The sequence below is a fragment of the Mesoplodon densirostris genome, chromosome 5 (genome assembly GCF_025265405.1).
Source record: "Mesoplodon densirostris isolate mMesDen1 chromosome 5, mMesDen1 primary haplotype, whole genome shotgun sequence".
NCBI classification, from domain to species: domain Eukaryota; kingdom Metazoa; phylum Chordata; class Mammalia; order Artiodactyla; family Ziphiidae; genus Mesoplodon; species Mesoplodon densirostris.
The window spans coordinates 3,174,066-3,317,314 of NC_082665.1; the positions used below are offsets into that span (position 1 = coordinate 3,174,066).

At 51.6% G+C, this 143,249-nt stretch overlaps 1 protein-coding gene and 1 non-coding gene across 2 annotated transcripts; one reads left to right on the forward strand and one right to left on the reverse strand.

Moving 5' to 3' along the window:
* Positions 1–2,058: 2,058 nt before the first annotated feature.
* LOC132491509 (U6 spliceosomal RNA) lies at positions 2,059–2,165 on the forward strand. The gene has a single exon (XR_009532719.1). It is a non-coding gene; the product is annotated as a U6 spliceosomal RNA (small nuclear RNA).
* Positions 2,166–24,839: 22,674 nt separating this feature from the next.
* On the reverse strand, positions 24,840–117,924 carry PDE9A (phosphodiesterase 9A). Its single transcript, XM_060099934.1, has 20 exons — positions 117,856–117,924; positions 92,443–92,513; positions 91,074–91,151; positions 84,517–84,560; positions 57,948–58,002; positions 56,980–57,050; positions 49,443–49,527; positions 43,026–43,107; positions 41,364–41,438; positions 38,710–38,796; positions 37,444–37,548; positions 37,170–37,252; positions 35,831–35,987; positions 32,639–32,752; positions 31,605–31,709; positions 31,023–31,151; positions 29,544–29,639; positions 27,763–27,858; positions 26,249–26,375; positions 24,840–25,081 (listed from the first exon to the last, which is right to left on the reverse strand). Exons 1-20 carry the CDS (start codon positions 117,922–117,924, stop codon positions 24,840–24,842), a joined length of 1,971 nt encoding a protein of 656 aa, XP_059955917.1.
* Between the last annotated feature and the right edge of the window lie 25,325 nt (positions 117,925–143,249).

The following is a 143,249-nucleotide window of genomic DNA, read 5'->3' on the forward strand; positions in this document are numbered from 1 at the left end:
TCTGGTCTACCTCTGTTGTAAAGCGTGTCATGCCCATACGATTTGTGTCTGGATCAGCCACCTGAGCCCTCGGGACTTCCCACGTCCGTGCGCCAGCTGCCTGTCCCCTCTAATTGCAGAGCCAGCGGGCATCCACGGATGTCCCTCCCAGACCCCACTGGGGCAGCAAGGTTTGCCCTCAATGCCGCGGCGGGTGTCCCCCAGGAGTGCTTTGCTGGGATCTGACACTGCACACTGGGCCAAATGCTCCGCTCTTTGCTTCTGGTCCAGAACAAACAGCCTGTTCCCGTTGAATCCTGCTCCCCAGCCCTTTCTATTTTTATTTTTTAACCTGGAAATGTAAGTTGGCCCGTCTGTTGCAGCACCCGCCAAGCTTGATTGCTCGTTGTCCAGACCATGTGTAGTCCACTCCCACATCAGGAGACAGGGCGCCAGCAGCAGGAGAAGCCCCTCGCCCCTCGAGTCTTCTTGGGCTCATTCCCCTCCACTCCCCTGTAACCACAACCCTGATTTCTGACATCATATATTGTTTTGTCTTTTTTGAAATTGATCTGCATGGAATCCTTTATTATGTTTTCCATGGTGTCTGGCTTTTTCATTTTGCATCATGGCGTTCGATTCATCACGTTGTTGGGAGGATGCCCTGCCTTACAGCTGTGCTGGCTGGAGCCTTGGGCCACGGCATCTGAGCCGCTGTGACGGTCCTTGTGTGTGCCCCGCCTGATGCATGCCTGTGCATGTCCCTCCTGGTGTGTGAGTGTGGTCACAGCACAACTGGAGGACTGATTGGATGGATTGATCACATGGATGGATTGGATGGATGGAGACCCGGGATTACATTTTCAGGTTTAAATGTTTTGGAACTCCTATTTAGTTCTGAAGTTTTACCTATTGTTGGGCAGGTCTGGCTTGTCCCCTGGCAGGCACAGGGCACACCTATCTATGGGACCACAGCAGGCTGGGGCAATCAGCTGTGAGTGGTCACTCTTGATTTTGAAAATGGTTTCCCCTCTGAGATCTTCAGATTTGGCAGGAGAGCAAGCCTGAGGACTTTGAGGGCTGTTTCCGTGGAGATGGGAAGAAAATGATTTCCTGAGTGCTGACCTGCTGACTTGCTGACCACCACGGGAGGTGCTCTCATGGGCCATTTTGCTGAATTTTCACAGCAGTTACTGTCATCCCCCTTTCTGGGTCAGGAGCCTGAGACTTGGGACGTGGCCAGGGTTACACAGCTGCCAGCGCCAGAGCCAGGGGTTGCAGTGGTTTTTCTGGCTCCAAAGTCCAACCTCTCCCATGTGCAGCTGTCGTCCCCTGGAGACGAGACAGTTTTCTTCGTCTTTATGTCCCTGAGCCTCATCTCTCCCCCACGCAGGAGGCACCCAGAGTTGTGTGGGAGGATTCTGGGAAGACGGCAGAGTAGGAAGCGGCAGAATCTGTCTCCCCACCTGGACCATTGCACTGGCAGCATCTGAATGGTGGAACTGTTCTCGAAATCTGGAGTCTGTTGAAGCCTTGCAACTTCAAGGGGGAAGGGCTGGGTTGTAAATTGCGGTTAATTTTGGTAAAATCCAGCTCTTGCACAGCAGTGGCTACTCAACCCCCATCACCAGCCCAGGGCAGGCAGCTGCGCCCTCGCAGCCACCTGCATAGACTGTGGGAGTTAGGGTGGGAAAGAGGACTCTGCCCCCAAATACAGGGGACTGTGATCCGACGGCAGGTTGCTGCTTCCGATCCCAGAGGGGGGGCAGCCATAGTTGTACCTCCCCCATCGCTGCCAGCCCCTCCCCCTCAGGCCGACGTGACTGCCAGAGCACTTAAAGGGCTGGCGTTTTTTTTTTTTTTTAATCGTCCTTCGTTTTTTGCTTTTTCCTCTTTTGGAGCCAGACATTAAAGATTAGAACATCCAAAAACAACTGCATATATGGGGAAAACTAGAAAGTAACTGTATGTACCCAGGGAAAGGCTCAGAAAAGACCTGAGAAGACTAAGTTTACACCTCAGGCACAGCATAGAGACAGCCTACAGCAATTAAACACACACACACACACACACACAACAGTGCTTGCTTCGGCAGCACATATACTAAAATTGGAATGGTACAGAGAAGATTAGCATTGCCCCTGAGCAAGGATGACATGCAAATTCGTGAAGCGTTCCATATTTTTAGAGGGGATGTATGTATACGTGTGGCTGATTCACTTTGCTGTACAGCAGAAAATAACACAACATTGTAAAGAAACTATACTCCAAAACAACGACAACGACAACAACAATAAACAAATCAACAACAAACCCCAGCAAACACTGGGAAAGAGGGCAGAATCTGGTTTTCAGAGCTACCACATTATTAGATCCAAATGTCCAGTTTTCAACTTACAAGGCATTCAAAGAAACAGGGACACAGGGTCCATTCAAAGGAAAAAAAAAAAAAAAACCAACAACAACAGGAACTGTCTCTGAGAGACCTGAGGGCAGATCTACTAAACAAAGACTTTAAAGCAACTGCCTTAAAGATGGCTCAAAGGACTAGAGGAGGATGTGGAGAGAGTCAAGAAAATGACACACAAACAACATGGAAATATCAATAAATAGACCTAAATAGAGACCAATAAAGAAAACCTAAAAAGAAGCCAAAAATAAATTCTGGAGCTTACAACTGAAATGAAAAGTTCATTAGATGAATTCAAAAGCAGATTTGAGCAGAAGAATCAGTGCTATTGTAGATAAGACAGTTGAAATTATCAAGTCTGATGAACAGGAAAAAAAAAGCTTGAAGAAAAGTGAACAGGGCCTGAGGGCCCTGTGAGACACAATGTATAAAGATGTAATTTTTTGTGAAATTGACAAGGAAAAGGAGTGGGGATGGAGCTGTAAGGGAGCAGAATTTTTGTATGTTACTGAAGTTAAGCTGCTACAAATTCAAATTAGAGTGTTATAACTTTAGGATGCTAAGTGTAATCCTCATGGTAATCCCAAAGTAAATAGCTATAGGATATACACCAAAGGAGATGAGAAAGGAAGTTAAACATTTCATGACAAGAAATCAACTAAACACAAAAGAGGACAGTAATGCAGGAAATCAGGGACAAAAAAGCTATAGGGCATATAGAAAACAAATAGCAAAATGACAGAAGTAAGTCCCTCCTTATCAATAATTGCTTTTTTTTTTTTTTTTTTTTTTTTTGCTGTATGTGGGCCTCTCACTGCTGTGGCCTCTCCCGTTGCGGAGCACAGGCTCTGGACGCGCAGGCTCAGCAGCCATGGCTCACGAGCCTAGCCACTCCGCGGCATGTGGGGGCCAGAGGACTCACACTCTCTTATTACAAAGCTACAGGAATCAAAATATTATGGTACAGGCATAAAGACAGACATATGGACTAATGGAATGGAATAACCCAGAAATAAACACTTGCATATATGGTCAAATGATTTTGATAAGGGTGCCAAGACCATTTAATGGGGAAAGAACAGTTTTTTTGAGCAAGTGGATTCAGGAAAACTAGATATCCACACACAAAAGAACGAAGTTGGACCCTTACCTAAACCATATATAAAAATTAACCCAAGATGAATCAAAGATCTAGATGTAAGACCTAAAATAATTAAACTCAGAAGGAATAGGGGTAAAGTTTCATGACTTTAGATTTGGCAGTGATCTCTTGACTATGACACCAGCATTAAGAAAAAAGGCACAGGCAACAAAAGAAAATAGACAAACTTGACTTCATGAAAATTTTAAAAATTTGTGCATCGAAAGACACAGAATAAAAAGAGTAAAAAGGCAACAGAGTAAAAAGGCAATTACAGAATGGGAGAAAATATTTACAAAATCATATATCTGATCAGGGATTACTATAAAGCAAACAACATGATTCAAAAATATGTGGACTTGAATAGACAGTTCTCTAAAGATACGTAATGGTTAACAAGCACTTGAAAACATGCTCAACATCGCTAATCATTAAGGAAATGCACATCAAAATTGCAGTAAGATACCACCACACACCCATCAGTATGGCTATCATAAACAAAACAAAATGAACAAACAAAACAAGTGTTCCGTGAAGATGTGGAGAAATTTAAATTGTCCCTGATGTGGCCAAAGAGAGAGGCTTCGACCTGGCTCCTGTGTCTTTTTTTTTGGTCACATCCCATTATTCTTTGAGTACTCTCTCACTTTCTGGTACAAAAAGATTTCAGGCTTATCTTGTGCCTTCCCTCCCAAGCCCTAGCATGAGCCATTTCTCCAAGGACCCCTGGTTTCATTTATTGGAGAATGGCACTTAGAAACCAAGATCTGGGCACTGGGTGTGCTCACTGCTCTAGCGGCCTAGGCCCTCTCAGGAGACAGAGAGAGGAAGTAGGTGCATGAATACACACACTTCTACATGGATGTATTTCTACATCAGTCTGTACCTATTGCAGACCACGAGCTCACACGGATTCCTCCAGTCCGGTGCCACAGAGTTCATTCTCCTTTCTTCCCTTTCCACGTTTGCGACTCCCTTTTCCAACAGGAAGAAATCTGGCTCCCATTATGCTACGTATATTAGCTATTGGATCAGTCCCCTGTCCCTACCGCATCTCCCATGGATGGCACCGCCTCCGGCGTGGACACCCTGCTCATCCCACTCCAGCCCTGACACCCCGTGGGCCACCATCATTGCTGTCTCCACCACCGTAAGGAAACCCTCTTCACGCCTGTCGGGGTCTGGAACTCTGCACCAGGCTCCTGCAGGGGCTGGACCCCGTGGCTGCCTCCTTATCTGGCTTGGGCTCCCAAACCCTGTGCCATGTTACTGACACCATGGGCTCACCAGCACAGACCCCTCCTCTCCCTGGCTGGTTCCTGGGCACCCTCCTGCCATCCTGTGCCCCTCCTACAGACTCCTTTACACACTGGGCTGCACCACTGCCTTGCCCCGTCAAATGGCTTTCAGACTTAATTATTAAGGGAAGGAGGGAAGTAGCTGAGGATTTTTTTTTTTTTTTTTTGGATGTGGACCATTTTTAAAGTCCTTACTGAATTTGTTACAATATTGCTTCTGTTTTACATTTTGGGGTTTTGGCAGCAAGACACGTGGGATCTTAGCTCCCTGACCAGGGATCGAACCTGCACCCCTTGCATTGGAAGGTGAAGTCTTAGCCACTGCACCGCCAGGGAAGTCCCTGAGGATTTATTAATTTTGTCCTATATTTTGGCTTTTTACACTTTGAAAACATTTACTTAGTGGCTCGCAAGTTCAAGGTTTGTCTGTCTTTCCTAAGGAATTGTTCTTTTTACTACCAACCAAGGACCTTCATTATCTCCCTAGTAATGCTCTCTGCCACAAAGGCATTTTTACTTGGTATCAACATTACAGCATCAGCTTTCTTTTGGTGAATCCTTTCTTGGTATATTTCCCTCAACCCTTTCCTTAATCCTTTTGCTTCATTATATTTTAGGTAAATCTCGTAAATAGCAGATGGCTGTATGTTTTTCCTACCCTAAGAAGTCTGTCCTGTAACTGACAAGCCTAATATATTCGTAAGAAATGTAATTACTGGTTCCTCTGCACTGAGGTTATCCATCTTGCTTGGTGTTTTCCACTTACTGCATCCTTTTTCATTGCTGCCTCCTCTCACTCTCTTTCCTTTAGCTTGATTGGCTTTTTTCCCCATCTCCCCCAACCCTGCACACACACACTTTTGCCCACTCCACTCTTTTGCAAGTCATACATTCTATTTCTCTTCTTTCAGTGCAACAATGTGATAAAACAAAGGATATTCATTACAGAAGGAAAACTGTGGTGGAATAACTACCTCTTCCTGGCAATGAGTCATCACTCACTCAAAGATGAGGTAGACAGGTGTGGCAGGGCTCAGCCTCGACCAGCCTCTCCCTCCAGGTGTGCCCCCTCCACATGGGCGGGGGCTGGGGAAGTGTTTCTTCTGCTTCCCCTAAAGTCAGCCCTGGAAACTGAGCTGCTGCAGGTGAGATGGGCTTGTCCGGGGAGCCTGAGACAGTGTGTGGGATGTGTATGAACATACAGTACTTGATGATTGTTTCTCTGGCATAACCTCCCTGGGGGAGAAGGAACAAATGGCTCAGGTGGCAAGATCCTGATAAAATGAAGATGGGAATTTGTCATTAAAGAAAAATGGCATTATTTAGTGAGATGAATGCCCAGCAGCATGTAGTAAAATGAATGTTTCTCCTCGGTGATGGAATCCTGATTTAGCTGGACATGTTGCTGCCTAGTCAGAGGACTGCATTTCCAAAAAGTGAGAGGAAGTGTTGTGTCCTATCCTCCCTCCTGGCATGCAGTCATGATGGCTGGTGCTTCAGCAGCTATTCTGGTCCATGAGGCACTGCACCAAGAATGGCAGAGCAGGAAGATGCTTATTTAATAAACATATATAAAAATTACATGTTAGGGGGGCTTCCCTGGTGGCACAGTGGTTGAGAATCTGCCTGCTAATGCAGGGGACACAGGTTTGAGCCCTGGTCTGGGAGGATCCCACATGCCGTGGAGCAACTAGGCCCGTGCGCCACAACTACTGAGCCTGCATGTCTGGAGCCTGTGCTCCGCAACAAGAGAGGCCGCAATAGTGAGAGGCCCGCGCACCTCGATGAAGAGTGGCCCCTGCTTGCCACAACTAGAGAAAGCCCTCGCACAGAAACGAACACCCAACACAGCCCAAAATAAATTAATAAATTAATAAAAAAAATTGTATGTTAGGGACTTCCCTAGTGGTCCAGTGGTTAAGACTCTGCACTCCCAATGCAGGGAGCCCCAGTTCGATCCCCAGTCAGGGAGCTAGATCCCACATGCCACAATTAAAAAAGAGCCTGCATGCTGCAACTAAAAAAGATCCTGCATGCCAAATGAAGATCCGGCAAAGCCAAATAAATAAATAAATAATTTTAAAAATTTGGTTCTTATAAAAAAATTGTATGTCAAGCCTTGCTCTAATGTTTTACAAATATTAGCTTGTTTTGTCCTCCTAGCAACCACACAAGGTCTGCTGTACTCAGGTCCACTTGCCCCAGCTCCAAAGTAGCTCAGCAAGCCACCGATAAGAGGAATGTGACAGGCAGCAGCAATGAAAAATTCACCCCACACCAGCTCTCCGCTCATCATGCTGTCTCTTCCCGTACCACCTTCTGCCTTTTTTTTTCTGCTCCAGCCCATCTTCAGATGTGAAGTTTAAGTTCATTTACACTTGTGTTCATCTTAAACGTCTCTTGCCTGATCTCTGCCTCACTCCTCTGTGGCTTTCCCACTTCGCCCATGTACCAATCTTAAAGCACGCCGAGAGAAAAGCTAAATAACCTGGGTGGTGATGGACTAACAGCGGACATCTCAACAGCAACGTATATGGCGAGAACGTAGCAGAACAAAGTGCTGAGAAAAGGAAATAACTGCCAACCTAGGACTGTACACTTGGCTAAATTATCCTTCACAAACTTGCGGGAAATAAAGACATTTTCAAACAAGAGAAAACAAAGGGAGTTTACTATGAAAGGAGCTAGACAGCCAGATACAGAAGTGACCAGAGGATTTGGTAAATATACACAAGTATTGACTTTGAAAAATAACGATAATGGTCAAAGTCTACTCTGGGCTGTTAAAACACCCAGGTAGACCCCAAAACACTGGGCAAAAATGACACACAAACGAAAGGGGCAATCGGAGTGAAAGATCCTGAGATGTTTGCCTTTTGCCGGAGGGTAGAGTTAGTCACTTTAGATTTCGTTAAGCTGAGTATACGGTTAAAAACATAATGGCGCCACTGAAAGACTAGACATAGAGTAAGTACGTAACTCTCAAAGAGTAGAGAGAAAAAAATGGAATAAAAAAATCTTAATCCAGAAAATGAGGAACAACACATATCTGCAAGCAGGTGTCGGGAATGGGGTGAGTCAGGGTGAGGGGGTTATTGCCTGGGAAGCTCTGTGGGCACCTCAGAATGTTCTGTTCTAGGCTAATCTTAGGACCAAGTGATGGGGGAGGTCGGGTCAAGAGGAGGGATGGAGGTTGCAGCTGAGAATGGGCTGGAATTGGTGTTCTTCACCCTTGCTTCCTGCAGTGACAAACTGTGATGAATCTATGCTTTTTCTTCTCAACTAGATTGAGTCTTGAGAGCAGAGACCACGACTCATTAAAAATATATATATTCATTAACCATTTGAAAGAGTACAATTCAGTGACATTTAGTGCATTCACAGTGCTGAGCAATCACCACCTCCTCTAGTTCCAAATATTTCATCACCCAAAAGAGACCCTCACACCCCCTAAGCAGTCACTCCCCGTCCCCAAACCCCCAGCCCCTGGCAACCACCAGGCTGCTTGCAGTCTCTACGTAAAAGGAAACTTCTGTTTTCAGCTCACTACTCTTTACTCTGACACCGAATGTGTGGGTTTATTCCCCACTCCAACCAGTTCCCCAGCTCTGACACCAGCTGTCCTGTAATTCAACTCAGTCCTGATGCTAAGTATCCAGAGTTAGTGCAGACCTCACAGGCTGAGGGCTCAGCCCCACGAGACGGCCCCCACTGTGGATGCGGACCCCAAGGAGTGGGTCCCCAGGTTCCCACACTTTGTCTGGCTTGGCTACAAACCAGGGGGTCCCGCAACCCCCTTCTTGGTTTGATAATTTGCAAGGACAGTTCACAGAACTCAGGGAAACACTTTACCTACATTTGCCCATTTATCAGAAGGGATGCAGATGAACAGCCAGATGAAGAGGTATCCAGGGCAAGGTCCAGAGGGGCCCTGAGCACAGGAGCTTCTGTCCCCATGGAGCTGAGGCACATCACCTTCTGGTGTGTGGATGGGTTCAACCTGGAACTCTTTGAACTCCTTCAGTGGGGTTTCATGAACTCTTATTTAATCCTCACGACCAGATGAATGTCATGCTGACCCCTCCTTTAAAGCAGGGCAGCTGAGGCCCCAGAGGTTAGCAATAATCCATCCTGAATTTGGACCTGGCTGCCTGGCTTCCGAGGCAAAGCCCATGGTCCCTGCTGGTCTAGCAGAAATTGCTGCCCCATGGCCACCTGGGCATTGGAAAGCCTGTGGCTGGTGCCATGGGAGCCCATCTTCGCCACCTTCCATGCAAGCACCCTCCTTATCACCACCCCCGAGGCCCCTCCTCACAGCGAGCCAGCGGTTTCCCAGTGAAATCCCCACGGGGCACTCGAAGAAACGTGCTTTCTGGCCCTTTCCAGGTTGCACAATGATGGGATCTCTTCCTTCCAAATCCCCCTCTTGTTGAGTGCAGTCAGGTGTGATCAGAGGACTAATCCCCACTGAACTGTCAATGATGCATCAACTCATCAACTTTTTTTTTCTTTTTTTACCCTTAAAAAGCTTCCAATCCATTAATTTCCTATTTTGCCTTCTAAATATTCTTGCTTCCAACCCTTCAATCAAAGCAGGACCAGACAAGACTTTCCTTTTCCCCCTGAGGTTTTCCATTTTCCCTATTTTCCCAGGATTATAAAGCACTTTAGATTTTTTTCTTTGTAGATTGGAAGTTACCACTCGAAACGTCCTCCTGCTTCCCATTTTGCATTTTAATGATGGACATTTCCTTAATGGAAAAAACTACATTTCTGATGGAGGAATTGAAAAAAAATTTTTCTGTGGGAGACTTGGTGGCAGGAGGGCACTGTGTGTCCCCCGAGTCAGGTGGGAAACTGCACCTCACCTGGGAGGGACAGGCTGTGCCGATGGCACTGCAGCTGAGGAAAGTGCAGGACAAATCACACCGAGCAGAAATGGAAAGCCCCTCCTAATCCATTCCTAGCAGCCGAGAAAATTGGAAACCCCAGGGAAGGACAGGCACACGCGGCGTACGTGTGTGTGTGCGCGGGCACGTGTACACCTGTGGGTGGGTGCATGCACGTGTGTGTGTGTGTGTATGTGCACGTGGGTATTTGCAGCATCTGGACCCTTTGCAGGGGAGGGAAAGGCACGTAAGGGTCGCTCTTGTGTCCTGAGAACTTTGGTTGCATTGGCTGGAAAGCTGCCTTCCCCGGGGAGCCGCAGGGGAGGCTGTGATGCCCCCTGTTTTGGCCCATTTCCTCCTGTGACAGTGTTCTCCCCAGCGAGGCTTGTCCTGCTTCCCTGGCTGCCAAGGGGCCCTGTCTTAAAAGCACACTCGGTCTCAAATGTGCAAAGGACTCATTTCCTTGCATTTCTTCAGAATTTGATCCCTCTCCCGAACTCAGATTTTTCAGCTTGAATTTCATTTCCTTGCTTCCAGAGGACATAAATTACCCACGTCAGAGGCAGTGATTACCGTGCAGTGGAGTCAACGTTCTAGCCCTTGGGACCTCCCCTGAGCATGGGAGGACCCTCCAAGCTGCAGGAAAGCCCCTGGGAGCCTTTGACAGACAACTCCCCCCCCCACCCCCATCACGATGTGCTCTTCTGCTTGAACTCGCGCTTCGCTCTCCGGCAATTGCTAAAAGCCAATTCTCTTAAGAGCCAATTTCCCGAATAACCAATTCCCTGAATTTATGGTTTCTTTGAACTAATCCATTGTAGTAGAGCAGTTTTCAATGTGTGTTCATATCAGCATATTCAGACTGTTCTTCTTTCTCTGCCTCAGTGCCCTGGGGATGGAGGGATGTAGAAAGGGGCCTTTTGAGAAGGCAACGGGGAGTATGTTTTAAGGCTGTGACCTTGACTAGGAAGAGTTCTGATCAACCAGCTCTTTATTAACATGAAATAATTGTCATAAAACAAATATTTCATATTGAAAAGTACGTTCAAGACTATGCTCAGTGATGTATTTTTCATAAATATGTTTTTTAGATGGATTTATTTTTCCATTTTTTCAATCTGAAGGCATAAAAGAAGTTGCCGGTTGCCTGTTCTGTATCCGTTCTCCATTTTTTTCCTTTAGCACAAGGTCTCCTTTTGGGGGAGCACCCTTATGCCTAGTAAACAATCACATTTCCCTGCCTCCCTGAATGTAGGGAGGACTGGAAAAATCTAAGCAAATGTATTTGGGAGGAACCTCATAACAAAAAGTCCTGCAAGGGGACTCACCTGGGAGGCATACTCTTTGCCCTTCTGCTTACCTTCTTTCTGCCTGGAATGTAGTCACAATGGCTGGATCTACTGTGGCCATATTGGGACTGTGAGGTGACCTTGATGATGAATGCTGAGAGACTAAATGTATAAGTGGACAATGGCCAGATCATATATAAAAAAAGAATGCTGACCCACAAACTGTAGGGACCTGTAGAGGAAACCAACCCTTTATCTGACAGCCAGATTGCTGTAAGTCAGACATGTATGAATTCAGACTGCTATCTCTAGTAAATGGTTCAGGAAGCCAAATAATAACACTTGCAACAATTGGCCCACAACGTCCAGGACTTGATTAATAACTGACAGCTTCCCTAAATTTTGTTCCTGCTTGCAACCTGGGACCAACCAGAGAAAGCCAAATATGCACCCCTAAGGAATCACATAGGACCCCCAATTCTAGTGAGCCTGCCTACAGCTTCCCACACCAAGAGCCTCCATCAGGGCACACCTGGAGCCTTCCTTTTTCTCCACTGTGAAGCTTTCCCCCACCTCTATCTGCCTGGGAGTTCTGACCCCCTTGCTACAGCCAGCTCTGAATAAATAGCCTTTGCTTTCTCATTTGAGCGGGTTTCATTTATTTCCATGGTACCACATATTAAGGATGGTGAAGAAGAAGCACAAAAGGACCTGGAGCTCTGATCAGAGGAGCAGCTGCTCTAGTAGCTCAGAACTATGCTGGGGAAGTAGAAAGAAAGACAAAATCTCCTCCCAATCCAGAAACCATCTCCATGCAGGTAGGAGAAAAAGAAAGCGGTTTTATTATTGAACAAGCATTTAGCTACAATGTGATGTGCATCCCAGATAATCTGTTACAGAGACTGCAAAGGCAAGAATCTTTCTCTTGTATGTAGCTAAGTAACTATAACCCATTATATTCACATTTCTAAGATGAAACTGCTCAATTTCTTCTACCTTTATGACTGGAGGTAGGGTTTGTATCATGGAGTCGGGTGCCAGCTGAAGTTTTCTCTCCTCCTAGGAAACTGGGAGATGGGGTATTAACCTCCTCGGTGATTGCATTTCAAAGAGACACTCCTGGGTCCTTGAGGAGTTGTGAGCCTGGCAAGAGGCTTATTTCACATTTGACCCACAACTGCTGATCTCCAGACTTCTTAACATGACAGAAAACCAGCCTCTATCGTCTTTAAACCACTCTTATTTATAACTAGCTTGAAACGCAATATCCCACAAAAGCACAGTTTTGTACATTTTTTTCAAGTCTGGAAAATTCTCTTATCTTTGACTATTGCCTCTTCCATGCCTTCTATTCTGTCCTTCTTAGAAAATATCTATTACAGCGTCTCATTCTATCTTCCTTGTCTAAAGTTTTCTTTAATATTTTTCAGGCTTTATTTGCTTGTGTTACAGGTCAAGCTTCCAGTTCATTAATTCTCTCTTCAGCTGTATCTGGTCTACTGTATAATCATTGTGTTAATTTTTTATTTCAATGAATCATAACAAATAGATCTAAAATTTTTGTTTGCTTTTTAAAAAATTCTGCTTTAAAAATATTCTGTTTTATGTGTTATTAGTGCTATTCTCTATATGCTGTCTAGAAGAAGCCATTTTAAGTATAAAGACAGATTAAAAGGATGGAAAAAGATATACTGTGCAGACACAGGTGAAAAAAAATGCTGGTGTGTCGATATAAATATCAGACAAAGTCGATTTCAGTACAGGAATTGTTACTAGAGATAAAGACATTACATAAAGATGAAGGGGTCAGACTATCAGGAAAACATCACAGTCCTAACTGTGTATGTCGTAATAACAGAACTTCAAAATACATGAAGAAAAACCTGAAAGAACTGAAATAAACTAACTGCAATTACACCTGGAGATTTCTATGCTGCTTTCTCAGTAATCAATAGAACAAGTAGACCGAACTTCCTGGGCCAGGAAATCAGTGTAGCACTGAGATAATCATGGCAACAACAAACCCAAACCAGCCAGGCTCCTGACCAGATGGTCCAGTGCCCCACACCAAGGCCTGCAGGAGGTGAGCTACAAAGTAAAGATGTCAGTTCTCCCCACATTGAAAAACATGTTTAATGCAATTCCTATCAAAATCTGAGCAATATTTTATAGATACAGAAAAGATTATTCTGAAATTTATATGGTAAGGTAAAAAAACTCCTAAATATTTTTGAAGAAATATAAAATGAGAGGAATCAGTCTATCTGATTTTAAGACTTATTATATTGAGACTATGGTATTGGTGGAGGGATAGACACAGAGATCAGTGGATCAGAGCAGAGAACCCAGAAATAGACCCACACAAATATGCCGAACTGATTTTTGACAGTAGTGCAGAAGCAATTCCATGGAGGAGGACAGCCTTGTCAACCAAGGGTGCTGGGCATCCACAGGGGAGAAAAGTGAACCTCAACCTAAGCCTCACACTTCATATAAAGGTTAACTCAAAATGGACCATGGATTAAAATGTAAAACTATAAGACTCTTAGAGAAAAAACAGAAGAAAACCTTCAGGATTTAGGGCTAGGCAGAGAGTTCCTAGAATTGATGTCAAAAACGAGATTGGCAAAAGGAAATGTTGATAAATTGGACTTCATCAAAATTAAAAATGTTGGGGGCTTCCCTGGTGGCGCGGTGGTTGAGAGTCCGCCTGCCGATGCAGGGGACACGGGTTCATGCCCCGGTCTGGGAAGATCCCACATGCCGCGGAGCGGCTGGGCCCGTGAGCCATGGCCGCTGAGCCTGTGCGTCCGGAGCCTGTGCTCCGCCACGGGAGAGGCCACAACAGTGAGAGGCCGGCGTACAGCAAAAAAAAAAAAAAAAAAAAAAAAAAAAAATTAAAAATATTTGCTCTGTGAAAGATGCTGTTAGGATGAAAAGACAAGCAGAAGACTGGGCGAGAATGTTTGTAAACCGCATATCTGACAGGAGACTAGTGTCTAGAATATACAAAGGACTTCCAAAACAACACTAAAAACAGTCAGACAAGCACAGGGAATGCCGCTCAATACTCTGTAATGGCCTATATAGGAAAAGAATCTAAAAAAAAAAAGGGTGGATATATGTATCAATATTTGTATAACTGATTCACTTTGCTGTACACCTGAAACTAACACAACATTGTAAATCAACTAGACTGCAATAAAAAATAAAACAATGAAACAACAACAATCCCCAAACAGATTTGAAAGTGAGCCAAAGACACGAGCACACATTTTACCAGTGAGCATCTATAGAGCACATCTTTTCAGATGTTCAACACCTTAGCCATCATGGACATGCAAATTAGAGCTACAGTGGGCTCTCACTAAAGTAAAATAAAACGGTGACAATACCAAATACTAAAGAAAGTGTGGAGAAACTGGATCACTTGGACACTGCTAGTGGGAAAATATAGGTATAGCCATTCTGGAAAACGGTTTGACTGTTTCTTATAAAAGCAAGCAAACCCTGGCATATGACCTAATAAATACACTCCCGGGCATTCATCCCAGAGAGGTGAAACATCAGACTCATGCAAAACCTGTTGGTGAATGTATGTAGCAGTTTTATTCGTGATAGCCAAAAACTGGAATCAGCCCAGATGCCCTACAAGAGGTGAACAGGTAAACAAACTGTGATCCATGCAACCGTGGAGCACTACTCAGCCATAAAAAGGAACAAATTCCTGAGGCACACAAGGACCTGGATGACCCTCCAGAGAATATGGTGCTGGATTAAATAAGCCAACTCCAAAGGTCACATGCTGTGTGATTCCATTTATAGAACATCCATGAAGTGGCACACTTTTAGAGATGGGGGACAGACTGGTGATTGTCAGGGGTTAAGGAGGGGGTGGGGTGCAAGGAAAGAGGAGGAGGCTATAAAAGGGCAACAGAGGGCTCCTTGTGCGGATGGAATAGTCCGTGTCCGGACTGCATTAGTCAACAGCTCGGTGGTGATTCAGTACAGAGTTCTGTGAGGTGTTACCATGGCGGGGGGAACCTGGGTAAGTCCACATGGGATCCCTCTGTATTCTTTCTTACAACAGCAGGGGAACCTACAATTATCTCAAAATAAAAAGTTTAATTTAAAAAATGATCATTTTGGGAATTCCCTGGTGGTCCAGAGATTAGGACTCGGTGCTTTCACTGCCGAGGGCCCGGGTTCAGTCTCTGGTTGGGGAACTAAGGTTCCACAAGCTGTGTGGCATGGCCAAAAAAAAAGAGATCATTTTTCTTGGTTATAACATCAAAGAGAAGCTAATTTCACAGAGCCCACGTGGTTCCTGAGCATCCCGGTGCTGGGAGGACTCTCTTTGTGAGGAAGACCTCTTCTGGATCCCTGTGGCCTCTTCAGACACCTGCTGGTCCAGTTGGGCCCTCAGCAATTCAGGCCGGATCAGCCTGAAGCCAGACAAGTCTCCCTGCAGAGAAAACAGTTCACTTGTTGGCTCTGAATGATGCCTCCCGAGATGTGGGAATGGGGTGGGGCAGGCTGTGGGCTTGGAGGGTGTCCCAGGGTGGGTGCAGGCCCTGAGCTGGAAAGTGTCCTGGGGGTTTGGATGCAGCCTGTGGACTGGTGGGGCATTGAGTGACCCACACCCTGCCCCGCCCCGGCTGTGATGACGAGGGTCTCCTTGTGGGGAATTTAAAGGAACCACAGAAGATCCTGCTGGAGGGGCTGGGAGGGGCCCACGCCGTGGAGGCCCCGAGAGCTACGGTGCTGTGTGCACAGCCTCACCTGGACCCAGGAAGGGTCAGACCCAGGTGCCTCGCCTTGAGATGGGGGCTCCCTTCAGCTCCCCAGGAAGCAGTGCTTGTTGGAAGGGACCAACTGCACAGGCAGCACGGATATTGCCCACCCGCCTTGAGGGCACAGCAGGTGATAAACGGTGACTCACAGGCCAGGCTAAGGTCAGCGAGGACGGCACGGCTAATAAATGAAGAATTGCAGGCCTCGTGGGTTAGTGTTCTCGCCCCTCTCCCCGGGGGCTGCCTGACCTCGCGGCCCCTCATTCATAGCAGGCGGGTAACAGCTGTACAAGGGTGGCGGCCTGACTGCCTATAGTGGCGAAGCTGCTTTTGCAGCTTTATAACAGGAGAAGAATACCCTTTATAACAGGAGAAAAAAATACCCTTCATAACAGGAGAACAATCTCCCTTTATAAACAGGAGACAAATACCCTTTTTGGTCTTTCTGCAATCACGTGCCTTCCTCATGCCCCTTCAGTTCTGCACAAAAGAAGACGTATTTTTCCTAAAGACAAACGCTTGGAGAATCTACTTAACTGAAGTGGTGGACAGCGGCTCGTTACAGAGAATGGAGAAAATACCACAAGCTTTTTCCCAGGGGCTTTTGTGAAATCCTATCAGAAATGAGTGGTCTGATCTGTGGGGAGACCCGTGCATTTCCCTTCTCGTTCACTCTTCCAAGCTTCCTTGAAGTCAATTTGAATGCAATGTTAGTAACCCTTTCCGCTGAAAACTTGAGCAGCAGACCCAATGATTCCACTAGGTTAGTGGCATAAACCACATTCCAAGTACCTGCCTTTTAACTGTTCTTCCTTCCTTCACTCACTCATGTGTTCATCAAGCATCCTTGAGCACCTTGCTCGCTAGGCTGGGTACCATCAAGAAGGCAGAGAATGTGCCTCCCTTGCATTTCTGGGCGCCCATCCTCACCCACCCCAGTGCGCTCAGGTGTTTTCTTCAGGTGCCAGTGAGGGCAGCTCACTTGTCGGAGATTAACTTAGCTTATTTATGTGGTGAATGAGAGAGAATGAGAACAAGATTTTAAAAAAAGATTCCTTTATCCATTCATCTGATGATGGACACTTAGGTTGTTTCCACCTCCAGGCTATTGTGAATAGAGCTGCAATGAACATTGTGGTGCATGACTGTTTTTGAATTATGGTTTTCTCAGGGTCTATGCCCAGTAGTGGGATTGCTGGGTCATATGGTAGTTCTATTTGTAGTTTTTTAAGCGAGAGAGAGGCATGGACATATATACAGTACCAAACGTAAGGTAGATAGCTAGTAGGAAGCAGCCGCATAGCACAGCTCGGTGCTTTGTGACCACCTAGAGGGGTGGGATAGGAAGGGTGGGAGGGAGGGAGACACAAGAGGGAGGAGATATGGGGATATATGTATATGTATAACTGATTCACTTTGTTATAAAGCAGAAACTAACACTCCATTGTAAAGCAATTATACTCCAATAAAGATGTAAAAAAATTTTTTTTCCTAATGCTTATGGGATTTTTTCGCAATTCTAATGAATGTGCTGACGTGACCTGACCTGGAGGTCCCTGGTGGAACGCGGGGTCTGACACATTTGCTCGTATCAGGCAGGTGCCCTGGAGGCTCGCAAGGTTATGGGTAAGGTTAGATTTCCATGTGCCCAAGAGAATGAAAACATAAGGCAGTTCGTTAATAAACAAACTCAACCACCATGCTTATTTCCACAAACTCCACACTTCCCTCACTCCGTTCAAGTTGCAAGATTGATTCTGGGTAATTAAACACCTAATTATGCTCCAGCAATTCCCAATCGCATTTAGCCCTGAACACCCACTCCCTAATCACCGTCTCATTCAGGGAGCCCTGAGGGAGCCCCCATGTCTGCAGTCCCAGTGGGGAGCATTAGGACTCCAGAGCCCCCGGGGTCTCCATGGCGGGGCTACCGATGACTCAAGAGGATGGCTGCTTTTATCTTTATGGGGGTAGGGTTTCTCTGACAATAAATATAAAGAAAACCATTATCACCTACTTGGAGGCTTAGAGATGTGTTTGTCAGACCAGCTAGGGCGCTGTGTACAGGGGCTGTGGTCCAATATTCTCAACTTCTCATCTGCCACCCGTCCAGCCTCTGAGCCTCGGTTATTGGTGCCGCTTTTATGGCCAAGCTACCTCGTCAGAATATAATATTGTTCATGGCTATCTGCTGATGAAAAAATGATACCCGTTCACTATAGGAATTGCGGAAAATGTGCTGGAAAAACATCACTTGTAATTTCACCCAGGAATAACCTGTGAAATACCTGTTAACATTTTTCTTCAACAAAATCAGGATCGTAAAGAACAAACCATTTGTATCCGCCTTGCCCAATCTAACATTATTTAAGGAACACTTTCCAATAAAATTAAAATGCCCTGGAAACACACGGTTGTTGTGGCTGCAGCGTGTCAAATCCTATGGATGTTTCCTGGTTTACGTGAAGTTTCTCCCACTCGTAAGACACTGTTATCTGCCTGCCTTACAGTTGCCTGAAAACACCAAATATTTGAATTTCTCAGAAAATGGAATGACCCTGCCCTCCAACCATTTGAAAGGCCAAATATGACAGTTTCTGTGAGCCCTTAGGGGCTCAGAATAAAACCTTGCACTCATTTTTAAGAATCCCTTAATTACATGCTTCTGCTGCAAGGATAATGTCTAAAAATTCTTTACACTTTAATTAGATGCCTCTGATGACTAGGTACAGTAAATAACCATGTATAAAATCTGGTGAGGCGAAATAATACCAGATGCAGGAAAGTCTTCTTTTGCCTGTTCACAAGGCTTGGCCAGCTGGGTGTGATTCTTACCTGATTCCTGTGGTTGAGACAAGCAGACCCATCAGTACTGGGGGGGCGGGTGCTGATAACAGAGCCCACAGTGGGCCTGCGGCAGTCGCTCCAAGGACCTCGGGGAAGCTTTCAAGAGCTTTATAGGTTGAAGCCCTTCAATAGGCTTTCTAGGATCACAGCACCGGGACGTGAAGATAACTTCTCAGCTGCTCTTCATAGGGTTGGCCTTGTGCCTTCACATCTGAAATCAAGTAACTCTTGGGTGGGTTAGAAAAACTAACGAAGTGGGGGGCTTGGAGGTCAGGGAGGAAACGGGCATTGAGAGGGGACTGGAGAACGATGCCAGCTGTGGTTTACACCACGGTCATACCCACTCTCGTAGACAGCAAATGGCCGTACGTTCTTTGCAGCTCTGTCTGTCGTGAAGTGGGGCCTATTTTCCACCCCTTAAATCTAGGCTTGGCCAAGGGACTTGCTGTGGCGGATGGGACACAGTGACGGTGGTACTTGATCAGACTTGAAAAGTGCCTGGGCCCCGGGGGCTTATGCTTTCTTGCTGCTGGGACCATTTTGCCCCCACATGAATAAACCACATTTTATTAACCTGCCACACGGTGACAGACACACGTGTGGCTGCAACTCCATCTGACACCAGACACTGCCAGATGTGTGGGCGAGGCCATGTAGACCAACCAGCTCCAGCTGAACTGGGCCAGACCAACCATCCTGCCCAGTCAGCCCACGAAGCCCTGAGAAATAATACACATTGTTGTTTCAAGTCACTGAGTTTTAGGGTGTTTGTTACACAGCAAGAGCTGACTGACACACTCCCCATTCGTACCCAGCTGCTTGAAGGCACCATTTCAGGTTTGACTTGGCCCAGCAGAGGGTCCTCATTTGTTCTCCTGGATTCTTACCTCCAGACCATCCTTCTCCTTCTGTACCATGCCTACCAGTTCTCTCTGTTGAGTCACTCTGTGCTCAGTGCCCAGTCCTCTCAAAGAGAGCCCGCTGGCCATTCCTGCCTCTGCATCCGACCTGAGCCTGCTACTCTCTTTTCCTCCAGGTACCTGCCTTTTGCTTTCCTCAGAACCTGGCTCCTTTGAGGAAGCCTGACCAAGAGAAGACGACCCCAAACAACAGAGCTACCTCCCTGCCTAGGGGATGTACATCGCTGATGGCCTCCTGCAGTGATGCCTTAGCCCACAGAGAGATGCAGGCAGGCTCCTGAGGGTACCTGATGTTGATGGAGAACTGGGTGCCAGACACTGTGCTGAGCACTCGGCACACGCTAGTGAGTTAATCCTCACAACAAGCCAGAGAGGTGGAAATTGACAGATGGGGAAGCTAAGACGGCGAGCGTGTAGGGGGTGGCATTGTGTCCCACCCCCCAAAGATTGTAACCACTTGTGCCTGAAATGGGCTCTTTGCAGATGTCATAAGTCAAGGTGAGGTCACTGGATTGGGCTGGGCTGTCGTCCAGTGGCTGGTGTGCTCATAAGAAGAAGGAAATTTGGGCCCAGAGACGAGGGGAGAAGGCCATGTGATGTCCCCAAGAGCCAGGGACCACCAGGGATGGCTAGCAGCCGCCAGAGCTGGGAAGAGGTGAGGAAGGATTCTCCCCTAGAGTCTACAGAGGGAACTCGGCCCTGACAACACCTCGATTTTGGACTTCTGGCCTCCTGAACCGTGAGAGAATACATTTCTCTTGTTTTAAGCCACCAAGCTTGGGATACTTTGTCACAGCAGCCCGAGGACATGAGTATAGGAGGTGGGCAGTCCACACCATCAGTGAGAAGAGGATTCCAGAAGGGCTGAAAGCCAGTCCTGCCAGATTCTTTGCAGAACAGGCAGCCTCTAGACAACGCCCCGTCCTGATGGCAGAAGCTGGACCAGCGCAGGAAAAGGAGGGAAGGAGCAGCCGGGCCTGGACGTCAGTGGAGGGGCTGCCGCTGGAGGAGCCGGCCTGGGCTTCTGGAAGTCTCCCAGAGTTTCCATTCAGGATGGATGGGCTTGTCCGAGGGGAGAGGGTGATACTTAAACAGATGAACATTTCTGCCAAGTTCCCTCCCAACCAGTACACTGTGGTCGGCACGGTGCATATACCAGACTGGCAGGCATCCTCGGCCCATGCAGTCGGCAGGCATTTCCATGGAGGTGGGAGCTGCGTGCCACGCTGCCCGCTGCAGCCCTGGGGTCGATTAGCATCTGTGGGACACACACGGGCTATGTAAGGGCAGGTGCCTCTGGACATCACAGCAGCGGTGAGAACAGGCAGATCGGTCAGCGGCTGCAGTCACCGAACATCTCCTGTTACATTCTAATCGGCACGTCCAACACATTCTGAATTCCTTGCAGAGTTAATTTTAAGGAAAACGGCAGAAATGAGTCCAGAGTTCTCATGGCCACGAGTCATCGTGGGATGCTGCAGGTTCAACACGCGTCTCGCTGCCCCGTGAGGGACCGTGTCTGCCTTTGCCGCCTCTCTTCACACCTGTCCCTTTGTTCCTTAACGAAGCCCAAATGTTCTTATTTTTACCCTGTTCACTGCCAAGTCTGAAAACCGTGCCAAGGATGGATGCTTGCTATCTTTTGAGCATCCTTCCTCTCAGCTGGGAGTGTGGTGCACATACGCTCACAGATGTGCACACACACTCACACACACACACACATTGTGCAGGATGACTTTTCCTCTTAGTGATTCTCTAGGTTAGTGACCACAAACTCAAATTCATTCCTTCGATGGGTAAATGTCTGAGCCCCTAATGGGTGGTGGTCACCAGCGTCACCCCCAGGGTGTATGGGGTCCAGGGAAATCGTTTCTCGCAGGACGCCTATCCTTTATAAGCAATGCGAGTCACCCCAAATCACCAGGAGCAGCGGGGCCGTGGGGCAGGCTTCCAGCCAGGAGGGTTGATGCTCAGCAGGGCCCAGACAGCCTCAAGTCCACTCGGTGGTGTTCGCAGCTGGACACCGCCCCCTTCTTACAGCTGACCACCAGTCCAGCTGGACGTAGGCCCAAATGGTCCCTCAGACCCCAGCTGCATCTCTCCCTGGACGATGCGGCCCCAGCTTGCACCCCTGGCAGAGCCCGGTCCTTCCCCACAAGCCCCAGGGCACCGGTGGCCCAGGCCCCTGCCTCACCCGGACACCTGTTGGTCCTCTCGCCGCACACCCTGGGCTTCCAAGCCCATGGGCTCCTCCCTGCCTTGGGGCCTCTGTCGTGCTGCCCCCTCGTGTGGAAGCTGCTTCCTTGGATCTTTGCCTGGTTCACCGCGTTTATCACCCAGCAGGACATAGGGCTCTTTGCTCCAGAAAGCACACAGTGAGGGCTGCAGCTCCCCACCCACTGGGCCGTCCGCTTGGAGGGCCCTCCCTTCTCCCTCTCCTGCCCACTGGCCTTTCAGGAGGTGACACTTGCTTCCTTCTGAAGGTTCTGGGCACCCTGCGTGCACCACAAGCAGTGCACAGGAGCCGTGGCTTCCCAACGATCCTCTTTGGTTTTCCCACTGGCCCGGAGCTCTGATGGGGTGGACACCCAGAGTGGCACCAACGCACATGCTTTGGGAAAGGGACTAGTTTGGGCAGGAGGGCATGATGTTGTTTCAAAAGAAGGCCGGCATGTGATCCGGGAAGGGATATTTTCCTCCTTCTGAATGTGAAAGTTTAGGAACTGCGGTTTGGCTCTGCAGACCCTGGGCACGTCTGTGACCGCGATGATGGGCCCCTGTTTGGAATCGGGCTTGTTGAGAGTCATGGGGTCGCGAGGCCCTGGGCATGTGTGCGGGGATTTGGGGCTGGTAAAGCCCGTCTGCCCCTGACACCTTCCACCACGGGCGCCAACATTCCCGCCCCGCGCAGAGAGTCATGCCTTTTCCGTGTCCCATTTTAAGAATAAAATAACATTTATTTATTTATTCTACTTAGAAAAGTAAAACCAGTCACTGCAGAAAATTTGGAAACTACAGGGAAAATCAGAAGATTCCCCCACCCCACTGCCCGCCTGTTTCAGCCAGAATGCTAACTCCGCTATTGCAGCCGAGGAACTGAGGCTGGGCTTTGGTTTGGGTCCTTTGGCTGCGGCCGAGTCAGCGGTCCTTGGGTGAGAAGGCCCGGCTGGGTGGACGTGGCCTTGACGTCTGGGCACCTCCGAAGGGCCTCCTCCTCTCAGCATGCCCGCTCGCGTCTCAGGCGATGGTCCCGACGTTCCTCAGGCCTCTCCCAGCTCACAGAGCCCCTGAGGACTGGGGGAACCCGGTGGGGTGTTCCCGTGGGATGTATGCCCAGGGGGATGCCCGTGAGGAGGGCCTGGGTGCTGGAAAGGCCTCTCCGCCGGGACAAGCAGCGTCCCCGAGAGAGGAGCGGCAGCTGCCGGGCTGCAGGTCGTGGTGTCGTCTGGGGGACCCGGCTTCGCTCCTGAGCACCCTGCGGTGCTGGCCCCATGCTGGCCGTCCCTGGACACAGTGATGAGGCTGTGTGAGGTCCTGGGGCGGCCGTAACAAAGCACCGCCGACATTTATTCTCGTGCAGTCTGGAGGCCAGAAGTCCGAGATCAAGGGGTTGCGGGCCTGTCCCTCCCGAGGGCTCTCTCCTGGGCGTGAGGACGGCTGTCCCCTCCTGTGTCCTCACGTGCGTCCCTCTGTGTGCGTCTGTGTCCTCATCTCTCTTCTTATACGGACACAGCCCTCCGGATTAGGACCCGCCCCAACGACCTTATTTTAACGTAATCACCTCTTTAAAGATCTGACCTCCAAACGCAGTCACATTCTGAGGTGCTGGGGGTGAGGACTTCCGAGTATACATTTTTGGGGACATAATTCAGTCCATGACAAGGGAACTCACCCCCCAGGACCTGGCTCCTACCTGAGGCACCCACCCCCAAGCTCCCGAGACTGTGGTACCCACTGCCCCTCCATCTCCCCTGGTACAGGTTGGAAGCCCAGCCTGAAGCTGGGAAAAGCTGCCTGAAGACACTTCGAACCCCCAACACCCTCACCGGGCCCTCTCGGCTACCAGCGGAGAACGGCCTCCTCCAAATCCGCAGCGACGATTTTATCTGCCCCTCAGACAGATTACAGTTAAATTCTTTTTTTTTTAATTTTTCGGGACGCGGGTCTCTCACTGTTGTGGCCTCTCCCGTTGAGGAGCACAGGCTCCGGACGCGCAGGCTCAGCGGCCATGGCTCACGGGCCCAGCCGCTCCGCGGCATGTGAGATCTTCCCGGACCGGGGCACGAACCCGTGTCCCCTGCGTCGGCAGGCGGACTCTCAACCACTGCGCCACCAGGGAAGCCCTACCGTTAAATGCTTTTGACTTAAGTTTTAAAAACTCCCCTCACGGTAACACTGGAGGAGCCGTAAGAGCGAAAGGAGCCTCTTGTCTGGGGCGCGTTCCTGGGTTGGGGAGGGAGCCAGCGTCACTGCTGCCCTTGGGGTCAGGATGGAGGCGGCATTTCTTGCTGCCACCCCGACCCGGTGGGGCAGCTCTGTGGCGCCTGGCTCTTCTCTGCCGGAAGCGACCTGCAAGCGGACCGTTCCCACCGATGCCTGCTTATCCAGGGTGAGGTACTTAGTGTGTGGGGTGTTTGTTCAACCCGCACACTGAATTGATTTTCCCATGTGATTTGGTTAAAGCTGTCACGCTGGCCTCAGGAATCATGGATGGAGGGGTCCACGGGAGGTGCCCGTGGTCTGAGACACGGCGGGCAGCACGACACAGTGGGGTAGGGGCATTTGGCCGTGGGGACACCATCTAGACAGACGAAGCTCTCCTTTCTTCCTTCTTAGCTGCGAGGTCAGAGCTGAAATCACAAGCGGCTGCACGGCCTTTCTGACGGCGGTGGAGAAGCGGGCGGCCGTAGCTGTGTTCCCGGGGCAGCGCGCCCTCAGAGCTGAGCTCCCAGGATGACGTTTAGGAAGGGGATTTGTCGGGGTTTATGAGATCCAGTCTTTGTCTGACACGTGCGTCATTCCTTGACGGCTCAGAGAAGTTCTTGGGGGAGAAGAACCACAGAAGAGGGCGCTGTCTTGTCCCCTTGTGTGAACACCAGGTGATGGAGGCGCGGCCGGGCTGCAGGGTGGGGCCGAGTCCCGCTGTAGCGCGCTGTGCGCAGGTCTCCCACCACGAGGCTCGGCCCTGAGCCTTTTATCCTTCACTGTGGCTTTACACTGAGGTTGATGGGGGCCGCCGCCGCCTCCCCACCCTCCGTTTCCTACGTGGTCACTCAGCCAGCATGTGTGGTGCCCCAGGGCAGGAGGCCTTCCAGGTGCTGGTGTGCAGGCTGACCCGGCTGGATGGGGCCCCTGTCCATGGGCTCTGGGGCTGGTCTGTGCAGCAGGGGGGGTGGCTGGCAGTTTTTCTGCCGCTCACAGGGAGGAATGTCCCGTGTGAGAGGCGACTCGGGATGGGGCCTCATGATCCCCGGGCCCAGCTGATGGGGGAGGAACTGCCTGCAGTGTGGAAACCCTTTTGAAGCAGAAGGGTCAGGACAGCTTTCATGGGATCCTGATGCTCTAAGGGATCCTGTTAAAGGGACCAGGCTGGCTTCACAAGGACCCGGACTGTCACAGATGCTGCCAGGACGGTCTCTCCTTGTTTGTTGATCTCATTGTCCCAGGACTTGGTATAACCTCACCCAGTCAAGCAGATGAAGTGTGTTAGCGTGTGTATGTGTACATGCGATTGCCTATATAAGTGTATATAAGCTTGTGCATGTGTATACATGCATGTACACGTGATTGTGTATGTGTATGTGGACACACGTGTGTATATGCAATATAACTATGTGTGTACACATGTGCCTACGTATCATTGCATGCTCATGTATGTGTATGCATGTGTATTACGATCATGTGTACAGTGCACAGAAGCATTGTGTGCGGACACCTGTGCATATGTGTGATTGCACATGTGTAAGTATGTGTGCGTGTGTCGACATGTGTATTGCCTACGGGTGGTTGCGTGTATATGTAAGCGTGTGTGTATGCATGTGTGGATACATGTGTATGCGTATGCCTGTGTGGACACGTGTGTGGACCTATGACTGTGTATATGTGCATGTGTGTTTGTGCATGTGTGTGCATGAGTGTTAAATTCAGTAATCATTGTATGAAGTTTGATCAGGGGCAGAGTTTGGTGAGGTAGGCATTCAGCGTAACCCAGCAGCCAGAAGGCACCATTAAGTGCACTCCCTCACCGACTGGGAGGGCGGGTGATGAAGTATCTGTATAGGATGACGTGTAGGTTGAAGGCATCAATATCTGAACACCTACTAAGTTTGGGTTGTATTTTAGCCAAAGCTGCGGTATGTACTGGCTTTAGCAGGATGAAAATGAAAAACAAAAATAAGAAGAGAGGCGGAACCCAAGCCCCCTCTCCATATTGAAGTGAATTCAAGAAGAGATGGAACATTTCACAGCTCAAAAATGAATTATTCAAAGATGGGAGGTAATATTCTGGAATTCACCAAGAGGGAATAGATGCTCCGAGGAAACTGAACCAACATGCAAATGAAATGTCCACAGAGCTCAGATTATGCTGACGGCCTTTAAAGTCAGTTTTTAGAGCAGATGCTTTTGGGGGGACAGAGATGGAGCTCACAGCCCCAGGAAGCACTGAGGAGTCTAAACGCACAGGGGGAGTGGGTTCTGGGCGAGAGCTCGGGCGTGTGCAACCTGGCGAAGCCCGACTGTGAACTAGCCTGGGGCTGGGTCTCCCCTTGTGGGCGCAGGGCCACCCAGGACGTCCCCAGCGCTTGCCCCTAAAACAAAGGCAGGAAGAGAAGGACAGCTTCATCCCCTGAAACGGGGGCCCTGAAATGTGCTGAGTAAACGCGGCTCCTTTGCCTGTCTGCCCACTTAAACGTGGAACTCCCGTGCTGGAAAGGGGCTCCAGCGTGTGGTAGGTGGTACCCCACGTGGATTTCTTGGGCTCATGCTGCCTGCAGTCTGACCGAGCTGCCTCCAGCCTCACGTCCCTGGACACAGCCCCCAACATCCCCCTCGCAGCTCACAAACAGGACACGCACAGCCCTGCGCTCCGGGCACCGGTCTGACATTTAATGCTGAATTACACGGAGGCACACAGCACGTCACCCAGGCCATCACTCTGAGACGCACGGGCGAGGAAAGCACAGTGTCCTTTGTCTCCCCGTGGGAAGCGGGGGAGATTCCTGTGGTTTATCAAAAGCAGCCCGGGATACACAACAGTACCAAAGAAAAAGGACAGTACCCATTTCTGTATAAGAATATATTATTTAAAAGACAGTTTAAAAATAAAAATTCTGTACAGCATCGTGAAGTCCTTTTTTTTGTATCAGTGAACAAAATGGTTCTAGAAAACATGATCTCATGGTGGCAGACGCTCAGGACCACTTCTCCCTGCAGGGACGATCCCGCAAAGCCCAGCCGGCCGGGTCCAGAACAGCAGCCCACGGCACTCTGCTTTCTTCAGGCATGATCTGCTTGGAAAAGGAAAAAGACGGCTGGTTTGTGACTGGGGGATCGGAAATGTGCGGGCAAATGTCACAGGCTCACACACGAACAATGAGCACTTGTTCTGTGCCAGCACTCTGCTCGTTTAATCACTAAAGTACGAAGAATGGGATTATTGCCTCTAGTTTAGAGACTGGGGCTTTGCGGCTCAGAGAGGTTGAGACGCTTGTAATTAGCAAAGCCCGGACTCAGAACAAGGATTGTTGGATGCCAGGGCCTGGCACCTCTCCTCTATAAAACCAACCCAGTTCTCATGCCCTGTACCCTGACCGCTGTAAGCGAGGACCTCCCAAGTGACCCTCATACACGTGTGTGGCATGACCTTACCCCGCGGAGGCCGAATGGGCTGGCTTGCCTTCTACCCGGACTAAATGCAAGCGCGCAGGAAGTGCTCGCGGCGACATAAGCAAAGACTTGATTTTTGAAAAGCTTTTAAAAAGTGATTTTCCTTGTAAGTAGTACCTACGATAATCATTGATCTTTTTCTAAGGCATGGCTCCTTCTTTCTGAGCCTAATTGTAAAGATACGCAAGGAAGAAACGTTTCATTTAAAAACCTTCATACATTCAGATTCTCTCCCTTCCTTCCCTCCGTCCCTCCTTCCTTCCCAGATTTCCACGCCGTCCCCACTTCAGTCTGAACTACCGTACGCACTGAGACATCATTCAGAACAGCATTACCTTCATTTTCCCCCCCGTCTCGGCCTTTCTCTCTTGACGTGGTGCTCTCAGGCGTCAGACTCTCAGGCCTCTGCTGTAACCAGGACAGAGTGTACGGAAGGCAGAAATCAGGCTCCGGGAGCCAGTGAGCGAGTGACTGCTTGTTTGCTCAAGACCTTCCCGGGGCTGCAGATGCTAAGACGTGAGACTGGGGTCTACAGCCTGGGGGAGCTTCCCGGACAACAGCTCTGCACGGGCCACCTTCCCTGCGGTCAGAGGCCTCACTGCACGCGGCCACTGTCCTCTCACTCATGCTGGCCGCAGATGCGGCACCAGCGCACTGGTGGATGCGGGTGCGAAGTCCGAGGCCCTTTCACCTCTTTTGTGGGTCCGTTCTTTCTGGGAACAGGAAGGGGCCCTGGAGGGTCCTAGCGGCCCTTCTAGGCGGCTGGCCTGGGACCTGGAGACTGAGGCCTTCGCAGCGATGGCTCTCAGTTGACCCTGGGGAGTCAGGCCCCTTTAGCCCTCCCGTCAGGGGGCTCGGCAGGGGGACACCGCCTCTTCCATCTGTTCTCTGCATCATTTGCTCTTAGGTTCTTGGAGCTTCAGGACCCGTCTGTGACTTTTTTTTTTTTTTTTTTTTTTGCGGTACGCGGGCCTCTCACTGTTGTGGCCTCTCCCGTTGTGGAGCACAGGCTCCGGACGCGCAGGCTCAGCGGCCATGGCTCACGGGCCCAGCCGCTCCGCGGCATGTGGGATCTTCCCAGACCGGGGCACGAACCCGTGTCCCCTGCATCGGCAGGCGGACTCTCAACCACTGCGCCACCATGGAAGCCCTATCTGTGACTTCTTGGGAGAAGAATCCAAGTAGAGGAATCGGCTGCCAGCCTGGATTGCCCATCGACCCATAAGCATTTACCGAGCAACACAATGCGTGCGGCATTGTACACGAAGTTGGTCAAGAGCTGCACTGAGGCTCAGCGGGGCGCAGTGGGAGTTCCTGGCTGCAAAGACGGGGTGGGGCCCTGCCCGCAGTGGGGACAAATGGCACAGAAGGGGGCCCTTGGGGGGGTGTGGGGGGGACACCGGCCAAGGCCAGAGGGGGGACCAAGCCCGAGGTGGCAGGGACGGGCCCCGGAGAGAGGGGGTGGGAGGGTGGACGGAAGGGAGGCCACACCCAAGTGGCTGGACGTCACGGGGGGAGGTCCCAGGGGTCCCAAGCAGCAGGGGGACCTGAAGCAGATCTGCACACACTGGGGTCCTGCCTTGGCCAGACCAGCTTCTGGGGCTTTTCTGAAAACCTCTACCCCGGCTCTGAGCCTATGAACTGGGCCTCCCTGAAACACAGGACCAATCCCAACCGCAGCCTAGAGCCAGACCCAGACCCTCCTCAAGGTGCCACGCTGCCACATGGCAGCCCTGTGGCCAGGTCGTGGTGGTGGCTTTTCCCGGGCCAGGGGGAGCGTCTCTTCCGCCGCCCTCCCTCTGCATAAAGTCAGCCCCAGGAGGAGGTGAGGGACCTGCACGGGGCCAGGGCACTGCTCTGAGGGGATGCAGGCAGCCGAGGCGCTGTGATGCTCTGGATTTCCCATGGGCAATCACGACCACGGGGCACCGACTCTGCCCGAGGTTCTGTGCGTTCCATGCCGTGAGTTCCCCGAGGACTGACCCCTCTCCTCCGTGGGACGCACGAGCTCCCGTCTGGAGGGCCCCCTGGGTCGCGTGGCCAGGCCGTGCGGGCCCCGCAGCCCCTGCGCCTGCAGCAGCCCGGCTCACCTCCTTTCTGGCGTCGTCCATTTGCTTCAGCTCCTCGTAGCGGTCTCTGGATTCCCACAGGGGCTGCAGCATGAGCTCCTCCACTGCAGGGAAGAGCTGCGAGGGAACAAACGGGCTCTCTCAACAGCTGGTCACCCTTGCAGAGAACGCAGGAGCAAAACCGTGCCAGGTCCCGCGCGTCCCGGGAGAAAAGCCGCACAGGAAACGTGCTTCTGTCCAAGGGGCACTTTTGGACCCTCTTGGGTCTCGGCTGCGGCGGAATCCAAGGTGCCCGAGGTTTGAAGTCGTCTGGTCAATGAGTCCGGGGAGCCCTCGGGGAGGGAGAGCCCCTGCTCGCTGCCCACCCACCCCTTCCAGGTCCCTGCTTCCCGCTCTCACACTGTCCTTGCGGACCTGGCAGAAGCCACCCCCTGCCCTCTGCTTGAAGGAACCCCCGACTGTCCACCCTGCAGACTCTCATCTTCCGAACGCCAACCTCGCCCACTAGAGCCCTGGCAGCCCCGGGGTGGGAGGGGTGAGGCTGTTTCCCCCCGTCCCACCGCCGCGTGGCCCAGGACCCCTCCGCCCACTCCGTGCTCAGGCCTGGCCCTGCGGCTCCCGCCGCCCCGGGTCCACCTGCTGAGCATCTTTACCTTTGAGACTCAGCTCTGAGGGGCTCGCCTCCCACTCCGAGACCGCCGGCAAGCCCCAGGGAGCCCCGTGCACACAGCCCTCCGCCCCTAATGCTTCCTGTGCTTCCCCAGCCCTGCTCCTGCCACCTGTGGGAGCCACCATCACCCTGCTGTGCACTGGCACCTGGTGCCCGTGGGGAAGACCCCGCAGCCTGAGGAAGGAAGCTGCAGGCAGGGAGACAAATTCTAGGAGGAACGGAGCCACGGGGGGTGTGCTGAGGGAGTTCTGGAAGGGAGCTGAGCAGGGCATGGGGCGCCCAGGCCAAGGAGGGTGGGCTCAGAGGTGGAGGCTTGAAGAAAGGCAGGACCAGGAGGGCCTGGGAGGGCGGCGGGTGGGGGGTGCTGTGTGCCCTGTGCTGGGGGCAGTGCGGAGCCATGAAAGGTTTGGGAGAGAGGCAGAGGCCGTCTCCTTGCTGAGGATTAACCTGGTGTCAGCCATGTGCTGGGTGGGGTGAGTGGCAGGTTAGAGGGGCTTCTGTAGGCGGAGTTGAAAGGCTGACAGGGCCTTGGCGGGTGCCCTGGGAAGCGGAGCCCTGGGGGGGCCCCAGAGACACCATGGAGGAGGGTGGCCAGGGATGGAGCAGCTTTGCTGCTGGGTCGCTGCCCGGGGGGCGGGGCAGGAGGCCAGGAGGCGGGAGTCTGTTTCAAACACGCAGGTGTTAAGATGGGTGGGGGGCTTCAGGTGGGCGTCGGGCAGGCGGCCAGTGCACACGTGTGTCCGTGTGAGCGTGTGAGTGTGCGTGCACATGTGTGTGCACACATGTATTTATCACGGCTGGGTCACCAGCTCGTGGTGATGGTCACTCACCTTGGTCACCGTTTCGAACATCGGGATCAGGACGAAGTTGATGAACCCAGTTTGGGCCGTGGCCTTGGTCACTTTGTCCCGGTCCATGAAAGGGGCCACGGGAAGGCCCTCTGACTTCTCGCGGTCGCTCTGCGGGGAAGGCAGAGGACACAACGTTAAAGAAAGAAACACCCGTGGAATCTGGGAGCTTCCAGGATCATCGTCTGAGAGGAAGAGAGAAACACCAACGGAACCACCCGCATCATACACATTAGTGACCACGTGGGAAGATGGGGACGCCGTAAGTGCAAACTAGGTGCCCGCTGGGCCTGCAGGGTCGTGCAGGGCAGAGGGGGAGCCCAGGGAGGGGGTTTAACTAGTGGTAACAGGGGCACTAATGTGGTAACAGTTTGACATTAGCTTTTCCTGTTGGTCCCTGTCTTTTGTGTCTCAAATTACACGTGCGCCTGCTGGGAAGGCTTCCGGAGGCGGTGATGCTGGAGGCCACCTTGGCCCATCCGTCACGCTTCCAAAAGGAACCCAGTTAAGGGGCTATCGAGCCCAGGAGGCGTGATGCTGCGTGACGCTGTGTGATGCTCCTACCTGCATGAAATACTCCTCTAATAAACAGTCCACCCAGGGTTCCGCCACCTCCATCGGACGGACCTCGTTAGAGATGTCACAGCATTTTATCAGGATCATCTTCAGCTGAAAGAAGAGATCTGGAATCAGCTGTGCAACACGGGACACATCCCACAGCGCTGTGCGTCTGGACTCACCATCACCGGCCGGCGGGGAAGGAGGGTGGGTGATGCTGGTGGAGGGGAAGCCAGCATTGTTGCCCCCTGCCCCCCGCAAGGGCATACTTCCCACTGCAGGGTGAAAACGGGGCATCCCCGCACCCCCGAGGGTCAGAACCTTTCCTGGAGGGGCCTGAGTAGTAGAAAAGCCCCTTTAACACACGGACGTTTTGTCATACAAACTATACACTGCAAAGCTCAGAAGTATCTTCTTGATGTTGAGAATATGCAAAAAATGTAGACAGACGGTATTGTCTGGAGGCAGAGGTTTAACAGATAACGAAAAAAAAAAAAAAAAACAGCGAGTGGAGAGTGCTGGGACCCCGGAGCACTGAGGAGGTGTGTTAGAGACACTGCGTGAAGGAGATCCTCACGTAACAGCAGGGAGGGTGCCCACCGGCCTCGGCGCCCACCGCCTGAACACCGGGGAGGGATGCAGCGGTGGGAACCACAGTCCTGCCGGCTGGTCCAAGGGGCATCCAGGGCAGGACTCCACCTCTACCACCCCCAGCACGGGGGGAGCAGTCACACAACTGTCAAGGCGGCCCTGGCTTCTGCCCTCTGCTCCCAAGCCTGGCACTCCCCTGCGTTGGCCGGGCCTCTGTATGCTGGCTTACCTTCACCTACTTATAACCTTCAAACCGGAATGAGATGGGGGAATGGAAAAGGGGTGACTTTAACTAGGAGAGGGGGTCCTGCTGGGGGGATGGGGGCGCTTTCCCTGTTAAGTGCTGTGACTTGGAAAACCGGCTTTCCTTTGGTGTTTTGGTTTCCAGTCTGAGCTGGAGGGTGGCGCTCACTCACCGGCCCCCCAGAGAGGGAAGACAAGCCGCTCACCAGGGTCATGTGCTCGTCGTTGCTGTAGTCAAAATTCTCCATTTTTTCCTTGAAAGAATCCATAATTTCCGCGTGCCTCGCCATGTCAGTGGCCAAGATCAGTGTGATCATCCCCTGAGAAGTGAAGGCGAAGTGTGAACGCGGGGCACGATCCCAACAATTCCTCAGTGAGCGCCTGCTGTATGCGGAGCCCACTGCTCATACCACTTCATCTAGGCCTCATGCCAACGCCACGGGCGTGTCTAAGAACCACTGTCCTCATTTTTATAAAGAAACTGAGAGCCGGAGAGGCTCGGGAGCCTGCCCAGGCCTCAGCTGGCGAGTGGAAGGCTGAGGGGTGAGCCCAGGGCTGCCGGACACAGGCTGTGTCCCCGGAGAAGGCAGCGCATCGGGCCCGCCAAGACCATTCACCTGCAGAGGGCAGGCTCAGCATGTGTCTCCTTGCGAAGTCCAGATGCTTTCAGCCAAGGACAAATGCTTCCCGCTGATTTAGTAATTTAGATATATGGTTTGTTCCTCCCAGAGCTTGTTGTTGGAGGTCAGTGACCTATTTTCCAAGAGTATTTTTTTTCCTGTTATCTAATCTGTATGGGATTATATGTGCTCATCTTGCTTGGGAGTGATCAAAGTCTGATCATATAATAGAATTCTTCTATTAACGAATTTGTAGGTAAGGATGAAATAAAGGTTGTTTTGTTTTGCTTTTTTTGGCCGTGCCATGTGGCATGTGGGATCTTAGTTCCCCGACCAGGGATCGAACCCGCACCCCCTGCACTGGAAGTGCAGAGTCTTAACCACTGGACCGCTAGGGAAGTCCCCACATAAGTTTTTTAATACAAATATTTTGACCTTGTTAACCCAGTATTGGTTTAGTAGAAATAACATAATTTGAAACCATGATCATCCATCAACCCACTCATCCACCCATCAATTTATCTGTCTACCCATCCATCCACTTGTCCACTCACCCATCCATCCATCCATCCATCCACCCGTCCATCCGTCCGTCCGTCCGTCCATCCATCCATCCACCCACCCACCCGTCCGTCCATCCATCCATCCACCCACCCACCCGTCCGTCCATCCATCCATCCACCCACCCGTCCGTCCGTCCATCCATCCATCCACCCACCCGTCCGTCCATCCATCCATCCATCCATCCAACCATTCACTTGTCCACTCATCCATCCATCCATCCAACCACCGGCTTGTCCATCCATCCATCCATCTATTCAGTCATCCATCCATCCATCCATCCTACAAACATTTACAGAACACACCTCTGTGCTGAGTATGGTGTTCTACTTTTCCAAGAAAAAACCACCACAAACATCAAATACAGAACTCAAATCAGACAAGACAGATAAAAAATGGGGGGGCATCACTGGCCTTTTGAATTGTGCCATTTCTCAGTAAAGATTTAATTGTATTATTAGTGAAGTATCTATTCCTATGATGAGTTATCCCTCAAAATATTCAAGGACGAGATATTATTAAAAATTGGGACAATGGATTTTACCCTTAGAAAGTGTTAATGTCAGTAAGGTGTTTGGGGCAAGATCACCCTGTGTCCCCGTGGCGGGCGGCATGAGGAGGGCCCCGTCCACTGGGGTGCGGCTCCTCCAGCAGGAGCGGGGTGCTGCTCTGACTACTCCACGCACAAAGGGGCTCAGCTGCTTGAATTCTCTGGGCCGAGAACCTGGCAGCGTTCCTCACCCGGCAGCCATCAGGGGCAGCACAAAGGCAGGGCCCTTTCTTCAGGATTTGCCCCTTTACCTGCTTCACAGAAAGACTCACTACAGCTAGTGGAACAACGTGTAGCATGTGCCTGCTGGGTGGCTCCATAAACGTGGAAGGGAGGCCAGAAAGCCAGCAGATAAAGGGGAGATAACCGTACCAGGAATCGGTGATTCAACAAGGGCGGTAATTAAGCCCTGATTGAGCTCTGACTTCCTGGAAGCTGGAAGGATGGGGAATGAGGCTGATGTTGTCTGATAAGGTGAAGCTATCAGTTCTCCTGGAGGGAGGGGAGTGTGTCCCAGCCCTGGGCTCTAGTGCATCTTGGAGCAAGGCCACCGAGACACCGAACAGACACAGCGTGTGGCTCCTCCTACACTGTGGACACGGCTCCCATTCGAGTCCCAGGGCTGCCGTGCTAAGTGCCACATGCTGGGGGACAGAACAGCAGGAAGGCATCCTCTCATAGTTCTGGAGGCCGCAAGTCTTGAAACCAAGGTGTCCCCTCTGAAGGCTCCGGGGATGGTCCATTCCCTACCTCTTCCTGTTTCTGGTGGCCCCAACGCTCCTTGGCTTGTGTCCACATCACTCCTGTCTCTGCCCCTGTTGTCACACGGCCTCTCTGTATCTCTCCTCTGTGTGTCTCTTACGAGGACACTTGTCATTTGATTTCACATCCACATGGATAATCCGGGGTAACCTTATCTAAAGCTCCTAATTTAATTATGTCTATAAAGACTCGTTCACAGGTCCTGGGGAGTCAGGAAGAGGACATACCTTTTTTTTGTTTTTTTTTTGGTTGGGGGGTGGCTATCATTCAACCCACCTCACTCCTCCAAGATCTCTCTGACATCGCCCCTCCCCCGAACATGCCAGAGGATGGGGCACAGGGCTGCGTGCAGTGGGAACTCCTGTGTGTGTAGGGGCATCACTTTTGGTGAGTTGGAAGCATCTGACCCCAGACAGCTGGTCTCCCTCATCCTCTTCCCAAAGTGCCCCAAGCAGCAGAAATGTCTCTTCTGAAGTGGGTGGTGGGGCTGCAGGGGACAAGAGCAGGGCCTAGGGGACAGTGGTCAGGGTTCTGCTGGGCTGGATGCCACAGATGTGTCTGTCCAGGGCCTGCTCCCTTGAGCGAGTGACTGCCTGTGTCAGCCTCACTTTCCTGGGCTGTGAGATGAGAAAGGACCAATCTCAAAGGGTTCAATTAAATGGTGGCCGTGATCTGCAGGTCCACGGAACACCGTGCATGCGTGCCAAACACATACCTCTTCCCGGAGCGCCACTTGGCCTTGGAGGAGGTTGGGGAGGAGGGTCGGTCCCCCAGGATCCCCGGTGGGGGACTGGGAGATCTTGGGAGCCTCAGGCACGGGGAGAGAGGGCTCCTACTCTCTGGTCGGGCTCACTGTCCCCCCGGTACCTCCCACTCTGCGGTGGGCATGCCCTCACCCCGCACACCTGTCTGATCTGCTTGAAGCCCTCCGCCGGCACGCTGGAGAAGATGTTGCACTCGGGCTGGCTGAGGATCTGGAAGGCCACGGCGCAGTGGTGGTTCTCCAGGGGCGAGATGTCATTGTAGCGGATGGCCAGCTCCGTGCGGGCGTTGATCTGGTACCTGGGGTTGGAGGAGAGAGCAGAAGGGCCCTCGGGCACTCGCACTCAGAGGCACCTTCGAGTCAGGGCAGCAGCGCTGGCGGGGGGTGGGGAGGTGTATGGAGGTTGGAAGGGATGGAGGGGAGGGTACTCTGCTCGTGCCAGGAGCCCCCTTCTCCTGGCTCTCCCGGGTCTCTGCTGCCCCTCCAACTGGATACCCCCAAGTTGCTGTAGTCCTACCAGTGGAGGTCACCAAGAAGCCTCAGCGCCTCCCCGTCACGTGCCCTCAAAATGGTGAGACACCCTGCAGACATTTTCAGTATGTGGAGGAGGACCAGGGTGCATTTTCACGTCGGCTGCTGTGGGCACGACCCTTGGTTGGCCTGCGCTTGGGCACATCATCCGAGTGTGAATTGAGGGGATGGATGCCCACAGGGACGCCTCCTCTGAGGGGCACAAACGTCCACACCTTGGAATCCGCTCTGGTCCTGACAAATGACGGCACGCTTCTCGGGCAGACCTGGCATCATCACCCACCCAGTGATACTCGATACGCAAATACACGAATTTGATAGAACCACCAATGTGTCACTAGGAACACAAACCAGCGCCACCCGGCCTGGACTCTGGCAGGTGCGTGGGGTGGCACTCGGGAGCCTTCGCCCCAGAGGCGGGAGTGGACCGACGTTCCAGCAAAGCCTGGCCCGTCCTCCTGGCTGCACGCCTTCCCTGGACCCTCCCCCCTCCCGCTCGTCCACAACCCTGCTCTTGCTGTCACAGTCCCTGCCTCTGCCTTGCTCCTGTTGGAAACAGGCTGGGGAGGCTGCCCACGGGGGAGTGAGATCCAGAGACCGGGGCGGGGGCTGCCCCTCCCTGCCCACGTGTGTGCGGGCGTCCCTGCCTGCTTCGGGGGAGGGAGGTCCTGCTGCCGTCAGGGCTCTGCCGGTGCAGACGCAGAGGGCTATGGCAGCCCCTCTGGGTTTGGTAACCACCAAGGGTCCTGCCCCGGGAGGCCCAGGCCCCGGACAAAGTCCCAAGCGGCGAGCCATGTCCTAAGAGGTGGGGTGGAGCTGGGGGCTTAGGAGGCCTTGGCCGACAGCTCCAGCTTGGAACTGGCAGAGGGTTGAGCTGAAAATTTCACCTCTGATACCCAGAGGCCCCTTTACAAGGGAAAAAGAGACAGAGAAAAAGACCGCGTACGTACGTGTTGTTGTAGCCTGGATGATCCAGATCATGGCAGATGGCCGCTGTCATTAAGATCAAGATATCCATTTGGGAAAACTTCTCCTGGATTAGAGAGAGAGTGGGATGGGGTGAGGAGGGGGCTGGAGTGGGGTGGGAAGCGGGTGATACAGGTGGATGAAGCCCCTCCAGCTGCTGGCCTGGTGGGGGAGGACCTGCCTCTCCCTGGGGCGGGGAGGGGGTGGGCGTCCATTTGCTCCCTGACAAAGCTGGGCAGGGGGCTCCCCCAGACCCACCTGCAGCCTGCAGAGCCAGGTCATGCTGTACATCATCTGGGTGACGCAGAAGCAGTGACGGAAGTTGTGGAAAGGGTTGTTACGGTAGTTGTCGTGCACGCAGAGCTGTGGAGACGAGAGGGTCCGCCCTGTGGCCAGGTGCCCACCCCTCCCCCCAGCTCCTGGCACCTTCGTCCCAGTGCCAACTGCCTGCTCCCCGCCTGGTCCTCATCCAACTGCCCTCCCGTTTCCTGAGGGTGAACACCAGGGGGCCCAGGGGCCTGAGGATGTCCAGGGGCCACGGCATAGCCCCCACGATCCCACTCCGGAGAAGGTGTCCCCAGGGGAGCCACGCGGGGTGGTGAAGCCTGAGGGGAGAGCTGGGGGGCTACATGCGGGGCGCTGGGTCCCCAGCCACCATCAAACCTTCCACAGGCTTTTAACATCTGGTTGTGAGCAGTATTTTATTAAAAAGAAAGATCTGGCGCTTCCCTGGTGGTACAGTGGTTAAGAATCCACCTGCCAATGCAGGGGACACGGGTTCAAGCCCTGGTCCGGGAAGATCCCACATGCCACAGAGCAACTAAACCCATGCGCCACAACTACTGAGCCTGCGCTCTAGAGCCCGTGAGCCACAACTACTGAGCCCACGAGCCACAACTACTGAGCCCATGTGCCTAGAGCCCGTGCTCTGCAACAACAGAAGCCACCGCAATGAGAGGCCCACGCACCGCAACGAAGAGTAGCCCCTGCTTGCCACAACTAGAGAAAGTCCGCGCGCAGCAACGAAGACCCAATGCAGCCAAAAAATAATAATAATAAATAAAATAAATTAATTAAAAAAAAAGAAAGATCTGCTGCTAAATACACACTCTCTCACACACACACCCTGGCAATCACACAAACGCAGTCACATGCATATGCTTACACATGTTCACATGCACATGTACGTGCACACGCCCCACAAGCATGCAGGCACCGGCACTCACACACAATCACACGCACACACACACAAATACAAACGTACACTCACATGCACGTGCTGCTTAGAACACCCTGCTTCACCTGACCCTCCCCGGTTCTTACTATTTTCTCGCTCACCAGAGCAGGGACCTAAGGGCAGAGAGTGTTTTGGGGGAGGGGGACAGGCAGAGACTGGCTGACCGTCCCTGCAGGGCTCTCATAGAAGCGTGGCTTCCGTCTGCAGGAAGCCCAGGGCCATCAGGAAGGCGCCCACAGTCCATTCCCATGAAACTGTGTTGGGGGGACGGGGGGCCTGACACTCACCAGCCACCTCTTGAGGGTGATGGGGTTGATGCCAAACTCCCTGACCAGGCCGAGGTCATGGTACATGTGCTCTAAGCAGCTCAGCATCTGCGGGCACAGGAGCAGAAGGACGGTCAGCAGCCAGAGCGGCCAGGAGACATGCTCAGGGCAGGCCGGGTGGCTTCTCCAGCCGCACGGAGAGTCTGCCGGGGAAACTGGAAGCCACCCCCAGCCCATCCCAGAACTGGGATGATGTCCCAGGTGGAAAGTCCTTGATGGCCACCACACATGGCCTTTCTCGAGGGCACGGCACACACGCAGACCGGGTGCCAGAGTTTGGAAACGGGGGCCTTGAAGGAGCCCCTGGTAGAGCGCTGGGACTGCAGGGTCCCGGGTGAGAGCGGGAGGGCTGGAGTCCAGGCTGCTGGCCGGCTGCTGCCCGGATCACCCCAGCTTTGCCAGCAGCACGAGCGCCCAGCCAGGGTTTTGCCGTCCAGAGGGGCTGTGGATCCGACAGCCCCTCTCCCCGTCCCACCAGCCTATTCGCAGCTGTGGGCAACCCCCAGGAGCTGAAATATTTGCTGCGAAATCAGAGTCAAGAGGCGGAGGTGATCGGCAGACAAAACCATCTGGTGCCACTTATGTGGCAGCTTCGGAGCAGGAGTGACGCGTCTGTGCATCTGCTCGCGCGCTGACACTGCGGCGGGCCCTGGGCTGGGCAGCTGGATGATGCTGAGTGTGGAGAACACACGAGGTGACTGAGAGGCCCCGCAGCCTTCGAGCCCGCGCTCGGCAGACGCAGCGTCGGGGGGAGCACTCAGAGGTCAGCCCGCGAGAGGGGAGCAGCGGGAAGTCTGCCTGGTTTGCGATCGGAGAATGCTGGGCCCCTGGGTGAGGCTGGGTGCATCACCCCCCCTTGAAGGGAGAGAGGTGAACCACCACCACCCAGGAGCCCTGATGTCCTTGGGGTGCGAGCTGCTGCTTGGGTGGCCAGATGCAGTTTTTGGGGCCAGGCGGACTGTTGAAGCTTTCAGGTGTGTCCCTGTAGCTGTTCACATTTGCCGTCCACACTCCAAAGTTCATGGCATCCCCAGTGGCCAGGGCTCCCGTCTTTGAGCACCTCTGGTTTGCCACTGTGGGCAGCTAGGTGCTTTTCGGAAGCACCGGGACCCCTCCCAGGCTGCCCGGGGTCACAGAGGTGTGCTGGCGAGGGCCTGGGCCGGCAGATGGCCACACGGGCCGAGCCCACGGGCAGGGGGCTGGTCCCTCCTTTCATCCCCGCCCTGAGGGCGGCTGCACATACATCCCGAGTGTGGAGGACCGCCTTCGCATCCCGGATGCGTGGACCCTTCCACCTCTGAAAGGGAGGGTGGCGTTCCCTCTCTGGCCATGAGCAGCCGGTGCTCCAAGGAGACAGGAATGGTGGGGGTTCCGCCATCAGGGCCCCAGCTTTGCTTTTCCTCCCTGTGGGCTGCTGAGGTCAAAACGACTTTGGGGAGAGTGAGATGTGCTCGGTAGCGGCGCTCGTCTACATGCTGGAAGCAGGGCTGCGTGTTCTGAGCTCCTGTGCGTCCAGGCCAGCAGGGTCCCCTGTTCAGCGGGAGCTTTTGGGACAAGAGGTCCTAATGCTTCTCCTGGAAGATCTGACTCTTCTCCTCCTGCCATTGTCCCCCTCCACCAGGTCCATTTCTGGTCATGCATCCATCTGGCAGTTGACAGCTGCACACTTAGAATGCCTCCCCCACCCCTGAACTTGCAGCTCCAGCCCTGCGTGCTGACTGGTTGGACGTTTTGGAGCACACGTGTCACCTAGTTCCTTTTCTCAGGCGCCGGCCAGCACGCGGCTCTTCTCAGGGTGGACCAGGCGGGGTGGAGGCGGGATCTGCACTTTCCTGGCCCCTCTTGCTGGGGCTTTTCTCATCCTGGGAGACCAGCCAGGGAAGGCGGTTCACACAGGAGATTCCAGGCCCAGGGGGGGAAGACCTGGATGGTGAACGCTCAGTGCGCACCGTTCCTTTCCTGGAGCACAGGGAAGTCGCTCTGTTGATCTCGTCCGAGTGGGTGAGCCCCTCCGGGCAGCCTTTCTGGGCTTCTGTGTTACCAAAAAGCTGGCAAGAGTCTGTGGATTCTGGTGGCCTCATGTCCACGTGGAGGGCCTTTTTGTTTTCTCCGGGTTCAGAGAGAGGAAGGTATAACTGATATTATAGACTAAACAACAACACAACGATCCCCATGTTTGTGTTTTCTCAGCAAAAGGGGAATTTTAAAGAAGTGTGTTGTTGCTGCAAAAAGTCGCTCTGGGTCCCTGAGGCCTCACAGCGGCCCGGGTCGCCTACTCTCAGCAGCACGTCCAGGGGAAGCTCCTTCCTGAAATACTCCCCAAGCCTGGGAGGCCTGCGGAGTGCAGGCCCGGGGATCAGGACGCAGCCCGGGGGGCTGCTGGGTGGAGGCGGTGCACCGAGCAGCCAGAGCCCGGTTTCGAGGCCCCGCCGTTCACCTGCTCCTTGGCTCTGATGCCCCTTCCCGAGCCCACCAAGGGACAGTTTGGCTGCCAACCTGGAGAATCAAGTTGAAAGACAAACAAGACGGAGGAGAAGCCGAGGAGAAGAGCGATGGGGCCGCTCCCGTCTGGTCCCCGGAGGCCGGTCCCGGTCCCGGGCGGCTCCTGCACTCACCTCGTTGGGCTCCCAGAGCCAGACGTCGAAGGTGGGCTTCCGCAGAGCGTCTACAGTCTCGGGGGACAGCAGGTACTGGCGGGGACAGGAGAGCACTGTGAGCACGCACGGGGGCCTCTGGGTGGAGACGAAGGCTGGCCGTGCCTTCTCCACTCTCCTCTCGCCCCCCTCTCAGGACACCTGGGTACCTTCTCAAAGGCTACACCCAAGAGAATTCTGGAGGGGTCAACAGGACACCTGGGTACCTTCTCAAAGGCTACACCCAAGAGAATTCTGGAGGGGTCAAAACTACAGGGACGGACAACCCACCAGTGGTGGTCGGGGGCCGAGCGCCAGGAATGACCGCACAGGGGGCGAGGGGGCGCTTGGGGGAGACAGAACGTTCACCCCTTGACCGTGGTGGAGGGTACGTGACCACGTAAGCCTGTCCCACTTGACAGCGCTCTGCCCTGCAGAAGGTGACCTTTACTGCATGCTAACGACATCCCGAGAAACCTGACTTTAAAAAATGCAATAAAGTGAAATCAAGGGAAATAATTTTTACTTGGCATAAATTCAAATAATCTAAGAAGCTACTTTGAGGTTTGCTTTCGGACGCTGTCACTGGTTTAGCCGTGGGCTACAACAGCCCAGCTTGCTGGGGGCAGGCGCTGGTTCTACGGAAGACTGGAGTTCAGGTTACATTGTCAGAGGAAACAGAAGGTTTTAGACCTAAGACAGTCACGGTGTTTTGGAATTAGATATAGTCATCTCCTAGGTCCTTCCGTTTGTTTTTTAAAAGGAACCACTGTGGAGGACTGGCACCTTTTGTTCTGGGCCTAAGCTGGGCCTCATGACTCCCTGGGGTAGATCCTGGGGTGTGGGTCACGTACTCCTGTGGGGCAGGGCACTCGTGTCCGTGTGAAAACCTTCGACAGTATTTAGCTTGTCTTTCGTATCCGAGCTGGGGAACCCCCTGGCAGGGAGGCTCTGGGAGGTTCTTTGCTGCTGTGGGAAGTCGGGGGGTGGCCTTGGGCACGGCCAGGCGCCCTGTCTGCAGGATCCCGGCCACTGCGAAGCCCAAATCTTAGTGGGAGAGCATGCAAAGAACAGCTGGGCCAGGATCCTGCTCAGTCACCAGCTGCAGGCGTTGTGAGATGGGGGACCACCATCACCGGACCCCTCTTTTGCAGCTGTCTGAAGAACCCTACCCCCCGTTCCCAGGGCACTGCTGCTCTAACAAGGGCTGAGGTTCTCTTGTAACTGAGAAATCCTTTGTGACCAAAAAGCAAAACTTCTCACAACAACTACATGTTGTTCAGGGACAGGAGATGCAGCGAAGCAGATTTTAAGTAATTTAGTTAAAAATGAAAGTTCTTTCAAGTAACATTTGCACGTAAGAACCGTTTGTTCACTGAGTCGGCGATGGGGGTTGGCTGGACACCGGGGGGGGAGCTCCGATCTCTTGGAGCTTGGTCTGGGACCACTGTGGCTAAACAAACGTCAAAGAGAAAATATATCTTGCCTAAGAAAAACGGGAGCGTTCCACAGCCCAGGGCCCGGGCGGGAGCTGGTTTTGCAGCTGTGCAGATGGCAGGGGCCGGGTTGGGAGGCCAGGGGGGCCGAGGGTGGGAGGCTGTGGACTCTGACTGTGGTTTCTTCAGGGACAGGATGTCACCTTACCTTGGGATAAGCGGGGACATCACGTCGAGATGTCAACTTCTTGCTGTTATCCAAAAAACTGTACTTACAGGGACAGCTGGTCCTGAAGGGAAAAGCAAAGATTGTTTCCGGCACTGCCGCCTTGGTCTTGGTGTCACTTGGGCAGTGGATTGTGGGGACCTCATGGGAGAAATACCGAAAAACGCCAAACCCAACCCAATCCGCATCCCACAAACCCCTTTGGTCTTATTTGTTACAGAAGAATAAGTCATAAAGCCAGTGACGCCTCGTTGCTAAACCCCGAAGACCCTGCCTGGACCTCCTGAGATAATACTGAGCTCTCAGCAAACATGGCATCTTCATTTTAGAGAAGCTCCTGCAAATCTCTTTTAAATGATGTGAGCAAAATACGTTTCTTCTAAAAAATTCAAAAAACACAGAAGCAAAGTAAAAAAAAAGTTAAGTCCCCTTTCACCCACTTCTTTCCTCTAAATCTCACACCTGGCAATGCCTTCTGTTCAGTTTGGGGTACCTTTCCAGAACGTTCCTAGGTATGGACACACACGGACAGCCCCTGGTCCTTTTAAGTAAGGATGGAATTGTACCAGGCTTGCTCTCTGGCAACTTGCTTCTCCCACTACCATGTCACAAATGCACTGCTGCTGCTTCAAAGAGCTCGACCTCATCAAAAAGCGAGTCCTCCTCGGGACCTCGGGCATGATGGACCTTGTAAGGTCATCGATCCCGCCTCCTGTGATAGACTTTCAGGATGTCCCCAACTGTTCCCCTTACACACACTTCGAGAGGCGAGTTTGATCTCTGACTCTGCTTTGCATTCCTTAACATCAAGGCATCAAGAACAGAACAGGGACTTCCCTGGCGGTCCAGTGGTTAAGACTTGCGCTTCCGATGCAGGGGGCCCGGGTTCTATCCCTGGTCGGGGAACTAAGATCCCACATGCCTCGGGTTGCGGCAACAAAAGCAAAACAAAACAAAAGAACAGAACAAAAGGAGCCTGGTGGTTTTGGAGGGAAGCCCCCTTCCGACATCAGGGCCGAGTGTGCTGGCCCGAGGGGGTCACAGCCAGGGACTGCAGGTCGGGGCTGCTCCAGGAGAGCCGGCAGCACCTGGGCTCCCAGCCCACATGGGCACCTTAACTCCTCTGGAAGGAACTTGAAGTCCCCCCACCTCGAATAGGGAGCACAGCGGGGGTGGCAGGAGAGTCTAACACCCCAGTCCTCGCCCTGCTCCTGCGTTGCGTGAGATTCCCAGGCTGGGGATGGGGCCAGCACAGAAGCTCATGCATTTTGGAAATAAACTTCCATCTTCCAGGAGAGCAATTTATACTGTATTGTAAGAGCCGTAAAGAAATTCACATCCTTTAAGCTGCAAGGCTCCTCTGGAGAAGTTATCCTAAGGAAAGAATTAGCCGTAAACAAACAGCTTGAAGGTATTCATCACAGTGTCATCTGTTGCTGCAAAAACACAAAACCAAACTAGAACCCATAGGAATGTCCCCCAATGGGAAATAATTTAAACCATTATGGTACTTCAACAGGGAGGGCTATTATGTCATCTTTAATTATGAGTATTATGTGAAGTGAGGGAATTTTGGGTGAAAAGGGAAAAAGAAACGTTGCCTACAGTATGTCCTGAAAGGTACTGCAAGACAATCGACCATGGAATGAGGAGAAAAGAACTCAGTGGGTGGGTGAAAAGGAGTGCTGGACCGCGGCCTTCTGGAAAAATGTCTGAGGCTGCATTTTCTTCTACTGACTGTTTACAATGTTGTAAATGAAAAACAATTACAACAGTATTTCGTAGCTGTTTTTCACAACTGGCTATCTGTGCGTAGAAGAACATCTGGGAAGCTCAGGACTGGGTTTTGACTGGGAGCAGCGAGGCTGCTGTTATTTTTACTGACTTGCCCCCCTCATCAGTATAGTCTGGAGGTTTGACAAGGTGCCTATGCCACTTGCAAACTCAGAGTAATACGCCTGCTTCCTTTTTGGAAAAAGAGCCTCAGTATTACTCTCTTGGCGTGCTGCTATTCCTTCCCTCCACCCGATGCTAGCGAAAATCATCCGAGCTGCTTAAGACAGCTTCATGTATGGAGTGGGATTTTAAGACAGATTTAGCAAAAGGGTAACAAAATGAACCAAGAAAACGCGCCAATCAAATGCTTCCCGTGGTCGCCCTTGTCAACGAGAACTCCCATGTACACACAGATGTCTGAGCCGTGAGAACCTGGTCTGTGACTTAAGAGCACAGGTAGCATCGTCATTATTTCTTTTCTGCTTTTAACCTCTTTTGTACAAACATCCACACACGTGCCGTGCAGGTCAGTCCCGCGCCTTTCCCAGGAGGGCTGCGTAAGCTTCCACCACCGAAGATGATTTGACTGCTGGAATCCACTGCTTCCTTGAAAATCCCAGCGTTGGGAGGTCCCGCCTCGGCCAGGCAGCCCTGCCTGCTCCCTCTTTGCCCCGCCGCCACGGGAACCAGCGTCCTCCAGCTGACAGAGCAGCTGGCATGGCGCCTTTTCTTTTCTTTCTGTTTGGGGCTGGTTTTGGCTTTCATTTTCTGCGTTCCCAGCCTCCCCCCATCCTGGGGCTCAGTCCAGTGGTCAAGGCCATTTGTTTGGGATGAAAGCGGAGAGGACAGACCCCAGAGCCCTCAGATGCCGCCCCGTGTTCCTGCAGCCCCCACGTGCTCGGCGGGGCCGGGCCCTGCCCTGAATGAGGGCGGGCAATCCTCCCTGTTTCCTCTTGGGGAAAAAGCCAAGAGAAACCCAAGGCCTGCGTCTCAGGGGAGTGCGGCCTGTTCCGAGGGTGTCTGTGGGCCTGCGCCTCATCCGACCCAACTGCCATCGCTATTCCCTAGCGAAAGGCGGCTCTGGTCCACGCAGACCCCCGGCTCCGAGGCCACGCTGGGGTGTGCCTGTGGGGGGGTTCAGGTGCTCATCACTTCAGGCTCACTGGCCACCCGAGCGGGTGCGGACCTGAGCTCAGCCCGGCTGCTGCCTTTGCTCCCCTCTCCGCCCCCGAGAGGCAGGATCACCGCCCAGCCGGGTGGACATCCTCAGAGAGAGCTGCTCAGCTGTGCGACTTCCCCACTAGGTAACGAGCCTGGTCCCAGGATGCTGATGACTGCACGGCCCCCTTGCGTGATTAAGATGGAACCCAGCCGCCAACAGAGACGAGGGGCGGCGCAAGCAGCTTATCCTTTATCTGAGTTAATTTCTCCATAAAGAAAAGGGCAGGGCTGCTTGTACGGGGCGCAAAGGGCTGCTAGGCTCCTGGCCAGGGTCCCAGGTGGGTGATGCTGCTGTGGAGTAGCCCTGAGCCCAGGAGGCTGCATTTCTTTTTTCGCAATGTGTCAGCACTGTTTGAGACTTTACCCCATTCTGTTTTTGATTGAAGAGTCACCATTACCCGTCTCTCACCTACCTGGGCTGCTGTGAAAACTGCCTGCTGAGAAGACATGGCTCTAGAAGCGGCTGGGGCACAGGGAAGGCTCCTCTTTGGATCACAGCACTGTGAGTTCCAAAAATGTATTGATACTTCTTGCGGGGGGCGTGGGGCGTGGAAGAGGCTTCAGTACTTGGATGAGCCCCGGCTCTGCCCACTTTGCCCCCGACGGGTGCCTGCAGGTGACATCTTGCTTCCCTTGTGCTCTGAAATCGGGCAGGTCTTCTCCACGTGGTCTATTGTGTCCCCCAAGAATCATATGTTGATGTTCTAACCCCCAGTACCTGTGAATGTGACCTCATTTGGAAATAGGGCTGTAACAGATGTAATGAGTTAAGATTGGTCACACCACGTAGGCTGGCCCCTTATCCAATACGACTGGTGTCTTTTTTTTTTTTTTTTTGGCGGCACGCGGGCCTCTCACTCTTGTGGCCTCTCCCGTTGCGAAGCACAGGCTCCAGATGCCCAGGCTCAGCGGCCATGGCTCACGGGCCCAGCCGCTCTGCGGCATGTGGGATCTTCCCGGACCAGGGCACGAACCCGTGTCCCCTGCATCGGCAGGCGGACTCTCAACCACTGCGCCACCAGGGAAGCCCTGGTGTCTTTTTTAAAAAGGGCCATTTGGACACAGAGACAGACACATACAAAAAAACAGGCCATGTGGAGACAGAGGTAGAGACTGGAGTGATGCTCTACAAGCCAAGGGGCCCCAGGAATTGCTGACAACCCCTAGAAGCTGGGAGAGAGGCATGGAACAGTTTCTCCCCAAGAGCCTTCAGACGGAGCCTGGCCATCCTGACATCTTCATTCCAGACTTTTAGCCCCCAGAACTGGGGGAAAATAAATTCCTATTGTTTTCAGCCCTGCAGTTTGTGGTGCTTTGTTACAGCAGCCACAGGAAGCTAATACCACTTGGACGAAATTTTGTTTTTTCTCTTGCAACCTGACCCGCAGGGCAGTGCACTCCAGAAAGCACAGCAGGAGCATCACGGTGCCCCTGCCCCAGCCTGGCTCTTACAGAAGGGGCGGCGGGGGGTGCCTGCGACACGGCCGGCGGGGCAGGACCAGCAGGCGGGGGCTCCTGACTCACCCCGGCTGCTCTGGGCAGGTGGCAGGATTGAATCATTTGAGAAGGGATGAGAGGCCTCATTATAAAACACCTTCTGCTTTTGAATCACTATGTCATGCCCCTGAAACTAACCTAACACTGAAAATCAACTATACCTCAAAACAAAACCCAAACCCAAACCCCGCCTCCTGCAAGTGCTCTGTGGGCTGTGTGGCTGCAGCATGTTTATGGGTGAGGTGACCCTACAGAGGGAACATGGGGGACGGGGCCCAGGGGCACCACCCGCTCGCCACAGCAGACACGGCACTCAGCCACGGGCCGCCAGTCTGAGGCTGCTCGCAGAGCGGCCGGGACAGGGCCTGGCTAATTAGCTTTTCTCCCCTGGGCGTTAGGACTGGCCACAGGACGGAGGTCCAGCACGTGGCGGCCAGAGGGCTAAGCTGAGCCGTCCAGATCCTGAGCCCGAGGACGACACCGTGACCAGGGGCCTCCTTCCAGCTGCTGAGCCAGGGCCCTGCCGTGGGGCTGCACGGGCAACTCCAGGGCTCTTACTGGGTCACGTGAGGGATCTGCCTCCTGACCCCGTAGAACCTTCCGCTTCAGGGACGGTGAGGACGAATTATTCACTCACAATTTTCTGTCGTCACGAACTCCTTTGCCCGACTTCCCCCAAATCCAATGGGATGAGACATCCTGAAGTCCAAAACACTTGACAAGTGAGCGGGCCACGAAAGTGGCGTGGTCCCCGGAAGACACGCACCAACAGGCTTGGAGCCCATCAGGCCAGTCCCCGAGCCGCCCTGAGGCCGCCAGCCCCGCCCCAAGCCTGCGACCACCAGCTTCCCCTTTGCCTCCTGCACCAAAGGCCCTTGCATGCAGCCACACTCTGTAGTAAGCAGGTTGCCCTCGATTTTGAAAAGTTAGGAAATGATCTTCAAGATGTCGGGTGGCCTCATAAGCCAATTTGGTGCGCTTGCACCGGGCCGTTCGCAGGTTCGTTAGTCCTGTTAAATCCTGCTGAGCCCCAGCTGTAACTTCAGCCTCCTTAGTGGAGTGGCGTTCCGGGGGTGACAGGACACACCGTCACCACGCGGTCTCTGGACGGGTGACCACGGGCGTGCAGCAATGCGGGAGAGCAGACAGGTGCAAGCCGGTCCTGTCAGCAGGGCACTCGGCACAGCCCCGCACACAGCAAGCGCCCAGTGTGTGCAACATCCAGCATCACCTTGGCGGACATGCTGCATCTCTGCCCTTGACCTGAACATCTGCTTTAACCACGCTTTCGGCCAAGGGTCTGGCTGTAGCCCAAACCCCACTTTCCAAAAAATGCCTGGGGCATGTTTTTCCTGGATTTCGGCAGCCTGGGCCACCTTACCCTGGCTCCCCAGGGGCACGTGTGGAGGGACCCTTATTCCGCGGGACAGGTGATTTCTGTGTCCAGAACGTGGCATCGCTCCCCTGACGGGCCGCTCTGTGCTATGGGGACGTCCGCACGGGATTGGGGCCTTGGGGACACCAGGATGCTCGTCCCCTGGAAGCCAAAGGCCTTTCTCCTTTTATCGTTCCCCTTTTCAAAACATCGATGCCAACTTTGTTGAAGTTGGGGCCGTGAATCCTAACACTTTGATCTGCAAGCAGATTACTCTCCTTTTCTGTGAAGTCATCCTCCCAGCCTCCCTCTGCCATAAAGTCTCTTTTATGATAAGAAAGCCGTGTAACTGAAAAGCAAATCCCAGACGGTGCCCACCCCAGCCAGAGCTGGGATTCTCCAGCTTTGCTTTTGGGGAAAAAATCCCCCAGGGCCCCCCTCGGCTCCGCATGGCCGCGCAGAGCCCGTCCCTGGCCATCTGCCGCGCTCGCCCCTGGCCATCTGCCGCGCTCGCCCAGCGCAGACCTTACCTGTTGCTTCTGGCTGCCAGCTCTTCCCTCATCTTTTTAATGTCACTCTTGCATTTCTCAACCTCCACCACTTTCAGTCCTTCCACTGGAGACCAAGAGAAACAAGGGGGTTACCATGGATACACGTGGAGGCTGGGGAGGCTGGTGACTGGGGGCTCGCCCGTGGCTCCCATGTCCCCGGGGGCGGGGGGTGGAAGCTGGCTCAGACACTGGCTCCCACTCCCGCCCATGCCGCTGCTTCTCAGGCCTCCCCCCTCACGCAGCTCAGCCACAGCCTGTGCATCACGTTCATCCACACGGGCCCTCGAGGACAGAAGCCCCTCCCCCTCCCCGCTTCCCGAATCTCCACTGTTCCCGCACCTACTTCTTGCTTCTTCTCCGTACCCCTAAGTGCCAGCTGAGGACACAGGACAGAGGATCTTTTATCCCCCAAAGAAAAAGGGGGTACGTGTTCCCAGGGTAGTAAAATGCAATGAAGGGCTCGGGGAGCAAAACCACAGCCTTCCCAGCAAGGACGAAAGTTTCGTTAAGGTAAAAGCTTTGCATTTGAAGGTCCTGGGTAGAGCAGTTAACCAGGACAAGTGTTGACTTGAAATGGATGAGAAATGATCGGGCCAGCTGAAGGACGGGCGGAACCTGCGCTTGGTCACATTCCCAGGGTCCTGCAGCTCGGGGTCCCCTAAGTCAGAACACTCTTTTTGTTTTCATCAAAGGATGAACTGGCGCTTATGCCTGCCAGTGAGCATTCAACTTCAAGACGTTCACTCTGGCAGGTGCATATTTAGCTCAGAAACGCTGCCAGTTTGGGGATGGCTTTCAGATTAGAGTCAGTTCGTAAGAAATAAAAAAAGATTAGCTTTGTTACTTGGTAATCACACCTTGATTTTTATGCAGAAAGATACTACCCACGATGCCACTCATTCCCCTTTCCATCAGGCGGCTCGGGATATGGCTAAAAATAAAATGCAGGTGATTTCTAAAAGAAAAACAAAGCAACTCAGCGACTTCCGCGGGCTTCCATCCATCTCCCATCCGGAGGAACTGTCAGCGGTTCTGGAGCTCGCGGCTGGGGGAACTCTCCCAGCGCCGAGCCCCCGGGCAGCCCGCCAGGAACCACAACCTCCCAGGGTGGGTTTTCTAAGCATTTCAGTGTCCGGGGCCAGGCGGGGGCAAGACTATGTGAAACCACTGCTTCTTTCCGCCCAGTGGCAGGAATCTGGAGGATCTGGTACTCGGATCTGGTCCCCGTGACCTGCTTCTGTGCCGTGCGGGATCCCAAGGGAGAGGCTCAAACACCATCTCCACCCTCCTGTACCAGGACGCGGGACCAGCGAGGTGGGGAAGCCAGGGAACTGGACATCGGTACTTTGTGCTCCCACCAAGAGCCCACACCCTCCTTTGAGGTGGGGTGCTCTCAGCACCTTCTTGCATCGCGGACCCCGTTAGGAGGTGGATGAAACCATGGGTCCTCTTCCAAGAAAAAACACATCAGCACACACCCTTTACGGTTTGCATTTGGACCAGGCGTGCGCGGCCTCCCAGGCATTTCTCGGCCTCCGTCCCATTGCAGGACGCTTACCCCGAGGAGGAAAGGACCACCGCGGAGCTGTGTCTGCGGGTCTGCTAATGGGACAGATGGTAGATTCAACATCAGTGTCAGGAAGGGGCCCAGGAAGGGGCTGTTAACACGTAAAGGGCAGAAAATCTTGGAAAGTTGAATAGATCTGGAGAAGAGACCTGGCATGTGGCATAGACTTGGATCCAAAGAGTGGATCCAGCTGGGGAAGAGATGGAGCACACAGTATAGAGTCCAAACAGGGTAGCGGTGCCCTGCCTGTCAGGGTCCACGGGTACCATTCATTACGTTTCCAGCATCACCTCTCTGAATACAAAATAACCTATGATCATTGTAGAAAATGGAGGAAATACAGAGTATCTCAAAGAAGGGTATTTAAAAATTTATCCATGGGACTTCCCTGGTGGCACAGTGGTTAAGATTCCGTCTGCCAATGCAGGGGACACGGGTTCGAGCTCTGGTCCGGGAAGATCCCACATGCCGCAGAGCAACTAAGCCCGTGCGCCACAACTACTGAGCCTGCGCTCTAGATCCCATGAGCCACAACTACTGAGCCCGCGTGCCACAACTACTGAAGCCCGTGCGCCTACAGCCCGTGCTCCGCAGCAAGAGAAGCCACCGCAGTGAGAAGCCTGTGCACCGCAACCAACAGTAGCCCCTGCTTGCCGCAACTAGAGAAAGCCCGCTTGCAGCAACAAAGACCCAACGCAGCCAAAAAAAAAAAAAAAAAAATTATCCATGATCCTATTGGCCCAGAGAACTCATTTAATATTGCATATATTGGTGTATATCCTTCCAGGCATTTTTCTCCCACCCCCATGCAATCTAAATATCTATTTATCTTTCTTAATTTAAAAAAGGCAGAATTGGGATCATGTTTTCTCATTTGCTTTTCTCCATCATCAACAAGTCAAGGATGCTCCTGTTAGCAGCTGCCTCCTAGCTCATGGTTTTTGGTGGTTGCCTGATGTTTCATGGTGTGGATATTGAAATTGATGTAGATCAGGTTCCTTGGCCATTTATTGGGGGTGATGTTAAGATTAAGCCTTTTGGGCAACACGGGATGATAGAATTTACTGCAGCGATGTTTAGGAAATAGAGCCTCGTTGCCAAGGAGATTGATAATGAGTAATGAGATGGCAAAAGTGCATTAATCAATGGAAGAGAAAAACAATGCGTCTCGGGATTGAAGAGCCAGACCGCCGGGAGGAAGCCAGGAGGCAGTGAGGGCGCTCGGCGGATTCAGGCACCAGCAGACCCAGGGCTGCTGCTCCCAGGCCTTGCTGGACACCAGGCTGCCTTGTGGAAGATCCTGGGGGAGGGAGAAGGCCGTCTGAGCTGGGCCACCCCCAGGTCCTGCACTGACACCAGGGAGGACTCAGGGTTGGGACGGATGTCAGTTTCCCACTTGTCAGTCTCAAACTTTAAACACAGGCGGGTGCGGACCAGAACCCCAAACTAAAGCACAGGCTCCGCAGCCCCAGGCTGACTGGCAGTGTGAGCGCCACCTGGCACTGCTGCTCTCTCAGACTTCAGAAGGGGTTCTGCGGGCCTCCGTAGGTCAGGGCCACCCTAGAGGACTTTGAAGAATGATTTTCTAAGAGGGACACTGGCTTCGGGGATGGGGCCTCAGCAGGCAGGAGTAACAGCACGGTCATGGTCAGGTCACGAAGGCAGCTCTGTCCTACTCCCTTCTCCCCCTGACCCGCTGGGCTCTCCCGAGAGGCCGGCTGTGGGCAGGCGGGGCCCTAGTTAGGCTGCAGAGCTTTGAAACTTGTTTATAGCCACGTAGGAATAGAGCCTCGGATTTCAGCACTTCCTCCAAGGACTTTGGTAAAGAATTTGCATAAAGCACATTTCCCCAGTGACAAAAAGAAAAGCAAGTTTTGGTTTCAGTCTTCGGGGTTGTTTGCATGACCTGGCTGTAAACTTTGCCCCATGGGGCCAGCTCTCTAGTCTGTAGGTTCTGGGCCAGGCCCCGGCAGGGATAAAGGCTGAACAGGGGCAGGACTGCCCTGTGCCCACTGCAGGGTGCCTGGGCCCTTCCCGCAAACAAGGAAGGAAGGGAGGGAGTGGCGCCCCGGGATGGTCCATCCCCAACCGGGAGGTGAGGGGAGGCCTGGACGTCCTGTGTTTCACCTAAGCGAGACCCCAGCCTCCCGAAGAAGGAAAACATTTTGTAGAAAAGGAAGGAAAGCTTTTAAGGTGAATTAAGAGCTAAGGCAAAATTTACATTTGATTCCAAAGAATTATACACTTGAGAAGGTAAAAAAAAAAAGGCAGGAAATTCCATTTAAAACAAGTCAAATCAATGTAATGTGGTTTACAGATGGGCAGTTCTAGCTGGTGCCTCTTTGAATTCAAGAAGCAGAGAACAGCTCTGAACAGCTCACACATACCAGGCAAAGTGTGTGTGTGCATGAGCATGGTATGTGTGTGTGTGTTTCTGTGTGTATTGTACATGGGGGTTCGTGTATGTGTGCAAGTGTATGTGCCTACGTTTCTGTGTGTGCTTACGTGTGTGTGTGTGTGTGTGTGTGTGTGTGTCCATATCTGGCCGGGCCCAGCGGAGCAGCCTGGCAGTCATATTCCCGGCAGCCTTCCCAGGCCAGCAGCGCAGGCCGGCTTGCTTCTGGAGCTCTGCAGGGTCAGGGCTGACCTTCTGAGTGGCTGGGATGACCAGTTCCCCAAGTGACCTGCAGGAGAGGTCCAGCTGCAGAACCCCTGAACTCAAAAGGCTTCCCCTGTCCATTTCCAAGGTCCCTGCGATGTCTTCGGGGGAGGCCCTGATTGCTGTGTCTGGGCGGCTCTTAGGAACTCACACCCCCCGGGGCTCAGCACTTCGCACTAACGCAGAGGCTGGTGGAGCCCGGGGAGCGGTCAGCCACAAGCACCAGGAAAGGATGCGCCCAAAGCCAGGTGGAGGTCAGGGAGGATGAGGGCCACCTCCGGGGGTGCGTGGGGCCCCCACAGCCACGTTCCTGTGGGCAGTGGGCAGCCAGGAGGAGGTGGGGAGGCCAGGGGCTGACCGCTGCCCACACCTGGCCACCTGACCGCAGCCCCTGGAACCCTAACCCTAACGTCCTCTTCCTCTTGAGAAATGCAAGCTCTCTCCATCCCACTCCTTCAGTGCCCAGGTCTCTGGTGCTAGAAATTAACACCACTAGGAAAAACACTAGTAATTTTGGTCTGTGCACTGAGCCTGAGCTGGGGGATGAAGGGGTGATGCCATCCTCCAGGTAATCTATGCACATGTGCATGAATTATCTGCTTTACACAAGAGCCCAGGAGGAGATGCGAGCTGGTTCTGGAGGATTCCGGGCAAGGACGTGCTGGGGAGAACGTCATCGGGGATCCATCCTTTAATGGTCCTCAATCCACAAGCCACTTGAAGGCAAAATAAAAACACTTCTCGGCCCGATTGGTGACCCCTCGGCCAGATACCGGAAGCCTCTCAAGTTGAAGTCAACACAGCTCCCTGTAGGAGTTCTGAGAATTAATTAATGGCCTCTTCAACTTGCCTGTTTCCAAGGAACGGCGGCACTGGAGCTGGCTTCCGTGTGGGGCGGGGGAAAGTGGTCCGTGGCGCCGAAGGCGAGGAGGAAGCAGGAGGCGCCTGTCACCCCCCAGCCTCCCCGACCCCCGGCATCTGCTCTCCAGGTGGGGACTGTATGACTGTTCATCTCTGTGACTGTAGGGTGGTGACTCGGCAGTGAACGCTTTTTGTGTTCTTTGGCTGAACCTCTTCCCACGTCCAGAGAGCTCCCTACTCCATGGGGCTTGGTGGGAAGCTGAGCTTGCCGCCCACGGCAGAAGATGGGAACCCCAATCGCTCACGGCAGTGGGTTGAACTGCGCCCCTGTAAAGGACAGGCTCACATCCTGACCCCCAGAATGAGAGTGTGACCTTGTTTAGAAAAAGGATCTCGAGATGAGATCATTCTGGGCCCTAAATCCACAGACAGGTGTCCGGATAGAAGGACGACCTGAATGCAGATGCAGGGGGAGGAGGCCATGTGCAGGCGGCGGCAGCCTGGAGTGATGAGGCCACACGCCAAGGCCCGTGGGCGCCCTGGAAGCTGGAGCAGGCCGGGGACAGATTCCCCTCCAGAAGGAACTGACCCTGCCGACACCTTGATCTCGGACTTCTGGCCTCGAGACAGTGGGAGAATTCATTTCTGTTGTTTTAAGCCCCCCAGTTTGTGGTGCTTTGTCATGAAAGCCACTAACACTTGCTTTCTTTGGCCGTCCTTGCAGCGAGGGTGTGGGCACCTGATCCAGCTCTGTCCAGACTCTGGATCTGTAGCTCGTGTACAGAGAAACAGCCTGATGTATGCAGCAGTGGCCACAGGGGCTATGGGGGTCCAAGCACAGATCTAGGGGTGCCGGGTGGGTACTGTACATCTGGAAATCAGATCCGCCAGTCAGCATCCTCACAGCATCAGCTTTATGTGGGGTTTGGAGCATCGCTCCTGCTGCAGAGCTACGGAGCCCTGGTCCTGAGCCCTCCTGACACCCAGGGGAGCTCCCTCAATCCCTTAGGGCAAAACCTCTTTTCTGCTCAGTGAAGCCATGACCAGTGTTTGCGGCTGTAGCCGTGAGGTCAGCTGTCACAGCTGCTTTCTAACCTGCATCCTCAGGCCTTCCCCGCCTCTCTGTGGCACTGGCTCCCCATGGGGAAAGGGGATGGTGAGAGCGGCCCCACCAGGACCCCGGGGCTGGTCCCAGTTTTATTTACTTTTCCAATTTGCTGAATGAACTTGAGCAGGTCACTTAATCTCTTGGTGGCTCCTTCATCACCAACGGGGAAAATAAAACTGTTCTGAAGCTCTAATGACCAAATGGATTTTATTTTTTTACCCAAACCAAAGTTTCTTTATTATGAAGCTCTCTCTTTTGAAAAAACATCCAGCAGAAACAATGTGCTATATTCCAACCCCTTTAACTTTAGAGTATCAGCACCACTCCCAGAAAACTAAGTTCACAGCAGTTTCTGGGTACCATGATTTTGGGGGGAGAAAAACAAAGCTCCCAGGGTGATACGACCAAATGGATTTTTAAAATGTTGCCATACTTTGAAAAGGGTAACTATATAAATCATGATTCAAGTTATTTAGGTGAATTGGTTTTGGACATGATCCTGAATCTTTTTTCTTGTAAAAAGTCCAAGCAATTCATACAAGATATGAAAAGTGACATTCAGTGAGTCAGCCAGGTAGACTCTGTGATGCCACGACCCCGATGGCCTCAGGTTTGGAGTTTGTTTACTCATTCCGGAAGTCAGTAAATGTGGTGCCTATGAGCCATTAACCTTGGCCTTGACACAGACAAAGAGCCTTCCCGTTGTGCATTGAATGGGGAATTGTGGGTCACGTGGAATTCAAGCTTTGTTCCTTATTTGATGGATGGGAACACAAAGGGTGAGTGACTGGAAGCTGTTTTCCTCCCAGGGTTTCAGCTATTTGGTCACTGAATCAAGACTCGGTAATGACTTAGTAGACATCCTCCCCCAAAATTGTGAAACCGCAGAGTACGGGTCGGTGCATTCTCATTTTTGTAAAAAGACACACACACAAGTTATTCTGCAGAAGTTCTTCTCTGGAGGGGGCTACATCTGGGGGCCTCACGGTTTCCTTCTGTGCTCTCCTGCACTGAAGAGACCCTATTCCAGGGGCTGTGCTACGATAAGTACCATGTTGCAAGTTACTGCATACTTATAAGATGGCACTTATAACACGTCACATGTTACTGAGTTACTTTTAAAATAGAAATAAAACACTTAAGATTCATCACTGTTCTAGCCCTCGTTAACTTCAAAGGTAACTTTCGCGCATTTCCCAAAGAAAAGACATGTGCTGTCAGCCTCACCTCGGTTGCCATCACCAAGCGCCCTGGTTTTAAGTGGTTACTTTAAGCAGAGGTAAAAGACAAACCAGCCAAAGGGAATCAACATGCCACTCACATTCAACGCGCTTCTCGAGCACTGCCAAGTGATGTGCAACTTCAGCTTTCAGTTCGTTGATTTTAAACGCTCTAGGAAGGAAAAAACAAAACAAAACAACATAACTCATCAAATTCTCCAAGTTTAAATGGGTTCGGCCAACATCTGCTGACTCCCTGCCGTGGTGAGGCCTACAGGTGGGCTGGTGAGGGGCTCGAACGGAGGAGTTACTTTTAAGGAATTCAGGGAAGTTGGGGAGGGGTGGTGAGGGGGAGGAGGAGAAAGACACACCCTTGAATTATCTCAAAGGTGTATTTTCCACGATGGGAACGTAGAGCAGGTATGCTTACTTCCCCATACGTGGGCAGTGAGCAGATGCCCTCCGGGGAAGACCGGGCCCTCTGCTCACACAGGGCATGGTCCAGCCCCACACCCTTCCCTGCTGGGCACAGACCACCTCAGGGGACCTGAGGTGCCCTTCTCCGGGCTCCAACCCATTCAGTTCAACAACTCTTGGGCTTTAAGAAAATACCCTACGGGCCTTCCCCATTTTAACTACCCTCGGGCAGTAAGAGGCCACCGCGAGGTAACTGAGAAATGGAAAGCACTGACCCAGAACCGGCAGGATAACTCAGAATGGAGAGGAAGCCGCACAGCGACACAGGATCTCTGTGAAAGCTGTCAGTTCTTGTAGGTTGAAGTCCCAGCCCCAGAAGAGCCAGCTGGGAAGATTACCAGCAACACGGGCTCTCGTTCTGAAAACACCCACTTGACACGGTCTGTGGCACCTGGCGAGCGTTTCCTGGACCCCATCCAAGCTGGCTTAGGTACGTAAGTCCCCAAAGGATTCCACTGGGGAGGCAGCTTCTGGGGGCAAGTGATGTATCAGAGCCTGCCGGCCAAGACAGCCTCAGAGCAAGTGGCCCACCCCAGCCACGAAGAGAAAAAGCACCCAGCTCTGGAGATGATGTATCTAGAAGATTCTGTACCTTGAGAACTGCTCTGCTACCTGGGTCAGCACGCTCTGGATCAATTCTTCTTTCTCTGCAGACAAAGAAAGAAAGACGGATGGGAAAGGGCACGCTGTGCGGACCACGGGCTGAACCCGCACGTTGTGGGCAGGGGCGCCGACACCGTGCCAGGGAGCCACCCGGGTACCTGGAGGGCTGCTCTGGCCGCCTCTCAGCAGCAGGGCCTCTCCTGGGCCCGGGGTTTCCTGTCCACCTTCAGATGCTCTTTCCCTCCTGGACTGCTCTCAGTGGTGCCTGGGCAGAGGGACCGGGGCTGAGGTCCTCCCGCGGTCAGCACCAGCCATAAAAAGCAGGCAGGACTGGGTCTCTAAATACGGGACATTTTCATGTGGTGCCCTGGTCCATTTTATGGGGGCAATTAGTATGACAAAGCGAGTTCAAGGCATATTTTGAGTGCAAAACAGTGTTCTCACGGCAGGTCCCAGAGAGAGGAAGCAGGCCGGGGTGAGCAAGTTTGTCCCTTTGTTGCCTGGCACATAAAACCGGGCTGGGTGGCTGGTTTTACAAGGTTCAGGTCCCAGGCTGAATATAACCTGACTGTTTTCCTGTTTCCTGACCGGGCCCAAGGCGGGATGCCTCATAGGAAGGTCTAGATTGCATGGCACTGTTCCAGCAGCTCCACCCTCTGAGGAAGGGAGGGTTCTCCTCCTGGATCCAGATGGCCATTTAGTTCACGCCCTGAAAGGTTGGGGACCTAAACAAGGCCTCCTCCTGAACTCATGTCATCTTCTATATTGACTCTAAAACCAGCACAAGTCAAAACCAAACCAAGCCTGTCCAGACAAACAAAAAACCTTGATAATCCAATTTGGCAACAGGGCTGAAAAGCTAAAAATGATCCAGTGTCTTCGTTTCTAGGAGAAAGATGTTCATCCCAAGGTTATTTAACACAGTGAAAACTGTAACAGCCTATATGCCCATCAAATGCACATCACTTATAGCATATAAATGATGGTTTATCTGTACTGTGGAAACATATTCTGCTATTCGGAATAACATCTTGGAAAATGTTCATGTCTATTGTTAAAGAAAAAAAAATTGTAGTACAGTGTGATCCCATTTCTAAACACTTGGGAGGATACCTTCCAAAATAATAATTGTGGTTACTTTTTGGTTGTAAGATTATATATACACTTTTTCCCCTTATTTTTGTTTCTCTATATCTAATACATTTCTATAATAAACATATGTTAATTTCATAAAAGTATTTTAAAAATTAATCAAAATTAACCTCTTGGACTTTATTCCTTCACTTGCCCAGTGAAAGGGTGGACCAGATGACCCAAGGTTTCCTCTGGCTTTAGCCTTCTATAACTTGATGAGAAGAAGGGAAACAATGTCTTGTTGTATCTCTTGGAAATATAAGAGTAAAAATGTCAGCCAGGAAACTTCATTGAGCCATATGTTGAGCTGATCCAAGTTCTATCCTTCAGAGAGGCTCACACCTATCAGGGAAGAAAGGTGGTGACTCCACTGACAAGAATCACCAGAGAGAAGGTCTCACAGCCCTCCTCGGTGAACTCAGCAGGATTTTAGATCACTTATTCTGAAAGCTTTTGCACAGCAAAGGAAACCATAAACAAGATGAAAAGATAACCGTCAGAACGGGAGAAAACATTTGCAAATGAAGCCACGGACAAAGGATTCATCTCCGAAGTATACAAACAGCTCATGCAGCTCAATATCAAAAAAACAAACAACCCAATCCAAAAATGGGCGGAAGACCTAAATAGACATTTCAGCAAAGAAGACAGACAGATGGCCAAGAGGCATGGGAAAAGATGCTCAACATCACTAACCATTAGAGAAATGCAAATCAAAACTACAATGAGGTATCACCTCACACTGGTCAGAATGGCCATTATCAAAAAATCTAGAGACAAAGGCTGGAGGGTGTGGAGAAAAGGGAACCCTCTTGCACTGTTGGGGGGAATGTAAATTGATACAGCCACTATGGAGAACAGTATGGAGGTTCCTCAAAAAACTAGAAACAGAACTACCGTACGATCCAGCAATCCCACTACTGGGCATATACCCTGAGAAAACCATAATTCAAAAAGACACATGCACCCCAGTGTTCACTGCAGCACTATTTACAATAGCCAGGACATGGAAGCAACCTAAGTGTCCATCAACGGATGAATGGATAAAGAAGATGTACATATATTCCATATATACAATGGAATATTACTTGGCCATAAAAAGGAATGAAATTGGGTCATTTGTAGAGATGTGGATGGACCTAGAGTCTGTCATACAGAATGAAATAAGTCAGAAGTGGAAAACAAATATCGTATATTAACACATATATGTGGAATCTAGAAAAATGGTACAGATGAACCTATTTATGGGGCAGGAATAGAGACGTAGATGTAGAGAATGGATGTGTGGACACGGGTGGGGGAAGGGGAGGGTGGGATGAATTGGGAGATTAGGATTGACATAAATACACTACCATGTGTAAAACAGATAACCAGTGGGAACCTGCTGTATAGCACAGCGAGCTCAGCTTGGTGCTCTGTGATGACCTAGATGGGTGGGATGGGGGGAGGCAGGGAGGGAGGTCCAAGAGGGTCAGGATATAGGTATACATATAGCTGATTCACTTTGTTGTACAGCAGAAACTAACAGCATTGTAAAGCAACTATACTCCAATAAAAAATATATAAATAAATAAAAGTTTAAAAAAGTAATGTATCACATAACCTTCAAGAGTTAGTGATCTGTCTCAAAGTCTTGAGATATATTTAAAAGTCTATCAACGGGGGCTTCCCTGGTGGCGCAGTGGTTAAGAATCCGCCTGCCAATGCAGGAGACATGGGTTTGAGCCCTGGTCCGGGAAGATCCCACATGCCACAGAGCAACTAAGCCCGTGCGCCACAACTACTGAGCCTGCGCTCTAGAGCCTGCAAGCCACAACTACTGAGCCCGTGTGCCACAACTACTGAAGCCCATGCACCTAGAGCCCATGCTCCACAACAAGAGAAGCCACTGTGATGAGAAGCACTGCAACGAAGAGCAGCCCCTGCTCGCTGCAACTAGAGAAAAGCCCACACGCAGCAACGAAGACCCAATGCAGCCAAAAATAAACAGATTAATAAATAAATACATTTAAATAAAAATGTTTAAAAAAAAGTCTGTCAATGACTGCAGAACACAGATTCTTTTCAGGTGCCTACGAAGTGTATACCAAAATAGACCATATGCTGTCCACACACAGACACAAAAACCCGTAACAAATTTAAAGGAACTGCAACCACATAGAGTATGGTCTCTGACCTTTAAGAGAATCAAACTAGAAGTCAGTAACAGAAAGATAGCAGGAAAATCTCCAAACACTGTGAAGCTAAACAACACACTTCTAAGTAATACATGGGTCAAAGAGGAAGTCTCAAGGGATACAAAAACAGACTTTGAGCTGAATGAAAATGAAAGTACAACACATCAAAATTTAGCTGTGGGACACAACTAAAGCAGTGCTGAGAGGAATATTTATAGCACTACATGCTTGCATTAGCAGAGAGGAAAACCCTCAACACAATAATCTAAGAACCTAGAAAAAGAAGAGCAAAATAAACCTAAAACAATAGCAGAAGGAAGGAGATGATAAAAAGCAGAAATTATGAAATAGAAAACAGAAAAGCAAGCAGAAAATCAATGAAACAAAGGGCTGGTTATTTAAAATTATCAATAAAGTGACAAATCCCTGGTAAGACTAAGAAACACAGAAGACACAGATCACTAATATTTGGAATGAAAAGGGGGATAGCACTACAGACCCTGCAGACATCAATAGGATAACAAGGGAACACTACAAACAACTCTAAACACGTAACTTTGACATCCTAGATGAAAATGGACCAATTCCTGGAAAAGTATGAACTACTACACTCATCCAATATGAAATAGGTAATCTGAACAGTCTGTATCTATTAAGGCAACTGAATTTCCAATTTAAAAACTACCCCCCATGGAAATTCCAGGTGCAAATGGTTTCACTGGAGAATTCTACCAAACATTTAAAGAAGAAGTAATACAATTCTGAACAATTTCTTCTAGGAAACAGGAGAGGAGGGTACACTTCCCGATTCATTTTATGAAGCTAGTATTAACCTGATACCAAATCCAACAAAGACAACAAAAAAAGAAAACTACAAATCAATATCCCTCGTTAATGTGGATGCAAAAATCCTTAACAAAATATTAGCAATTAGAATTCAGCAAAATATAAAAGTAAAACCGATAAGGGAGTTCAGCAAGGTCACAGGATACAAGATAAATATACAAAATTGATTATATACTAGCAATGACCATGGAGACACTGAAATTAAAATCACAACACCATTTACAAACACTTACAAAAGCTCAAACAACTGAAGTGTAAATATAACAAAACATAAGCAGAAGCTGTGTGCTGAAAGAAATAAAAAAAGATATACAAATGGTGAGACCTACCATTTTCATGGTTTGAAAGACTCAACATAGTAAAGATGTCATTTCTCCCCAGATTAATATATAGATTTAGCACAATTCCTATCAAAACCCCATCAAGATTTTTTGTAGAAATAGACAAGATTATTCTAACATCCCCATGAAAATGCAAAGGAACTAGGATAGCTAAAACAATCTTGAAAAAGAAGATAAAATGGGACAAATCAGTCTATCTGATTTTAAGACCTATTACATAGCTAATAATCAAGACTGTGACGTTCGTGGAATGTTAGACACAGATAACAGAACAGAGGACCCAGAATGATACCCACACAAATATGCCCAACTGATGCTTGACCAATGAGCAAAAGAAATTCAATGGTGGAAAGACTGTTTTTCCAATGAATGGGGCTGGAGCAACTGAACTTTCACAGGCAGAAAAAATAAGCCTCGAATTAAACCTCACTGTTTGTATAAAAATTAATGCAAAGTGGACCCTGGATGTAAAATAGAAAACTATAAAACTTTTAGGAAAAAAAATAGGGGAAAATGTTCAGGTTCTTGGGCTAGGCAGAGAGTTCTCAGACTTCACACCAAAAACACAATCCATAAAAGGGAAAATTGATAAACTGGGCTTCATCAAAAGTAAAACTTTTCCTCTGAGAAAAATCCTGTTAAGAGGATGAAAAGCTACAGTCTGGGAAAAAGATATTTGCAAACCACGTATCTGACAAAGACTTGAATATAGACGATGAAAAGAACTGTCAAAACCCTACAGTGAAAAACAGAACAACCCAATTTAAAAATGGGCAGAACACACGAGCAGACATTTTACTGAGAGCATATATAGATGGATGACAAGCACATGACAAGATGCTGAACTACATGAGTCACTGGGAAATGCAAATTAGAACCACACTGAAATATCACTGCACACTTATCAAAAAAGCTAAAATCAACAAAAAGTGACAACCCCAAATGCTGGAAAAGATGTGGAGAAACTGGATTACTCCCACATTGCTGGTGGGAATGTAAAACGGTACAGCTATTCTGGAAAATGGTTTGGCAATTCCTTAAAAAAAACTAAATATGTAACTACTGTACGTATGACCTAGCAATTGCCCTCTGGGGCAGAGAATGACAAGTTATGTTCTCACAGCTTTTGTGATGTTCAGAGCAGCGTTTATTTTTAATTGCTCCAAACCAGAAACAACCCGGATGCCCTTCAATAGGTGAATGGATAAACAGACCGTATGCCGGCCACACCATGAAATATTACCCAGTAATAAAAAGGATTGAACTTGTGATACACGTAACAACCTGGATGCATTTCCAGAGAATTATGCTGAGTGAAGAAAGTCAATCCCAAAACTCACCCACTGGATGAATGCATTTATAGAACATTCTTGAAATGACAAAAGTATCTAGAGATGGAGAACTGATTAGTGAGTGCCAGGGGTTGAGGAGGGGTGGGGAATAGAAGGGAAGGATCTGGGGGAGGCTATAGAAGGAGGGCTCGTGTGTTGGGGGGATGGAATGCTCTGTATCTGGACTGCATCAGTTTCAACAGCCCAGGGGTGATACCTTACTACAGTTTGAAAGATGTTACCACTGGGGGAAAAAGGGTAAAGGGCGCCTGGGTCTCTCTGCCTTTTTTCTTACAACTGTATGTGACTCTGTAATCATTTTAAATGGTTTAATAAAAAACTTAATAGATAGAATGGAAAGAAAAAGTTAAGGGGGAATTTTCCCTTGGACTTTTGAGGTGGGCTCCTTTGAGCATTATAGGATTTTGATGCTGAAATTTAATTTCCAGCCCAAGCAGTAATAATGCTTCTCGCTACTTCATCCCATACCTTCCTGCTCCCAGCTCAGTCCAAGGCGTGGACACTCATATTCCGATCCACGTAATAGCTACACCTCAGCCCATGTGCCACCCGTGACAACAAATCCGATGTCCTCCGAAAGGGCACAGGCACAGAGGTGAGCTGGCGGCCAGAAAGCCTCGGAGCGCCACTGCCCAGGCTGCGGGGCTCGCACCCCTGCCATGTATGTAATTTCACCCTGAGCCGCCTCTTTAGACACTGCGCCATCTGCATTCTTTTGCAAGGGGAAAAGAGCGAAAAAATGCCTCTATGTGAAAGGCCAGCCACACCCACACAACCACAAACAGAGCCTGGTCAGGAAGTGGGTGCCTCCACCCCCTGCACCCCAGAGCACTGGCATTCCTGTCGCAGGCCACTGTTTCCTCCCAGGGGAGTTCCGAATTTAAAATTAATTGACTTAATGTGTGTAAAGTACTCAGGACAGTCCCTAGCCCGTGGCGAGCGCTCCTATGTTGGCTGTTGGTTGTTGCTGCTGCTATTATGTTGCAAGTGTTTTTACAACACTAAGGGTCCCTGACACCCACAGGTGTTGTTATTACATCACTAAGGGTCCCTGACACCCACAGGTGTTGTTATTACATCACTACAGGTCACCAATAGACACAGGTGTTGTTATTACATCACTAAGGGTTGCCAACAGTCATAGCAGTTGTTATTACATCACTAAGGGTCGCTGGCAGCCACAAGCTCTCTGACACCTTCTCTTGCTTTGAGTGTCTTCCCCGGTGCGTGCACTGTCCCTGGGGTCACAGGCAGAGTTCTGGGGGGGACCAGGTCCAGGCTGAGAAGCAGCCGCATCCTTCCTGCACTGTCCCGGAGGTGCTCTTCATTCCCCTAGAAGCCTCAGATAGCCCTAAACCCCTGGATCTGGGGGCAACAAGCAGTTTTCAGTCACAAATATTAGTCATGCCCAGCCTTGGTGGCCAAACCACACCCTATCAGAAAAGTCTGACAGCATGTGGGAAACCCATCTATTTCCTAGATGCTACGTGGCATATATCGAATTTTAAAAATCGAAGCATATTCAAGTGTTTTTGCTTTGCAAATTTTAAAATAGCTCTAAGAGTAACCAGCCACAGCCAGGGATGCTGGCAATTCAGGGTTGGACATGACTGGGTCTTTGGGGTCTCTCTGGATCTCGAAGTTTTTGAGAAAATTGGGAGACAGGAAGTACGACTGAAAGAATGGGAGTCAGCAGAATGGTTGCCGGGCCACAGGATGGAGGCTGAGAGGGAGCCAGCCGGTCACGGGTGACTCACGAGCTCTCCAGAGAAAACTCTGCCCCATGAGAACAGCTGACGTACCATCAGAAGCATCCCTGAACCTAGCACGTGCTAGCGAACATCCGGGACACTGCTCCAAGCTCACTGTGATTTGCTCCTAGGCACCCACAGCTTTCATAAAAGCAAAAGATTTAATAAAGGCCAAATGGTCAGTCGTAAGCACAGAGGTCTCCGTAGGCTTATCATCAGCCTCTTCAGGTCTGGGCTGCTTTTTCCCTGCTTCCACCTGGATGGGCCTAGTCTAGATATTCTGGGGGTCTTACCTGGCTGGCCTCTCAGGTGACGGGCCCCGACGGGTAAATGCTGGGGCTGGCAGGGTCTCCCACACATTACAGAAGCGTTTAATTTGGTCCCAGGACGACCTTGGAGTCTGGCAGCATCCGAGTCCTGTTGTAAGGATGCTCCCAGATCAGTCCAGCTTCTGGCCGTGGACCTGCACCAGGGTGGCGCCAGGGGCTTCCCCTGGAACAGAACCAAGGGGTCTGGAGCAGCCCACCCTGTGGAGACGGATGCAGAGCCGCCTACTGGGGTTTGTGGGCAGGATGCCGCCCGTGGGCTGGCGGGACAGCACCCACCCCCTCAGCCCCGTCGTGCCCTTCCCCGATGCCGGCGGCTGTTCCCCGACTCCATGCTGGCCTGCTGCAGACGCTTCGAGGAACCCGCCTCCACCTCTCCCAACCCTTCCAGGAACTGTTTCCTTGTTTCAGACAAATCCTGAGTCTCTGCAGCACAGAAGGACATAAAAATCTGGTTTAACTGATCGACAGGACAGCCCGGCCCTCTCATTCCTGAAGGTCAACTTGAAGGTGATGCCCTGATTGGCTAGGCCAGCCAGCTGATGGGCACCTCTCTTCCCACCCCGTGCTGGACAAGACAATGACAGCCACGGTCATTCCTCCCTTTTCTGCACACGCATACCTTCCTCCCCCGGTGCAAACGGAAGCAAACACAGCCCTAGTAATATGCTGGTTCCACACCTGTGCATGCAGGGAGGGGACACCCTGCATGGGGACACCGGCATGGGCACCTGAACCCCAGCCCCCAGTGGTGTGATGAGTGGACCGCCTGGAGTCCACGGTGGGTCCCAATCTCTCCTGATACGTCTGCAACTGTTGCACAATATTGCTATTGTGTCTCCATGCAGTGAATATGATGTGTGAGCTGTCCGACCTGAGCCACCTCACCTGAAGCCCTGAGCATCCTTCAAAAAATACATATTTAACAGACACCCTCCCAAAGCTTTTTTTTTTTTTTTTTGCGGTACGCGGGCCTCTCACTGTTGTGGCCTCTCCCGTTGCGGAGCACAGGCTCCGGACGCGCAGGCTCAGCGGCCATGGCTCACAGGCCCAGCTGCTCCGCGGCATGTGGGATCTTCCCGGACCGGGGCACGAACCCATGTCCCCTGATTCGGCAGGCGGACTCTCAATCACTGTGCCACCAGGGAAGCCCAAAGCTTTTTTTTTTTTTTTTTTTTAAATAGATATCCCTTCAGAAAGGGGTGTTTTGCTTTGCATTAGGGAAAATCACCCCCTTTACTTGGCCCAAAGAGACACCCCAAGGCCCTGAAGATTGGGGGTGCGTTTATTTCCAGGGCTGTGTGTAGGAAGGGCCTAGAGGGGACTCCCTCTCTGTCCCCTCCTGCCCCTCCTTGTGGGAGGTGGCACTGCCCCTCTCCAGGAAAGAAGCGGGGGAATTCACCTCTGCCCCACTTTTGCTCTCCGGGCCTCTGCAGCCAGAGAGGATGTTCCAGCCCTGGGCACAGTCATCGGCAATTCACTGTTTATGGATGTCATAAAGTAGACGTGCAGAAGGAGGACGTTTCCTTTACAACCCAGGAGCACAATAAAATGATATGATTAACAGTGACCTGGTCTCGCTCCTTAAAGGAACAGGTGCCCTTTCCACGGTCTGTCCTGTCGAGAAATCACCCTTGTTTATCAGCGGCCAAAGGGACGTCCCAGGTGACCCACGGTGTGACTCTGACTAGATGCTTTCGCCTCCTGTTAGCCATTCAGATGTGACAAAGAAAGCCAAGTGGACCAAAGGGCCCTGGTGACCACATCTGACATTAGGGGGATGTCTCGTAACTGCCTTGGCTGAGTCCTCGCAGGATCACTGCAGACTCGCCGGACCTCTGCGGCAGGGATTGGATTGCTTTCTTTTCCCCTTTCGCTTTTGGAGCTGGGATTTGTACTCTGCACAGTTGAGTTTGATCTCAGGTGTTGGATACAATTCCTCCCTATGCCCTCCTGTCCGCTTAGGCTTAGTTTTGAGAAAAATGCCTCGGAGGGAGAAGCTTCTGGGACAGCTAGCGATGCAATTTTTCTTTATTGTTCTATGGATTGCAACAACCAAAACAATCTTTATGGAGCACTTTCTAGGTGCTAGGCACTGTTCTGAGTGGTTTGCCCATGTTGATCAGGTAAGCCTCCTAAAGCTTGAAGTGGCTGCAGAGAGAAAGCCATGGCATGACCCGGCCAAACCCACCTTGCCCCCCGCCCCCCACCAGGCATGTTCCCACGTAGGACTGCCAAGATGGGCAGTGTTGCACTGAGCCCAGGGGGCAAAGATATTCTGCACACTGGCCTCCTCCCTGAGAGCCACCCCTCCTCCATGGTGTGGTCGGGGGGTGGACTTTTCAGGGAGGAGGATGCGGGTGTGACGTTCTCTTGAGGATGCCCTCAGAGGAATCTGAATTTGAGATCTAGCAGCTGATTGACTGTACAAGCTGGAGGGACTCTGTCCATTAGGTGATAACCTTGAATGTCTCAGTGAGGGGACACTCTGTGGGAACATTTAATTACGGTGAAACCAAAGGGAGTCAAGCCTGGTTCACTGCGTCTGGGCTTTGATGGTGTGTCACATGACCCCAGAAGACCGGTGTCAGGGAAAATTCTGTCAGGATCAACTCTGATCCAATAAGATGATCAAAGGTGGCTCACACGACAGGAGGGCGCCTGTAAAGCTCTATTAAGAGACTGAACCCTTTCTGAGAACCATCTGTGGACGTTAATGTTGCACAATTGCAGAGGTTGCACAAGATAAACTCAAAACAAAAAACCCCACATGACACAGAAGTTAAAATGAGTGTGTCCTTATGATTGCTTTTTATGTGGCAAATATAAGTACATCCAAAAACTAAAGAAAAAAGATGTTAGTAAGTAGTAAACAGACGGGATCTTAAAAGAGGAATCCATGAATAAGAACAGAATGAAATTGTTGAATTTAAAAATGTATCTGGAACAAAAAATTCACAGATGGGTTTATAGCAGTTTGGAGTGAGCAGCAGAGCCAGGGGAATTGAGGGCAGATCATTAGGAATTCTCCAATCTGAAGAGCAACAAGAAAAAAAGTTTAAAAAAATAACAGAGCCAGTCACATGAGGGACAAGAGCAAACTTTCTAACATGCATGTAATTAGTCTCAGAAGGAAAGGGGTGAGAATGGTGCATAAAATACACTTAGTGAAATAATAGTGGAAAATTTTACAAATTTGATGAAAACACATTTATATACCATGGAAGCTCAACAAAGGACACCAAGCAGGATAAACAAAAAGAAAACCAGGGCACGACATGGTCAAAGTGCTGAAGCCCAGATATAAAGGAAAAACACCTTGAAAGCATCCAGAGGGAAAAAAGGGAATGATATGATTCATAATGAAATGATTCACTTGCAGGGGAAAGAGACCATAAAAGCTGACTTCTCAGCAGAAACAATGGAAGCCAGGGAAAAAAAAATAAATAAAGGACATCTTTAGACCTCTTTTAAAAAACAAACACAAAACAAAGCTCTGAATGCAGCATTCTACACCCTGAAATATGTTTCCAAATGAGGGCAAACAGAGACATGTTCAGAGAAGCAACAGCTGAGGGAATTAGTCACTAGCTGTTCTGCACTTCAAGAGATGCTCAGAGAAAAAAGAAAATTTTCAGGCTGAAGGGCTATAACACCACTCAGGAGTTGGAATCTACGGGAAAAAATAATAAAAGCACCAGAGATGGCAAATAGGTTGGTAACTACAAAAATTTTATCTTTAAGTTTCTTTTCATTATTTCTCCAAAAGACAGCTGGCTGTTTAAAGTAAAAATTTTAATACTGTATTATGGAGCTTATACTGGATGTAGATGATCTTGGTTGCTCCACCTGCTCTAAGAGACTACCAGAGACTCGGTGGCTTGTAAACAACAGAAATTTACTTCTCACAATTCTGGAGGCTGGACGTCCAAGATCAAAGCGCCAGCAGATTCGGGGTCTGGTGAGAGCCCACTGCCTGGTACCTAGATGGCCATCTTTTCAGTGTCTTCACAGGGCAGAAGGAGCGAGGGAGCCCTCTGGGGTCTCTTTTATTAGGGCCCTAATCCCATTCATGAGGGATCTGCTCTCATGACCTACTCACCATTCAAAGGCCCCACCTCCACACGCCATCACATTGGAGGTTAGGATCTCAGCATGTGAATTTTTTTGCGGGGTGGGGGGACGCAAACATTCAGTGTGAAGCATAGATGTAAAGTGTATTGCAGCAATAGCTCAAAGGTTGTGGGGAGGGTTTTACTGCTGCAGAGTCCTTACTTTTTATGTGAAGTGGCACAACATTAATTTTAACTAGGCTAAAAAGTTAAGGATGATTTAAAAATGGGCAAAGATCTGAAAAGACACTTTGAGAAAAAAAAAGATATACAGATGTCAAATAAACATGAAAAGATGCTGAATATCGTTAGCGAACTGCAAATGGAAACCATAATGACATACCACTCCACACCTATTAGTATGGCAAAAATCCAAAACACTGACAACACCAAATGCTGGTGAGGATGTGGAGCAACAGGAACTCTCATTCACTGCTGGTGGGAATGCAGAATGGTGCAGCCACTTTGGAAGGTATTTTGGTGGTTTCTTTTTTTCTTTTTAAAACATTTTAAAAATATTTATTTATTTATTTATTTAGGGTGCATTGGGTCTTAGTTGCGGCACAAACGATCTTTCATTGCGGCGCATGGGCTTCTCTTTAGTTGTGGCGTGTGGGTTTTCTCTTCTCTAGTTGTGGCATGGGGGCTCCAGAGTGCATGGGCTCTGTAGTTTGCAGCACGCAGGCTCTCTAGTTGAGGTGCGTGAGCTCAGTAGTTGTGACGCGTGGGCTTAGTTGCCCCGCGGCATGTGGGATCTTAGTTCCCTGACCAGGGATCGAACCCGTGTCCCCTGCATTGGAAGGCGGCTTCTTTACCACTGGACCACCAGGGAAATCCCAGTTTGGTGGTTTCTTACAAAATTAAATGTATGATTCAGCAATTGCACTCCTGGGTAGTTACCTAAAGGAGCTGAAAAGTTATGTCCACACAAAACTTTCCCACAAATGTTTATAGCAGCTCTGTTCATAACTGCCAAAACTTTGAAGCATCCAAGACATCCTTCAATAGGGGAAGGAATAAATCAGCCTTAAGAAGAAATGAGCTATGAAGCTATGAAAAGGCATAGAGGAAGCTGAAATGTATAGTACCTAGTGAAGGAAGCCAATCTGAAAGGGCTGTGGACTGTATGATTCCAACTACGGACATTCTGGAAAAGGCACCACTATGGAGACAGTAAAAAGATCCGTGGTTGCCAGGGGTCTAGGGGGAGGGATGGATGAACAGGTGGAGCACAGAGGATTTTTAGGGCAGAGAAACTACTCTGTATGACCCTGTAGTGGTGGATGCAGGTCATTATGCATCTGAAAACCCACAGACTGTATAACACAAAGAGTGAACCCTGATGTAAACTATGGACTTTGGTTGACAATGACGTGTCAGTGTTGGCTGACTGACTGGGACAAATGTAAAGCTCTGAGGCAGGATGAAGATGGTGGGAGAGACTGAGTGAGTGTATAAGGAGGGAATATGTGGGAACTCTGTACTTTTCACTGAATTTTGTGTTTTTATTGATCTCCAAGAAATAAAGCCTGCAATTAAAGAAAAAAGGTTAAGGATGCATGGTGAAATATAACAACCAACTAAAAATAATGCAAAAAGCAGAGGTAAAGAGTCAATAGAGGGCTTCCCTGGTGGCACAGTGGTTGGGAGTCCACCTGCCGATGCAGGGGACACGGGTTCGTGCCCCGGTCCGGGAGGATTCCACATGCTGCAGAGCGGCTGGGCCTGTAGGCCATGGCTGCTGGGCCTGCACATCCGGAGCCTGTGCTCTGCAACGGGAGAGGCCTCAGTGGTGAGGGGCCCGCGTACCGCAAAAAAAAAAAAAAAAAGAGTCAATAGAAGAGGGACTTCCCTGGTGGTCCAGTGGTTGAGACTCTGCCTTCCAGTGCACCGGGTATGGGTTTGATCCCTGGTTGGGAAACTAAGATCCCACATGCCTCGTGGCCAAAAAACCCAAACATAAAACAGGAGCAATATTATAACAAATTCAATAAAGACTTTTTAAAAAAGAGCTAATTTCTTCCGTTTAAAAAAAAAGAGTCAACAGAAGAAATAAAATAGAATACAAAAGTTTATCCAATGAACCCAAGAGAAGGCAGAAGAGGAGGAACCAGGAAACCAAACCCAAGATCAATAAAAAAACAAATGGCAATATGGTAGATCTAACCTCAGGCATATCAAGAAATACATTACATGTAAATGAATATAGGAAGAAGTAACCCCAAAATTACATAAAATCTTTCAGAAAACAGAGAAGAAAGTAAATCCCCCAATATGTTTTATAAGGCCACCATAACCCCATAGTCAAAGCATGACAAAGACATTACAAGAAAAAAGTTATAAGTCAACATCCTACATGAGCATGGACACAAAACTCCTTAACATATTATTAAAAAATAAAATCTAGCAATATATGAAAAGGGACTACATCTTACATCAGGGTAGAGGTCCTGTATACCCTTTGTTCAATTTATTCCTAAGTATTTTCCTAGGAACACTTCCTGGGAGTACAAGTGGGGTTATCCCAGAAATGCAAAGTTGTTTTAACATTCGAAAATCAGTCGGTATAATTCACTGTCTTAACAGGATAAAGGAGAAAAATCATGTTATCCCAGTAGATGCAGAAAGAACATGTGGCAAAAATCTAACACCTATTTATGATGGAAAAAACCATTAGAAAACTAAGAACAAAAGGAAACTCCGTCAACCCATTTCAGTCGATGCACAAAGAACATCTGATAAAACTTAACACAGAATTTTGTCAAAGATTTGACAAAAAAAACCTCTTTGTAAACTGGGAGAAGAAGGCATCCTCAATCTGATAGAGGGCATCTACAAAAAAACCTGCAGCTCACGTCACACCCAATGGTGAAAGAGTGAATGCATTTCCCCTGAGGTTGGAATGAGGTAAGGATGTCTGCTCTCAGTCTTATTTAATTGTATTGCAGTTTCAACCAATGCAACAAGACAAGTAAAAGAAATAAAATCCAAAAAGATTGGAATGTACAAAGTAAAACTGTCTTTATTTTTAGAAGATATGATTGCCTCTATGGAAAATCCTAAGATTCTATGAAACAACTACCAGAACTAACACATGAATTAATAAGCAAAGTCACAAGATACTATGTCAATACACAAATATCGGTTGTATTTTTATAAATGAGGAGCAAACAAATGGAAAATTACATGAAGATCCCATTTACAATAACACCAGAAGACAGAGAATGCTGAGGAACAGATTTAACAGATTTAACAGATATGCAGGACCTCTATTCTGAAAGCTATAAGCGTTGCTGAGTGGAGGGATGTATCATGCTCATGGTTGGAAGACTCAATATTGTTTAGATTTTATTATTCCCAAATTAATCTGTATATTGAATGCAATCCCATTTTAAGTAGAGAAGCCTTTTTGAAAGAAATTAACAAGTTGATTCTTTATTCTAACATTTGTAGGGAAAAGAAAAGGACCCATAGAACCAAAACAACCAAAAAAGAAGTACAAATGTGGAAGATTACCGGATTCCAAGCTCTAGCAATTAAGCCAGTGTGGTCTTGGTGTCAGGACAGACAAACAGATCCATGAAACAGAACATGGAGTCCAGAAAGGGACTCACACATAGAGAGTCAATTAATTTTCAATAAGCATTCCAGAGTGGTTCAATGGAAAAGGAAACTCTTTTTTAACAAGGAATACTGTGACAACTGGGTACATGTATGGGAAAAAAAAAAAAAAAAAAAAGACCATCAACTCCTACCTCACACCGTACACAAGATTAATTTGAAATGGATCACAGATTGAAATATAACAGCTATAACCCTAAATTTCCTGAAAATGTATCTTCATGACCTTGCGGTAGAGAAAGGATTCTTTTTTTTTTTTTTTCCTTTTTGCGTTATGTGGGCCTCTCACTGTTGTGGCCTCTCCCGTTGCGGAGCACAGGCTCCGGATGCGCAGGCCCAGCGGCCATGGCTCACGGGCCCAGCCGCTCCACGGCATATGGGATCCTCCCAGACCGGGGCACGAACCCGTATCCCCTGCATCGGCAGGCGGACTCTCAACCACTGCGCCACCAGGGAGGCCCGAGAAAGGATTCTTAAAGAAGACACAGAAGGTACTACACATAAAAGAAAACTTGTTCAATTAATTTCATCAAGTTAAAAACTTCTGCTCATCAAATGACCTCTTTAAGAAAATGAAAAAGGTAAGTCACAAACTGGGAAAAGATACTTGCTATATATACATCTCACAAATGAATTATATCCAGAATATATGGTTTCTTATAAACCAGTGATAAACACTAATACAACAGTCTAAAAACTGCACAAAAATACTTGGAACAGACACTTCACGAGGTAAGATATTCAAGTACCCAATAAGCACAGGAAACCATGCTCAACAATTATTAAGTCATCCGAGAAATGTAAAATTAAAACCATAGTGAAATATGATTCTACGCCTACTTGAGTGCCTAAAATTAAAAACATTGAGAATGCCTAGTGTTGGGTTGGATGTGACAACGGGATCACTCATGCATTACTGGTGGGAACATAAATGGTACAGCCACCTGGGAAGACAGTTGGCATACGAACCAGCAACATCACTCCTAGATATTACCCAAGATAACTGACAAATATGTCCATAATAAGACGTGCACAATGCTTACCGTAGCTTAACCCTAAACAGGAAATGTCCATCCACAGGAGAATTAATGACCAGTGGTGGAGTGCTCATGAAATAGAATACTACTCAGCGATACAAAGTAAATAAACGACATGCATGAACCTTAAAAACATGATCCTGAGCGAGAGAATGCAGAACCAAAAGAGCTCACTCTGTGTGATTCCATTCTCATGAAATTTAAGAACAGGAAAAAGCAATCTGCCTGCGGCAAAAGAAGCAGTGGTTTCTCATGGTGCGTGGGAACAGATTCGAAGACAAGCACAAGGGAATTTTTCTGGGGAGATGGAAACGTTCTTTGTCTTGACTGGTGTGGTGGCTACACGCGTGTGCTCTTTTATGGAAGTTCATCAGATGGTACCCTTTATGTCTGTGCATCTCACCGCACAGTTAGAGGGGACATGAATATGTGTGTGCCTGGTTTTTGCAGATGCCTAGCGGCGGAGAGCGTTTGCTTTGCTTCCTAGAGGTATGGTCAGTCCTCGGTATCTGCAGGGGATTGGTTCCAAGACCCCTGCCCCTAAGGACAGCAAAATCTGCTGATAATTTTGGTACCCTTAGTCGGCCCTCCGTATCTGTGGATGTGGGACCGCGGACACCAAGGGCCGACTGGACCAGATTCTGTAGTCATCACATGGTGATTCTGTGTCCAGTATTACCGTTTGCCACCCGCCTCCCTGACAGTGATGTGCTTAGTGTTCCTGCTGTCGCCTAGACCACCCCACGGAGCAGGTGAACACGCAATTCCATAAAGCTAAAGAAAACAGAAGTGTGCTAAGCCCCTAAGAGACATCACAGGAGAATAGGAGCTTTCATTCTGTACACTGAACCCTTTTTGTTTTCAAAAGAATACAAGTAAAGATGACTAAGGCTACGATGACCAAGCTGTGGGCAATGAAACTGCACGAAAAATAGAAAATATTATTAAGAAGCATTATTATTTCTTCTAAGCACCATGCTTGTGCTCAAATGTCAAGCATTAACTCGACTGGCAAGTGAAAAAGGGAGCCAGCCCTCCACGTGCAGGTTCAGACCTTAGGAAGCAGTCCTGGCTCCATGAAAATTCAGCAATTCCAGAGAGACGCAGCTTCAGCCATGCAAACGTGTCCTCTAGGTCATTGTAAATGATAGCACCATTTAGCGAGCACTCCCCAAGCGGCACGCCCCGTGCTAAGCATTTTGTATGAATTACTTCATTTATCCTTGTAAGAACCATGCGGGTGTATATCCTAATTCCTACTTCGCAGGGTAACTGCAGTGTAGCGTGGTCAGTCGCTTTCCTGAGACCACTTCACCCAACTGACACCTGAACGAAGGCAGCTGGACGGTCCCTGCTTCTTAGGTTTGGATCTTCCAAAGCCGACCTGGAGACAAGGAATCAGGGGCCAGCAGGGCACGTGGAGGTGGTCCCAGGAAAGCTGGGGGGTGCGGGGAGCAGAGGAAAAGCAGGGAAGTGTGAGCCGATGAGCAGGGGCATCTGGGCTGATCGTTCTGGGGTCCCTTTGGGCAACTGCATATTCGATGCGTGAACGGTCCCCACCGCTCCACCCAGGGGCAAGGAAGCCAAACAGTTGCCCGCGGCTCCCTCTCTGGCAGGAGGACCGTTCTCGGGGCGTCAGCCCTCAGAGCTTCCCGTGCAGAGGGAGTCCACAGGCAGGGGACTCAGAGGAGGAAGCCCTTAGTCTGCATGTGCTCTTTTCTTAGACCCTTCCTCCAAGGTGGCTGGGCTCTTGTTTTTTTAACTGAAATATTTTATCTAACCCAACTTATCTCAAAAATATCTCATTTCAACATGTATCATTCCTAGGAAAACTTGCCCACACCTGTCCAAAACTGCATCATTTACATTAGCCAAAAAGTGGAAACCCCCAAACTGTCCACGAGCTGATGAGTGGAAAACACCACGTGGCTCTTCCACACAACAGGACGAGCGTTGACCTTCGCTACAACACAGAGGAACCCCGCCTACATCAGGCCAAGCGAACGAAGCCAGGTACAAAGGGCCACGTACCCTGTTACACGACACGTCCATGACAGGCGTACCCACGGGGACGGAAGGCAGACAAGTGGTTGCCAGGGAACAGGGTGAGGGGATGGGAGTAGGTGCTGGCAGCTATGGGTCTTCTTTTGGGGGTATGGAAACCTTCTGGCATTAGAGAATGGTGATGGTTGCAAAACGAGGTGCATACACTACAAACGACTGAATTTGTGCACTTTAAAATGGTGGATTTTATGCTGTGTGAATTACATCCCAATAAGAAAACATGAAATATAAACATTATTCATGAGATATCTTACATTCCTTTTCTCCATGCTGAGTCTTCAAAATTCAGTGTGTATTTTGTGTTTACATCTGCAGCTGGACGGTGGCTGGCCTTCTTATACACGTGGTGTCTGGGTCAGGACTGGCCCGTCCTTCTCTTCTATGACAAGTCATGTTTTTCACAATACTCTTCTCTTCACTGTTTCCTAATATTTAAACAGCAAAACAGGAAGACTGGGGCATTTCTGCACTGCCTGGCCCCACCAGGACCGCTAGGAGCGTTTATTGACACGTGAGGCTCAGAGGATCAGCAGAGACGGTGGGGCCCCCAGCAAAGGCCAGGCCCACGGGCCCCAGCAGCTGCATGTAAGTCTGGACACAAGGTTTCTGAGTCCTCTCCTGAGGTTGTTTTTCCCGCCATCGTGAATGCGGCCTGGCGACTGCAGGGCTGGTGGGGCTCCTTACAGGCCCTGACTCAGGGCTGCATGGCCAGAACCGGTTACTGAGTGGGGGTGAAGGCCGAGAGGCTCCAGGAAGCCAGGCCAGGTGTTGATGGATGGGAGACGGAAGGCTATTTCCAGAGAGAGAAGCTCAAAGAGTTAAAGACTCCTACGAGCAATTCCCAAAGGGCAGAGAGTCACACAAAACCCTCTTTCTTCTTCCTCTAGCAAGGACCGTGCAAACATCTGATCATGCAGCCACGCCCCCCAGTCTTCCTCTCTGGAAGCTCATCCCTGTCCTGTCCACCTGCTCGGCTTGTTTTTTTCCCCTTTGTTCTTCAAAGGGACCCTCTTCTGGATGGTGCCAAGTCGTCAGCGGCCGTTGCAGGGAATGCTGTCCCCCAGTGTGGCGTCTTAGGGCTCAGTCCTCGGTCCCTCCCTCACTGGGGAGCTCATCAGGCCCATGGCTGCAAACACCACCCACACTGACAGTCCAGTGTCACGTTATCACCTCCCCAGCTCAGGTGTGACGGCTCCCCCAGACCCATCTACCCAACATTGATGTCCAACAGGCAAACCACGCACCCCCAGCCCCGCTGCCGCCCTGAGCCCACGTCACCCTCAGCTCACATCCTCACGGGGCTGCTGTTCCATCCTTTCTGTGGCTCAGGCTGGACCCCCGAGTCTTCTCTGACTGCTCTTTCTTCTACATCCCACTTCCACTCAGTCAGGAAATAAGCCTGGTTCTTCCTTCAGAACACGCCAGGATCTGATCACTCCTCACCACCTCCCCTGCCCTTCCCACATGGGAATCATGGCACCAGCTCCTCATGGACCTTCAAGGTCCCACATGACCTGCCCCCAGCAACCTCAAACCTCATTTCCAAATGTCTGAGCTCCGAAGAGCTGGAGTCAGGAATGCTTGGTGGTCACCAGGACGTCAGTGGAGACCCCACAGGGATGGCGCCTCAGCTGCAGGATGGAACTCTCCCTGGAGTAGGGGTTCTCTAGAACCATCCTACCAAAGCTAAAAGACAGGTCTCAAAGGTATCAAACTGATTTGTAAGTAGCTTAACTGTCTGCCAGGACAGAGCCTATGCGCATTTTTTTTTTTTTTTTTTTTTTTGCGGTATGCGGGCCTCTCACTGTTGCGGCCTCCCCCGTTGCGGAGCACAGGCTCCGGACGCGCAGGCTCCGGACGCGCAGGCTCAGCGGCCATGGCTCACGGGCCCAGCCGCTCCGCGGCATATGGGATCCTCCCAGACCGGGGCACGAACCCGTATCCCCTGCATCGGCAGGCGGACTCTCAACCACTTGCGCCACCAGGGAGGCCCAGAGCCTATGCTCTTTAATGGAAGAAAACAAAATCCAGATGATCCACAACATAACAAAGAGGCAAACATGAATATACAAAGACATGAAGAAAAAAATATAATTGTTGAAAGCAAAAATTGATAACAGTGTATCATGGGGTTTAAAACATATGTAGGAGTAAAATGTATGACATAAAGCACAAAGAATGAGGTAGGAGAAATGGAATCACGCTATTCTGAGAGTCTTGCATTATTGTGAAGTGGGGTAATGGAACTGAAAGGCAGACTGTGATGAGTTGATGGTACATATTGGAACATCAAGAGCAGCCACAAAGAGATAAGACAAAGAAGTACACTTCATAAATCAAGAGTGGAGGAAAAAAAATGGAATTAAAAAATGCTCCGTATCCAAAAGATGTAGAAAGAGTGGAAAAATATCAAAAAGAATAATGATAAAAATAGAAAATGAGTAACAAGGAAGTAGATTTAAACCCAACCATATCAATAATTACATTTAATGTAAATGGCTTAAAAACTTAATTAAAAAGCTTAATTTGCCAGAATTTATAATGCCACCTATATAAAAATTCCACTTCAAATATAAAGACATTAAAAGTAAAAAGATGGAAAGGGGTATGGCATAGGAGCACTAAGTATAAGTAAGCTGGAGTGGTTATGAGATAAAGAAGAGTTGAAAACAAGGAATAGTACCAAGGATAAAGGGCAAATTTTCATAAGAATAAAGGGGTTGATCCATCAAGAAGACACAACAATCCTAAATAAGTATGTGTCCAATAACAGAAATTGAAAAGCATGAAGCAAAACCTGAGAGAACTGAGAAATGAAACAACCCATCCACAACAGAGTTACATATTTTAATACTCATCCTTCAGTAATCAATAGAACGAGCAGACAAAAAATATGTAAAGATACAGAAAACTTGAACTACACTATTGACTAACTTGACCTAATTGACATTTATAGAATCTTTCATCCAGTAATGACAGTACACGTTCTTTTTTATGTGTGCATGGACCAGTCACCAAGATACACCATGTATCTCAATAAATCAAAAAAGACTTAAGTTACATAGTCACAATGGAATGAACAGAAATCAGTAACAGAAAGATAACTGGAAAATACCCAAATATTTGAAAATTAGATAATATACTTCTATATAACAAATGGATCAGAAAAGGAACCACAAGGTAAATTAGACAATATTTGAAGGTGAATAAAAATGAAAACACAACACATCAAAATTTATGAGATACAGCTAAAGTATGCTTCAAGGGAAATCTCTAGCTTTACATTATTATATAAAAAAAAAAGATCTAAAATCAATGATCCAAGCTTCTGCCTTCAGAAGCTAGAAAAAGAAGAACACATTAGATCTGGATGAGTAGAAGGACAGGAATAATAAACATAAGAGAAGAAATCAATGAAACAGGAAACAGACAAACAATAGAGAAAACCAAAGAAACTTATTTCTTTGGAAAAAGAAATCAATACAATTTATAAATCTCTAGTTAGACTGATCAACTTAAAAAGGGAGAAGATATAAATTATTAATATCTTGAAAGAAAGGGGGAATTTCACTACAATCCCCTAAAGAGGATAACAAAGACATATTTCAAACTACATCATACCAGTATATTCTTAGATAAAACTTAGGTGAAATGGACATAACTTCCTAAAATTAATACTCAAATAAATAGAAAACTTGAATGTACCTATTAAATTGAATTCATAATCTGAAACCTTCCCAAAAGAAACTCCAAACACAGATGGATTCATTGGTGAATTCTATTAGACATTTAAGGTAGAAATAATGCCAACTCTATACAAACTCTTCCACAAAATAGAGGAGGGTGGAACACTTCCCAACTCATTTTATGAGGCTAGATGTATATATTATAAGAAAAGAAAACTATGGACCAAAGTCCCTCATTAATATAGATGCAAAAATCCTTCACAAAATATTTGTAAATTTAATCCAAAACAAAAAGAAAATATGCCATGGCCAAATGGAGTTTATACTAGGAATGCAAGCTTAGTTTAATGTTTTAAAATCAATCAGTAAAGTTCACTACTAACTGGAGAGAGGAAAAAAACATGATGATCTCAAAATAGCCAGAAAATGCATTTGACAAAATTCCAAATTCCAACACCAATTTATGATTAAAAATCTCAACACATTAGGATGAGAAATTTTAAAAAAACAACAAATAAACCCTCAACTTGATAAAGGGTATTCACCAAAAAACCCTATAGCTAGCATCAAAATTGATGTTGAAAAACTTCATACATTCCCTCTGAGATTGAGAACAAAGCAAGAATCTTCACTCACACCTTTAATTCTTCTATTGTACTAGATATCCTAGTTAGTATAATAAAGCAAGAAAAAGAATCTGATAAATGGCTTCAGATTTGAAAGGAAGAAGCAATTCTATCTTTGCATATGTAGAAAATCATAGGGAATATACAAAAAGATACTAGACTTAATAAGTGAGTTTAGCCAGGTCAGTACACAAAAGCCAACTGTATTTCTATAAACTAAAAACTACTGGAAATTGAAATTTTAAAAAATCCATTGACAGTGGCATTAAAAATATGAAACACTTCATGATAAATTTATCAACATACATTCAAGAACTTTACACTGACAACTACAATACATTAGTGAGAGACACTAAAGGAAACCCAAATAAATTGAGAGAGACCATATTCACGAATCAGAACACTCAACATTACTAAGATAGTAGTTCTTTCCAAATCGTCAATATATTTAACATCATTTCAATCAAAATCCCAGCAGACTTTTTTGGGTAGCAACTGACAGACTGATTCTAAAATTTATTTGAAAATAAAATGAACCTGGAGTAAACAAAACATTTTTGAAAGATAAGAATGAAACCCAAGGACTTGCACTCCCAGATTTCAAGACTTACTAGGAACCTAGGAAACCAAGACAGTGAGGCATCGGGTAAGGATGGACATGGATATTAATGGAGCATGACAGTAAGACTCACACATTTATGGTCCACTGATTTTTGACAAAGGTGCCATGATAATTCAATGGGGGGAAGGATCGTTTTTTTCAACAAATGGTGCTGGAACAAATGGATATCTGAGAAAGTGAACCTCAATTCTTTTCTCCCTCCCTTGAAGGTGGGCTATACTTAGGGACTTGCTTCCAAAGAATCGAGCAAGGAAAGGGGAAAATAGTGACTTTACAGCGAAGAAGCCAGTGATTCATGTGGGTACTATGGCCTCCTTGTATTCTTTCCAAAAACCCACATCCCCAGGCTGATCATGAGAAAAGCATCAGACAAGCCCAGATTGAAGGGCATTCTACAGACTCTTAAAGACTGCCAAGGTCATGACAAACAAGGAACATCGGAGACACTGTCAGACCAGAGAAGACTGGAAGGCATAACAACTACGTGTGGATTGAATCTTGGATCAGGAAAGGGACATCAGGAAAAAAACTAGTGAAGCCTGAATAAAGTCGAGGATCTAGTTAATAACAACAACAAAAAACAATAATAAAGTTTATTGCTAAGTCAAGGGCTTGATAAGTGCTTTTTATGTTAATAAAAAGTTATTGGGCTTCCCGGGTGGTGCAGGGGTTAAGAATCTGCCTGCCAGTGTAGGGGACATGGGTTTGAGCCCTGGTCCGGGAAGATCCCACATGCCACGGAGCAACTAAGCCCATGCACCACAACTACTGAGCCTGTGCTCTAGAGCCCGTGAGCCACAACTACTGAGCCTGTGTGCCACAGCTACTGAAGCCCACGTGCCTAGAGCTCATGCTCCGCAACGAGAGAAGCCACCGCAATGAGAAGCCCACGCACCGCAGCAAAGAGTAGCCCCTGCTCACTGCAACTAGAGAAAGCCTGTGCGCATCAACAAAGACCCAACACAGCCAAAAATAAATAAATAAATATATTTTAAAAAAAGAAAGTTATTTTCATACGAGAAAAAGTTAGAACTCATATTTTATTCTAACATCTACTATCAAAAGAACTGAATTAAGAGTTTTCATGAAGAGCTACTCAGGCATAAAAATATTTAAAGCAACCAGTGCTCCTATGTAAATGTTGTCACTTTAAAGATGAGACCCTGAGACACAGAAACATCAGGGCCTCACTCACACACCATCCAGTGCAGTATGGGTGGCATCAAAATTTTATTCTGTAGACATCAATTTTGAAAAAATTAAAATTAAATTAATATTAAATTTTAAAAAGAAAAATAAACCTCAACTTTTGCCTCAGGCCATACACAAAAATTAACTCAAAACGGATCACTGACCTAAATGCAAAAGCTAAAACTATAAAACTTGTAGAAGAAAACAGAGGAGAAAACTTCACAACTATGGGATAAAATAAGATTTCTCTGGACACAAAAAGTACAAACCACAAAAGAACAATTGATAAATTGGGCCTAATCAAAATTTAATTCTCGTTATTGAAAGACACTCATAAGAAAATGAAGAAGCAAGTTGCAGACCAGGAGAAAATATTTACAATATCTACCTGACAAAAGGTGTGTATCCCAAATATACCAGGAATGCTTTCAATTCAAGAGTAAGAAGGAAAACTACCCACCACCGCCACCACCAACAAATCAGAAAAGATTTGAACAAATACTTCATAAAAGAAGATTTAAGAATGGCCAGTAAATACGTTAAAGATACTCACCATCATTAATCACTAGGGAAACACAAATTAAAACCAAATGCAGTACCACTCCACACCCAGTAGAATTGATTAACACAAAAAGGACTGACAATGTCAAGTGCCACTGAGACTGTGAAGCAACGTGAGCGCTCGTACCTTATGGGTGGGGATGCAAGATGTGCAGGGAAATTGCCTGGCAGTACTTTTTATAAAGTGAAACATACACTTAACCATGTGATCCACCAAGCCCATTCAATCCCATTGACTCCAAGGGAAATAAAAATATATGTCCCTATAAATGCTTGTACTTGGATGCTCACAGCTGCCTTATTCATAAAAGTCCCCAACCTGAAAAAACCCAGATGTCCTTCAACAGGTGAATGGATAAACAAACTGTGGTCCAGCCATACCTGGAACGTTACTCACCAATAAAAAGGAGAGAATCGCTGATACACACAACACATGAACGAGTCTCAAAAACATCAGGTTGAGTCAAAAAAAGAGTACACATGTTATGTAATTTCATGTTCTATGAAACTCTCAAAAAGACAAATCTAATCTATGGTGTCAAAGAGCGGTTGGTGGCTGACAGAGACCAGGAGCGGAGGGACAGGGGTTAAGCGGGAAGAGGCACAAGAGAACTTTTTCAGGTGATGTAAATGTTCCCAGTCTTGGTTTTGGTGGTAGTTAACAAGGATGTATAGAACGTTCAAAGCTTATCAAAATATACACTTAAATGGGAGCATTTTATTATGCATAAATCATAGATGTGATCAAAGATCCAAAAGGAAATGGGATTTTAAGAAAACAACACACCTGACTGTATGAGGCATCCTGGGGGCTGGCCTTTTGCCTCACAGTCTGAATGGTCAGGACAGATACTGGGCCCAGGGAGACAAGAGTGGGGTGTCACCCAGTGTCTGCTAAGTCGTCAGGACCGGGTGGGAGGGGGTGGGGCTGGGCATCCTGGGGGTTTGTGGAGGGCAGAGCACGGCTGTCTCTGCAGCAGTACGCGGCTTTAGATTCTGTAACAGTACTGGGCTTCAGATTCAACGCCTAACTCATACATAGTCAATCACAGGCGCAGCCTGGAGCTTTTTTTTTTTTCTTTGAATTTAAAAAATGATAGCAAGGCCTTACCAGAGAGCTGCTTGATGGCCACAGGTCTCACTTTGTAGGGAGTCCTGCAAGAGAGAAGGCAGTTAGTTCCACTGTAAGATGCTGTCAAAGATGTTCATGTACATCTGGTTCGAGAGAGAAGCACTTGGGCTGAATTAGAATTCAGTGAATTAGGTCTTTCTACAATGAATTTCTTTGGCAGGTTTGAGCTTTCTCATTCAGAAGGAATCTAAATACTTTAAATATAGCATTTAAACAATGGACCTCCTCTATAATGTTCATATTTGGTTAATAAAATAAACATGTTGAATGCAGCTGGGAAGGCACAGAATTGTCCTGGTCTGTCCTGACACCTGACTGATGCAGGAGGCTCTCCCTCTTTTGCTTTGAGCTCCTGGAGACTGCATCCCCCAAGTGCACAAGAGAGGATGATGTCAATAACTCAGTCGAAAATGTACTGGCACCTTGGTGATGTCACCACTGGTAATCATGAGACCCACAGTGGGTGGGGAGAGGATACTGGTGATAGGAAAGACAGAGTAAAGGTCACTGTCCCTGACATACAAGGACCTCTGGCAAAGGTGGCGGGGAGACAAGTCAATGGAAAATAGGCAAAGAATAGGAACAGGCCATCATTGATAACAGTTAATAAAAATAAAAAGAGGGACCTCAAGAAAGAGGCTATTTTTTTACCCAAATTTTAGAACCTGGTAACATGAATGCTACGAGGGCACAGGGACTCAGGGTCTCACAGGTATTGCTAGTGGGAGTACGGATTGCCATCACCTAGGGGAAAGCAACCCAGCAGCGCTGATTCAAATGTAAAATCCTTTGTCTCAGCATGTGAACCTAGGAATGAAAGTATTAACTCTTCTGGTTATCTTACACAGGGATACCTTCATATGACACTCATTCATTCAACACATTTTACACTGAGTGCTCAGTGTGGTCGGGTTCTGGTGATATAAGAGTGAATCAGGGCTTCCCTGGTGGTGCAGTGGTTAAGAATCCGCCTGCCAATGCACGGGTTTGAGCCCCAGCCTGGGAAGATCCCACATGCTGTGGAGCAACTAAGCCCGAGCGCCACAACTACTGAGCCTGCGCTCTAGAGCCTGTGAGCCACAACTACTGAGCCCTCGTGCCACAACTACTGAAGCCTGTGCGCCTAGAGCCCATGCTCCGCAATAAGGGAAGCCACCACAGTGAGAAGACTACGCGCTGCAATGAAGACCCAATGCACCCAGAAATAAATAAATAATTTTTTTAAAAAAAAGAGTGAATCAGACAAGAACACTCTGCCCTCACAGATCCCACGTTCCACGGTCAAGTACACGTGGAAAGGACATGAATGCTGCCGTCTGAATGGCTAAGAAATATCCGGGCCCCTCTCCGCCAGGGCCGGATGACACATTAGCTGAACTGTGGAGTGTCATTCAGTTTTCCAAAAGATGGGGATGAGTGATCAAGAACTGACGGGGAGGGAGGCCCACAGCATCTCGTTAGGGAGACACGGCCAGTTACAGGGTCACAGACGGAGATCAGCTCAGCGATGGGGAAAGAAAGTACAGAGACTCTGGAAGGAGTTACATCAAACACCAGGCTCTTAACAGTGGCTAACTGGGCATCCTACCTGAGGTTTAACATTTATAGGGCACACGGAAGATTATTTACATTTAAAATGCCAATAAAGTATAAAAATAACAACTGCGTGGCATGGACAAGCCCACAGTGATCTCGAGTCCCGCCTCCCCAGGAGGGTTTCCTCCTGGTGTAGCCCGTGAGGGGCAAGTCACCCCCACCCATCTCTCCCGCAGGAGCATGCACCTTGCTTGGGGAAAGGTCCCCGGAAGTTGGTTATTTGGGACTTGGGGAACATGCCCTACAGAGATTTCATCATAATGGTGTTTGGGTCCTGGGAGATCACAGAACCTCCTGCTCAGAATCCACGCGGTTTGAAGTGTGGCTCCACCTGTAGAGCAGCTGAGATGCCCGGCTGGGGCGGGGCTTGGCCAAGGCGGTACTAGCTGCCTCTGTCCTCACACTGGGGGCGAGCAGGGCGAGTCCACCCTCCCCGGGCCCTCCCAGCGGCCATCAGCCTCGCCAGCTTGCAGGTTTCCAGGAGCCACCGCTCAGGGAAGGGGGGAACCTCCCTGAAGCCCACCGCGTGTGTGGGGCTGACTTTGAAACAGGGGCCTAACCAGAGCACGTGTTAGTGCTGCCTGGGGGGGCCAGGGCTGCGGCGATGGGGTGCGGGGCACGGAGAGCCAAGGCGAGGTGGGCGTCACCTCTCCTCTCTCCTCCTCCCTCAGCCCCATGAGCAGCACTGATGCTGGGGCAGTGGGTGGAGAGACGGGATCCCAGGCCCGAGGGGCGCAGAAAGGGGTCTTCCCTTCCCCTCTTTCTCTTCTCTCTCCCTGCCCTGCAGCCACAAGGACTGTCTTCCCCTGCTCCCCGCAGGCCTGCGCTGGCCAGGAGGTGACAGTGACAGTACAGAGGAGGTGCCGGAGGTGTGGATGGGGAGAGGTGGAGCCGCGCGTCCCGAAACGCCCCCGCGCCCCGTGTCAGAGGCGCTGACCACAGCGGGCTCCCCAGGGTCACTCTTGGCCTCTGGTTCCTTAACCCTCTTCACTCAGCAGCAGGAATGTTCTCAGAATCAGTTATGTTGCTTCCACGATTGAATAAACTCCTGCCTCAGCCTAAACTGAGTTGCAGCTTCATCCTTTCTTCCTCAACAACAGAATTGAGATAAACCACTTTTCATTTGCCTTGAACCTGTATGTGTCTTTTTCCAAAATGCCTCTCTTCAAACACGTTTAGTGGGAGCTGCGCCGGAATCCAGGAAGCATTTCTCCCCAGCTGAGGGGATGGGCACACACACCATCCTTGTAAGTGCTCAGCCATTTCATCTGGTGGACAGCTTCACGTATCACAGCTTGGCTAAAACTGGAAATAAAGGAGCGTTTGTATCACGTGTGTGCCGTGCCGTCCTGGCTCTCCCCTCTCTCCACACGCCCCATTTTTCCTCATACTACTTAAGGGTCTGTGTCTCTCCTTCAACAAGGATCTTGAAGCAGCAGAGGCAGAAACGAAGGGTGGTCAAGAAGCAACACACTGGGCAGCGGTGATTAGCAATCAATCACCTTTCTTATCAGCTCCAAAAGAGAGAGGAAGCTACTCAGCCCATTGCTAGGTTAGAGCCTCTCTGACTTAGGTAAATATGTACCAGGTTATTTAAAATGCTGGTCTGAACATTCTCTGATCGTTAAGGGAAGAAGCATTTTGAAGGAAGAGTCAGAAGGTCATGAGATTTGGTTTGAAATGAGCCGAAAAGTCTAGTGTAAGAGATGGGAAAACTGGGACCCCGACTTCTTTCTCTCTCTCTCTTTTTTTTTTTTTTTTTTTGCTGTATGCGGGCCTCTCACCACTGTGGCCTCTCCCGTTGCGGAGCACAGGCTCCGGACGCGCAGCCTCAGCGGCCATGGCTCACGGGCCCAGCCGTTCCGTAGCATGTGGGATCCTCCCGGACCAGGGCATGAACCCATGTCCCCTGCATCGGCAGGTGGACTCTCAACCACTGCGCCACCAGGGAAGCCCAGGACCCCGACTTCTGATCAGTAACCAGGTGGTCACAGTCAAGAGCCCTTGTAATTTGGAGAAGAGGCTGTGAAAAGCGGCCCCTGCGAGTGTGAACTGGGCAGGAAGCAGGCAAGGTGGACGAGCTGGCACCTGCAGGAGAGCCTCTCCCGGGAGGCGGTTCCTGAATCCGAGGCTGGGGGCAGGGTACAGGTGTTGACAAGGCTGGACTGAAGGGCTGCAGGGTCTTCAGTGGTGGAGGAAGCTGGAGGGACATGACCTGACTTGACCATCTTCCGGGAGGAAACAAAATTCATCCAGCACTTTCTGAGAAGGGGAAACCCTGTGTCTGGTGGAGGTGACCTTCTGGTCACTGGCAGGCTGAGCACCCACCTGGGGGTCAAGAGTAGTTTCTTAGGTTTTGTCCACTTTACACCAGTGATTCTCACCCTTGCTGCATGTTGGAATCACCCGGTGAGCTTTAAAAAAAAATCCCTCAGAAATCCACATTTCCTGGGTCCTAGTGGGGCTCTGGTCACCAGAGCCTTTTTGATGATCCCTGGTGGTTTGAACCTGCAGGCAGGGCTGACGGTCACTGGTTTGGCTGGACTAGGTTATACCACGCATGTTTAGAGGGGGCGGGACCCCCGACGGCAGCTGGAATCGTGGGACCGGAGAATTAGAAGCAAACGGAACAGATCGGAGGCCGCGCTGGGGCTCGTGTGTGACCCGGGAGTGGGAGGTGAGCGGGCGGGAAGGGAACCTTGGGGAACGCCGCCTTTCAGGGGCAGAGTGGGAAGCAGACCCAGATGGGGGGAAGGTGATGGAGGCAGCTGGTAAAAGGAGAAATCCATGATCTCAAATGTGGGGAGCAGACAGAGACAGGGGAGGGGATGCCCAGTGCTGAGAACAGTGATTAAGGAGGTCCCGGCCCACAGCATCGCCACCTGGGAACCTGCAGAAGTGCCAGTTCTGGGGCCCCGAGCGGGTGGGGAGAGGGAGGGAGGGGGCTCTGCTTCAGCCAGCCCCGCGGGGTGTGCGTGAGGCTGGTGGCCTGGGGGACCCCGGGCAGCTCTGCGACGAGAAAGCCGTGGGGACCACATCCACCGGTTCTCAGCCTCACCACCACTGACGTTTGGGCAGGTGAGTCTGGGGTGGAACCAGTCCTGGGCACTGCGGGACATAGAGCAGCAGCCCTGGTCTCTGCCCGCTGGATGCCAGAGACCCCATCCCCTGGCGTGGCAGCCAAAATGCTCCAGACTTCGCCAAGTGTCTCCTGGGGAACCAAACTGCCCCCCGTTGAGAAGGGCTGGCACAGAATAAAGAGCCGAAGGAGATACGATGAGGAGACAGAACAGAATCGACAAACTACAAACTGCTTGAAATTAATTCGGGAAAAACGCAGCTTTGCCCCATCAGACACCGGCTTGCGCGGACAGGGCGCTTCCCCCTGACGACATCGTGGTATCTTGTGGACGTCAGGGGTGACAGGTCACTCGTGACTTCCCTTATGAATACACATCTGGGTCAGGCTGGAGCTTATGCCACAATTTACGACAATCTTCCTGGAGCCTCTGGGGATTCAATTAGCATCGCTCCTTCCGGGGAGCCCGGAACCGATAATCAGAGCGTAATCAGAGCCAGAATGCGTGGGGCCAGAAGCTCCTGATGACGAAATTAAAAATTCAGGGGAAAAAAAAATTCAGGAGATTGATGGATGCAGTGGAGCGGGAGGGGAGACCGGGCGGAAGCACCCAGATGCTCGGGGAAGGACAGTGCTGGCCGGTCACCACGGAGCTCGGAGGACACTGGAGGCTGTTCAAATGTTCTAGGGCTTTGTACCTCCCAAGGGTTTGTTACTTGCCGGGCTTTCTGCACCAAAGCCTGGCAGTCTTTGCGAGGTCTTGAGCCCTTGCCTGGGGCCAGGCATCCTGCACCCAGGCCGGCGTGGACGGCTGACAGGTGGCTTCGGGGGACAGAGGAAGAAGAGCTGGTGCCCATCCCTGGGCGCTCAGGTGTGCACACACCTTTGGTCGGGGGAACCTTCTGGGCACCTACAGTGGAGGTCCCAGGGAGCCCATCATGGGAGCCCAAATATTCCCACGCTGCCATCAGGGGCCAGGGCCCTCCAGTGGCCGGGAACTTCGAGGGTCTGCCTGGGCATGCTCTCTCTTGCGGCTGGAGCAGCTGGCCTGGTTCAGTTGGCGGGGGGGGGCACACCCTGATGGCCGGATTGACACGTGTCCCTCGCAGGGGGATGCAGCGAGGGGTAGGGGTAACAGGGGTCCCGAGGGGCACCCCACTCCCAATCACACTCCTGCTTCTGGCCTCGCAGGGCACGTGGGCTGGATTCTGCCTGGCCCTGCTGCAAATACAAAGTGTGAACCACTGGGGACCTCGCCAGCCACTGGGAAGAGGGGCGGGCGTGGAGGGGAGAGGCTCTGCTTGGAGCCCCTGTACTCCCTCCGGCCACATGCAGCCGGGCTGTTTTACAGATGTTCACAGGTGCGTTTACTGCCCAAGCCTTTTCCTCTCTAGGTCTCTCCTGGTTTCGGTCCTCTGGCCCCCAGGCTTCCCACCCCCCAACCTCCGCCGTCTTGGGCAGAGTAGCCGGTGGACAGTGCTTGACAAGTCCAGGACTTGCCCCAGGGGGTCAACGCCCAGCGCTGCCCAGGGAATCTGGTCGGGGAATCTCCTGCCCGGATGGACTGGGGGCAGCTCTGCTACTGCCACTCAGTGCCTCGGTTTCCCCATCTGTAAATGCCCCCTCAGAGGGCTCTGGTGGAGCCTCGGAAAGGTCACACTTAGAGCTGCTACTTTCTTGCAAAGTGACAAGTTCTGCAAAGGAACCAGCGGCCTCCTTCCCAGACCCTCCCATCTTTGGTTTAAATTCAGATTTTCCTGCAGCAGTAATTTAAAAAACAACCATGGAGACCCTGCCGTGCATGCAGAGAGCTGTCAGACACACCACGAGAAGGAGCTGACGTAGCCGACCAGCCGCTTACCGTTCCGAATTGGTAGGCATGGTGGGGTCGATGGAGACCATGGCGTCGTCCGTGGTCAGGAGGGAGATGGTCGTGTTCCTGGAAGACAGCAGAAGCCAGTGTCTTCACCCCGCTGTTGTCCCCTGGGTGCACACTTGAATCTGGGCCTCCCATGAGGTAGGAGCCCGGGTAGCAGGCCCGTCCTGCCCAAGGGGCCATGAGGAGTCGGCCTCAGGACACTGGCCCTCAGCTTGTAAACCAAGTTACGGGCTGTGTGTGTACTTCTAAATCCTCAGTAGATGTGTAAGTAATTTAAAATGGGAATTGGAGAAAGTGTCATTGGTTGAGTTGGGAGATTAAATTGTGGTAAAGTAGAAATGAACATTTGTATCAGCCAGGGATGAATTCAGGGTTTGCCTTTCTACTTCATTTCCTGTGGGAGTCTATCTAAATGGGCAAAAAGCTCTCCTACCAGACAGTTTTAAGTGGATACATTGAATCTTCCTCCAACTTCTCATCTGTGGGGTCTTTCACGCGAGGTGTTGCCTTAACCACGTGACTTAACTCTCTGGTCTTCAGTCGTGTATCAAAATCTGTGCAATGGGGGTGACACCTGAAACCCAGGTTGTTCTAAAGAATAACATTTATTTATTTCTTAGCACATTGCTTAATAAAAGATGCCCCAAACTGTGGGCTATTCCTTGCTGCTACAAACCGCTACTTGCTGTAACTTCAGGTGTGTAATCTCATCCCTGACTCTCCTTTTACTCACCTGACTCTGAAAGGCTCCTACTGTCCTTGTCTCTCACCCTTCTTGACCTGGGTCATACATAACTTTAGTTAACTGCAGGCCAGAGCTGCTCCTCATCACTCTCTATAGTTGGGAAGTTAGGACAGAAAATCCACTTGCTGGAACAAAATGTTGATTTGGGGAAAAGAATTCTTCTGGAATTCTTATGGTTCTATAAGGTAGATTTCCAGTCTTTTCAACCTATTTCTGACATCAGTCTTTCCCTAAACCTTGATCTGTGATGAGCCCCTCTCTCCCCATTGCTGGATCATTTGGGGCTGGGGTACCAAAGTCTAAACACTACCACTGTCCTTTACCCTTTCTCCCAAAGCAAAGGAATAAGTGAAAGAAACTCTTAAGACAGTAGTTTCTGCCTAATTCCACCCAAAGGTTCCTTCTGTGTAGCACAACGGTGGCTGAAAAAACCTCCAGGGACTCATCCACTGACTCGAAAGGTCCCGAGTGCAAGGTACAAGGTGAGCCCACGGGCCCTACCACACCTCTTGTCCCCTAGACTCGGCCACTTGCCCTCCCAGGTACCTGTCCCTCCAGGTGAATTTAAAGGCGTCCCTCTGGCGGGGGCAATTCCGGGTCACTCACCGAGGCAGGCCGGTGGCGATGCAGAACAGGTCCATAATGTCGCTGGAGTTGCAATACTTGCTGAAGACCACCTGCAAAACAGAAGCAGAAGGCCGTGAGGGACAGGCGGGAGCAGGGCAGCTGGTTTCCATGGTGACGTCAGATGCCAGAGCTTTCTCTCCGGTCCCGACCTGCAGGTTAATTTTACAAAGAAAAAACGAAATAACCGTGGGCACTGGAATGTTACACGCACGTCTCTTCACGGAGTCGATTTATACAGGTTGAGAAAAACGTCACTCTTTTGTTCGCTGAAAAGAGTTGTGAAAAACAACGCTATCACCCATGTAAGGACACCTGCGCTGACGCGCTGACAAGCTGCCTCGTGCCCCTCACGGCGATGTCCCACGCACCATCGACAACCTCGGCTTAGTGATATCACATCGCAGGGGGTCTCCAACGACCTCCGGGGCCATATGCAAAATAAATTTAAGACCATTAGCTGAAAAACAAAAGATTGCCTTTTAGGATTTGGGGGCTGAGGTGCAGGACCAAATCCAAGAGGGAATCACCCTGAGAAAGGGTCCGATTGGAACCATCGGTCTGCATAGTGAACAAATTTCACTGGAGGCAATTTTACACACGGCCTGGGTGTCCAGTCCCTGCTGGACAGGAGAGAAACACATCACATCAGCATCTTTTGTCCGAGGGGCCCCGATTGTGAATCTGGCCTCCGGAACCCCTCCCTGGGAGAGGGGGCTTCACGTACAGAGAGGGGGATTGCTCTCCAAGGCTGGACAGTGAACGGGACAGTCCACGCCAAGGCTCCCATTTTCACCAAAACAGAGGTTTTCCTTCACCATCTTCCCTGGCTAATTGCTGTAAGGCCCCTCTTGCTCACCAGGAGTCTGTGGGCGTGGGGAGAGCCAAGCTGAGGAGAGTGGGTATTTTTCAGTGCCCAGAGCGCTATTTTTTTCAGCCAGATCAGTTTGCGTCTTTTTTTTTACTGGAAACAGTAAAACAGAGGAAGCAGAGATTCTTCCCCGCAAACGTAGCTGTTCCCTGACTACCACGGCCTCCTGTGTGCTACTGGCCTGGCTACGCTGAGACTCAGCCAGCACCCCTGTCCGGGCTGCCCGCTTGCCCCCCGAGGTGGTATTCGCACCCTTGGTGACAGGACCTTTGTTCAGCACTGTCCACCCCACGGCCACCGGCCTGGCTCGGAGCTGGTCCTGCCTGGACCCCTGCAGCAGCCCCTGCACTGGCCCTGCTGGGTCTCAGCCCAGCACCCACCCTTGGTTTCTAGAACTCAAACCTGGTTGTACCACTTTTCTGTGCAGACGCCTCTGCTGCCCCGCACGCCCACCGGAGAAGGTCCACCTCCTCGCTGGGCACCTGAGGCTCTGGGGTGTGTCCCTCGAGGCTGTGCCCTCGCCAAGCTCCCGCCCCTGCCTCACTCCGGTCCATGGGTGCCCCTCCCTCGCCCTCTGCTCTGGGTCCCCCCTTCCTAGAGACCCTCCTCCGCTCTCCCTCCTCCCAGCCCTCGAGTTTCTCCACACGGCCCCCTGACCCCACCGCCAGAGGAGTCTTGTGCCTTCGTCCCCTGGCGTTTTCACAACAGTGCGTCCCAGCGCCCCCAGCACAGGCCTTAGCTCACGCTTCGACCTTTGCAGCTGTGCCCAAGACAGGTGAGGTGCGGGGTCCTGGCCGTTCGCCCACTGACACGGGACCATTTCTGACTTTCCCACTCAAGCCTTTGTGAAGTTCGTGTCCACCTGGTGCAGGCTGACTGCGTGGGTTTATTCCAGACCCCAGTAAAAGGCAAGGGTGGGCCGAGGCAGAGGACAAGACAGCTCTGTCTGTGAACATTTGATTTGCCCGGAGATCCCGGCACAGGGCGAGGTGGCTGGCAGGTCACGACCAGATGCTGGTCAGGAGATGAGCATGACCCCAGCAAGTCAGTGCTGACAAGGCCCTCCCCAGGGAGGGAGGTGGGAAGAAAGACCAGGAGCTTGGAATATCCTGGGGGTCTTGACAAGAGGTGAGTTTGCCCAACTTTATAAGCACTGCAGATGAAATCTGGAGGAGCGAGTCTTGTGATGGATTCTTAGCCTCGGGATAGCAAATAATAGAAGCTTTAAAAAGTCCGGTTATGAAGCAGCAAAACAAACCCAGAAGGGCCCACAGGGCACACTGACATTCTCGCTGCCCCTTTGTAAGCAATCCAGCCCAACCTAGTGAGGGAGGCCAGCCTTCTTCTGGGTCCAGAAGAGTCTTTGAGATTATTTTTGACCGGGGGGCGGGGGGATGGAAGGAAATCAGAAATAAGCAGAAAAGATTGCATCGGGTGTCTTCCATTACAATGGAAAACCATGCCGTGTCCATCTGTAAATCCATTGCAACATTCCTCTACTGTATAGAAATGCAGGGTTCTCTGCTTGCACTTCTGAACTGGTTGTAACATCTTGATGTTTCCCTTGTTCAGCAAACAAGTTAGCTTGACGCATGGCCATTTCACATCTGTGCGAGAGTCAGGCTTCTGCCTTATTTAGTTAGTTAGTCAATGAGCCTTTAGCAGGGCCAACGCAGGTGAGAGGCTGGGGTGAAGCATCCCGTGAACCCTAACATCGGAAGTGCTTGGACAGCCTAGTTCTCGGCCGGGTGTCAGGAGAAGCTCCCAGCCTAGATGGGTTGTTTCTGGTGTGGGAAACCAGCCCCCGTAGCACAAAGGCTTGGCTGGCCTGAGAAGAAGCCCTCCCCCAACCCCGTCACCAGGCAGCCTGGTCAGGAGGGCACAAGGCTTTCTGTTCCCAGGCTGAATCATTCTGCAAATCCTTTATCCTCTATCCAGAAATAAACAGCGGGGGAAAAAAGCGCTGGTGACATGAAATTTAAACGTGAAAAGTGGAGGCAGCATGATTAACAGAGAAATAAGGGTCTTATGTTGTCCCGGGGCTGCGGCTCATCAGTAAGCACGGCAGGTCACCCCAGACCCTTTCATGTGGCTTGGTCGGCAGCACCGCGATGTTAAAACAGGACAAGAGAAAACAAGGCGAGCCCAGAGGCCTCCCTTCTGCTGGATGTTGGTGCTCCCTCACATCCAGCTGGGACCTGTGAATGCCAGAGGGCACTTCGGCATCTGGAACCTTCCTGCTGCCTGCAGAGCTGGGTAACAGATACTCATGGAAACCAGCCACCCGCCAAGCTGTGTTCTGAGGGGTCCCCAGAGGAAGCAGCACACAGAGCTGGACGAAGCTCCCCTGGGCCCAGCCCGCGAGGGGTCGAGGGGTCAGGGGGTCAGGATCACAGCCCAGGCCTCCCTCTGTCCAGCAGGCACACGTGACCCAAACAGCGCTGACTCGCAGGCTCTGCGTGGCGTGAAATATCTGTATTCACCCCCCGCCCACCCAGCGATGCTGTCCTGGCAAGAGCAGGGGGTCCTGCGCTCCCCGTCGGTTATTCTTTTTTTTTTTTTTTGCGGTACGTGGGCCTCTCACCGTTGTGGCCTCTCCCACTGCGGAGCACAGGCTCTGGACGCGGAGGCTCAGTGGCCATGGCTCACGGGCCCAGCCGCTCTGCGGCATGTGGGATCTTCCCAGACCGGGGCACGAACCTGTGTCCCCTGCATTGGCAGGCGGACTCCCAACCACTGCGCCACCAGGGAAGCCCTGTCGGTTATTCTTCTATCCATCGGCTCCCTCTCAGTGCCCTGCCCACCCCTCCGCCGTCATGGGCAAGACCACCACCACCCCGTAGCCTCAGTTTGCCTTTCTGCAAATGGGGTCCATCACACCAGCTGCACCTGCCTCTCAGGGCTGAGTGGGCAACATGTCGGGGAACGTGCTTGAACAGGCCCTCAGGACGCTGCCGCTCTGACACAAGATTCAGCTGCGCACCAGCTCTGCTGCCTGTGAAACTCCTGGTCCCCACTGGCTCTAAAATCCTGACTGTGGATGGAAGTCTCTGGGGCTCTGCAAGTTGCCAACTGCACCCAAAGTGACCTGTGGCCCTCCTTTGTCTGGCAACCAGTTTTATTTCAGTAGGACCTCAAATGTACGACTGCAGGATTTCCAGAGCGTGAAGAAAGGACATGTAACCCAGCTCCTCCGTTTCCACTGTTTCTTGGTAGGCGGGGGACCCTTGGCTCCAGAAAGGCAGGGATGGAGCCCGGGGTGGGAGCTCCAGGCCGCAGGCTCTCGGCAGGATGGTGCTGGGGCTTTGTGGGGAGCGACCAACAGTCAGTGCAGACAAGGAAGAGACGTGAGTGTCCCGGGGCACACACGGGTTGACCGGGCTTTCTGGCTCAGTGCATGGTTGGGACTGGCCTTGAGCCATCCCAGTCGGGCAGCCCAGGAAATGGGCCCAGCGCTCTGGTCAGGGCTGTGCCCTCCCAGGCGGGTTGCTGGGTGGGGACCTTTCTGAAGACATCCTGCAGGGCTGTCCTTACAGGTGGGGACTTGGGAGCGAGACCCAGGGGACTGCCGTGGCCCAGCCACAGCCCTCAATGCACAGGGCGCCTCCCTAGAGCCCTGGCCAGGCAGCCCTGGCCCCTGGGGACCCTGCCCCTGCCCGCAGCCTGACCTACAACTGTCGGGCCAGCACACAGTCTCCTTTCCTCGGGAGAACTTCACTAAGCGATCCGGAGCTGGTGGCAATTGGGGTGAGGCACAGGGTCACGGGGAGTCTGACCTGGGCTGACCACACCAGGCCACCCACGAGATCACTAAGGAGGCGCAGCCCCCGGAGAAGTGGGGGAGGGAGGCCGGATCACAGCGGGCAGAGGGGAGGGGCAGGGGGCAGGAGAGCCCAGTGTCTTGAGTTACCAGATACGCACGGTTCTGTCTCTTGGTATCAAAGCACCTCCATCAACATACTTAGAACCCAGGGCTGGTAACCGTGGAGCAGATGGTCAGAGCACTGCCAGGCTTAAAGAGACAGGACGGCACTTTCTAAAGGCCTGGGGGGTGACTTGTCCATTCTGAGTCCAGAGGCCTCTTCCCGGGACGGGATTCTATTGTGTTTTCCTCTCTCCCCCTGGACTCCCCACTCAGAGGCTCATGGAGGGGAGAATGCAGGAAGCAGCCGCTGAGTTCCCGTGTTCCAGCCACACGCTGCTGTTTGCCTGTCGAAAAGCAGGAGGACAGATGGTCTCCAGGCCGCCAGGCAGCTCAGATAATCGATCATCAAGTTTCCCATTATGAGGTTAGGAAGATGGAGATTCGATCATCGCCCAGCCGGGGCTCCTGGAGGGCACTCTCTGGTCTTCTGCAAACCAACCCAGCATGAAAGGGTTTCCACATTCCTCGGGAGAGATTCCAACCAGGACCTTTCACTGGGAAACGCAGCTTCGTGTTTCAGCATGAGGACAGCGTGCAGGGAGCGGCTGAGATGTTCTGGATTGGAAACCAATCCCGATGGGCTGTACACTGGACGGGAGACGGGACACAGGCAATCCAGCAATGACGGGGGCGGGACTGGGGCCCCAGGCTTCAACAAGACCCGCAGAAGCCCTGAGATGTTCATCCACGGATGGGGGCAGCCCCGCCTCTGCTGGACCTTTCCCGGGAGGGTCTTCCACCTCTTGTGAGGGCCCTGCGTCCGGCTTCCCCACCTTCGGCCCTAGAAGCTTCCAGGGTTCCTTCCAGTCTGCCTCTCCTTTCAGGCTGTGCTCTGGCTCACCTGCTGTGTTTTTGCGAATCTAAAAGGTGCAGAATTAAGCCCGATGTGTCCCATTCTCCAGTTTGGAGGGGTTGGTTCAGCAAGATACCTCTGGTGACCAGTCCGTCAGTTCAGCAGCGGACTCCGCCACGGGGAGGCTGTGACCCCTGACGCACAGGACTTAAAATCCACGTATGGATTCATGCAGGTGAAGCTTCTTAAAAGAAAGTTTCAAAAAAGTGCTGGTGTTGATGTCCATCACCCGCTGTCCTCTGCCTTCCTGCCTTGGAGGAGAAGTCGTGGGGGGCTGGCTGCTGGTGCCGGGCGTCCGCGGTCCAGGCACAGGATGAGCCTGGCTGCTGGAAGGTGGTGGAGGTGGGGGAGGGCCACCCTGGGGGCGGTGCTCAGGCACGAGAAAGATTTCGAGTAGAGCATCCTTTCATTTGGGCTCCACAGGTGAAAGCGACTTGTCACTGTCCCTGCCCCATTTACGCTGGTCATTTAGGCATCTGTTCAGCGCAAATGTTGTTGGCAGTGGCTGCCGAGCACACAATTTCCTCTGCTGAGTAATGGGGAGCCCGCCCCGGAGGGGCAGTGATAACAGAGCAGAGATAACCAGAAAGCAGACAGACAGCATCGCCCCCCGGTCCCCAGACCCCGCACCTCTAAGCACCCTCGGGGGCTGGGATGAGCACCCTTTGTGCCTGCGCTCGGAGAGGGGAACCTGACTTTGGTTTCCTATTTCTATCTGAGGCACTTCCTTGCAGCTGCTGAGAACATTTCTTGCTGGGTTTGTCAAATTTTGGTTTGGACTGGCATGGAGTCAGTGACCACTGGAAGCTGTGGGTTTCTCACTCAGACATCTGTGGCTGTATATTGCGAAATGCTTCCAGTCCTGGACAAATAAGATAACCAAACGGCAATTTAGGTTTGGGTTGAGAAAGACAAAACCCACCACTATCACAAAAGAGAAGTTCAGTTTGTGGATGCTGGAAGGGGACCAGGGACCAGGCAGGGAGGGGGACGGTCAGAGGCCTCCTGAGACTGTAGTGTGTCCCCGGGAATTTTCTCGGCCAGGCCGGCTACAATCTTCTTCACCAGGGAGACAGCTCACGGAGCTCGTAAACCAGGATGGTATTAGTTCCCTTTCAAAATCATTAAAAGCTATCCATGTCAGGGAAGTTGTGCTTTTGGGGTTGGCTGCTGTAAAACATGCAATTACGTTCGTCTTGCTGTTACGCTCACACCGCACGTGAAATTTTTTATTCGACTGCATTAGCAACAATTTTCACAGAGCGTCTTTGAACTTGGAGTAATGAATCTCGAGCAAAATTTTCCTCGTTCTAATTCTTCTGCAGTTTTTCCCCGAAGTGATTTTAAACGGCTACAGCTGAAGCTGAGAGCCGGGGTGCGTAGACACCAGGACGCCGAGGTCCTGAAGCAGGCAGGGAAGAAAGGCACTTCTCCTTTCCCAGCAAGTGGTCCTTCCTGAGGGCACGTGGCGAGCTCTGTTCCTCCACGTGGCACCCGGCTCCGGTTCCTTGCTCTGTTAATGAGAACTCGACGCCTCTTCCAGCGACGTGCACTCTGGCCCCTCCTCGCTCCATCCACGTCGGCTATTGATCTCAGCCCCCCGGCATCTTAAACCTCAGCACTGACACTTCATCATACTTGTATTTACTTGATGATGATGAATTTTACGCGTCACACGGCATCAGAAATCTCCACCCAACCAAACTAGGGTACTGACTTCTAAAAATAGCCACATTGGCCTCCAAGAAATGGAAGGCAAACTACCACGTTGGTAGGAACGAAAAAGTGATGGAGAGCCCGAATCTGGAAGCAACCCAGGTGCCCTTTAACAGGTGAATGTTAAACAAACTCTGGTCTGTCCACACTGTGGGTGAATTACTGATCTACATAACTGAGACGGATTCCAAGGGATTTATGCTGCGTGAATAAAAGCCAACCCCAAGAGGTTACATGCTGTATGACTCCACTTATACGACATTCCTGAAATGACAAAATTATAGAGATGGAGAACAGTGTTACATGCTGTATGATTCCACTTACATGACATTCCTGAAACGACAAAATTATAGCGATGGAGAACAGTGTCAGGGATGGGGGTGGGGGGTAGGAGGGTGGGGCTCCGGGGGGAGGATGGAGGTGGGCGTGGTCACAAAAGGGCCAGGACTGTCCTCTACCGTGACTGTGGTGGTGGATAAGAGACCCTACATATGTGATTGAATTGTACAGAACTCAACATGCACACTCAGATGAGCACAACAAAACGGGGAAAGTCTGCATAAGGCGGGGACTGTCTCACGGTTACATCCTGGCAGTGACCCTGTACCGTGATTTTGCAAGACGTTACACTGGGGGAAACAGGGTGAAGGGTACACAGATCATTCTGCAGTATTGCTCACAACTGCACGCTAATCTCCCATTGTCCCCAAGAGCTTATCTGAATCAAGTGAAGGCACCAACTCTGGCTGGCAGTGGGGAGAGGGATGCCCTTCCAGGAATGTGTGTCCAGATAGCGCTGCTGGGAAACAGTGTGGCCATATGTGTGCCCTTTGACCTGGAATCCCATTTCCAGGAACTGCTCTTAAGAAAATAACAGCAAACGGGGCTTCCCTGGTGGTGCAGTGGTTGAGAATCTGCCTGCCAATGCAGGGGACACGGGTTCGAGCCCTGGTCTGGGAAGATCTCACATGCCACGGAGCAACTGGGCCCGTGAGCCACAACTACTGAGCCTGCCCATCTGGAGCCTGTGCTCCACAACAAGAGAGGACGTGACAGTGAGAGGCCCACGCACCGCGATGAAGAGTGGCCCCCGCTTGCTGCAACAAGAGAAAGCCCTCGTGCGGAAACAAAGACCCAACACAGCCAAAAATAAATAAATAAATTAAAAAAGAGAAAATAACAGCAAACATAATAAAGAGAGCATTTATTAAGTGCCAGGCAGTGTTCTAGTCACCTCCCAGGCTTAGGCCCAAACCACTGCCCTGCATGGCCCCTTTGCAAGCAAAGAGCTAGTGGAGTTGTTCCTCGTGCGTTAGTTATTGCAGAGAAATGGAATTAAGATGAATATCTCAAAGCAATGAAATGATTACATCTTAGTAAGTCTCAACGATGGAACATTATATAGGCATTAAAATCATGTTTTTGAATACCGCTAATGTAATGCTGAGTGACAATGATCAAAATACAAAATTATGTAAAAGAAAGTGATTCTCTCTCCCTCTCTCTGAAAAGAAAACACCAGCAAGGAGAGGTCCTGAAATGTTCGCACTGTCTGGTGGAATAATGGGTTCTTTTCTTTTCTTTTTTATGCTGCTCTGTATTTTTCAAATATTCTACGATGAATACGCAGGGCTTTTATAACCAAGAGAAAGGTTACCTAGATCTAGAAGCTGAGGTTAATAACTGATAAGAGAACTGGCTTGTGGATATCTCTTCCTAACAGCGGGCTGCGCTGCATTTACATAAGATTCTTAGGAGAGGAAAAAAAGGTCTTTACCATTTTTATTTGGAACGAATACTCATTGGCTTTAAGCCAAGCGGATGAGAAAATTAAATGACAAGTTAACCAGAGGACAAAAATCAGAATTTAAATAGCATTTGGCTAGGAGGAGAGGGAGCTGGTGCAGAGCCGGAGGCACCGGGAGAAAATCAGAGGCGACGGAGAGGCAGGGACCCTGTGGATGGGAAGCGAAGGGCAAGCTGGGTGCCTCCCGGGACAGACAAGAAAGCAGGTCCCACGGGTCTGTGCCAGCTGCAGGGACACAGCTGACTCGGGGCTGGAGGGATTGGCCGTGGCCCCCAGGGGACCCGAGGCCGTGCAGACAGAAGGGGCCACAGAGAAGCCACATTCCCCATCCTCCTCCCCCCTCCCGCCGCCCCACCCACCTGAGACTCATGGCCCATGCGCCGGAACTTCCCGTTAAAGGAGTTCTACGGCTTCAGACCCTAACCTGCTGTGCCTCACATCATGCATCTTCCAGACTCACCCCAGTGGGGTTTTCAGTGATCAGGATGTGTGTGGGGTCCTCCTAGGGGGCTGCAGTGAGCCTGGGCAGAAACCCCAAGGGGTCCAGACCAGCAGGTGGGGTGAGACCAGCCTGGGCGGGGGAGCCACGCCCCAGACATGGGAAGGGGGCATCTGGTTGACCAGCACTGCCCTGGGGCAGGGGCAGGAGCAGGGGCAGGTGGTGGAGGCCTGCCAGCACTGGGCTCAGCTTTCCTCACGTAAAGGCTCCTTTAGACACTAATTATAAAGCGAGTACTCAGCTGTCATAACATAAATATCAACGCAGCTGAGGAGGGACATGTCATCTCTGGGGTCGGTACCCACGAGGCTGCCCCCGACTGCTGTCCTGAGACCTGAGTGTCTTGTACATGCCTCCTGGTCGGCGAGTGGCAGGGCCGCACTGCCGGGCCTTCGGGCCTCTCCACGGCCTCAGGACCGTGCAGGTCAGGGCCCTCCTCAGGCAGCGTTCTGGGGGCCAGTACAACGAGCTGAGGGTAACTGATGCTGAGGCCAATGCAAGCCTGCGGCTGCCATTCTGAACCCTAATTCCAAACGCGGTGCTCACACAGGGACCCGCTCTGTTCCCAGTAATTCTCCGGTGGGTGCTGTAGATTTGAACTTACAGAATAAATGGGTACTAATACATGGCACTTAACTGTTTATCCAAGCTTTATATAGTAGGACTGTATGTAAAATTTTTTGAGAAAGAAAACAGTTCAGTTGCTAAAGTTATGCAATCACTGCACTACTTCTTTGGCCATCCAGGCAGAAGGGGTGCCTGGCAGTGGGGACAGTCAGTGAGTGACTGCCCTTAGCGGGCTATGGCTGACGGGTGGGCGCTGGGTTGGCTGGAGCCCATGCGTCTCCCGCTGTCTCACATCCCAGGATCGCCCTCGGCTGGGGCCAGAGTCGCACACTGCTCCAGGCACGTGCAGGGCAGAGGGGTGGGAAGGGAGGGGTCAGGGACGTGAGTTCACTTCCAGTCCCTCCTCCTACCAGCTTGACCCAGGGCAAATTTCTTCACCTTTTTGAGACTCTGATTCTTCATCTGCAGAGTGAGGATTATCATACCCCAGAGAAGGTTTCATCATGACATCCAGAGGGCCTGGTACATAGTCAGTGCTCAGTTAAGCGGCAGTTGTGATGACAGGGAGGGCCCCTTGAAACTTATGGATGTCTTCCCTAGAGACACAGAGGCTCCTCCTTGACCCCTCCAAGGCCATTTCACAAGCAAGAGGCGCTGAGGACGCACAGCCTTAACGTCAACATGTTGGCGTCTCTGGGTGGTTCGTACGTCGGGACATGAGGATACCTTAACCTGGGAAGGCCACCACAAAGCATGCTCTGACGTGCTAACTGACCTCCCTGTGTTACCAACCACATCCAAGCATAACCAAAATGCAGTGAAGACCAGGATGGTGTCAATACCAATGTGTGTTAGTCAACAGGATCACCACATGGGATTTAAAAGACTCTGATGGGTTAAATGATCAATTCGACCTCACTGTGGTTAGTGTCAGTTTTCTTCTGGTAAACACGGAGCACAGTCTTTGCAAGGCGAGGTCCCTGTGGACAGGACCCTGCTCAGCTCCTCTGTATTCCGTCTGGGAGCACGGGGCCTGTGCATCTGATCACGGGACACCGGTGCCCAAGTATCCTCCTGTGTGAACAGGCTGAGGCTGAATTTTGCATCTGCTGGTTTTAGGTTATGCCACTAAGGATGCCAATTCCACCACCTCCACCATCGCCTCTAGTGGCACCACCATGACTACCAGCACCATCACCCCTATGATCACCACCACCACCACCACCAACTAGTGAGGTTGAACTCATGCTTGGTCCAGAACCTGAGCCAAGCATCTTACACCCTATGACGCTGGGTCCTTGGAAGGACCTCATAAGCTTGGGGTATCCTCCTCCTCCTCCTCACAGAGGAGGACTCTGAGTCACAGAGAGAGAACCTGGCCTGGCCGGGTCCCTGTGGTCCTGGATACAAACTCGACCCACCTGGCTCCAAGCCCAGAGACGCGTGCAGTGCCTGAAATCAGCCTTTTGAGTGGTGGCCCACGTGGGAACGAGAGGTGGTCTCTTGGCCTCTCTGCCACTGTCACTCTCCTGTAACACTGTATGCATCCTCTGTTTGCCTTGTTCTCACATGACTGATATTTTTGATTGCATACTGGAATGAATATTGATTTGGATCCCACACTTGGAAGAAAATAAACCAATCCAAATTCTTTTGCCTTTGTCTATCAGACCATGATTCATTTTTTAATAGCTTTTATAAACTGTGAAGCTTGTATAGGGCTTTGTCTACCCTCAAAGAGTATTTCAGTCTGGCCCCTGGTTCTTGTGCTCCAGGTCCATGAGAGAGATTGGAAGATGCTGGCCTTGAGGACTCGAGGGATGAGGCCGCAAGCCAAGGTATGCTGGCAGCCACAGGAGGCCCAACAGGCAGGGACGGATTCTCCCCCAGGGCCTCTGCCAACACCTTGATTCCCACCCCCGTCATACTGATTTAGAACTTTTGGCCTCTGGAACAGTGAAAGAATACATTTCTGTTGTTTTCAGTCACGCTGTTCATGGCGATTTGTTACAGCAGTCCCAGGGAGCTAACAAACCCTCGGCCTCCATTCTGAGAAGGCTGGAATCTTTTATTGCAGGTGATGAGAGTCCTTGAAGCTGCATGAGGCATGGAGTGTCTGTAGGATTGGGACCAAACTGCAGGACGGGGCCAGGGAAGCACAGATTAGAGGGCGGAGACACTGGAAGCTCGGGAGCGGGTCAAAGGCTGTGATTCAGCCCCTAAGAGCTGCTGTGGGCCTGGGGGACGGTGAGGCGGGGAGGCTGGAAGGAAACAGCCCGGGAACTGTCCAGTCGCGGGCACTGTCCTGGATGTGTGCGTGTTCCCTAGCAGGACGCGGCCAACCGGACTCTGTAAACCCCCACTTGCTCAGACTCTGGGCTGCCCTGAGGCTCAGCGGGATTTCAGGGCCCACTTTCCCGCTCGAGTCTGCGGCAGCCTCCACCCTGAATCCATCTGTCATGGCTGGTCCACTCACCGCTCTTGCCATCTTTCGGGGTTGCTTTGTTTCTGTTTTTTCTCGCTTCTAGTGTCTGAGGCCAAGCTCCATTGTTATAAATAATGGATCCCAGGGGACTGAAAATGCACAAAGCCAGGAGCCGGAAGAAAAAGTAATGTGCTGAGGCGGAGTTCGACTCGGAGGGCTGCTTGATGCTAGGACGTGGCTGAGGGCGTCTGTCTGCTTCCCATTTGCTTTACTTCTTGAGATCTAACCCCAGTAAGAGGCGGCTCGTGGTCCACGAGCCTTGCACTTCCCCTCGATGGGCCCTCATCTTGCTACCCTGCCTGCGTCTCCCAGGCCTGTCTCGGCTCTGCTGCATCAGGACTCCGAGTGTGGTCCCGGGGGGACCCATCCTGGGCTCAGGGCTCCTGGGTGCCCCGGCTGGGAGGGGGCAGGTGGAGAGGACCTGGCGCCGAAGCCCCTCGGGGGCCACCCATGGAGAGCCTTCCCCCAACATGCAGTCCCTCTGGCCCTGTTTCAAGGCAGAATGTGAGTGTGGCGGGGATCGGGGAAGGGTGAAAAGACAAGGTGTAGAAGAAACCGCGGGAAAGCGAGACCTGTGACTAGGAGGCGGGAAGGGCCCCTCTCTCCAGCTCAGGCCAGAGAGCTCGGCTGTCCTGCAAAGCAAGCATCCACGTCCCACTGTCATTGCCAGTGGGAATGAACTGGGAATCCGAGGGTTCTAGGGAAGCTGCGCCTTTCAGCCCTTTCCAGAGAACGATCAAGGCTTTCGGGGGAGGGCTGTATTTGGAGAAAGTCTTTAAAGAGGTAATGAAGTTAAAATGAGGCAACTGTATGAGTTTTCTGGGGCTACCAGAACAAAGTGCCACAAACGGGCAGCTTAAAACCACAGAAGTTTATGCAGGCCGGGAGTCTGCAGTCAAGGTGAGGGTGGGCTTGGGTCCTTCTGGAGGCTCTCAGGGAGCGTCCGTCCTCGTCTCTCTCAAGCTCTGGTGGCGGCCAGCAACCCCTGGGGCTCCCTGGCTTGTGGACACACGACCCCGGTCTCCACCTCCACCTTCTGTTCTCTGTATGCGCACATTCATTTCCCTCTTCTTAAAGGACACAGTCATGTGGGATCAAGGCCCCTCCTCGACCAGCATGACCTCGTCTCACCTTGGTTACATCTGCCAAGACCCTGTTTCCAAGCACAGTCCCATTCACAGGTACTGGGGGTTAGGACGTGGGCGTATCTTTTGGGGGGGACACAATTCACCCCAAACAGTGGGGACCCAGGGGAACAAAGACAGGACAAGGTGACAACGCAGGCAAGCGGGACCCTGCCAGAGGCACCTGGGGTCCTCACGCGGGCGCCCTGGCGGACAGTGGCGTGTGCACTGAGATGGGAACTCAGGGAGAAAGTCCAGAGAGCTGAGCTGGCCGTGGGGCGCGGGGGAGCCGAAAGGCTTCCATCTGCAGTGGGGCGGCCTTCCTACCTCCCTCCATCACCTCCTGTATTTCCTTCTCTTTCTTTCTTTTTTTCTTTTTTTTTTTTTTTTGCCGTACGCGGGCCTCTCACTGTTGTGGCCTCTCCCGTGGCGGAGCACAGGCTCCGGACGCGCAGGCTCAGCGGCCATGGCTCACGGGCCCAGCCGCTCCGCGGCGTGTGGGATCTTCCCGGACCGGGGCACGAACCCGTGTCCCCCGCATCGGCAGGCGGACTCCCAACCACTGCGCCACCAGGGAAGCCCTTCCTTTTCTTTTTATTGCTTGAAATTTCATTAGAAAAATTGAGCACAGTTTTTCTGCCAGAAAAGAAATATCTCTGGGCATGGGTGACGCTGGGGGCCCTGAGCGGGTCCAAGCCCCACCGTCCTGCGTCTTATCCAGGCGGTGGCCGGCGTCCACCACTGGGAGAAAACCCTCCCGGGCCTCCTCTACGGCTGCTACAAGCGCCTCCAAAGATCGGGGTTTCTGCTCAGTGAGGCTGCACTTTTCGGGGTGCTCGTCCCTGATGTAACGTCAGCCGGGCACAGTGTCTCCTGGGCCACGCCGAGACGCCCACTGTCCCACATCGCGCGGCACCCGTGCCACCCAGCGTGTGGAGGCCGTGTCACCCGTGCAGCCTCTGCACCGAACCAAACAATCCCTCTGGGGCTCACTAGTTTTACTTTGATGCATGGGGCTCACAGCGGTTGGCTTAAAGCCACGAAACCCTGGCTTCTTCTTCCAGAAGCCAAGCCTGGCACGTCCAAGGGTGGGTGGGTGGGAGCTGGAGGCTTCGAGGGGGGCCCTGTGGTGTCTGGACCCAACCTGCGTCCGCTGGGAGCTGCCTGAGCTGTCCCTCTGGAGCGTGTGGGGAGGGGTCACCACAGGGCCGCAGACCGAGTCAGAAACCCCAGACGTAGAGGGGGCCCCGCTGCTCCAGCACCAGTGCCCAAGAGGCCCAGAGTCCCCCATCCCTGGAGAGGCCCTGGGCTTCAGGGAAAGGCCTGGGAGGGGAGATGCCGTGCACAGGACGAGTCGGAAAAAATAGGGTGCAGGGCTTGGCATTCTGTCATGTTCTGGGAGGGGAAATATGGGGTGCAGGGCGAGGGGAGCAGGTGGAACGGGGTCTGGACGTGTCCATGGCTCAGAATATCAGCCACGTCCGCCGGTGCACGCAGCCCGCACCCTCCAGGCTCACTCACGGGAGCCCTGAGAATCGGGCCCTGACGATCAGGCTTAACATCTTAGGTGCCCAGGACAGACCGGCGAGTCTGACTCTGAGAAGGGCTGCCCTCACCCTCTGCCCACCCACCTCAGCACCCTTGGGCATCACCCAGGCATCACCTGCACGGGAGTGTCCTCTCCGTCCCTGAGGCTGGGACCCATCTCATCCACCTTTTCTGCCTGGTGCCAGCAGCACTGCTTCAAGAAACACTCCCGGAGAAAACTCACTGCTCCTACTCCGACCCTCACCCCTTGGAATATTCTGGGCCGTCTTTGCCAGGAGGGCACAGGTGCCATCTCTCATCTCTGCTCTTTGGGGCTCAGCCTTCAAAACACCCCCTGCAAAATGGGTCTCAAATACATGCGGGACCACCGCTGCACATCCTGTCGGCTCCAGGGGGGCGTCTTAAGCCACCTCTGAGTCACGTGTTCCACTGCTTCTTGTGTTTGCTCTTTTTCTGTTATTAATAGTGATGGTAAGGCATCTGAGGCTTACGTAAGAAGCTTCATTGAGAGATCTCAGAGTATGTGTGACCATGAATTTAGAGCCTTTAAGCACTGCCCACATCTTGACTTTTCCCCCGTGAAGCTTATATAACACAACTCTGAGCGCAAACATTTTGGGGGCTGCTCCCCGAAGCGCTCTGGAACCGGTGCGCATGGCAGACGGGCTCCAGACGAGCCGCCAGCCACGCCCGGCTGCTTCTGCCGGCAGTCAGCCTTTACGTAACGAGGAACGATGCTCTGGGTTAGCTGTTCTTGCAAATGGGAATTGCGGGTGGAGAGATTATTGAAGATCTCTAGATGATGATGTCAAATGCACTGCCCCTTTTTCTGTTATTTGTAAGGCTATAAATGTAAAAACAAAAAAATCCCCAAGGCAGAAGCTGCGGGGATAAAGCCAGCCTGAATCACTGGGTCTGCTAACCGTTCTGCCTACAGAATGAATCAATGCACCTTGCAGCTGGCCTCGGGGATGCCTGACCCCACCTGGACAGCACCCTGGTTCCCGGAGCCTGCAGCTGGGCGGTGGTGACTGCAGGGCAATGGCTGCTTTTCCTTGCGGCCGTGTTCCCTCTCGGCTAAACCGAGGAGGGTCTGCCTGTGACAGATCGCCCAGGGCCGAGCAGCTCTCCCAGGCTGCACATGGGGGCTGGGGGAGCACAGCCAGCATCCAAGGGACAGCGACAGCAGAGTGCTCCTGGGGCCGCAGGGGACAGCGACCAGCCGAGCACTCTCCAAACACCGCTCCTTTCCACAGCAAGGCTGATTTCGCCTGTAAAATTATTGTTAAGTGCTTGTGGGTACCGCTACCAACCCCTCCAGCAAAACAAACGAACCAGAAGCCTGGAAACCCTAATGCAGCGGGAGAGCATGCGGGCATGCAGGCTGCCCCACGTCACTATCAGGACTGGTGGTCCTAGAGCATCCAAGCCGAGAGCCTGCACTGGGCGGTCACGTCCCCCCTCCCCTGCCCTCCCTCCTCACCGCTGTCCTGATGGAGCGCCACCTCCGAAACAGTCGGAGGAGAAATGAAAGGCATTGGCGGTCTTTTCTTTGCTGGGAAGAATGGGGGAAGGAGGGAGGTTTGGGGGCCGACCTGGGGAACACAGTCACCGGGTATCACAGAGCTGGATACACCCGAGGGGCTGGGCCGGCCCCCTCATTCCACAGAGCACTCCTGGACACAGGGCCCTGTGCCTGGAACGACGGCAGGACACACGGGGCCACACGTCTCGGGAAGGTTCCCCCAGCCAGACACGGGGATCCGGCGGCTTGAATCCATGACATGCGTAAATAATAAACAACAAGTAAAAATAACATGACCTTCCTAAGCATACACCACATGCCACCCCACTTCAGCACACATGCTTGAATTTAATCACAGCGGCCCTGTGAAGTGGACGCTGGCTTCCCCCCACGTCACAGACGGAGACACCGAGGCATGTAACTTGCCCACACGCTCGCGGGTGCAAACGCAGACAAACCCGCCCCAGAATCGGTGCTCTCGACTGTGATGTCACGTTGCTGGTAAACGGACTGAGTGTCATTGAATCTGAAAAGCATCCGTCTCCCCTGAACAGTGGACTCCCGTCCCCGCCTGTAACATTTCACTTCATCGACCACACCGCACACAACCGCCCTAGTTGAGCATGACCAGGACCAGGAAATGCGGGAGGGCTTTGGGAACACAAAGTTTTCCAGAAGACACAATAATTCACTATTGCGACAGACCTACGCTTTGCAAACTGAGGTGATAAGAGTGGAAATGATTCAGGTTTAAAAGATAGCAGGCAAATTCGTTGACGAATAAATGGAATGTGGTCCAACCACACAATGCAATCTTATTCAGCCTTAAAGAGGAAGGACATTCCGACACCTGATACAACAGGGATGAACCCTGAGGACATTAGGTTCAGTGGAATAAGCCAGTCGCAAAAAGACAAATCCTGTATGATCCCACCTAGAGGAGGTCCCTAGGGGACTCAGATTCACAGAGACAGAAAGTAGAGCGGTGGCTGCCGGGCGGCTGGGGAGGGGGGACGGGGAGTCAGTGTTTAGTGGGGACAGAGTTTCAGTTGGGAAAATGAGAAAGTTCTGGAGATGGATGGTGGTGATGGCTGCACAACAATGTGAATGTATCCACGCCACTAACTGTACACTGAAAATGTCGAAGGCAGTAAAATTTTATGCTACGTGTATTTTACTACAATTTTTAAAAATTAAAAAAAAATGGGATTCCCTGGTGGCGCAGTGGTTGAGAGTCCGCCTGCCGATGCAGGGGACACGGGTTCGTGCCCCGGTCTGGGAAGATCCCACATGCCGCGGAGCGGCTGGGCCCGTGAGCCATGGCCGCTGAGCCTGTGCGTCCGGAGCCTGTGCTCCGCAACGGGAGAGGCCAACAGCAGTGAGAGGCCCACGTACCACAAAACAAACAAACAAACAAAAAATTCAAAAGAGTGTTAGGCAGGGCATCTAAAGCCACTGAACAGAACGTTCTGGCTCTTCTTTAATTGTGTCAAGACCAAGTTTTCAGAGGTGCTGTGAGTTTCTGTTCAGGCAGAAGTCCCCATCGGGTGATCAGCTTTGGGAATTGAGAAGGAGATGTGGTGCCTGGTGGGCTGATGGGGTGGGGGACAGGTAGGCAGGGCTGCGGACAAGGCAAATAACCACACCATCGACTGCAGAGGTTATGTTTTTGAGACTGAAAATGTTTGGTGCCATTTCCAAGGCACCTGAATGCACTGTACAGTGTGACCCACAGCACGGCTGTAAACCCGGTGCTCCGGGAGAGACAGGTGCACTTTTTATACTCCCACGGCTGGATCTTTAAGCGTGCACTACCTTAGAATACTTTTTTCTCAAAAAGATTCAGAACCCTGGAAACGCAAACACTTAACCACAAAAGTGGGAGGAATTAGCCCAATGAGCTGACCTAGAGGCTATGGCTCCATCTCAACGTCTTTCGAGCTGGGCGGCTGACATGCCTCCTGCACTGGCCGCGAGCCATCCTCCAGGCTGGAGCCCATCCTCTGCCACACCTGGGCGGGGGCTGCCGGGGCACCCCCCTCCCATCTCATGGCCTGTTCGGCCGAAGGGGAGGGCATGGGAGCATGGAGGAATCCTTCACTGGGGCAGGGCTGGGCTGCAGCTGTCTTGACAAGGACACCTGAGGTCCCTCTGTGTCCTCTGGGGACCCTCTCAGCTCTTCTTGCCAAAGACCTCCCCCAGTCCCCAGGAGTGCAGCCTGCCACCTGCAAACCGCAAACCCAGCCTGCAGTGACCCAAGGCTGCCTGACTGCCCAGCCCCTGCTGCCCACTGCCAGGCTTGTTTCGGGGTCCCCGTGGCTGGCACAGGGCTCAGCATCCTGGCTGACCGTGCAAATGAGGGTTCCCAGAAGCTGTCTGACGGGGCGCCCTGCCCTTGCTTTTCCTCCCTGACACTCAGAGCCGTACTCTGCATGTTTCTGAGGCCAAGCAGCCGCGCAGCCCACAAGGGCTCTGGTGAGGCCACTGGCCCTCTCGCTCAGGGCAAGAGATTCGCTTCTGCTGGGTCAGAGAGGGAGGTGCCCTGGGCAGTGGCCCAGGGTCTCGGGGCCTTGGCACTGCCCCCCCCTTTGTGGTTGTCTGTCACAGTGGGCTGGCTCACAGATATGAAACTGGAGACACCAAGGCACTGCCAAGGCTTCTTCCAGAGTCTCCGAGTGGACAGGGCAGAGGGAGGGGGCCGGGGGACAGGACGTGCTTACTGAGCCCCCCTGGGTGGCCGGCTCCGCCCTGGACTCTGTACAAGTGCTACTCAGCGCCATCCGCATCACCCCATGTGGGGCGTAGGCACTGCACCCACCTCACCGAGGAGAAGGTGACCTTTCCGTGGCAGAGCCGGGCACTGAGAGGCTGTCTGTCCAGCACCACGGCCTCTGCCCCTCCACGTGTCTGCCGAGAGCAGCTCCGGCCCCCCTGCACTTGGCCGGCAAGGTCTCCGTGTCATTATCCGTCAACCCTGATGACATAAGTGAGGTTCGGGCCTCCGGCCAACCCCGTGCTGGGGCGTCCGGATGTCAGAAAGTGTCTGGTTTAAGAGGTCTTCCGACCGTAGCTAGTGGGAAGGAGGGAGTCCAGCAGCCTCCTGAGTTCTCCACGACCTCGGGCTAAAATTTGAGAGACTGAGTTTCCAAGAGGTCTTATTTGGAAGCATCTGATACGGCATCTCAGGAGTCAGGCTGACTTACTGTAGTGGCTGATCTACTTGTTGAAAAAGAGCCTGAAAATGCAGACGTCAATGTTCACAGCCCAGCTCTGGCGCAGCTGCAGACAGAGGGTCATCACAGGCAGGGGCTGGGTCTTCTCCCCATCACGACCAGCCCTGTACCTCCATTTGCACCAGAATCCCTGAAAGGGCATGGAATGACCCCCTTTCTCCACCTTCCCTTGGCTGCAATTAGCTTGTTACCATTTCAATATCTTTTTAAAGCTCTTATATTATGAACATTAAAAGGAGGATAAACGACTTGGCTGGGACTGCGGAGGGCGACCAAGGGGAGTCGCTGTCCACCTGGCAGTGCAGAAGCCCAGAGGACTCGCTGGGTCTGCCTGGCCAGGGAGTGCATCCCTGTACAGACGGGCATAGACCCTTCCGGTTGGCAGGCCAGGGATGTTCTGAGCGTGGGGCAAAGCAGGGGCACACATCTGCGGGCAGAAGGGAATCTCCACTAGGCTTCACCAGGCAGCCAGCCAGACATTCCAGGAGGGGAAAGACATTCCATGAGCCAGGGAGGGACTCCAGGCCCCGCCATGCAGACCGCGCTGGACCAGACGGGGGCAGGTGCACCCTGCAACAAACAGGCTGAAGACGAGCAGCCAGCTTGCAGCGCTGGTTCGTGTCTGTGCCAGAGGCAGCGGAGGCTGCCCTCCTCGGAGGGCACAGAGCCAGAGCAGGGCAGGGGGGCACAGGGAGACTTCGGCAGAGCGGGCAGAGCCGGGCTCCCAGCGCAGGGGGGAGGGAGGGCCTGAGCCCCGGGGAACCTCTGGGGAGGGGATGGCAGGCCCGGCCCCGCAGCTCCACGGGGGCTGAATGCCGGCTTCAAGGCCTGGGGTCCCAGGTGTCAACAGGGCCAGGCTGGGGGGAGGGCAGCAGGGTGGAGAGAAGGCCCGGCAGACGGGGGCTTAGCCCCAGCGGGGAAGGGGGCACAGTCACAGGGTGGGGAGAACCAAGCACGACAAGGCACTGGACCTGGGAACAGCCTTCTGTTGACATTTTAACAACGTTCCAATGCTCTAACTGCTCTTCCTTTTGGATTTTTCTCATTTGTTCCATTATTTTAGAGCAGAAACAACTTAGTAGAACTCAAGTGGCTGATCGCCCATTAAGACCTGAGTTCCAGCTGCAGAGCGAGGCGGGAACAAGGACGTGGCAACTCAGAGAGGCCGAGGGTGGTCCCAGCAGAGCCAGGTGGTCCCCCCTGACAAGGGGCTGTGCCCCAGGGGGCCGCTAGACCAGGGTGATGCACCAACAGGCGGTCCCTTTCAACGGCACTTATCCTGGTCTCCAGGATGGTCAGTCTTGCCCACATGAGGCCTCTCACCAAACCCAAGCCCAGGGCCAGGTCCGGGGGTCCCACAAAGGCCTCACTCAGCCTCATTCAGGAGGTGGGCAAACCCACGCCCGGACGTGCCACCAGGGAGGACCCCTCAAGCTCCCTGATGCCAAGGGCATCGTCCCGTCATGCCCCGGGCAACTCAGCCCAGCTTATCCTTGCTCCGGACATGGGTGGGAGAAAGGAGCAGTTGCTGAGGTCAGGGGAAGCTGCGGAGAGAAACAGCAAGCCCTCTGGGTAGGGACAGGATGCATCAGCTCCTAGAGCAGAGTCCTCGGAGCTGTGGCTCTGGTTCTCTGGGCTTGGGGGCTCCCACTCCCTCCTCCTTCACTTGGGGCTGGCAGGTGCCAGGTCCCACCTTCCCCCCTGGCAGGTGGAGGCGCAGGCGATGGGGATAGGTGTGCAGAGGTGTTGCTGGCTGCGTGAGGCCACAGCCCTGGCCATACGGCAGTTCCCGGCCTGGGTCTTCCTGAGGCCACCCAGTCTGCAAGAAGGGCTCCTTCCCCACAACGCCAGTCTTCTCTGAGGAAGGAAACCTCTTCATTGGGCCCCATGTACGGCCAGCATCACAGCCCCTTCCCGCCAGCCGAATCCCGCGGTGTCCTGCCCGGCACCAGACACCCTGCAACAGTGTCAGTTTACTATCTGTCCCTCCCGGGGGAAGCAGGGGGCAGAGGGGCCATGGCTCGGGGGGACTCACCAAGCTGGATCCCAGCTCTCAGCACATAGCAGCTGCTCAGTAAACTCGTTTGGATAACTAAGCTATTTGTCCTGTCTGCTCTGACTCCTACAACAAGCAGCATGACTGGCATCCCCGCATGACAGTGGAGAAATCCACGGCAGAGAGAGGTTAGGTAACTAACCCGAGGCCATGGGGATGGTAGTGGAGGCGCTTAGGACAGGACCACCGTCTGGCTCCTGGCATGGCTGCCAGCCACCTGGGATGCTGCTTCTGTGTAGACCCAGGAAGGAGCCAGACCCGGGAAGATAAGCCACGTCTGCCCTCTGAGCCTCCTCTGCACAGCCTCTGCAGGAGAATCCGGCGGATGGAACACGGATCCCTCAAGTGGACCCCAGATCCCCGTGGCGGCCTCCCACTGGATACCTGAGCAGGTGAAGTGACCGTCTGTGCTGGATTCTCCTTCACACCAAGGAAGCAGTGAACCAGCCTCCCGAGGGCCGCCACGGTTTCTCTAGGAACCTGGAACACCTACGGTACGATCACTACGGTACGGCCTCAGACGGGGACGCTGGCTGGCTGTCCCTACGGACGACGTTACGTCTGTACCCCAAGCTTTGCTGGAGCAGACACCATCTGCAGAAGCCACTGTTCTGACTGTTATCTTCTTCTTCCCCGCTGGGGCCCTCTCCGGGGGGAGCAGGGAAGGACCAGGAGCCGGGGCACTGGACGGACAGGGAGCAGAAACAACGTGGGGCCCGCAGGAGGGACGATGGGCAGACAGAACAGCACACGCGCTAGAGGCGGTACCTGCCTCACCCCCTGACTCCGACTCCGCGGGGCTCTCCCCTCAAGAGTGACCTTTCCCGGAAAGGAGACGGGATGGGGATAAAAGGGAGAGAGAATACGACTGCATGCTGGGAACTTTAGGAATTAATCCGGCGCCTGGGACTTTAAGAAGAGAAACCGCAGCCGCTGGAAGCACTGCTGCAGGAGCTCTCAACCCAGGATGAAAGTCCGGGCAGTGCTGCTGGGTGTCGAGCGTGAGGTGAGCGCGGGGCTATGGCTTTCTAGCACACGCCTGGAAGCCCAAATGCGCCGGTTCTCCCCCAGGGCTAAAGGTGCAGCCAGGAGCCCCCAGCAGGGCCGGCAACAAAGGCAGAGGGCGCAGAGGAAGGTCAACAAGCACTGACCGAGACGGCAGAGGTCTGAGGACCATGGCCCGCCTCCCCCGTTTGGTATCAGTTAGAGGCATGGACGAAACAGAGAGAGAGCATCACGCCCGCGGTGTTCCAGAGTGTGCCAGGCACTCTGTCTGCATGGCCTCCTTCACTGTGCACGAGAGTCTATGAAGCAGATGTTTTGGTTCCACTTTACTGACCAGGAGGCCAGCTCAGAAGAGCCAAGGGTTAGATGCCCAGGATCACAGAAAGTGGTGGAACCAGCACTCAACATCAGGTCTGGCACCCCTGAGCGCAGGTGCCCGCGGTCTCCCAGGGCCACCTGCAGGGCTGCTTTCGTGGAGGTCACCCAAACCTTGAGCATCTCGGCCGCAAAATGCCCACAATGACAGCTGAGCCGAGCCCGCCCCTCAGCGTCACCTCCCTCTGGACCCTCTCTTCCACTGTTCACCCACGTCCCACTGAATTTCTCCGGGAAACCTTTGGGAAGTTCCTGGGAAGGAACTGTCACTTCTGATGGTGACAGCGTCTCATCGCGCCTCTTTCCAAAGATAAAAAGGGCCGATCTTTGAGAATTCTCCTCTGCTGGGGTAGAGAGAGCGTGTGTGCTTGTGTACATGTGTGCATGTTTGCCTGTGTGTGTGCATGCGTGTGTGTGCTTGTGTGTATTTACATGTGGTGCGTGCACATATTTTTATGTGCATGCTGTGTGTGAATGCATGTGCACACGAATGTGCCCAGGTGTGTGCATGTTTGTGCATGTGTGTCCATGCTGGAGCAGGGAAGTACTCAGCGGAGGGCACTTTCTTCCTTTGGGGAGGCTGTTAAATTCCTGTGCAGTCACAGGTGCCCAGCCCTGGCAGTCAGGGGACCTGGGGGAAGTACTGCATCAGGTCACCACCTGCCCTGTGCTGATGAAATAAGAGGGGTGGACCACCTGCCCTTGTCTCAGCTGCTTCCTGTTCCCCGTTATATGGTTCCAATGAAGCGGGCTATAGTGGGACAAGGGGAGCCCATACTTCTCCCTTCCTGGGATCAAGCAGGGGATGGGCTGAGAGTGAAGCAGCTGGCAGAGGCTTGTGGGAGAACTGAAGACACCCGAGCCCCCGAGGCTTCTCCGTGCCTGGCTGGGGCACTTCCCCCTGCTTCCCAGCTCTGGGTGCGCCACCTTGAGAAGAGCAAAGTGAGCCGCAGCAGCTGCAGGGTTTCCCTGAAACGTCCAGCTGAGATCTGGGAGCGTTTCCCTCACTGTGGCCTTCCCTGCCCCCTGCGCCCAGGACCTTAGGGGGAGCTTAGAGAAGCCCGCTCCAAGCCAGCTTTCTTATTGTCCCTCTCTGCCAGTGAGAAGCAGGAGATGCTCTGAATGTAAAGCTGGTCCAGAGGGTCACCCAGTCTCTCCGCAGGCCCAAGAGCTAGCGCAGCCCCGGGGTCACCCCTGACGGTCAGAGCCGACCACCTGCTGGGATGGGTAACTGAAGGAGGTGGGGGGATGAGCAGCCCCTGCTGAGCCAGCCTCTACCAACACCCACCCACCCCGCCACCAACCTGCTCCCTGCTGGCCGGGAAGCAGTGCCCGGTCCCCACAGGGGCTGCGAGCTCCAGGCACCCTCTCCCTGTCTGAGGACTCTGCCCGGCAGGTCTGCCCACCGGCTCCCGGGGTGTGTTCCACCGGAAGTAAAAGGCTTAACGGACCAGCCTCTGAACGAAGGAACTCAGCCTAATCAGATCTGTTACAAAGAAAGCTCTGCCCACGAAATGGAAAAAATACCCCCTTGCAGTCGCGCCTTTCCACGGGGCCGCGCGTGGGGACACCTGCCCCGCAGAGCCCCACCAACCCCCGGCCCGAGTTGTCGAGGGCCGCATCAGGCTCCACGGATGCCGGTTCGCTGGACCGCCGTCCCCTCCCCCGCCGGCACCCCCTGGCCGGCCCCCACCCGCCTCCGGGACCCCGCGCTGTCACTGGGGAGGGGCCGCCGCCGGGCTGGCACCGCAGGGCGCGCGCCGGGAGGGCGCCCGCGCCGGGCTGGGAAGCTTGGGGAGGGGCTACCTTCTGAATGCGTCCATCGATGTCCAAATAGATGGCCTTGGGCCGGTAGCTGGAGGAGCCCGTTCCCATCTTGACGAGCGCTGCACTTGGACTTTTTACTGTACTTTCTCGACGCCAGCCGCCGCGGGGAGGGCGGGGAGTGGGAGGAGGGGGCGGGTAGCGGGAGGACGCGGGGACCAGCCAACCAGCGCGCCGCCGTGGCCCGTGCCGCCGGCTCGGCCCCTCCTCTCCCCGCCCCCTCCTCCTCTCCCCCACTCCGCCTTCCTCCCTCCTTCCCCTTCCCTCCCCGTTTCTCCTCTCTCCCTTATCTTCACTCCCTTTTCTTCCCCTCCCACATTAAGGCACACCCCCTCATCTTCCCTTCGAGTCCAGCCGCCTTGGGGACAGGGCCAAGCAGCCTGTCTCCAAGTGCCCTCTGGACAGGTGCTCATAGCGAGCGACACCCTGTGGCTGCAAAGCTGGTCACCTTCCCATGCGACCAGATTCCCATAGCGACCCCCTCTGGCTGCAGGGGGCTGGTCACCTCCCCAAGTGGACAGTTGCCAGCTGGGACTCCTTTGCCGCAGGTGGATACTCCCATCATCAGCAAGCACCTGGCTGGCATGGGGCCGTAAGCTATTTGTGGTCATGACCTAAACCCAAGCACCACTTAAGGCTAGGAGAATCCCCCTGGGTTCCTGCTTTCCCTGCTGTGAGTGCCCTTCTCATTTAATTTCAACAGGAGATGGGAAAAGTTTCTTCTCCGTGTACCTCCTTCCCCTAAGTTTTCTGTACATCCTCGAGAGTGGAAGCTTTTTCCCGCTGCACCCAGAGCTGAAATGGCAATTTTGTTTCTGTCCTTGATGTAGCCAGAGTGAGGATTACCCAGGCACCAGTTATTTGCTGGTTTCAGCACTGTTCTGGTCCCCATCCCCCTTGTTAATTGCCACAGGGAGTGTGGGAAAAAAGGGAGGGGCTGCAGGCAGCTCTTGACCTGCAGATCACAGCGCGGGCTGCCTTTGCAGCTCCCCAGCTCTCTCAGGGGGCGGGAACAAGTTTGGGGAGGGCGGTGATGCTGAATGGCTCTCGGGGCCTGTTGCTTTTGGAAGCTGGTGTCGAGAAACCAGACAGAGAATGCACTTATTGTTTCGTTCTAAGAGAATTCCAAGCCACTGCTTTTCATCTGTTGAATGTCTGGGGCTTGCTTACTGAGAGAGTGGCTGGAGCACACAGGCTCCCTCCTCCCTGCCGGTCCGCCCAGGCTTGGCTGACCACGGCCACGGCCAATGGTCTTTGCTTTCCCTTCCCTGGCCATCTGGCCTCCACCTGGTGGATAGTCACTGGCTTTCCAGACTCTTCCCAGCTGCCTGGAGAGTTGGCCAGGCTGGAGCCCTGGGGAGCGTGGGGTCATCGTCTTTAGGTGAAGTGGTCTCCCTCAGCCTTTGGACAGTGCAGCCCATGTTGCTTCACGTCCCCTGCCTGCTCTGGGGTGGGGTGGGGGCCGATGGGCCCTCAAAGAATGATGATGGTTTTGCTCTGGCATCCAGCGTGGTGACGGGACCACGTCAGGACCTGGGCACCACGAGATTTGCTTTACACGTGGCTGGAGGCAAGAAGAGGCACCAGAGGGCCTTTGGGGTGGAGGGTCAACCCTGCTGGGTGGGCACAGCTGGCCACTGGACTCACAGTTGTGAAAATGTATCCCCAGAAAATTGGAAGGAACCCTGTTATTACAGCTCACTTTTGTTGTCGAACGTTCCGATGTTTTTGGGGCTCATCTGGTGACCAATCTGCAGAGCTATTGTGCTGCCTGGCATGGAAACTTCACCGCCCGGCAGATGGCTCATTAGCTTGGTGCGTATTTATTCTCCGTGTCTTGTTGTCATCTGACCTTGCTCGCTCAGACCGTCTCTTTCGAGCGCCCGAACACCGAATGCAACTCTTCAGGGCCGTTTACCACCGATCAGAGGGTGAGGCTCTGTCACGGTGCATTCCGTACCACTGTGTGTTGAGGGTGGCCCTTAGGCTGTCTGGCTCATTCTGCATTCAGAATAATAATCGCCCCATAAGTATTTGCCCAGCTAGGCTGCCGTCCAGTTCTCCATCCCTGAGCAGACCCTGCCCCCAGGAGCCGAGGTTCCATCCTTCATCAGGGCCGCCCTTGCTGTGTGTCGGTGCTGTTCTAGGCCCCGGGGAATTAAGTGGAGCATAAACAGAAATCCCTGGTCTGGAGGAGCCAGCATTTTAGTGGGAACCAGATGAGATGGTGTAAATAAATGCAACATGTAGCATGTTGGATAATAATTAGTGCCAAGGAGAAAAGTCACGTGGGGAAAGGGGTGCGCCATGGAGTGTGCAGGGCTGACGTCGGCGGGGTGGCTGGGCAGGAACACGCAGGGGTGGAGAGGGAGCAGGGGGCCCCGTGTCCATCGGAGGGGAGAGCCTTCCAGCAAAGGGAGCAGCCTCAGGCCGAGGCCCCTCCCACAGGAGAGGAGGGCGGGGGTGGTACGGGGGGTGGGGGCCTGCAGGGGCTGTGGGTCAGAGAGGTGAGGGGTGGCAGGGCCGTACCAGGGACGCGGTTCCACTCTTTCAGATGGAGCCGTGCAGAGGGCTGAGCAGAGGAGAGACGCGGCCCCCTCGGGTCCAGCCGCTGCTGGGTGGGGACGCTGTAACGGGAGGGGTGGTGGGAGTCCAGGAGGAGCTGCCTCCGTAATCTTTGCAAAGAACCACAGTGGTTTGGGCTACTGGGGTGCGGAGTGGTTGGATCCTGCATCTGATTTGGAGATCGTTCGGCTCTTTCATGAAGGCTCAGTGCTTACGGTGACATTATTTCTGCGTTTTGCTCCTCTTCCCTTCCGCGGAGTGGGGTTCTGCCTAAATTCGTGCTCCTCCATCCTGGACGGGCCCTGGGGTTAGGCTCCAGCAGCCACCCCTCCCCTCTGCCTACACCACATCAACCCAGAGGCTCCCTGGCGTCCTTGACCTGCATTCCTGATCCTGGCTTGGCCACCAGGACTGCAGCCAGTGTAAGTTCCCAGAGCCAAGATAAAGCGGAAGGAAACTGCCTGCCTCTGCCAGGAGGGCTGGGTCCGGATGACTGACGAGCCAGGGTGGGGCAGGAGGCCTGGGGCCTTGTGGCAACTTGGCCACTGAGTTCAGAGCCCTGAGGGGGTCCAGGGGGCGAAGTTTCCAGCTGTCTGGGCTGTCAGGGTGTGAAACCCTGCCTGAATCTCGCAGGGACGGCGGAGGTGAAGGAGCTCAGGGAAGTGCACAGCCAGCCCCGTGGGGGCTTCAGCCTCGGTCTTCAGCCTCCATGTGGGCTGAAACGTCTCCTGGTGCCATCCGGCCTGCACACGGGCTCATCCCTGCATGCAGAGCTCACCCTTTAATTGCCATAAAGACCTCATCAAGGAAGAATTTCGTATTAAGAAATCAGAGCCAAACTGCAGAACAGAAGGGCCGAGACTGTGGCCTGCAGAGCTGGATGCTGGTTCCCGGGTCCCACACCAGCTCTTCATCCCTGGCAAGAAGGGGCGGAGCCGCGATGAGGAGGAAGAGAAGGGTCTGCCCTGCGCCCCCAGAGTGGGCGGCCTCCAGCAAGGATGCAGGGATGGGGAAGGAAGGTCAGAGTGTACTCAGGAAAAGTTCGCAGGGTGTCTCTGTCGGTGGGAGGAGGCGTCCGTCTAGAGTGGCCGGGCCAGGCCAGGTGGAGCATCTTTCCCCCCCAGCCTGCAGCGCCTCCGGACGGGCTGGGGCAGTGGGTCTGCAGGCTTCTGCTGATCCAGCCCCGAGGGCATCCTCTGCCTAGTCTGTCTTGGGTCTAACTGGTGTTTTTAAGGACTCTTCTGAAAATAATCCAGTTGCTTCCTGTGCTAATTCTTCCGACCTGTGGGGCGGGGGGCGTACCACAAAATGAATTTGACGAACAAGCAAAATGTATTAGCGCCTACTGCATACAAGGCACTGAGCAGGCCTTGTTAAAGGGGATTGGACTAGTTAAAGGGGGTCTGGAAACACCATGCGAGAGGATTAACATGAACCAACTGGTCAGAGGTAAGATGCTTTATGTTCTGAAAGTTTTACCATCGGCCTCTTGGAGGAATCAGCCTGCTTTGTGCATTTATAACAAAGCGAACACCTCATAAACTGCTCTAACCTTCTGGGAAAACCATCTGCCAGGAGGCACCAAGAATGAGAGGAAGGGTGTGCCCTCTGGCCCATCTGCCCCAAGCTTTCGTGCCACGGCAGTGTCAGTTTTAGTGGTACAATATTTGATTTACACACACATCAACTTACTTCTTTTTATGGCTTTGGTAATTACAAAATTATTACTAGTTGTAAATATTTCAAACAACGCAGAAAAAAGGCACAGTCCCATCCAGGTCAGAAGGTGGGGACTCACCCCTTCTTAATGGTCAGCCAAGGGGGGAGCGGAGATACATGTGCTCTTACCTGCTCTTACCTATTTATCAGGTTCCCTATAGGCTGGGCACTGAGATTTTCCTCATCACTGATTTCTACTGGCTCCTTTTATATTGTACAAAGGGTAGTAACCCTTTGACTATCGTATATTTTACAAATATATTCTACTAGTCAGTGGCTTATCTTTTAACTTCATTCGCAGTATCTTCGTAACGTGGCGTTGCACATTGAAGTAATCAAAACTGCACCTCTTTTCTGGTCAGCTTTCTGGATTTCTTGTTGGCTTAGAGAGGAGATATCATTTATAATAGAAAATTTTAAAAAGAAATAAAGAAAGATGTGACCTGGATTTCCAAAGACTGGGACTGCTAATTAAATTGTGGCACATGTGCCAGAGGGAATATCAAGGACGATGCTTATGACGGGTTTATGGAGGCCGAGGGAGGTGACAGCCCCACCAGTGACGGAGCAGGGTCCGCAGAGGCACCGACACCCTGACCCTTCACTCCCGCCCGACCCGTTTGTCCGCAAGCGCCCCAGGCCCGGCGACGCAGGTCTGGCTGTGGACAGAACCAGGCCCTGCTTGACGGGCTTACGCGCCGTGTTAGGCTCCGTGAACCCTGGCGGAGAGTTGAACCCGTGCAGGAAGAGAACACAAAATGGTTGGTTTAGGTTGGTAGGGTTCTAGGCATTTTATAAAAAACATTTTTTTCTGATGCTATGATGTTATGTTTGCCGTAAAACGGGGAAAAGGGGGAAGAGTTAAAGTGATAAACAAGTAGTGTGCACGAAGCAGCATCCTCCTACTTTCCTGGAAGTGGCTGCATAGGGAAGAACAGATCTGCTTCACAAATGTGGTGCCGTGAGCCTTCCAGACCCAGACAGACCCTCGAGTCTGCTTATGGCGGTGGTGTGGAGTCACGCTGCTTGCCAGGGCCCTCAGCTGGCCCCCCTGGTCCCCTTCTCGTGGGCGGTGACTCCCGTTCTGGGCAGCTGGCGGGTCAAGACCTTCTTCCATCCTCTCTCGGTCCATTTTTGTGGCCTCCCACCTGCCTCTCCTCCCTCCCCCCTCCTTTGTGAGTATGCGTCCCTGGATCTTCCTATTTGGCCCAGCTGTCCCTGTCATTTCCCTGGCTGGCCTCCTTGGGGACCTCCCGCGTGACACACCTGGCGTCTACTGTGTGTCCTGTCCTTCTCCGTCCCCATCCCCCGAAGACAGCAGACACTGTGCTGTGACATTCGTGACTGCTTTTCATTTCATCCGAGAATAACGTCCCTCCCTCTTTCCTCCCCTTGATCACCTCTCCCTTAAGATCCATTCAGGTGTCATTTACACGGTGCCATCTTCCTGAAGCCCCAGATCTCTGGACCAGGGTGGGGGGCTCCTCCCCGGGTCCCTGAAGCCCGGCATCCTGTGTGATTCCCGCCATGCAGCCCCGGATGATTTGCATGTCCTCCCAAGCTTGACTCCTCGTCGATCAAAGCGGGTGACAACAGGTGCTCCGAGGTGTCCTGAAGATGGATGCGAGCGGGTGATAACGCGTGGACATGCGCTGGCCCGGGCCTGGTGCCCCGTCGGAGCTCGGGGCTGCCTTGTTGTCCTGTTTGGAAGAGCAGCATTGCTGTAACCCGCACTCACCCTGTGCATTGGCGCTGCCGCCGTGTCCCCACTAAATGATGCCCTTGCGAGGGAAAGACGGACTTGTGGACGGGCTTCAACGGGGTGGCCCTCCCCCTGGAGCTGAGTGCACGTCGGACAACCTTCAGCAGGTGAATGCCTTTCTGTGACCGGGCAGCCCCCATTCCTCTGTACAAAGCCGATGACCTGTGTTGAATTTTTGACCTTGGCTTAATTAGCATTGAAAGCAGTCTTAAGAGCCAACCGTGCATTCCCTGCGCTTTGGCTGGGATGGTTTTTCTGTGCTGCCTTGGGCCAACCCCGGAGGCCTTTGCCCCATCGGCCCCCCCCGTGAGAACCTGTTTCTCCGCTGCCTGCCGCTGGAAGCTGGAGCCCTGCACAGCCCGCGCGGGTCAAGGGCCACCACCCAGCAGCCAGCTCCGCAGCGCCGGGGACCTGGCTCAGCCCCCTGGAAACAGGGACAGCCTCTGGGGCCAGGGCGCTGAGGCTGGGCCCTCCCGTCCCCTCTCATGGTGACACGCCACTTGCCACCTCTAACCCATCTCTCCCGCAGGGACTGTGGCTGCTGTCATTTCTGGACCTCTAACTGTTCTTCTACCTGCTGGCCCTTCAGGTCACTCACCTGGTAGGGGCTCCCAAGAACTGGTATCTGGGAGGGAGAGACCCACACCCTGGGGGGCTCAGGCGCTGTAGCTGCACAAGGACCCTGACTCTCTCTGGACCACGTTCCCTGCGCTCAGATGGGGGTCAGAGCCCGAGAGCTCATCCCGATGCTCAGAGCTGCCCTAACTGGGAGAGGAACAGGGTGACGTCATCAGAGCTAAGGAGGCTCCAACAGGGCGAAGTGGGGGTGAGGCAGGACTTTGTGTGCTTTGGGCCCAGTCACCTGGGGGACGATGCCAAGACCTGCCACCGGCAGCGGCCGCTCACCAAGGAGCTCTCATTCCTGTAATGATCTCACTTTCTCTTGTCACCCCAGGTTCTTTGGCGAGGGGGGATGGCCGTCCACCACACGCCAACTCGACAGGCTGGTTTTTTTTGTGTGTGAGCCTCTGGGTGAGCGTCGGAGTCTGTTCTCAGCCTCCCCTGCCTTCAGGAGTCCCAGGGTGACTGCCCCAGCAGGTGCAGGAACCTAAGTCATTGCCTAGCTGATCCAAGCACCCAGGTGACCCCCTGGCTCTGGCTCGACTCAGTAGTAAGTCTGCCGTTGTGAGTCGGATCCACTGCAAACTGATGGTCTCATTTCCAGAATTAGGACACAACAGCCTAATTCGTATGCAGACCTGTACGTGAGTATCCATAACAGCTTCTATCTGTAGATCCTGGCGTTCCGACTTAATTGCAAGCTCTTTAAAGAGGAGGATACTGTCCTATTTATTTTGGATGGCTTCCACAGCGCCTAGGGATGCTTTAAAAAATATTCCGAATGCTAGTTTAGGGGTCAGAGCTGGAATATCCTTCAGTGAAAGAAACTCTTCTGTAAACTCAAAGCTGGACAGTGGTCATGCCTCTTGTAAATCTGTGACTAATTTCCGAAGCACCCACCTGTCCAACTCAGCAGGAAGTTCCCTGTCCTGTACCCCAAGAGTGTCCTTCTCCCTCCCAAGTGTCCCAAACCCCAAGGGTTTACGAAGGTCAAAGGGAGGGGCCACTGAATCCTTCCCCTGGGGAGAGGGCAAGGCCCCGATCAGCCCATTTCTTCTCCTATTGCTTCCCACGAAAGCAAGCAAATAAACCGAAAGTGCCCCTCCTCCAACAGGGGAGAAAGATTAGATTTTGAAAATTGCAGGATGATGGAAGAGAGAGATCTTAACAGCTGGAAATTTCTGTTTTTCTTTTTTTTTAATATTTCTTAGCAGCTGAGCCGTGACTGATATTTGCTCATTTAAATAATTTGGGTCTGAGAGCCACGCGATGTGGGTGATGCTCCAGGCATCCCCCTGACGGCGGTTTTAGGGAGCTGGGTCTCGGGAGACCCCGCTGTCGGCTGCCTCCCCTCAGACGGGTCCCCTCATCCGTGGAGACAGGAGACCGGCTCTCCCCACAATCCACGGCCTCTACGACCTCTTCCCTCCTCCTCTCTCCTCTCTTTCTTTTGGTTTAGTTCTTTCAACTCCATCTAACCTGTGGATTTCCGTGTTGTGCTCCTCCCCGTCCTCTAGCCCTGGGGAAAGCCTGTGGAATTCAGTCCCAGACCCTCTGGTCCCCTAGCCTTTGGAGTGAGCCCATTCGCAACACCATGACGCCCTTAAATGAGGGAAATCACTTTTCTTGAACACAGAAAAGGCTGATTTCTAAAAAAGAAGCTTCTGCTAAGAAAAAAGGATTTGCCAAAGTTTGGAAACATGAACTTGTGATGGCCTGTTTCTGATCAGAACTTCGTAAAGGCCAACCTCAAAGCAAATGGACGGGCAGGACATGTCAGGCCTCCCAACCTCTGAGCCCAGCCCAAATTCAGACAATTGCAAATAAACACTCACTGAGCTCAGATCAGGGTGAAGCACTGGGCCTGGAGCGGGGAGTTGGGAGCCAGGAGCAGGGATCGGGGCAAAGATATATGTGGCTGGGCCCTGCTCTCTGACAAGCTCATAGACAGACAGTGGGGGAAGATTTGTAAGCAAGAGATAGTGCCCATCTCCCCTCACCACCCCCGCACATACATGCAGTGTGATAAGTCCCATCTCCAGTAGACATTTGCAAAAAGCTCTATCAGTTAACAAGACAGGCAGAATTCTACCAACCTGGGACTTCTATTCTAGTGGGGAGACAGACAACAAACACCTACCTGGGACTCATATTCTGGTGGGGAGATAGATAATAAACAAACAATAGATGTGTAATTCCAGCACAAAGATAAGACCTATCAAGGAAAAAATAAAGCCAAGAAGGAGGATAGAGGATTCCTCGGGCTGCTGTTTTAGATATTGTGGTCAGGGAAGGCATCATGGAGGGGGTGACATTTGAGCAGAGACACAAATCAAGTGAAGGACTTGTTTGAAGGGAGAGCTGTTGAGGAGGAGGGAACAGAAGCAGGGCAGGCCGGAGGCAGCCAGGGATGGGGCAGGGAGGTGGTGGAGCAGAGGCAGAGGACAGCGGGGGATCAGAGCGGGCTGGCCTTGCAGGGTTTGGGGTTTTACTCTAGGTGTAACCAAAGCCACAAGAGGACCGAAAGCTGTACAGTGACCCGAGCTGACTTGGATGCAGGTGGCATGTGTGCAAGGAGGCCAGGCAGGGCCAGCAGGTCCTGGGATGTGGTCCGTTGGGGTTTGAGTCCAGCTCTTACTTGTTGGGCAACCCTGGATAGATTGCTTACCCTTCCCGAGCCTCAGTTTTCTTCTCTGTGAAATGGGTACATAGGGCCTTTGCAAGGATTAATGGTATAAAGCGTGCAAAGCACTTAGCCCCACATAGCATGACTTTATCCATGCCTTTCTTCTTCCTCGTACTTCTCTGTTCTGCTTTCTGTATAAGAAGCACTAGATCACGGTTGCCATGGCAGTTGTAATTTTTTTCACTTGGGAGTGTAGGCTTAAGAACTGCTGAAGAGGCCCCTTCAGAGCACTGAACACTCCAAAGAAAACTTCTGCTCCCACATCAGGGCGGTCCGCAATCGTTTTCCTTCCTGAGATGCTCCAGGTGACGGCATCCAGCAGTGGGGACGGATGCCCGGATCAGCGAAGAGCTTTAATGGGAATCACCTGGGGCCTCCCCTTCTCCATCTTTCCTTGCTGCCTTCCGGGAATGGAGCCGGTCCTGCTGACCATCAACCAAAGCATGTGTGGGATGCTGTGTGCGCCCAGAACCACCTACTTCAAGGCTATCTCCCTGGCGACCAGCTGTCCCCATTCACACAACATTTGTACAGCAGCAGCTCTGTACCTGTGGTGATGAAACACAGCTGGGGGGCCGCTGCCGTTGCTGTTTCACATACATCTGCTGCCCCCTCCTTCTTTTAAGTGCAAAGGTAGGAGTGGGTCTAACAGCCTACCAGCAAAACTTCAAATTGCCATCATCTCAGGGCAAGCTGGTCCTCAGCCACGTAATAAACAGGGTGAAAGGACACGGGTGCTCAGCCACTGCGTACAGGAAAGTTCGGTGCTTTGGAGGAAAATAGATTTGAGGCTTTTCATCTGTGAGGTGTCCCATAAAAACATTAATTTTTGATGATGTAAGATACGGTTCCCCAAATTTCTTTTCTTTCTAAAACATAGGGCCAGCGAAACATGGATTACATCCAGGGCTCATTAGATGCTTCATTTGCAAGTGACAGAATCTCAACTCAAATAAATGTAAACAAAGGCTACGCTTTGACTCATAAACGAAAAGTCCAGGGGTCGATCTGGAGTTAGAGGCACATGGATCCGGGGTCTCCATCCACATCCGTCTGTCTGTCTGCCCCCAACCCACCGCCGCCACAGGGGGCTTTCCCCATGTGGCCAGTGTCGTGGCTACCTGGCTTCCTGGAACTCACATCCTGCTGGCACCGTCACCCAAGTAGAACGAGAACTTGGTGGGAACTGAGCTGGAGGGAGAACCCCACGGGGCCAAACTGGGTCCAGCATGAGTCATTTCAGCAGGGAGCCGGGCGCTCTGATTGAGGTGCCTGGTCACTTCACAGCAACATCCATGAGTCACAAGCTTAATATGCTCATTATATTGTTTTAAATAAAATTTTACTTTCGATCTGTTTTAAATTTACAGAGAGATGACAAAGATAGGACGCAGAGTTCTCGTGGCCCTGTGCCAGTTTCCCCCGTGATCAACATCTTACCTCAGCAGGCTACTCTTATCAGACTTAATGAACAGGTATGGATACATTATTCTTTTCAAAAAAAATTTATTGAAGTCTAGTTGATTTACAATGTTGTGTTTAATTTTTGTTATACAGCAAGTGACTCAGTAATACATATATGTATTCTTTTCCATGTTCTTTTCCATGATGGTTTATCTCAGGATATTGAATCCGGTTCCCTGTGCTCTACAGTAGGACCTTGTTGCTCATCCTTTCTATATGTAATAGTTTGCATCTGCTAATCCCAAACTCCCTCTCCATCCCTCCCCTCCCCCATACCATTGGGTAACCACAATTCTGTTCTCTATGTCTGTGAGTCTGTTTCTGTTTCATAGATATGTTCACTTGTGTCGTATTTTAGATTCCACATATAAGTGATATTATACGGTATTTGTCTTTCTCTTTCTGACTTACTTTGCTTAGTATGATCATCTCTAGGTCTATCTGTGTTGCTGCAAATGGCATTATTTCATTCTTTTTTAGGGCTGAGTAGTATTCCATTGCGTATATATAGACCACATCTTCTTTATCCACTCATCTGTTGATGGACATTTAGGTTGTTTCCATGTCTTGGCTAATGTGAATAGTGCTGCTATGAACATAAGGGTGCATATATCTTTTGGAATTGTAGCTTTGTCTGGGTATATGCCCAGGAGTGGGATTGCTGGATCATATGGTAATTCTATTTTTAGTTTTTTGAGGAACCTCCATACTGTTCTCCATGGTGGCTGTATCAATTTACATTCCCACTAACAGATATTGATGCATTATTCTTACCTAAAATTCGTGCTTTGTTCTTGTTTTCTTTTTTCCTAATTGTTTTTTCTGTTCCAAGATCCCAGCCAGGAAACCATATAACATCAGTCATCCTGTCTCCTGGGGATCCTCTGGGCTGTGACAGCTTCTCAGACTTTCCTGGGGTTTGATGCCCTTGAGAGTTTCGAGGAGGACTGGTCAGCTGTTTTGCAGGATGTCCCTCACTTGGGATCTGTCTGACGTGTTTCTGATGGAATTGGATGGGGTGTGGGCTCTGGGAGGGGGACCACGGAGGTGAAGGGCCGTGCTCATCACCTCTTATCCGGCATCTGTGCATCAACATGACACATCGCTGCTGGTGTTGATGGTAACCCCTGGCGGAGGTGGGGCTGTCAGGTTTCTCCCCTGAGAAGTTACTCTATTTCCCCCTCCCCACGCTGCCCTCTGTGGGAGGACATCCCTGTGCACAGCCTGCCCCTTAGGAAAGGGGAGGTGTTCTCCCTCCCCCAGGGCAGAGGACCTGCATAAACCCTTCTGAATTCTTCTGCAGGGAACATCTTCTCTTCTCACCCTGTGTATTTGTTTATTCAACCATTTATTTATCTGGACTCATGGATATTTATTTTACTCTTCGTGCTATAATCCTTACTACTTTGTTTTTTTGCTCAAATTGTTCCATTTTGGACACTGGGGGCTCTTTCAGTGAGGTCCTCTGTGCCTCTGACGTTCCTCCATGTGCTTTTTCTTTCTTTTCTTTTTTTTTTTCTTCCCAGCACTTCTTTACTTTCTGAGACCACAGGACGTTGCAGCTCATCTTGTATATTTCCTGCCCTGGTCCTAGAATCAGCCATCTCTCCAAGGCACCCTGGTTCTTTTTACTGGAGAATGGTATTAAGAACCAACATCTGCTCCTGACTGTGCTCAGTGCTGCTGGAGTTGCTGCAAGGGTCAGCTGTCCCTTACAGCTGACTGAGCAAGAAAATATATGTGAATCTCCTGAGCCATGTATATACGCATATCTATAAATATTTCCACGTAGAACCTCGGTATCTATGTTAAGTCAAACATGACCGTATTGGTATCTCCCGCTCGAGTCCATTACCACGTGGATCGTTCCTGCCCGTCTTCTTGCTCATCTGTTACCTCCCACTCCCACAGTGAGAAAGCTACCGCCTACCACCCATTACTTGTTCAACTCCAGTATCTATGTGTTCGGTGTTTGCAGGGCTTGTCAGAGGTGGGCGGGATCTCAGGGCCTGGCCATCTGGATGCAGAGGTGAGGAAGGGCTGGAGGGGGTTTCTGGCTGGGAAACCAGTCTACCCTGTGAGCTGCCCGCTCCCAGCTCCATGACCACGGTCACCGAGCAATCCAGGCTCCCCAAGCTGGAGGCTGAGGCCCAGCGGTGTTGCAGGAGTTTATCATCTGCTGTGGAATTCACAGTTGACTGAGCTGCTTCTCTGCAGAGCGTTCGATAAGGGCCCTGGACAGATGCTCATTTCTTCCTCCCAGCCCGGGCAGAATGCGGTGGCTGCAGAAAGAAAGAGGTGATAGGAAGGATGTTTTGATGAGCGCTCACACGTGGGGGGCAGGAAGAATGCACAGCTCGGCAAACCGCCCAAGGCTGGAGGGAATAAATAAAGATGCTGGGAAGGGACCTATCAGATGACCCTGAGACAATCTTAAACCCAGGAAGGATATATAAGGAATGAAGAGTCTCAAACAAAAAAAGACCTACTGTATAGCACATGTAACTGTACTCAATACTTTTCCCTCAATAAGGGAAAAGAATCTGAAAAAGAATAGATTTATATATATATGTATAACTGAATCACTGTGCTGTACACCTGAACTAACACGACATTCTAAATCAACTATACTTCAATTAAAAAAATAAAAATAAATTAAAAAAAGACTCTCCATGTGCTGGAAGAGGAAAAACAAAAGTTTTTTTTTTTTTTTGCGGTACGTGGGCCTCTCACTGTTGTGGCCTCTCCCATTGTGGAGCACAGGCTCCGGACGCGCAGGCTCAGCGGCCATGGCTCACGGGCCCAGCCGCTCCGCGGCACGTGGGATCTTCCCGGACTGGGGCACGAACCCATGTCCCCTGCATCGGCAGGCGGACACTCAACCACTGCGCCACCAGGGAAGCCCCAGGAGTTAATTTTGAACTAAGCAGTGAATCTCTTGATGAGAAGCCCGAGGTTGCGATGGCGACTTCAAAGCAAAATGTTGAAAGGTAGCTTTTCATCCAAAAGTGACCTCCCCCGCCACGGGGCTTCTCTGGTGGCGCAGTGGTTGAGTGTCCGCCTGCCGATGCAGGGGACACGGGTTCGTGCCTCCGTCCAGGAAGATCCCACATGCCGCGGAGCGGCTGGGCCCGTGAGCCATGGCCGCTGAGCCTGCGCGTCCGGAGCCTGTGCTCCGCAACGGGAGAGGCCACAACAGTGAGAGGCCCGCGTACCACAAAAAGTAAAAAATAAAAAAAGTGACTTCCTCTTTGAAAAGTCCCCAATCCAGACCCAGGTGGCGTGGGCAGGGCCCCAGGAGCCCACCTGATGAGACTGATGGTTTCATAAGGGTTCAGCACGGGGTCTGCTCCTGGAACAGGGCTCTACTGGGGCTGGGGTTGAAGCCCTTCCTGTCACTTTGCCCTCCTTGGAGGGCATCTGAGTTTGGGGCAAGTTACTTGCCGGCTGTGGTCATCCCACGCCGTGGCCAGGAGCCCCTCTGTCTGTGCTTTGTGGATCAGCAGAGCTAGCCTGAATATTTTGCTCAATAGTAGCTCAACACTGTCAGTGGACCCAGGAAGTCCCCCATAACCTGACCCTGAGGATGGGTATTTTGTAGACATTTGTAGATTGCCAGGAGAGTGAAGAAAACTTCATCTTCTCTGTCCCCCTGACACCACCCCAAATATAGCTGGGACATTGCATCAATGTCATGTTTTCCTTTCTCCATCTCTGAGACGTTGATTCTCATCAGAATTTGCAAGAGAGGTCACAGAACTCATAGCTCCATGGTTCTGGGAAGCAGGCGTGGGCTGTCAGAGGCAGCTCTCCCCCAGTGTGTGCATGTGTGCTTGTGTGTGCGTGTGCCTGTGTGCCTGTGTGTGCATGTGCTTTGTGTGTGTGCCTGTGTGTGTGCGTGTGCTTTGTTTGTGTGTGTGTGCCTGTGCGTGTGTGCCTGTGTGTACATGTGCGCCTGTGTGTGCCTGCACCTGTGTGTGCCTGTGTGTGCATGTGCTTTGTGTGTGTGCCTGTGTGTGCCTGCGTGCCTGTGTGCCTGTGTGCATGTGCGCCTGTGTGTGTGCCTGTGTGTGCGTGTGCCTATGTGTGCGTGCATGCTTTGTGTGTGTGCATGAACTCTGTAAAATTCTATTCATGAGCCAAACTCCACACGAACCCCTCTCAGGTGTGTGCTGCTTAATCTAATCCCACCCACAAAACACAGGGAGCCTCCAAGGCCAATTCCACGAAAACCTCATCACGGCAGCTGACGAAAACACACAGTCTTTCAGTTTTCTAGAACTAGTCATTTTTATCATTTTGCAATCCAGATGGATTCTTTGAAGGGATGTTGTTCTCAGGCACGTGGGTTTGATGTAGTTGTGTTTGTGGTAACAAAAACACCACCAGGCCAGGAGCTCCCAAAATGCTCTTAACATCCCTGTTTGTCACTAGGTTTTACACACTGGCCTTCCACCCACTTTCTAGCTTTAAAAAAGAAAAGAAAATGGTGTACAGAATGGCATAAAACTGGAAAAGGCAGACCTCTTTGGAAGCACTCCTCAGCTGAGATGCGGTGTCTGTAGGGCTTTGTTATGATATTGGTATCACCATCCATGTCAGTGTGGAAGAGTTAGTCAGATGGAATAGTTATCACTGTGTGGAATAAACATCCAGTTATCTGACTGCATGTAAATCTTTCCCATGATGATTTGATGTTCGGTGACAGAACTTAAATGAATCATTGTTAAATCTATTTAGCTGCCTCGCAGAGAAAGGAAAAACGCTATCTCTGAGTAAACACAATGAAAACCAGAGTTCTCTGAGTTCTATTCTTTGCTTTAATTCGGGGGAAAATAAGAAAAACGGCTACAATCAGCCAGGGCTTCCCTGCCCACCCCTTGCGGGTGTGAAAATGTCCACCTTGGGCCTTCCATCACTGGGAGAGCTCTTTTGCATTGCTGAGAAGGTGAGCTACGGTGACCTTAGAGCAGGCAAAGCTCTCTCTGTCCATGGCATTTACATCTCAGGGTCACTGTGTGTGTTTCAACACATTATCTCCGGAAAAAGAAGCCAGGGGAGGAGTTAAAGATGAGGTTACTGTCCTAAGCCATGGGCACTGGGTGGAGAGATGCTGGTGCTGAAAGAGACAGCTGAATATATCTTAAATGGATGAATGGACATATGGATGTTTGGACATATGTATGTATTGATATCATGGATGCTTAGATGAATGCATGGGTGGGTGGATGGGTGGATGTTTGGATGGATGCTTGGATATATGTATGGATGCATGTATGGATGACTGATGGATGTATGGATGCATGCACGGATGCTTAGATGTATGGATAGATGAATTAATACATAAGATGTTCGGTGTGGGTTGGACAAATGTCAGCACATTCACTCCCAAGTCTAGTAGGCAGGTGGACACATACTCATTGAGTACCTGTTTTGTGACAGGCACTGCTCCAGGTGTTGGGGGCACATGGTTCCTGCCTGCACATGGCTTACCTTCTAAGGAGTGGGGACAATGGGGATCTAAGAGAGTCAGCAAGGCCTCTGAGGAGGTGGCACTGACCTGGGCCCAAATGAAGAAGAGCCATCCCTGAGCAGGTGGGGCTTGGCCTTCCAGCACAGGGGACGGCCTTGTGACGGCGGAGGGCATCACACAGGGCTGCAGGGCGGCAACACTGTGCTGTGGGCCCCACCCCTGCAGGTCCCCTCTCCCTCCTTCTCTTTGCCTGTCCTGGGGCTGACCCACGTGGATGCACCACCAGGTCCCTATCCTCTGGCTTCTGTTGGGTTCCGCCAGCAGGGAGCCCTGGCGGGAGCTTGGTGGTGGGAGGAGAGCCTCTGGCCGTTGTCTCCCTTGACTGAAGGTCACCACTCTGCTCATGGTGACCTGCTGTCCGTGGGCTTCTTTCAGGTTCCTGGTGAGTGCTCACCCACCCACCCCATGGGCCCAGGGTGGAAACAGCTCCACCACCATGATCTCCAGGTTTCCATCTCTGAGGCTCCCCTGTGCCCTGCCCATACCTTTATAAAGAATCCCCCCCCCAGTCCTGTCTGATAAGGGAGTCAGTACAAGGGGTGACCCAGAAAACAGATGCTCAGAGTGGGGGCTGGCATTGGGTTGGTCATAGATACAAGGTAACCTCTTGGCTGGGGAAACAGAACAGAGGTAAACACGGGTATCACAGCATCTTGATGATTCCCATAATCAAGGGGCCAGCATGGAAGGAGGCAAAGCACTAGGGGAGAAACCGGGTTGTCATGGTTTCCTAGTGGAGATGGAAGAGAGTTTAGCTTCCGGGCTCCTTCTTAACCTACACGGGAAACAAGGAGAATTCCAATTACTGGATAAGCAAGGGAGACCCCGAGGGGCAGCTGTGAAGGACCCCCATGGCCCCTGCAGCCTCAGGACCGGGACTGGGGTCTGGCTGTGAGGCCGCCGAGTGAAAGCTCTTGAGCGTGGCCAGGTCTCTGAAGCCAAGCACAAGTGTGTTCACAACCAGGGCCATGTCACCCCCCAGGGGAAGGTTGGCAAAGTCTGAGGATATTTGGGGTTGTCACAACTGGGAAGGGTACTATTGGCATCTAGTGGGTAGAGGCCAGGGATGCAAACAGGACGATCCCCCAGCAAAGAATGATCTGGCCCAACATCAACAGCACAGAGGCAGCTGACATAAGGGCCCTGGGGGGTAAAGACAGGGACCCTGAGATGGGGGATGAGGCCAGGTGAGTGGAACATTTTGAGCTTCTGAGTTCCCTGAGCCTCCTTCCCCCACAGAGATGGTCTCCATCCTTGATTATTTCCCAGACCCAGGATGTAGAGGGGGAATGAATGTGCTCAGCAGCTGGCCGAATGCCCATCGTGGTGGAGGGGGCCGAGGAAGCCCTGGAGTTGCCCCCACACCACAGCCCCGTGAAATAATGAACCAAGCCCAACACTGCGTCCTGGGAGAAAGCAGTGGACACTGGAGAGGTGTTGGGGCAGAGATTCATACCATAAGCCCATGTAACTCACCTGTTGCGCAGGTGCAAACATCCAAAGGACCCAGAGCATGACAGTGGGTTTTCATGAAGCTCAGCAGTGGTCCAGAGGTTGTATCCTTACTGGGGGAGGTCAGCGCAGCCCCGGCAGTGGCTACGCGGCTATTGCCCGGAGAAAGCCTCTTCTCCAACCCGATCAGGAAGGAGAGGCATAAGCTGCCTGCCTTTGCAGGGTGGAGGGTCTGCACCACCTGGTCCACGTGGTCTTCCTTCCACCAAAGCCAGCCTGACTCTCCCACCGCTGAGTGCCGCCCTGGACCACGGCCAAGCCACCTGTGTCCCCTCGTGGGACGGGCTGACTTCCTGGTGGCCGGTGAATTACACTACTAGCCCCGTCACTCACGGAGGGGCAGATCTCTGTCCTCACGGGGATAAATAGGTTTCCCTTCCTGCCCTTGGTCCTCCGCCAGCACCACATTCTTGTACTTACAGGGTCTCCTCCATCACTGTGGTCTTCACGCTGCATCACCCCCGAAAGCTAAGACATTTCATAGCAAGGAAGTGCAGCCACCCCTAAAAGAGGTCTCTGGGGACCACATGGCCCCAACCATGATATTGGAGATGCACAGTGGAATTCCGCAGCAGACGGAAGTTTTCGTGGGACGACCAGCCCAGAGCAGCCTGGAAGGCACTGGGAACCTGTCTGAGCAGGGAGCTAGGGCCCTGTGGTCCCGTCGACTCCATCTCCACCTCTTCCTCAGCCCAAGCCTGGGGCCCCTTCATGCAGGAGACGCATGGTCCTGGTGAAGAGATGGTTCTGTGCATTTTGCTGCCACCAGCTGGGAGTCGCGGTTGGTGCGCTGCCATCAAAGTGTCACTGGAGGACCCTGGTGAAGGGATGCTCCCAGTGGGCAGAGTTCCGAAAGGCACGGCCAGCTGTCGTCCCCCTCCTGCGACTGTAGCTCTGGCCGGGGAGCAGATCTCGGTTGATTCATGGTGGGTGGCAAAAGGGTTAGCCTTTCGGCCAGAGACGTGGAAGGAGCACAGGTGGAAAACTGGTGACGAGGTGGGCCTTAGGGAGACACTGGTGGATCTCGTGGATGGGCACGTGGAAGATGTTTGTGGCCCATGTCAATACCCACGGGGGGCGTGGGCGTGGGCATCTCAATATTCAGGGGGCCAAGGGGGGCCGATCTTACAAATACCAGCCAGTCTTTTCCTTCAACCACCCAGGTGCTTGCTCAGTGGATCCATGTAAAAGAGGCAACATTAAAAAAAAATTAAATAGAAAAAATGCACCATCAACAAAATATCAACATTTAAAATAAAAACCAGTGCGGCACCAAACCTTATTGAAGTGTGAGCAGGGCAAGGGGGCTGGGGGCATTGGGAGGGGACGTGAAAGCTTGGTGTATTAGTTTCTTGGAGTTGCTGTGACAATTTATCGCAAACTGGGGGGCTTAGAACAAGAGGAGTGTATTCTCTCCCAGCCTGGAGGACAGGAGTGTGGAATCAAGGTGTGGGCAGGGCAGGTCCTGCTGAAGTCTCGTGAGTCCCTCCCAGCTGGTGTCCTCGTGTGTCTCCTCCCCTTCTTGTCTTTTATAAAGACACTTGTCATTGACTTCAGGGCCCACCCTAGTCCGGGACGACCTCACACTGAGACCCTAACTTGGTTACATCTCCAGAGGCACTTACTCTAAACAAGGTCACATTCATGGGTTCCAGATGGAAACACCCTTTGGGCGCGTGGGACCACCACTCAGTGCACTACACCTGGCTTGCATGGAAGCGGACTTAATAATATTTTCCACAACTACTGGTTTGCTAATCTTATTTTTTAGATTTATTATTTTTATTAAGACTTGATTTTTTTAGAGAAGTGTAAGAGTCACATCAAAATTGAGGGGAAAATACAGCAATTTCCCACATCCCCGCTGCCCCTACGCATGCACAGCCTTCTCCCCCATTAACGACACCCCTTACCTGAGTGGTTCATTTGTCATAGCTGGTGACCCTACATGGATGTGTCATAATCACCCAAGTCTGTGATTTACCTCACAGCTCACTTTTGGTGTCGTACATTCTTTGGTTCAGACTATTCTTATTTTTATTTAAGATTTTCCAGGTTTGACAATTTTTCTTATCCAAGTAATTATCTTAAATAATTTTAAATTAACTTAAGTTGGAGTAAAATTATAATTAATTCTGTTTTGATATAAATAAAATAGTGTTGTAAGGTTTTTTTGTTTGTTTTGTTTTTTTTGTGGTACATGGGCCTCTCACTGTTGTGGCCTCTCCTGTTGTGGAGCACAGGCTCTGGACGCGCAGGCTCAGCGGCCATGGCTCACGGGCCCAGCCGCTCCGCGGCATGTGGGATCCTCCCGGACCGGGGCACGAACCCGCGTCCCCTGCATCGGCAGGTGGACTCTCAACCACTGCGCCACCAGGGAAGCCTGTGTTGTAAGTTTTAATACATCTCCTTTGCAGCTTTTTATCTTTGCAACTATTTTAATGCTCTGGCCAAGACGTGACCGTATAAAACGACATAAAACATGTGAATAGGGGTGCATCTTTTCCCTTTTGTCTCAGGCTCCACTTTGGTTGGCACAGCACTGCTCAGCTCTCAACATGCAGGTAGGGCAGCAGGAAAGCAGGCTGGGGTCCCCAAGGGAAGGACGCCCTGAGGGGACAAAGGGAGGTGGGTGTTGAAGGATGGAGGGAAGGAAAAGCGCCCACCTCCCTGAGAAGGCGTCTTGACACCGAGAAACGAGGCAGGCAGCTCCATCTCATCAATGGATCGGTTTATTTTTAGGTAATTTACTGGCAGGGTGGATCGGGCAGGCAATGATCCGTATTCACAGCTGCACTCTGCACCCCTGAGGGGCCGTTGGGACAGTTTTACAGTTAACCTAGGGCATGGGGGCACATGCTTGGAAATAGGACGTGCATTCCCACGTCAAGAAGATTGAATGGGCAACCACTCCTCATGCTGGGAATACCTCGGCATTCATCATTGTTTGGGGACTAACAAAGCATAGAAGCCACCTGGTCCTAATAATTATCAAATGATATCTATTAACCTCAGAGCCTGTGATGACAGAGAGGGGATTTTCTGCACAGTACAGTCCTGGGTAGGGTCAGCGGAAGGACAGGAGGGATCTAGCGGGCCCAAGATGGCATCACTTACGCCAACAGCCGGCGGGTGCTGGCACTAAACACGTCTGTCCGTGACCCCCAGAGCTGCAATTTGGATGAGAGTTTCAACCCCTGCTGCCCCTGGTCCAGGCGCCTCTCACAGTTTTGGTGTCTTCACTGCAGCTGGGGCACCTGATAAAGACCTCCCAGCTTGGACATAAACGTGGAATCAGGATCTCAGTGCAGTCCAGGGTTTCAGGGGCTGTAGGAACAGACTCAGTCGCCCAACTGATTCCTTGTGGCCCTGGTGGATCCCACATCAAACACACAGTGAGGCCCAGCTGTGCTCTCAGATGGACAAGCCAACGCTTCCTGGGCAAGGTCCTCAGAATATCACACAGACAAGAGAGCACGTCATGGTCCTCGGTGGGGAAGAAACACGGACAATTTTACATAAAGACATGCCGGGGTGATATAATCTGAAGAGCTTTCAAATGTTCTCTGAGCTGAGTCTCTGCTGGATTTGTAAAGGCTGTTGGGTGAGTGCTTCCTTCCTGATTTTATAAACTGGGACCCAGGTGTCAGCATGAAAAGATCCTGGAAAGTGGAATAGTGCAGGTGGGCCCGGGGACCCTGCTGTGGTGGTGTGCCCTGGGGTCCCAGACTCTGGGGAAGGCCAGATTTCCAGTGGACGTTTGACCTCACCCCCTCCCTGGGAGAGCAGGGCCCAAGGACAGGCTCAGCGTCTGGTGGCTGAATGGAACAGGAACTCCCAGTCCAGTGCTCTGTGCTTGACCATTATGAGGACTGGAGATCACGCGTATGGTTCACGTGGTCTGGGTCAGCCGATGCAGTGAGGGCTGTGTGCAACCTGGGAGGCACCACGCAGAGCTGAGGCCAGGGAGGTGCGGATGAGGAGGTGGCAGAGAGATGGACAAGCAGAGAGGTGACTCCCTGAGTCCCGATTCTCCGAGGTTAACAGCCCCTCGCAGGGCCCCCTCCCGGCCAGCAGGAACTTCACAAAGCGCCCTGGTCAGAGCACACTTGCAATTTAACAAATGTCTTAGACGGCTGGCTTCTGTCTGCCTTTTCCCTCTTGTGATAAATGTGAGTTTTGGCACTCTCAAGGTTGGATTTTGTACAGAAAACATAACTCAGAAATTGGCTTTGGTCTTAAAAAATAATTTTCATGTTATCAAAGTTGAGAATTTGAATAACTAGTTCTTCCTTGTATTTAAGATCAGCTCATATTTATAATTTTGGTAACTGGGAGCAGTTCCATTTTTTAAAAAATAGGCTTTGATCAATGGAAGCAAATGTTAAACCCCTCTGAATATTTTAAACTGCGTGTGTAAGTTTAGCAAAGTTAATTTTCTTGGTGAGAGCTTCAGTTATTTGATTAACAAATTAAACTTTACCATTGATCTCATTATCTGAGAAATTAACTTTCTAAACATGGTGACTTCTCTTGTATGTTTCAAAACTGAAAATAAATTTAGTAAAATTTCTATTTCACATCCCAAGTCCAAATCAATTACTCCTATATTCATTGAAAGGAGAAACCAGGCAGGGCTTTTATTGCAGTGAACCTAATTATGAGCAGATAAAACTTCAACTGTCCATACATTCCTTAACCTGAAAATACTATAGGCTATGAGTTTGATTTTCTTAAAGTATCTGTACATAATTCCAAATATTTCTGACGTTGAAAGGTCCTAAGAAGTGAACCCTAAAAGGCCACTATGGAAACAATAGCTTATCCCCAAACCACCTGGGGGCAGTGGAGTCTTGTCCTGCTGCAGTTGTGTGTGACTGTCTACACTGGCCAGGATGCTAAGTGAATTATTTTTGACAGCACGTTTGGACATATAGAGCCCCACTAAAAGGGGTGGTTTCATACCACAAATCCCTTCTTTTGAATCCTTGTTTTTACATCCCAAAGATTTAAGCTGTATATGACCCAAGTTTTCTGTCCACTCACAGAGTCGTCAATTCCCACCAAGACTGTTAGACCCCCTCCAGGCTTCAGGGAGACTTGCCTTTTCTTGGTGCTCAAAATATTATCATCATGAAAATTTCCAAATATGCACAAAGTAGAGGGAACAATGAACCCTCTGTTTCCATCTTTAATTTCCATTCATTTAAGATATTTAAATAGTTTTTCATCTATTTGCACTGACCTTTAACATTATGGAATCCTGCATTTTTTCACAATCTTTCTTCTTTTCCTCTTATAGATATTAAAGTGATATACAAGTCATTGCTGGGTTTCCCTCCTGGTTTTTTTTTTTTTCCTATTTGGTTACAAATTCTACGATGAGGGGAGGAAATGATCATAGAAAATACTGGAAAAATCTTAAAGAAGACAAAACAGGAGAGAAAATGGTATATAAATAGTGGAAACCAGGAAAACAAATAGTACAATGGTTGTCATGGCCCAAATATACTAGAATTTATTGAATTAGGTGAAAAAATGTCTAAAAAGTTAACAGAGAAGACATGCATCCTATGGGCACGATGAAAACCTAAAGACAGTTTCTGCTTCCTGCTCCCCGGCAACCTGCCCTTCACCTCAGGCCGGTCCTTCCTCTTTGCAAACCAGCACTGTTCTCTGTGGGGAGAGGGTGGGAGGCTCGCCCGTCCCTTTCAGATGCCAGTCTGTCTAGACTGATCTGGGAGATGCCCAAAGTGAGGCAGACACAGAGTGGCCCCTGGTACCGGAGAGGCAGGTGCAGGGCGTGGAGCCCTTTGATTGGAGCGTTAGGAAGAGAAGAGCATCAGTGCGGGAAGCGTGTCTACACGTCTGTTCTTCTTAGCAACACCTGTCCAATCACATGGCACCAAAGAAGTAAAAGATGAGCCAGGAGAGCTGGAAAGAGCCTGCTCTCGTCTGTGATCAGCTTCAGGGGAAAGTGCAGCCCAGCTCGAGGGGCCTCTTCGCAGAAACCCCACCCGAGGCCACAGCAGCAGACATCCTCCTCCCACCCACTCATGCTTACGGAGGCCAGATGGGGACACTTTTTCCTGTGTCTCCTTTTCAGAGCAACTCTCGGGTTTCATAGATTCTCAGCAGCACCTACCTCTAGACCATGACTTTTAAAACTCACATTTCATTGCAGGGACCTTTTAAATAAGATGGGAGGGAATTCCCTGGTGGTCCAGTGGTTAGGACTCTGTGCTCCCAACTCAGGGGGCCCGGGTTTGATCCCTGGTCAAGGAACTAGATCCTGCATGTCACAACTAAAGATCCCACATGCGGCAACGAAGATCCCGCATGCTGCAACTAAGACCCAGAGCAGCCAAATAAGTAAAATTAAAAAAAAAAAAAAGATGGGAAACTTGACTGTGTCAGCCTTTCAGGAACACGAGACAGACAAGGCTGCCACCTGCATAAAGATAAAATCGCTCACTTTTGATAAAATTCTGCAGAGACTGAAAAAGCCTCTTTTGGAAGATTGTCCTTTGCTGTTAGTTGTCCTGTGTTTCTTCCACATGGACCGTCAGACTCCAGGTTCTGAGTGGACAGACACTTGTCAGACTCTTTCGCTGCTGGACGCTGCCCCTTAAACAGTGTTGACTCAATAAATCTTGGTTGAATAACTGAACACATAAAATAAAAGTAAGTGAATAATTCAAGGATCGTAGAAAGCAAAGTACAGCTCTAATGTAAACCGTGGCTCTACAGAGCAGAGGACCACGTCCCCTGTCCCTCTCACTGGAGGATCCATGGCACACATGACTCCCTCTGTCAGCATCCCTCACTTGTCAGTATCCCTCATCTCTCAGCATCCCTCACCTGGAGTGGGGGAGAGGGAGCCGGCTCCAGGAAGGAGTGGGCCCCAAGAAGGACTGGGCTCCAGGAAGGAGATGCCTGTGGGTAGAGTTCCCCCTCCAGGAACTGATGATGACCACACTTACTCCACCCTCGGGCCCCACCTGTGTCACCGTAAAAGGTGCTGAATTTGCTCCCCTCTCAGGAGCCCTCCTGACCCTCCATCTGTCTGTCCATCTGTGAGTCAGACGTCAGTGGGGCCCAGTATGGCCAGGCTGTTGAGTTTTGCAGGTGGTGGGGTGATAATACCAGAAAGGTATCTGTAGTCAGACCTGGGGAAGCCTGAATCACCTGCCCGATGACCTTGACCTCACTAAGTAGTGAGGAGAACCATTGGCAGGAAGAGAGTAACATGGTTGGAGTGGATCTTTGTCTGCTGGGGCTGCTGTAACAAAATGCCACAGGCTTATATGACTTGAACAATAGTGGTTGATTTTCTCACAGTTCTGGAAGCTGGACGTCTGAGATTAAGGCACCCGAAAATTCAGTTTCTGGTGAGGCTTCACTTTCTGGCTTATAGATGGATGCTTTCCTGCTGTATCCCTGTGTCCTCACATGGCCTTTCCTTGGTTCATATACTCAGTGGGGGGGGTGTGGTAGGGAGAACGTAAGAGAGA

What these genes read in the sequence shown, in the direction of transcription:
- PDE9A (XM_060099934.1), bottom strand. Translation starts at nt 117,924, where the DNA reads ATGGGAACGGGCTCCTCCAGCTACCGGCCCAAGGCCATCTATTTGGAC. An exon ending in ATGTCCCCGCTTATCCCAAG is followed by an intron (nt 41,439 to 43,025) that starts GTAAGGTGACAT and finishes TGTCCCCGCCAG; the next exon opens with TACCTGCTGTCCCCCGAGAC. An exon ending in TCACCCTCAAGAGGTGGCTG is followed by an intron (nt 37,549 to 38,709) that starts GTGAGTGTCAGG and finishes TCGTCTCCACAG; the next exon opens with CTCTGCGTGCACGACAACTA.